Source organism: Engystomops pustulosus, chromosome 1 (assembly GCF_040894005.1).
Source record: "Engystomops pustulosus chromosome 1, aEngPut4.maternal, whole genome shotgun sequence".
In the NCBI taxonomy this organism is placed as follows: domain Eukaryota; kingdom Metazoa; phylum Chordata; class Amphibia; order Anura; family Leptodactylidae; genus Engystomops; species Engystomops pustulosus.
Genome location: NC_092411.1, coordinates 98741503 through 98885681, shown reverse-complemented (window position 1 = coordinate 98885681; position 144179 = coordinate 98741503). Strand labels below are relative to the sequence as shown.

The 144179-nt window shown below is 41.9% G+C and overlaps 4 protein-coding genes and 1 long non-coding RNA gene across 8 annotated transcripts; 3 read left to right on the top strand and 2 right to left on the bottom strand.

Annotated features, from left to right (window-relative positions):
• Positions 1-1458: 1458 nt before the first annotated feature.
• On the top strand, positions 1459-31754 carry LOC140128211 (ubiquitin carboxyl-terminal hydrolase CYLD-like). 2 transcript variants are annotated; one of them, XM_072149748.1, is made up of 15 exons: positions 1459-1595; positions 3328-3820; positions 6762-7050; positions 9818-9886; positions 10889-11157; positions 12938-13106; positions 13197-13338; positions 14181-14303; positions 18208-18299; positions 19332-19395; positions 20485-20617; positions 25909-26017; positions 30435-30553; positions 30639-30846; positions 31388-31754. In XM_072149748.1, exons 2-15 carry the CDS (start codon positions 3371-3373, stop codon positions 31570-31572), a joined length of 2421 nt encoding a protein of 806 aa, XP_072005849.1. In that variant the 5' UTR covers positions 1459-1595; positions 3328-3370; the 3' UTR covers positions 31573-31754. The 2 variants fall into 2 exon arrangements, 1 of the variants encoding a protein (XP_072005849.1); XR_011855127.1 differs by lacking the exon at positions 31388-31754 and having other exon boundaries at positions 25909-26072; positions 30639-30775.
• A 3940-nt stretch (positions 31755-35694) lies between these two features.
• On the top strand, positions 35695-45303 carry LOC140128205 (protein KHNYN-like). The gene is made up of 7 exons (XM_072149735.1): positions 35695-36526; positions 37447-39005; positions 41235-41365; positions 42835-42931; positions 43953-44060; positions 44528-44635; positions 44712-45303. Exons 1-7 carry the CDS (start codon positions 36284-36286, stop codon positions 44995-44997), a joined length of 2532 nt encoding a protein of 843 aa, XP_072005836.1. The 5' UTR covers positions 35695-36283; the 3' UTR covers positions 44998-45303.
• A 10285-nt stretch (positions 45304-55588) lies between these two features.
• On the bottom strand, positions 55589-64574 carry SDR39U1 (short chain dehydrogenase/reductase family 39U member 1). Of its 2 annotated transcripts, none has more exons than XM_072149705.1 (6): positions 64358-64574; positions 60768-60874; positions 59316-59398; positions 56861-56982; positions 56618-56773; positions 55589-56121 (listed from the first exon to the last, which is right to left on the bottom strand). In XM_072149705.1, the coding sequence occupies exons 1-6, from the start codon at positions 64392-64394 to the stop codon at positions 55703-55705; spliced, it is 924 nt and encodes a 307-aa protein (XP_072005806.1). In that variant the 5' UTR covers positions 64395-64574; the 3' UTR covers positions 55589-55702. The 2 variants fall into 2 exon arrangements, with proteins under 2 accessions (XP_072005806.1, XP_072005815.1); XM_072149714.1 differs by having other exon boundaries at positions 64413-64574.
• Positions 64575-84386: 19812 nt separating this feature from the next.
• On the bottom strand, positions 84387-106095 carry LOC140128201 (uncharacterized). The gene is made up of 3 exons (XR_011855124.1): positions 105958-106095; positions 101092-101202; positions 84387-84523 (listed from the first exon to the last, which is right to left on the bottom strand). It is a non-coding gene; the product is annotated as an uncharacterized lncRNA (long non-coding RNA).
• PNP (purine nucleoside phosphorylase) lies at positions 100494-142651 on the top strand. Of its 2 annotated transcripts, none has more exons than XM_072149691.1 (6): positions 100494-100652; positions 134212-134381; positions 134481-134584; positions 134808-134983; positions 138994-139184; positions 141466-142651. In XM_072149691.1, exons 1-6 carry the CDS (start codon positions 100624-100626, stop codon positions 141681-141683), a joined length of 888 nt encoding a protein of 295 aa, XP_072005792.1. In that variant the 5' UTR covers positions 100494-100623; the 3' UTR covers positions 141684-142651. The 2 variants fall into 2 exon arrangements, with proteins under 2 accessions (XP_072005792.1, XP_072005781.1); XM_072149680.1 differs by lacking the exon at positions 100494-100652 and adding an exon at positions 123967-124122.
• The last annotated feature ends 1528 nt before the right edge of the window (positions 142652-144179 follow it).

Below are 144179 nucleotides of genomic sequence, written 5' to 3'. Positions count from 1 at the left end.
TATAGTACATATAGCAGGTATATAGACTCATTTATCTACACAGATATACTACACTGTACATGATCAATATAGTACAAATAGCAGGTATACACACTCATCTGTCCACACAGACAGATATATTGTGCAAGGCCCATAGAGTATATATAGCAGGTATATACATTCCTCAATCCACACAGACAGATATATTGTGCATGGCCCATAGAGTATATATATCAGGTATATACATTCCTCAGTCCACACAGACAGATATATTGTGCATGGCCCATAGAGAATATATATAGCAGGTATATACATTCCTCAATCCACACAGACAAATATATTGTGCATGGCCCATATAGTATATATATATCAGGTATATACATTCCTCAGTCCACACACACAGATATATTGTACATGGCCCATAGAGAATATATATAGCAGGTATATACATTCCTCAGTCCACACAGACAGATATATTGTGCATGGTCTATAGAGTATATATAGCAGGTATATACATTCCTCAATCCACACAGACAGATATATTGTGCATCGCCCATAGAGTATATATATCAGGTATATACATTCCTCAGTCCACACAGACAGATATATTGTGCATGGCCCATAGAGAATACATATAGCAAGTATATACATTCCTCAGTCCACACAGACAGATATATTGTACATGGCCCATAGAGTATATATAGCAGGTATATACATTCCTCAGTCCACACAGACAGATATATTGTGCATGACCAATAGAGTATATATAGCACATAGCAGGTATACACACTCATCTGTCCACAAAGACAGATATATTGTGCATGGTCCTATATAGCAGGTATATACATTCCTCAGTCCACACAGACAGATATATTGTGCATGGCCCATAGAGTATATATAGCAGGTATATACATTCCTCAGTCCACACAGACAGATATATTGTGCATGGTCTATAGAGTATATATAGCAGGTATATACATTCCTCAATCCACACAGACAGATATATTGTGCATGGTCTATAGAGTATATATAGCAGGTATATACATTCCTCAATCCACACAGACAGATATATTGTGCATGGTCTATAGAGTATATATAGCAGGTATATACATTCCTTAGTCCACACAGACAGATATATTGTACATGGCCCATAGAGTATATATAGCAGGTATATACATTCCTCAGTCCATGCAGATCGATATATAACACTGCACATGCTCCATATTGTACATATAGCAGGTATATTTACTAATTTTCCCACACATATATTACATTGTGCAGAGTCCGTATAGAGGGTATATATATGATATATACCAGACCACACAGTCCTTAGTACTTATTCTACTGCAGTAAAAAAAGTCCAGTCTTTTACTTCTCCTTCTATTAGTCACAAATTGGGACTTTCCCTTCCCGCCCTATCTGCTCTTTCATTGGCTCCCCGGAATTCTCCTTGTCACTGATTGGCTGTCTAAGCTGCCATTTCCTTCTTGCACACTTCCTTGTTGTAAATTCCCAATCTTGACTAAAGTTTGTGATGTGTAAGAATCTCCCTGAGTAGGGGGGCTCTGCAGATAGCACTGGATGTGAGTGCATGGCGGGGGAGACATTACATGAAGGTGAGTGCTGCTAGACTACTACTCCCAGCATGCCCTGCAGAACAGGTTGTAGGTACAGGTAGCTGAGAAGATGCTTGTGCGGCAGTCTGTATTCTGCCTAGTACAGGGTGGACAGGATGACAGGCAATGAAGTGAAGAGTAAGGACATGACGTCTCCATTACTGCTTTTACATTTCTAGCAGAATTCTGCCGACTCTCCTGAGCCTCCCCAGGGACCTCAGCATGGTGATGGCAGGGGCTGTAGTTCATCTCTGCGCACCTGTGAAGGTGGCACGTAGCATGGTGAATGGTATTATATATACCACTGATGAGGTGTTTAACTTTACACAAGTTAACATAATTTTTTTACAAAGGAAAACATTTTATATAACACTTGGACCTCCTGCATACAAATGTTGTTTCTGGTCCATGTATTTCTATGGCCTCATACACACAGCTGACTGCCTGAGCCATAAATTATAGAGCAGGTCCTAATCTTACCCATATTCTAATACCAACAAAAGTATACAGAAACCCAACTATCTATAACTAAAGATACCAAATAGTTACAATTAAAAAAGGCTTTATTGAACAATAAGCCATCAGCGGTTATAAATTTAACTTAAAAGTGCATGATACAAACGTATAGGGGCACATTTACTTACCCATCCTGTCGCGATCTCCACTGTGCGTTGTTCGACGAGGATTCGGGTCTTCCGCGATTCAAGATTGTGCGTCCAATTTCCTGCATGTGTCGCTTCTCCTACTAAGCTCCGGCGGAGTTCACCTTCTTCTTCTCAGTGCATGTGAGTGCAACACAATTTGCTTTTTAAATTCCGCGGTTTGTCCGAATGAGTCGACGTCCACGCCCCCCGATTTATGCAAGCTAGCGCCATTTTCAGGCAGGAGACACTGTTCTTTTAGCTTTCTATGCCCTTGTTTTTCCCCAAAAAGGCTCTACAATTATGCAAATGAGTCTGAGCGGCTCCAGGTTCAAGTGACAGCTATGGAGCCCAGAGAACTTCAGGGTGTGTTCACACGATGCTTTGCGTTTCGTTTTTTTTATACGTTTTTGACACATTCCAAAGGCTTCAGCCTTGATCACATGCTAAGGTTACATTGCATTACCACTGCATTTGCTAAAACGCAATGTAACCTTAGCATGTGATCAAGCCTGAAGCCTTTGAAATGGGTCAAAAACGCATTAAAAAGTGGCGCAACGTATCGTGTGAACGACCCCGCAGGCTGAGTTGCAGAGTTTTTAAGTCTTTTTTTTGTAAAAACAAGGCCTTAAAAGCTAAAAGAAGAGCAGATCCTGCCAGAGGGGGCACACATTAGCATGTCAATGTGCTTGGTTTACAGTCCTTCATCCTGGTGGTAGATGTTCTATAATTCAGACATATGAGTGAATGCATCCCAGTATACAGCAGAGGTTAAGTGACCGTGAACATACAAAGGAATACCATCCATAATATTGCAGATTGTAAACTATGGTACCATACGAGGGGTATGATACAGCGCACCACAGCACACTAATCCTGCCCTTGTTTTGCGGGCTACAGTTTGCGGCACAAGAAAATCACAGTTCATATGCAGGTAGTTTTACATAGATGCTTCCATCGGTGAGGAAATATAGCAGTGGGGTTATTGTGTGTTGTAGGCAAACCTAAATAGATGGTGAAGGGTTGTGCTATGATTTACAGAGTTCTGGCAATTATGTGCATATTCTGCTTTACTTTTTTTACTTTTCCAGGTTTCCTCCTTTCTTTGTTAATGTGTTGAGAAGCTGAAGTGAAATGTCCTCTCCAAATTTTTATATTGCTGTGAATGATTATTCGACACCATTGCAAAATCCTGGTGGCAAATGTCGAGTCGAGAGAGGGAGCCTACTAACACTGACTGCAGCCCCACCATCAAACCTCTCGAGGAAACAGGGTGCTCTGTTCCATTCATCCATTCTCTGGCTGAGAGTATATGAAACTGAGGAGGTGGTTGGTGTAGAACCAGAGTATGTAAGAGAGATTGGACCTACAGTATGGAGAATATTACTCGCTGTCACAGATACGGAAGAGCGATATGCCTTTTTCATGGACCATAAAAGACTACAGGATGTAATGAACTTGAAACTCGGGGATAATGTACGGGTCCAAGTCAAATCATCCAGTGGACGCAAAGAGAGAGGTGTGTTGTGTTACAAGGGATCCGTCAATCATGAACAAGAGGTTCTTTTTGGAGTCCAGCTCGTGGTAAGTTTAGGAGATAATAGATACAGTTGTGTTCAAAAGTTTACATAACCCTGTATAATTTTGGCTTTAAAGAGTAACTGTAGAGGTTTTTTGTTTTTCACAAATCAATAGCTCTTGGGATGTAAAACAACTTTGCCTATTATCTTCATTACCTATGTGCAGCAGTTTCCTTGCTATAGCCCTCAGATTACCTTCGTGCTGTAATGGCTGCTTCCTGTCCATGTGCTGATAAGCCCTAGAATCCGTCAGAGAATCAAACTACGGATTCATGAAAGGGGAGGAGCTGCTGCTCCCTGCTCACAGTGGAAGAGGTGATGTGTCAGTGAATGTAGCAGAGCTTTAAGTGTATGCAGATGTCTCCTGTACAGAATAGTGAGGTACAAGATCTCCCTGTGCCCTCCCTCCATCCAGATCCCAGTGATTCTACAGAAGTCTGTCTGTCTCTGCTCTTTTCGCTGCTCACTTCCTCCACCTTTTTATCGGCAGTATCAGCTCTGTCCAGATAAGCTATTAACCCTGACTGATCACACAGCACAGGCTATAGACTGCATGTAACTGGTGTACTAATGATTTCTACCAATTATTACATGTTCCCTGCTCCTCCGTGTGATGAAAGCTGCCAGGCTGTCAACATATACATTCTGTATGTGCAGTGTTCAGTGGATTTACTTGTGGGAAACTAAATAAATTTACTGCTAAGTTACTATGAGAAAGAACATAAGGCATCATGGGATCTGTGGACAAGCTAACTGGCCTCAGCCTGAGGGCATAGACTGACAGATATTAGTCTCCGCCCACTTCACCTCTAGTGAAAAAGATTTTTGTCAAACACTTTCAGAACAGAAAATGCCATAACTTTGGAAAGAAAAGGACGAGCAGCACGAAGTAGGCATTGTTCTGTTTGTTTTCAAATGGGGAATGGCCATTTATTGTCAGACTACTGTGTTTTCTCTTTTTAAATCATAATGACAAGAAAAACATCCAAATGACCCTGATTAAAAGTTCACATACCCAGTTCTTAATACTGTGTTCTGCCCCCTCTAAGGCCCGTTCACATTAGAATCGACATTCTGTTCTGCTACATATGGGGGAAATAAGGACTGCATCATGTATCAATATAATGCACGGAGTACAACCGCAGCATAATGATCAGTCCATGGCACAGCACTTGTCACTGCGGTGATCACAGACTGATCATGGAATAAAGTGAAACGGGCCTATAACATCAATGATAGCTTGAAGTCTTTTATGGTCATTGTGGATGAGGCTCTTTATTTTCTCAGATGGTAAAGCTGCCCATTCTTCTTGGCAAATGTCCTCAGGTGCCTGTAAATTCCTGGGCCGTCTTGCATGAACTGTGCACTTGAGATCTCCCTAGAGTGGCTCAATGATATTGAGGTCAAGAGACTGAGAGGGCCACTCCAGAACCTTCATTTTGTTCTGCTGTCCCTAATGACAGGTCGACTTGGCGTTGTGTTTTGGATCGTTGTCATTTTGCAAAGTCCAAGTACGTACCATGCAGTAGTGGATCATAATATAGGTGGTTTGGGCGGTAGCCTGGGGCCCAAGCCATCTAGGGGGCCTACGCATTAAGTTTTGTAATGAAAAGGACCTTTACTCATAAAATCCTTACATCTATTTGTGCTCTCAGTACACATGTACACAAGAGCCATTTGAGGCCTGAATGCAGGTAGAAGGAGGATCCCCCATTTCCCAAGAAGCTTGATTCTAGTACCATATGTAGGAAGTGAAATGTAGGGGCTATAACAGTGATGGCAAACCTTTTAGAGACCGAGTGCCCAAACTACAACAAAGACCCGCTTATTTATCACAAAGTGCCAACACAGAAATTTAATTTGTGATTTATACTCCCTGCTCTGTCACAGTTTTCATTGATACCAGCACTCTGAGGACACAAATAAAGCAGAAAATAGTCCCAGGTACAGCTGTCACTTTAAAATAGCTCTGTGCACAGCAAGTCCTGGGCTGTCTGGGACTGCAGGAAGATACCTGGAGTCATCTCTGGTGATGGCCTGAGTGCCCACAGAAAGGGCTCTGAGTGCCACCTCTGGCACCAGTGCCATAGGTTAGCCATCACTGGGCTATAATATTCATACAGCCCAGGGCCCATGGCAGTCTTAATCCACCCCTGGTACCATGCGCAGCTTCTTGGCAGATGATTGTAAATTTGCCTCCAGTATATGCTGTGAACATGCTGCATTCATCTTTGCTTCTACTTTGACCAAGTGGTGTTCCTTTCATCTTAATATAGCAGTTATGGTTGTCTGCAAAAAGTTTTATTTTGGTCTCAATACTCCAAATGACCTTGTTCCAGAAGTTTTGAGGCTTGTCTCTGTGCTGTTTGGCGTATTGTAGGCAATATACTTTGTGGTAAATGTGCAGTGATGGCTTTCTCCTGGCGACTCTACCATTCAAGGGGTTATCTGGGTGTTAAAAAATACTGAGGGCAGGGCTGGGGTGGGCTACTTAAACATAATAAACATGTACTTACCTCGTCCGGCGCTGCCGATGTCCCATGCTGCGGTCCATCCCCTCTGTGCGCCAGTTTGTATACAGGGGCGCACAGGGAGCTTCCGCTTACAACGCTGAGAGATAGGGACGGATGGGAGGAGCCGGCCACAGCACAGACCGGAAGCTCCCTGTGCGCGGCTTCCGTGCCCCTGTAAACCTTTGAGCAGAACTCTATATCACCGATTGATAAAGGAAAAAAACCTCATAATTAGCGTCAATCTGGCACTGTTGTTGTCGTGTGATAAATCTGACGTCCAGGAGCGGTCAAACACAAGGAATAGGCGCAAATCTCTCCTTTATACCTTATCTCTGTGTCGTCTCCACTCCTGGTTTTGGCTTACAATAAATGATGCAAAAAAACTATAAAATAACTGTGAACTATTTAATGTTAACAGATTTTACTTTCCAGGGGTCTGCGGTGGGAAGAGGATTTACAGATGGAACATTTGGTGGTCACAGGTTCTTTCACTGTGATGAGAATTGTGGGGTGTTTGTATCAGGAAGCCGACTGGAGAGGGATAGGCCTGAATCCTCAAGGAAACCAAGGAAAAAAGATGATAACACTCCTGCGGGACATGAAGAATCTGCGTTGAGAAGTAAAAATTCTCAGGAGCCACACACTAAACCAACTGTATTTATGCCACGGGGTTTGAGGCAAGAGAGCCCACAGAAAACTGATGAGAAAGATCAAGAAAAAGGTAAATACAGGCAGTACCCGAGTTATGTACAAGATAGGTTCTGTAGGTTTGTTCTTAACATGAATTTGTATGTAAGTCAGAACTTTATATTTTATAATTGTGAGCCCAGCCAGAATCTTTTTTGTCTCCGACAATTGGATTTTAAAAATGTTGTGTTTTCAAAAGAACCATCTTAAACAATGAAGCGTAATTGCAGACACCTTTGATAACTGTTACAGCTGATAATTGTAGCCTAAGGCTAAAGTACAGTAAATTACCAATATCCAGATGTTAGTTTGTAACTAGGGGTCGTCTGTAAGTCAGGTGTTCTTAAGTAGGGGACTGCCTGTATTGTAGTTACAGAAAACTCCATTTATACAATATACAGATCCCATGTTACAAATACCTGATGTACTAAATGATGGCTCCTCACCTAACAGGATGACTTCACTTTTGCCTAGAGAAGCTGTAGACTAAACAGGGAAAATTTACTTACCCGGTCCATTCGTGATCCAGCGGCGCGTTCTCTGCGCTGGATTCGGGTCCAGCCGGGATTCATTAAGGTAGTTCCTCAGCCGTCCACCAGGTGGCGCTGCTGCGCTGAAAAGCATCGGAACACGCTGGAGTTCACCGAGCCGGGCTGAGTGAAGGTAAGTGCAAGCTCCGCGACAGATTTTTTTTTAAAAAATGCGGCGGTTTTTCCGAATCCGTCGTGTTTTCGTTCGGCCACGCCCCCCGATTTCCGTCGCGTGCATGCCAGCGCCGATGCGCCACAATCCGATCGCGTGCGCCAAAATCCCGGAGCAATTCAGGGGAAATCGGCACAAATCGGAAATATTCGGGTAACACGTCGGGAAAACGCGAATCAGGCCCTTAGTAAATGACCCCCAATGTGTGTAACAGTACAGGATTTCCAGAAATGGCTGATAAAGCTTTGGTGGTCTCCCTCACATTTCCTTTTGTACATGGCTTGCAAAATGAGAGTCAGTATATCTTTTGCAATGTGATAATTGTCTAAGAACACTCATATAGGACTCCCTAAATATAAGGAGCCAGATAAATACATACTATTGTATGTAGTTTTGTGTATTGCAGGAGGCAGAATTGATAAAGTAATGCATGGAGCTGTGATTATTGTCTGAAAAACACAGAAGAGTCTACTACCTAAAATAAAGGTTAGGCTGCATTCACATCTGTACAGGATATACAGACGGCCCCCTACTTAACAAAACCCAACTTATAGACGACCCCTAGTTACAAAGGGACCGCTCTGCCAACTGTCACCTTTCTGGATACATGTGCATTACTTTAGTCCCCGGCAGCAATGATCAACTGTAAGGTTTCTGCCATCAAGCTTCATCAACACAAAAGTTTTAAAACCCATTTTTCAGAGAAAATGATTTAGCTGCAGTTACACTTACAAAATATTCCAACTTGCCTAGAAATTCACCTTAACCTCTTCACGTCACAGCGTTTTTCCGTAAATTTTTTTTGTCCCCCACTCTCAAAAAGTTAAAAACCGTTTTAATTTTTTTTGTGTACAGAGCTGTGTGAGGGCTTATTTTCTGTATAACAATTGCAGACATTTGGGGTCTATTTCCCGTTATGCGGTTCACTACCAGCAATAACTGTTTTTATATTTTGATAGATCGGGCATTTTGGAACGTGGCAATACCTAATGTGTTTAGGATTTTTACTTTTTATTTAGTTTTATATCAGTTCTAGGGAAAGGGGGGGTGAACTTTTTTTTTTTTACTTTCTTAATTTAATTTTTTATTTCTTTTAGGCCCTCTAAGGTACTTTAACCCTAGAAGGTCTGATCATTCCTACCATATACTGCTGGACTGCTGTATTGCAGTATATGGCGTTTTTACATAGGATTCATTACAATGAGCCACTGGCAGAAACCATACAGCCTCTGCCCTGTTGAAGACTGGAGGCTGTCATGGCAATTGATCGCCCCTTCCTATGTCTATTCCGTTTATTTGTTTTTTGAGGTTTTTTATTCTGGCTCATTAGCATCATTTTAAAAGTTGATTTTAGAAGAAGGGAGGCCATGGATAACAATGTAAGAAGATTACCACAGTCAGGTGGATCTATGAGTAAGTGTCCTGGGTTTATCATGATGGATTTTGATGGTTTCCTGTAATATTTTTATATACATTAAAGTGTGTGTGTGTCAAAAGACAGTGGGCGGTCATAGGGGAGTTAATATTATAAAAGTTCATGGAGATGTCCATGCGATCCTAATCTGTGGGGACCGTTTTTGCAGCATTAAAAAAAGTATAAAATATTAAGACCTTTATGTCAACAGGAAAAGGAATCTGGGCTTTGCAGACTTGGCATCCTATGGATCCAGAACATTTTTTTATTCGGGGTTACTTGATTCCACCTAAGCCTTGAGATGACGGATTAAAGTACCAGCAGTATAAAATCTCAATGAAGCCGTCATCTTGCAGGCGCTTACGTTAGTAAAATTCGCTGGTAATCAGAGATTTATTCTCCTGCTCTGAATTATGTGATGATTAGAGTCTTCAGCTCTAGGTCTAGATTGGAATTAGAATTGTAAAATACCTTCATTATGCACCTTTGTGTTCCCAATATTTAGAAGAGCAGATAAATAATGCTACAAAAATAGAGAAATTTATGCAAACACAGCAAGACGGAATGATTCTGCATCATCCAAAGAATAATGGTGTTCCATGTGAATACACGTGGCAGCCGAAACCTACATCTTGTATATTGCTTCCTTTGGTGCTTTTCATGGCTAATGTTTGCCCTTTTTCAGGAGAATTGCTGCATTCAGGAGAAGAGAGGATTGTGAAGCGTTGTAGTCCAGAAGAACACTCTATACAAGGTATGCAGTAACCGGATTTTGGATGTACAGTCTTGATCCCAAGTTTAAAGTACATATTCGAGCAGAAAGGCGACTTCTACAGCAACAGTATTTCCCACAATGTACTGTACTAATAAGGCAGAAAGGCCTCATGCCCACAAACATTAGCTGTTTACGGGCCATGGTCTCTTGTTGTATTTGAGGTCTGCTCACACTCTGATAACAATATATAAACACAGGCAGGAATAGAAACTGTTCTATCCTTTGGTAGTGGGCAGTTGGCTCATACACATGGGCGTGATATCTACAGCTGTGGACATGGGTTAATTGAAAGATATTGGGACGTATCTTAACCGCTGAAACAGCAGCCAGCACGTGGCCTAAAACAACGGATGTGGGCAGGAGGCCTAACATGGACAGTAGCTCAGTAATTTACAGATGACGCTGCTATTTTGCCCAGTTATAGATAACTGCAGTTATGGGTGTAAATTCCTGTAATCTGATGATTCAACAACTTCCTACACAAGTGAAAATTAAAGGATTTGCCCACTAGCACAAAAGTTCACCAGCGTAAGTACAAGGCCCTAGTAGGGCCACTAATGTTGTATGTACCCTGGTAAGCAGTCTTCAAGAGTCCTGAGCTCTGACTTGGGAATTCCTGTGATGTTCCGTGTCCTGCAGGCTTGAGGTGGGTCACGTTACTGTATGCACGCCCCACTGTGATTCTTACTTCCATGACAGTGGCTGGAAGGGTGTGCTAAGGTCATTTGCGTGCCGCTTCAACCACTGACCACTGGGAGTAGTGGTAATGGAGAGGTCGCGCATACAGTAATGAGTGCATGGCTTCCATGATCCACAGGAAGAACCGAATTCTGCTGCAGGTTACAGAAGAACTCCTGTAGGTAAGAATAAACTAGAACAATGTTGTGGTATTGCATAAACAGCAGTTCAGTTGTTTTTACATCATAAAGGTAATGGCTTATTAGTGTGTTTAATCAGACACTAAACTAAATATATTTTCAGCTGAAGGTAACCCACAACCCTTGACCAACCCGCTTGAAGGAGAAGAGGCACAAAACTTGAATGCAACTTCAGAAGATCATCCACCATCCAGCCTCTACTGTCCTCCCAGCGATGGAAGCCTTTCGAGTCTATCTGCTAAAGGCGAGCTTCTAAGTAAAGGTCTTGAGCTCAATTCCATGGTCGAAGTAAATGATCCTCCAATATATGGGGTTATCCGTTGGATTGGGCATATCCCAGAGTGTTCAGAACCTATTGCTGGACTTGAAATGGTAAAAGGTTAAATATTTTTATTCCCCAAAAAGCTGTTTTATATAGAAAAAGTAGAAATGTTATGCAATATTATTGTGGATATGTGAAAAGAGTCAATGGAAGTCAGACATTTAGTAACTGCTGAAACTTTGATATAAGCAGTGGCAAAGCGAAAGTGATCACAGAGGGGCAGACTAATACTACTTTGATTGTAACAACTTGCCATAAGCACCCAGATTTTTACGCATTTTGTATTATCTAATCATAGCTATTTACACACAGGCAGCTGGTGGCCAAACACTTGTTCAACAATTATGTGCCTGACTTCTCCATGCCCACTGAGGTTGCCTGATGTCTACATAATTTGTTCAGTCGGCTTTAATTTCGCCCAAAATATAAGGCACTAAAGTTCTAAACACTGTATGCTGACACCTTTATAGAATTATCTTCCCATTTACTAGATAGCGCTTGAATGTGCTTGTAGGCCTAGCTGAAAAAAAGTTCCAGCTTGTTAGAGTCCATATCATATGGGTTTATTCACCTATGTTATGTGTTACATAAATATGCATAGATTTCTGTCTTGGGGGATATGAGAGGACTACTAACTATTACATTCAATTAGGGTTGCACAATGCATCGAAATCTCGGTACTTGTACGATACTTTCAGAACGGTTCAATACTGTGTTTCTGTAGCTTGCACTACTGAAAGACTTCTACTTGTATCTGTCTGCATAGGATTCCCATAGAGCAGACATCAGGCAGGGAATCCTTTTGAGTGATTTGAGTGATGTGGTGAGCGGCGGAGCAGGGACTACATCATCAGGTTCATATCACCACCTGTCCATATATGGGTCTCTACATCTCCCAGGCTTCCCCAAACACAAGGCTCTAAATTATACAATTAAATCATTTTCTGCCCAGCTCGGGTTTTGGACCCACAAATTCCACACTCCACCTGACACAGAGATACAGGACAGAGCCTCTATCTACCACTAAACTATGGGCTTAGTGGTTGTCTATGGGAGGTTTAATGCACTGGTATATAGTGATGGATCTTCTCAGAGATCTCTCTTTATATCATCTCACATCTCATTATTATTACGCATTTAATACAGTTAAATTAAATGAATAAAAATGTATAAAAAAAAGGGCAACTTCAAACGGGCGTATCTGCTGCTGCGCCTTATGGTTTGCCTGTGAGTCTCAATAACGCACTCTGCAATTTTTTTCTCACTGTCTGCACATTCATGGAAAATCCGGACATGTGAACAGACTCATAGGAAACAGTGGGTCCGTTTGTCATCTGCAAAAAAAAGTGTAGCACACAGACATCAAAAGCACCCGTCTACATGAGCCCTAAATTATACTATTTAGCATACTAATTTAAATTAACATTACCAGCATAACCTTTACAACACATATACTACACTTACTGCACTAAATCTTCTCCTGGCAAATTACTAATACTGTTACTGATCACATATGTTTCAAAGGAAATGCAATCAGACTGAACCCCGACCCCAGACGTTTGCATTGCATTTCTAAACGCAATGTAAATGCCCCATGTGACCGCACCCTAAACATTCAGATAACACTTTTTTCTTTTCTTCAAAATATTGTATCTGTATCGAGTACCGCAATACTTTTCTGGATATCGTATTGATATTTAAGTTTTTAGGCTCTTTCAATGCACTCCTGGCATGTTTATAACAAACCATGAAAGGAAATTTTGCTGTGTTTTTAGAAACGTCAAAAACATCACATGGAGCTTAACCAAGTAACCATTTTTCGCCCCTCAGGAAGAGGAACGACCCTCGGCCTACACAGATGGCACATACATAGGCGTCCGCTATTTTCAGTGTGGGCCCAATAAAGCTTTGTTTGTGAAGCTCCGAAACTGTCGCCCAGACTCCCGTTTCTATTCCTTGCACGGACCAACCAATCAGATTCAAAGGTGTAACTCTATTGGTAAGGCTTCCAGGTCATTGTTCTGGGTTTTTGCTGTGTACTGCATGTATGTGATGGTGGGGGGGTTAATATTTTATTTGTATGTTTTAGCATTCCGTGAATATGCTAGCAAGTGTGTGGAAGAAAATACTCCACCAGCCACAGACCATGAAGCAGTAGAACGATTGACTGGGTGGAAAAAAGGAATACAAGGACACTGCAATTCCTGCTATCTGGATGCAACACTTTTTTGGTTAGAAATATTTTTTATATATTTCTGAGAAGTCAAAGTATGGATTTAGAGAGCTATACTGTTACTCTTTTACATTTGAGTTCATATGGCACCCTGCTGCAGGATTAAACAACCTTTTTACAGTGCTGTAGGAAAATGCTGTTATATGTAATTATTACCAAATCCCAGAGCCCTATTTAGAGTAAAATCATTTTATGTTGTAATAAAACATAGTGGCAGTGAACATAACAGCACTTTCCATATATTTAGTCCAGTGGCATAAAACTGTGAACAAAATAAACAGTAGTGCATTAGAGAAAATATCTATAATGTTTCATCCTCAGGACATTACTCTCAAGTATTCCTACTGCAGTTTCTGCCTACCACCCCTGTACTACAATAGGGTTAATTCCTGCATTCTAACCACAGAGCTGGTAGGAGAAAACAGCCAGAGATTCACAGCATTTCTACTGATATTTTGTAACTTCTAGGAGTACAATAAATACTAATCGACACCCTTTTTATTAGAAGCACGCATTTTTGCTTAAGGATTCTCCTGATGTAGCAGTGATGGAGGCAGGTTGCAAGGCATATGGGAAGGTGTAAGCTGTGAGGAGGTTTGAACCTTGGCAGCACCTGTAGTTACTGGAAGCGAGAGTGTACATTGGAGGGAGACCGAATTATGAGACCAGGACTGTAGGTAGCAATTACTCTTGCATGTACTATACAGGATTGGTGAGCACTGCTGTAGAAATACATTGTACTTCCTTGCATCTACAAACTTTGCTTTTAGAAGGATAAGATCTTAATTATAAATAGTATTATGTGTTATTATACAGTGTTATTGTTCTGCTGTGTTCCAGTATATTTGCTTGTTCTTCTGCACTGGACACCATTCTTCTGCGCCCGCCGGACAAAAATGACAACGATTCCTACACGGACACACGGGACTTGCTACGCACAGAGATAGTGAACCCTTTGCGCAAGTGAGTAGTGTTAGAAAAACTGATTATGTATATATACATATCATGAAAGGAATTGTCTATCTTTTTCTATTCTTACAGCATGAAATCACATAAAGAATAACCTTTACCTATCCATTGCTGTTCAGTTATATATTTTTTGGTATACAAGACCAACAACAGTTAAACACTGACATGTACATCAGGAAGAGTCTTATATAGCATAGCCCTCTGAAACAAGGGGATAATACCCAACCAGATTGGGTCATTTCCAGTCCAAACAATCTGTTTAATTGCCCACTGGCTCTCGTACCATCATTATGGTAGTCCGGGCCCTGCAGCAGTGACTAGATATTAAATATTCATGTGACTGATAAAGACATCCATTCATCTCAGTGGTCATGCTTGTATGTACAGCATGTGATCCCTAAGGCCAGTGTTTAGTTACAAAGGTTACAAGGATAATGATTGTGCTATAATCACCACAGGAACGGCAGTGATCTGCAGAAGCAGAGCTCTAGCTTGCAAAAAATTTAAGGGGTTAATATTAGTTATTTCTTAATGTTATACCATTTCCTGCAAATGCACATTCATGCTGCTGAAAAATCTGTATACATGTACACAAAAGATACACCCTCACAACGTACACAGACATTCTGCAAACGCATGTCTAATTTCCTTTGCACATACATACACACACTGGCTGCACACATTTCACATATAAGGACACTCTCATCAATGCACAAAGAGATGTTATGCCTGGGCCTGGATGCGGGCATAGCATACGTTTGGTTGGAGAGGCGAGCGTTCACCACTCTCCATAGCGAGGCATGCTGCTGTCTCTCTATCTACATATACAGGTTGTCCCCCATTATGGACACCCAACTTACGGAAGACCCCTAGTTACAGGTGGACCCCTCTGCCCCCTGTGACCTCTGGTGAAGATCTCTGGATACATTACTACAGTCCCAGAACTGCAATGATCAGCTGTAATGTGTCTGTAATGAAGTTTTACTAATAATCCTTGGTCCCATTACAGCAAAATATTTTGAAAATCCAATTGTCACTGGGGCAAAAGAAAAATTTGCCTGGAGCTACAATTATAAAATATACAGTTTAGACTTACATACAAATTCAACTTAAGTACAAACCCAAGGTACCTATCTTGTATGTAACCCGGGGAATAGCTGTGTTGGAATTCTTCTTAACTTCATTACAGTACACTTGCAGAAGTTGTAGCTGCTTTCCTCTAGATCACCTATATTAGAGCGGGAAATCTGAACCTTAAAAGTTCAAGCTCTATGTAAACAAACTTATGTGATAATCTGCTTATTCTTCCAAAGGAAAAGGCCCTTAATTTATCATATGCTCTATATATGATATGCTCTATTAAGTGAGTCACTTCTAGCAGGAGGAATGTAATAATCCACACAAGACTATAGCCTGGCCATGTCCACCTAAATATGAAAATGAGATTCAGAATAAAAATTTTGGTTTTGCATTGTCGCACTCCAAGAGCCATTGAGAAAAGGGGAAATAAAGCAGCACTAATAGCAAAATTGTGCAATATGTCGGGTGCAAGGCCTAGGACGCAGACAGACACAGTCCATCAAGAGAAAAAATGTAAGGCAGCACTCCATAAACTTTTATTGGTGAAATGACTAAAGCCACTTTATTACCATGTGTCCAGCAATGTTATAGATCCCTGTAACTGGATCTGTGCTTCAGCCATCAATTCATATGATGAATTCTGATGGTACTGTGTGTGTCTGTTCAGTTTATATGTGTATACATATCACAGGTAGCTGTGACCTAATGGGCTGTTCCTTTTATTACTGTTACCTGTGATCTTTATAAAAAGACAGAGGGGACCCCAGAGACAAGGTACCAGACATATTCCCTGACCATATGTGCCACTGTTAATGAATTAAAATTCAAAGTGTAAAACATTTTCTATAATATTGCAGAACTTTCAGAACCCACACACCAATTTTACACATCCTCTTGACAAAAAAAACTATGATTTGCGTTAATGAAGCTTTATTGTTAATCCTGGTTATTATGACAATCCAACATTTTTAACCCCTTAAGGACGGAGGGTTTTTCGCCTCATTTCTCGCTCTCCAACTTCAAAAATCCATAACTTTTTCATTTTTCCGTGTACAGACCTGTGTGAGGGCTTATTTTGTGCGTAACAAATTTTACTTTCCCGTAATGTTATTTATTTTAACATGCCATGTACTGCAAAGCTGAAAAAAAATTCCAAATGTGGAAAAATTGAAAAAAAACCGCACGTGCGTCACGTTCTTGTGGGCTCAGTTTTTACGACTTTCACTCTTCGCTCCAAATAACACGCCTACTTTATTCTTTGGTTCGGTGCGATCGCGGTGATACCAAATTTATACAGGTTTTATTGTGTTTTAATACATTTTCAAAAATTAAACGAATGTGTACAAAAAAGAAAAAAATTTTTTTGCCATCTTCTGACGCTAATAACTTTTTCATACTTTGGCGCACGGAGATGTGTGAGGGGTCATTTTTTGCGAAATGAGGCGACGTTTTCATTGCTACCATTTTGAGGTCTGTGCGACATTTTGATCATTTTTTATTTCATTTTTTATGTTATGTAAAAAGGTGTAAAAGTCGCATTTCGGACATTTGGGCGCCATTTCCCGCCTCGGAGGTCACCGCCGGCCGTAACCGTTTTTATATTTTGATAGATCGGGCATTTTGGGACGCGGCGATACCTAATATGTCTGTGATTTTTACTGTTTGTTATGTTTTATATCCGTTCTAGGGAAAGGGGGGTGATTTGAACTTTTAATATTTTATTAATTTTTTTTATTTTTTAAACTTTTTTTTTTCTTTTTTTTTTCACTATCTTTTAGACCATCTAGGGTACATTAACCCTAGATGGTCAGATCGCTGCTACCATATACTGCAATACTTCTGTATTGCAATATATGGCATTTTTGCAGCACATTCATTACAATGAGCCACTGGCTCATTGTAACGAATATGCAGCTGCCAGATAGCCTCGTGTCAAAAGAAGACACGAGGCTACCATGGCAACTGATCGCCGCCCCCCGATGACGTTCGGGGGCGTGGCGATCGAAAAAAAGATGGCGGCGCCCACGCGCCGCCGTCTTTTAAACGCCGCCGGCGACTTTGCCGGCGGCGTTTAGGGGGTTAATAGCCGCGATCGGTGCAAGCACCGACCGCGGTTATTAGCGGTGGGGGTTTTGTGCAAAATGCAAAAACCCCCACCTTTGTATGAAGAGGACTCAGCCCGTGAGCCCTCTTCATACATCCCTTATACCTCTGCGCCGTAGAGCTACGGCGCAGAGCGTTAAGGGGTTAAAATCCAATCGTCACATCAACAGAAAAAAAAGATACTTACTGGGGTTATTATGATAAAATATATAGTTCCACCTTACATACAAATTCAACTTAAGAACAAAACTACAGAACCTTTGTTGTATGTAACCTGGGGACTGTCTGTGTATTTAAAGTGTAAGGTAAGACGCTTGCACACAGTTAGACTAGATAGTCTTATGCTTCACAAGATTCAACATCAAGTCTGATGCTGAATGATTAATTTGTTGTAGTATAAGACTATCCAGTTGCACTTTGCTCCTCCTATTAGTTAGCCTATTTTACTGCAGAAAACTGGGACACAGTTTTTGTCTGATGGACCTTTTGGCATGAAGCCACCGCCTTTTTCTTGGGCCATGCCTCTTTTGCCATTCTAGTCGTAGAAGTGCCTGTCCAGAACCCAATGTGGTGCAGACATTTTTTTAGTGCAAATTCCGGCAGAATTCTGTTGTAAACAAATTATTCTGTATTGGTTATTGACCATATAAAAATATTTATTCCCTTCACCTATTTTTTCTCATAAGCTATAATTTACTGGTTTATGTCCTCTTAGAAATGGCTATGTATGTGCCACCAAGGTGATGGCATTGAGGAAGATTTTGGAAGCTGCAGGAAAGAGCACAGGCTTCACCAATGAGGAAAAGGGTAAGTTAAGGTCCCCTGTTTATCAGTTGACTTAAAGATGTGCTGTAAATGGCAAAGTTTACAGGTTCCATTATGTCTGAAGGCAATACAATGGTCAGATGTCTTCCTTTTGCTCTAGACTTTACACAGCATTACAGTTAATATACCTCTTGTAGGGACAGTTAAATGACATCTACCATCAGTTTGATTGATGGTAGATGTCCATCAGGACATGCACTAAACGGAACAGATTTAGTGAATAAGAATCAGCATATTTGCTGTTAAAATGACTTTTAAAAAATATGTAAAATCAGCGCTCATTAAAAATCTGGTGATGCCGAGAGGCCTGAGTCTGAGGCTTCTTGGCATCACCAGATTTTAATGTATACATGCCCCCTGCTCCTGGCCATTGACGTCAAAATCCTGGGGCATGTGCCTGAGCGCCTACAGCTCATTTACATCATTACTTCATTTAAAAAATCTTTTAGCAGCAAATATGCTGTTTCTTTATGCACTAAAAACTCTTCCGATTAGTGCACAAAGAAATGAGCATGTCCTGCTTTGCATCTACCAGCAGTCAAACTGATGTTAGATGTCCTGTAAAGCAAAGATAAAGGCCTAATGGTATTCATGGTAAGATCACTACTGTCAGAAGATCATCACTATTGTTGTATCCATATGTGATATACAGACGGTCCTCTACTTAAGAACACCCGTCTTACAGATGACCCCTAGTTACAGACGGACTCCTCTGCCTCAGGTGAAGCTCTCTGGATGCTTTACTTTAGTGCCCCAGGCTGCAATGATCAACTTTAATTTGTCTATAATGAAGTTTTATTGATAATCCTTGTCCCATTACAGCCAAAAATTTTGAAAATTCAATTGTCACTGGGACAAAAAATGTTTTTGGCTGGAGCTACAATTATTAAATATACAGTTCTGATTTATATACAAATTCAACTTAAGTACAAACCCAAGGAACTTATCTTGTACATAACCTGGGGACTGCCTGTATTATAATAAACTGATGTGACCTTTGCTCTTTCTTTTTAGATCCAGAAGAATTTCTAAATCGCTTGTTCCAAGTTCTTAGAGTAGAGCCCCTCTTTTATATTAGGTATTTATTTATTCATACTTTTTGTGCCAACTTTAGATCACATGAGGGAATAATTATAGATCTCTTTACTACAAAAAAAAAACTCAAGAACATTCTTCAAACACCTTCTAAACTTGTAGAACAAAAAGGAGTGTCTTTGGAACAAATTCAAGAACTAAAGCCAAAACCGTTTCTAATACAATAATTAGAGCATTTTTGCATTTTTCTAGTATAAACCCACGGTTTATTCTCAATATCCTAGTGATCTTTCAGCAACATTTGCTTTCTTTGTTTCCTTGCCTGTCTTCTGTTGTGGCACAATACATGCCATTCACTAATGTTACTCATGGTAGTTACTTATCGACATTTCCACGTTTCATCAGACTACAGGAGCCTAGTCCAAAATCTCTGTATGGTCCCCCTTCTTAAAGGAAATATACCATTTGGTTTCATGCATTATGAACGAAACATATCTTGAGAATGATGTTGCTACGCTGATGCAGAAACATTTCTTGTTTATTCTCTGAACTGAGTGGTTTTGCTGTAAAAAAAAAAAAAAAATTATAAAAATATGACAATGAGGCTCTGTTGCTCCTGTGGCTCTCCGCCCTCTCCTCTTACCCTAATTATGCACTGCTCCAGCTTTGTCCTGTCCAGTATAAGCCGAGAATAGGTCATCACTGTGTTGTTCCTGACAGGCATAAATAAACAGTGCACTGCACTATCCCCCAGCTGCTGTGTATGAGTCATCCAGCTCAGGTTAATTTGTCCTGTCTGGACAGTCCAGGCAGCTCCTGTGTATTTGGAAGTAATGGGTTTCTGTATGTCAGCCAGGGCACCCAGCTTTCCTAAGGTCCTGAATTTTATAATTGTTTTTTTAGCAAAACCACTCAGCTCAGGGATTAAACAAGATATGTTTCTGCATCAGTGTAGCTACAGCATTCTCAAGGTATATTTGGTCCACAATGCTTAAAAATAAATGGTAGATTTCCCTAAAAGGAAATACAAAGATAATGTTAAGAGCCCTCACATAAGATTTAAATTCTTACACCATTCTATATGTATTTGTAAAAATACAGAGTTTTTCTACATTTGTTTATGGCTTTCTAGAACACCAAAGAAGAAGCCTCAAGGCTGTATATTTTATCAAATCTTCATGGAGAAGAAGCAGTCAGTGGATGTACCTTCAGTGCAACAACTGCTGGAATGGTCCATGGTTACTGGTGATCTCAAGTTTACAGAAGTAAGATCCTACTTTTATAGTCCATGTTAAATGTAGAACAGTAAATAAAATGTTGCTCTGACTACAGGCAAATAGATAGGACCGTAGGAGTCTCTGCCGTGGCATTTTAATGTCTGCAGGGGGATTCCCTGGTTGATCGTCATTTCCCCCACCTCCGGAAGTGTTTTTGGGGGGCTCTGATTAATGCTATGGCAACCCTGGGGTCTGAGCTAAGACCCCAGTACTGTCCATAGTACATGCCTGTAAGTAAAAAGTTAAAAAAATGTTTTTTTAAATAGCAATAAACAAATAAATTAAAAGCCCCGTTATATATAACACTTACATATAAAACAAATAACAAGTGAAAATTACAACATATAAAGGTATTGCCAAATCCGTAGTGACCCGTACAATAAAACAAAATCATTATTAAACCTGCATGATGAACAGTGTAAAAAAAAAATATCAAGCTCTCAGCCAGCTATATAGACCATACATTAAGTGTTATGCCACTTGGAAATGCAAAAATTAATTTTTTTCCCCCAGATTATTTTTTCCTCCACAAACTTAGTAAAATGTAAGCAAAAATATAGAAATTTGGTATCACTATAATCAAACTGACCTGTAGAATAAATGTAACATGTTATTTAGGGTATACAGTGAACACCAAAAAAAAAAAGTTAAAAATCAATTACAGAATTCATGTTTTTATTCTACAACCCCTCTAATTAAAAAAGTAAATACATTTTCAGCAATAGGTCATAGCCTTCCCAAATCTCATCTAGCAAAATATATGGCAACATTAACTGAAAAAAATATATATTTTATAGCTCACAAAAAATGCGTTCTGTAGGGCAAAACTGGCTAATGCATGGCCTCCTTCCCTTCTTTTACTTGCTGTGCGCCCCTACTACAAGTAACGTCCACATGTGTAGTGTATCCATTCTCGGGAGAAATTACATCAATCGTTATCTCTTTATCTTTTGTGATTGTATAAATGAACGTATTTATTGACTAAATTGGACCATTCAAAATTTTACCTCCATTTTGTTTTAATTTCTATGAATATCTCAAGGGTTAACAGACTTCCTAAAAGCTGTTTTGGATAGTTTGAAGAGTGCAGATTTGAAAATGGAGTGACATAAGGGGGTTTCTAATATTATATACCGTATATTCCGGCGTATAAGGCGACCTGGTGTATAAGACGACCCCCTACTTTCCTGTTAAAAATATAGAGTTTAAGATATATTTGCCGTATAAGACTACCCCTTTTCCAACAGCCAGCTCCCCCTGTATATTGCCAGCCTGTACCCCCAGTATACAACCAGCTATTATACAGCCTGGCGGCCCCCAATTGTGCAGAATGCCGGCCCCCCAGTTTGCATCCTGCCGCCTCCCCCTCTATATAGCCAGCCTGCTTGGCACACTAATAATAAAACAGCTTCTCACCTTTCCAACGATCCACCGAAGCTCCGCTGCTACACTCCGGCCGGCGGTGACAGCTCATTGAGCGCTGGCGGCTCACAGAATATGACGTCAGCCACGTGCCGACGTCATATTCTCTGCGACGCTGGCACCCACGGAGCTGTCACCGGCGGCCGGAGCGTAGCAGCGGAGCTTCGGTGGATCGCGGAAAAGGTGAGAAGAAACATTACCGGTGTATAAGACGACCCCAGACCAGACTGAAGATTTTTCAGTCTTCAAAAGTCGTCTTATACGCCGGTATATACGGTATTTTAAAGCTCAAATCTCCTTGAAAATATGGAGAACAGATTTTTGATTTCGAAGCCGTGCGTCAAAATAAAATATCCAGAAATTTCAAAAGATATGAAAACATAAAGTAGACATATGGGAAATGTAATTTAGTAACTAATCTAGATGGTAAGACTATCTGTCTGAAACCTAGATCATTTCGATTATTTAAAAATACTCTTTTTTTTAATATAAAGAAATGAAAAACTCAGCTGAAATTTACCAATAACAAGAAGTGTAACTTGTGACAAAAATCACTTTGATAAGTTTGAGTGTTCAAAAGTTCTAATCATATAAAGCAATGCATTAGATTACAAGAAATGGGGCTGGGCCTTAAGCTTTAAACTGCTAGCATCCTACAGTGGTGTAAAGAAAAGGGGAGGGGGCGTGGCTGCATTTAGAGACTTATACACAGCGTACCTCGTGGAAATCCCACTCCACACATTGCCTGAGGAGTGGAGATATCACTAAGAAGCAGAACTGCAGGAATTCTATTTTTCCCTGCCTCCCAGATGCTCCTCTTCAGCCCCAGCATCACCTCATATGGAGGGCATCGAACCTGTGAGTCACATACGCAGCTGAGCTACCCTGACCCAAGTAAAGTGCCCAGACAGTAAAGTGGTTGCCACAGATCTGCTGCCTGCTTCTAAAGATGGAGATGGCTATGAAAAACATGCTGGGCGTTCACCGCAGAGAGACATTTCCAGAGAGACATTACAGACCTCATTAACCCCTTCCCGCCGCGGCCCTTTTTCGATTTTGCGTTTTCATTTTTCACTCCCCACATTCAAAAATCTGTAACTTTTTTATTTTTCCATGTACAGAGCTGTGTGATTACTTATTTTCTGCGTAACAAATTACACTTCAAAATGGTCATATTTAATATTCCATGCCGTGTACCGGGAGAAAAATTCCAAATGCAGTGAAATTGGTAAAAAAAATGCATTTGTGCCGTATTCTTGTGGGCTTGGATTTTACGGATTTCACTGTGCACCCCAAATGACATGTCTACTTTATTCTTTGGGTCGGTACGATTACGGGGATAACCAAATTTGTATAGGTTTTATAATGTTTTCATACATTTAAAAAAATTAAAACCTCCTGTACAAAATTTTTTGGGGGGATTTTGCCATCTTCTGACGCTAATAACTTTTTCATACTTTGGTTTACGGAGCTGTGGGTGGTGTCGTTTTTTGCGGATTTTAATGACGTTTACAATGTTATCATTTTTAGGACTGTACGACCTTTTGATCACTTTTTATAGAATTGAAATTTTTTTTTAAATGGCAAAAAAGTGTCATTTTCGACTTTGGGCGCGATTTTTTCGTTACGGGGTTAAACGCAGTGAAAAACCATTATCATATTTTGATAGATCGGGCATTTTCGGATGCAGCGATACCTAATGTGTTTATGATTTTTACTGTTTATTTATATCAATTCTAGGGAAAAGGGGGGTGATTTGAATTTTTAGTTTTTTTAATTATAATTTTTTTTTAATTTTTTAATTTTTTCTATTTTTCAGACTCCCTAGGGCAGTGATGGCTAACCTATGGCACTAGTGCCAGAGGTGGCACCCAGAGCCCTTTCTGTGGGCACTCAGGCCATCACCAGAGATGACTCCAGGTATCTTCCTGCAGTCCCAGACAGCCCAGGACTTGCTGTGCACAGAGCTATTTTAATGTATCAGCTGTATCTGGGACTATTTTATGCTTTATTGGTGTCCTCAGGTGCTGGGATCAATGAAAGCTGTGACAGAGAAGGGAGTATAAATCACAAATTAAATTTCTGTGTTGGCACTTTGCGATAAATAAGCGGGTCTTTGTTGTAGTTTGGGCACTCAGTCTCTAAAAGGTTTGCCATCACTGCCCTAGGGTACTTTAACCCTAGGGTGTCTGTAAGATCCTATCATATACTGCCATACTACAGTATGGCAGTATATGGGGATTTTACTACTCATACATTACAATGTGCTGACAGCACATTGTAATGAATGGGTTAACCCGAAGTAGCTTCGGGTCTTCGTGAGCGACGATCCACGGAAAGATGGCGGCGCCAGCGCGCTGCCGTCTTTTTGAAGCCGCTGGCACCTTTGCGGTAAAACACCCGATCGCGGGTGTTACCGGTAAGCCTTTGCTGCAATATGCAGTAAAGACTTACCGGCTATGGAGAGGGCCCGGCCCGCGAGCCCTCTCCATGTACCGGGACCCGACATGTGACGTACTATTACGTCACATGTCGGTAAGGGGTTAAGCCCATATCAACTAAGCTGCAAATACTTAGTATTTGCGCTAATTTTCTGTCTCACTTTGCACTGAAAAGAATGGCCAAACTGCTTGCACAGAATTTTATGTACCAAGAAATGATGGCGCACACTATCCGAGCATTGTAGGGTGTGCCATATTAACCCCTTCCTAAACTCACAAGAAAACAAGAAGTATGCTATAGGACCCAAAATGAAACAAATTTTATTGATACTATAATACACCACGACACAAAAAGACAATAAAAACATTTAAAAAGTGTGAACAACACACAAAACCAATCCAGCAGGGAGACCTAGCATATGATAGTTCTGGTCATCCCTACAAGCCTCCAGCTCCCCCTACTGGAATAACACTCCCCTAGCTGCACAAGATGGAAAAATTATATAAATGATAAAATACTGAAAGGTTATACCAATGAATGAAATCAAAGCATTGAATCCCAGAAGGGGACCCCCATGAAGATTTGCAATTGTATGAACAACAACCATACCACAGAAATGTCCCAGCTTCCCCTCACCTCTCCTTTGCGTGCACCCTGGTTGTTGTAGGTAGATACCCTCATTCATTTTTCATATAGTCTTTCATTGTATATTTTTTTGCAGACATTTCTGTGGTATGGTATATTTTTTTTTTTAACTTTGTTTTATTTGTATTTTTACAATTTTTCAGACTCCTTAGAGTACTTAACCCTAGGTTGTCTGATCGATCCATACTACAGTATGGCAGTATATGGGGATTTTCCTCCTCATTCATTACAATGTGCTGATCGCACATTATAATGAAGGGGTTAAAACAAGACAGCCTCCGGTCTTCAGAAGACCCGAGGCTGTTATGGCGACCAATCGCCGCTCACCGATGACATCATGGGGAGTGCCGATCCTCCCCAAGACGGCGATCCTCCCATACGCCGCCAATTTTTTGATCACACCAATCGCGGGTGTTACCGGTAAGCTTTTCAAAGACTTACCGGCTATGGAGAGGGCTCAGCTCATGCACCCTCACGCAGTGCACATAGTGCAATTTTGTCCCGCATTTATCAAAAGTAGTACAATGCAATTTTTTTTTTGGATTTGTTATCACATTTTATCTCTCATAGTTGAGGTCTACGTATGATGTCAATTATAGGCCTCACATCTTTTTAAGTGAGAGAACTTGCACAATTGGCGGCTGGCTAAATACTTTTTCCCGCACTGTATGTCCTTCAGGGTGTTCTACTTGTTTACTGGTCCTTTTTAATGTTGTCATTCAATCTGCCATGTGCTGTAAGACTAATATAAGATTTCCATGTATTTTCAGGTCCCCTCTTGCCTTATTATTCAAATGCCAAGGAATGGAAAAAACTTCAAAATGTTTAACACCATTATTCCAAGCCAAGAGCTGGATATAACCGATCTTCTAGAGGACAGTGAGTCATCAGTAGTATCAGGCGGGAGAAGTGAGGCAGTATCATGTGACTATAGGTGACAGCATTCAGCACATGACATAATACACACATAACCTGTTAGGAGCAGACTCATGTTTTTATGGCAGCAAGGTATTAGTTACTCATTAAATCTATTGGCTTATATTTGGACTTCACCAGTAAGATCTTGCAGAAGTGTTTTTCTTGTTGAACACATTTTTAATTGCAACAAATTTAAGAAAAGAATGCAATAATATACAGAGATCTACAAAATATTTACCAGAAGAGAATAGAAAATATTTATTCTCTTGAATCTCTTTAATGTAGGTGTATCACAAAACAATCCAAGAAGTAGGAAGCAGGTTATTATAAAGCTTTATCATTTATTTTTCCTACGCTATAGAAACTGTTGTTTGATGTTGTTCACCTGAGGTTAGTTACCTTAGTTGAGGACATTCTCAGGACCAGATGTAAGGCTACATTCACACGATGGCACACGTCAGGCACACGGGAGAGGAGGAGAGGGTCAGCGCTGCTTACCCCCTCACATGTCCTATTTTTTCCCCCGATTATGGAAGGATACAGAGCACCCATTGCCAACTACGGTGGGCGTATATACTTCGGCCATATATATACATCCCCATCCAGCAGTGTGAATGTAGCCCAAGTACTATAATATGCTCTGATATGTTTAACCGTAGAAGGACTTTGTTTCTCTTTATGTGTATATCTGCACGACAATATTCAACCCCCTTGAACTTTTCTACCTTTTTCTACATTTCAGGCTTCAAACATAAAGATGTAAAATTGTCATTTTTTTTGTCGACGAATTAGAACAAATTATGAAGTGGAACGAAATTTATTGGATATTATAAACTTTTGTAAAAAATTATAAACTAATAAGTGGGGTGTGCAATATTATTCGGCCCCCTTAAGTTAATACTTTGTAGGGCCACCTTTTGCTGTGATTACAGCTGGGGGTAGTCCTTTGGGGTATCAGTTTTGCACATCGAGAGACTGAAATTCTTGCCTATTCTTCTTTAGAAAACAGCTGCAGCTCAGTGAGGTTGGATGCAGAGCGTTTGTGAACAGCAGTTTTCAGCTCTTTCCACAGATTCTCGATTGTATTCGGGTCTGGACATTGACTTGGCCATTCTAACACCTTGATACGATTATTTGTGAACCTTCCATTGTAGATTTTGCTTTATGTTTGGGATCATTGTCTTGTTGGGAGATAAATCTCTGTCCCAGTCTCCGGTCTTTTGAAGACTCCAACAGGAAGAATTCCAGAATGGTCCTGTATTTGGCTCTATACATCTTCCCATCAATTTTAACCATCTTCCCTGTCCCTGCTGAAGAAAAAAAACATTTGTGCAGTGTAAGACTCCCCCACCTAAGCTGTAGATCTCTGCCGTTCATCCAGAGGGATCATGGGCCTCTTGGCTGCATCTCTGATCAGTCTTCTCCTTGTTTGAGATGAAAGTTTAGAGGGACGCCAGGGTCTTAGTAGATTTACAGAGATCTGATACTCTTTTCATTTTAATATGATCACTTGCACAGTGCTCCTTGGGATATTTAAAGTTTGTGAAATCTATTTGTATCCAAATCAGTCTTTAAACTTCTCCACAATAGTTTTAGGGACCTGCCTGGTGTGTTCCTTGGTCTTCATGATGCAGAACCCTGAGGGTGAAGACACACATGGCGTTTTTGGGCCGTTTTTACTAAGTGCGTTTTCAGATCGTTAAAAACGCAAGCGTTTTTTAAAAACGCATGCGCTTTTTGTCCGTTTTTCCGAAATTGCGCAATGAAAAACAGACAAAAACGCATGCGTTTTTAACCCCTTAAGGACGCAGCCATTTTACAGCTTAAGGCTCAGCCCGATTTTTTTGGATTCTGACTTGCTTCGCTTTATATGGTTATAACTTTTGAACACTGTTACTTATCAAAACGATTCTGAGATTGTTTTTTCCCCACATGTTGTACTTCATTTTAGTGGTAAATGTTGGCTGATAAGTTTTGCGTTTATTTACAAAAAAAAGAAAATATGATAAATTTTTTGAAAAATTTGCCATTTTCGAAATTCTAAATCATTGCGTTTTCAGGCAGATAGATTTACCACCTAAATAAGTTGCTGAATAACATTTCCCATTTGTCTACTTTACATTTTCATAATTTCTGAAATGTCTGGATAATTTATTTTGATGTCACGCGGCTTACAAATAGAATATCGCTTTTCCGGATTTTCAGAATTGACTATTTTGGGGATAAATACAGTTTTGAATGAAATTTTACATATTTAGCATCAAACCCCCCTATATAATCTACCCATTTTCAAATCTGCACCCCTCAATCTATCAGAAACAGCTTTTACGAAGATTGTTAACCCCTTGAGATCTTCATAGTAATTGAATCAAAATGGAGGTGAAATTTAGAATGGTCATATTGTTCCCTTATACGTTCATTTAGCACTAAAATTTACACATTTCCAAAATATAAAAAGAGAAAACCCACCATACAATTTGTTCTGCAATTTCTCCTGAGTACAAAGACCCCCCACATGTGGCCGTTACTTGTTTTATGGGGGCACAGCGAGGCGCAGAAGGGAAGGAGAGCCCTGCAGCTGCCAGGATTTTAGTTTCCTCATTGGCCCCTTTTGAAGGCTATAAAATTTTCGCTTTTTCGTTATTGGGGCCATGTGACGGCATTTTTTTTGCGGGATGAGATGCTTTTTCCATTGTTACCATTTTGGGGTTGGTATCACCTATTGTTGAAAATTTAGGAACTTTTTTTGAGGGCAGGAGTAGAAAAGCATCAATTCTGTACTGGATTTTTGACTTTTTTTTTTTTGGTGTTCACCGTATAGACTAATAATCATGTTAGCTTTATTCTATGGGTTGATACGATTACGGGGATACCAGACATGAATATATTTTCTTACGTTTTACTAAATTTGTCAAACAAAACCCTAATGTGGGGAAAAATCTATAATTTTTGTATTGCCGTCTTCCAAGTGGCATAACTTTGTTACGTTTTTGGCTACGGAGCTGGTTGATGGCTTGTTTTTTGCGGGACATGTTGTACTTTGCACCAGTATCATGTCTAAGTACATATGGTTTTTTGGTCGCATTTTATAGCATTTTTTGTGGGATTGAAAAGGTAAAAATCATAATTTTTGGAGGGTTTATAACAGTTTTTTTTTACGGCGTTTATCGTGGGGGTTCAATAATGATTTACTTTTATTCTACGGGTTGTTACGGACGCGGTGATACTATATATGTGGGGTTTGTGTTATGATTTAGACTTTTTTTTTGAGTTATATGTCTCTTTATATGTTTTGGGGGTTTGGGGCATTTTTAGTGATTTATGGCTTTATTTTTTTATTGAATAACTTTTTTTTTTACTTTTTTACTTTTATACCATGGTACATGAACAAGAAATCCTCTGATTGCTTGTTCATGATAATATTCTGCAATACTCATGTATTGCAGAGTATTATCAGTGTCAGCCTATGCACTTGCATAGGCTGGCACTTTGCCAGTAAGATGACGTCACAGACGCCATCTTACTGGCAATTCTTGCTAGTAACTCTGGGGTCCAGATCGGACCCCAGAGTTACTATAGCAACGATCGGCGCCCCCCGAAAACGGTTCGGGGGGGCCGATCGTGGGGGAAAGACACCCCAGATGCTTGTTAGATGCCGCGGTCGCGCTGACCGCGGCATCTAAAGGGTTAAGCACCCGCGATCGGAGACAACTCCGATCGCGGGTGTTACACTGGGGTGCCGGCTATTAGTTACAGCCGGCACCCCGTGTTTCCCGATGCCGGTTCGGCTCTGATCCAGAGCCGAGCCGGCATAGGCGCCGTGGCGGATATATCCGCCACTGAGCGCTAAGTCACTGCGCTCCGTGGCGGATATATCCGCCGCGGAGCGTTAAGGGGTTAAAAAACGGATGCGTTTTTAACTATCTGAAAACGCACTTAGTAAAAACGGCCCAAAAACGCCATGTGTGTCTCCACCCTGAGACTATCACAGAGCAGGTATATTCATACGGAGACTTGATTACACACAGGTGGATTATATTTATCATCAGTCATTCAGGACAACATTGGATCATTCAGAGATCCTCACTGAACTTCTGGAGAGAGTTTTCTGCACTGAAAGTAAAGGGGTCGAATAATATTGCACGCCCCACTTTTCAGTTTTTTTTTTTTTTTTTATAAAAGTTAATATATTCAATAAATTTTGTTCCACTTCACAATTATGTCCCACTTGTTGATTCTTCACCAAAACATTACATTTTTATATCTTAGTGTGAAGCCTGAAATGTGGCAAAGGGTAGAATAGGGGATGGAATACTATAGCAAGGCACTGTACGCATATTCTAACATCGGGTCTCTCTTTCTTCTCTCTTCTTTGCAGCCCCACGACAGTGCTCAATCTGCCAGTCTCTAGCAGTAGTGGAATGTCTTGAGTGCTACGAGGATCTGGGGATCACACCAGGACACATAAAACAGTATTGTGCCACATGCAACAAGCAGGTACTAGCCTCCTGTATGATAAAATAGACTAAAATAGTAATTTTGAGGCCCTTTTACTTACTTTTTACCTTTTACTTATGGACAGGTTCACCTTCACAGGCAAAGATGTGGCCACCAACCAAGAGATCTGAATATGCCTGAGAATGTTAATGGCCAAGCTGTACTGCAAAGGCAGAATTTACAGCTCTATGCTGTTTTATGCATAGAAACAAGTCATTATGTGGCTTTCATTAGAATGAACACTCACGGCCGTCCACTCTGGGCCTTCTTTGATAGCATGGCTGATCGGGAAGGTAAGTACCTGCTTTGTGATGTAACCCAGGTGTATACCTTTGTTTCATTTCAAAGGAAATCTAGCATTAAATTCAACCGGGGAAAGTTAATCTTGATCCTGGCATTGTAACCAAGGTAATATTTGTTATCCACGGCCTCCTTCCTTCTAGAATCATCTTTTTAAAATTATGCAAAAATTTTATTTAAAATTAAATTTAAAATTATGCCTTTTACACTGTCTCACCACTCCCTGCTTCCTCTGCACCCCCCCCCCTCCTTCTGGCTGCTATAATTTTCCACAGTGGGAGGGGGAAAGGCTCCTGCACACCACAACCTGTGAAGCTACAGTACAAAGGGGTTCTGGTTACACCCCACAGAGCCCTTCTGGCTTATTAGCATAATTTCAAAAGTTGATTTTAGAAGGAGGGAGGCCATGGATAACAAATATAAGAAGATTACCACAGTCACAGCGCCTGAATTTATGAGTAAGTGTCCCTGGTTTTTCATGCTTCATTTTGATGGTCGATTTCCCTTTTAAGTATTTTTTTTTTTTTATTTCAGGAGGCCAGAATGGGTTCAACATTCCTCGTGTCACACCTTGTCCAGAAGTGACGGAATACTTGGAAATGACAGCCATGGAACTACAGCAAGAAGACCAAAAGAGTATACCTACATATGCCCGCCGGCTACTTTGTGATGCTTATATGTGTATGTATTATAGCCCTGACCTTGCGCTGTACAAATAAGAGAATCATTTTATTGACTACAGCACAGACCATAAGGAAATATACGCTTTTAACGAGAAGACTGCAATAACTTTGGGCTGGCTCCAAGATTTTACATGTTATTTGATTGTGTTACTGAATTATATGAAAGAATGTTTTATTTTTTGTATTAGATTTATTGAATATTTCCATTTATTTCAAATCCAAATAAAAAGACACACTTTGTGGCAAGGTGCACAGACCTGTAACATGGTATCCAGGAAACGACCATCAGAGCTTAATCATGAGACCATGCGAGGAGCGAAACGCGTTGGTCGTTTCCGGGATACCATGTTACAGGTCTGTGCACCTTGCCACAAAATATGTCTTTTTATTTGGATTTGAAATAAATGGAAAGTTTACAATCCCCTGAAGCGCCGGTGTCCATTTTTCTGGATCCTGTTTGTGCTTGAAGTCCATGGAGCTGCTATAACCTGTACGCCGTGGGTGAATTGGCTAGAAGGTGAGCTGACTTTATTCTGGGACTTTATGTATGTATATAGATGAATTGAATACATTATTTCCATAAAAAATATATTTTTTAAGTTTAAAATGTAGTAGCCTAATCATTTCCCTTTCTTCAGGAGTGGTTTAGTGATTTTGTACTTTTACTATAGAAATTCACTCTTCATGTAGAGATTTCCTGTTGAGTTTGTGATCCATTGTGTATGTACAGCAGCCAATCAAAGAAAGCAGAACAGAATCCATCTGAAGCAGCTAGGCTAGACAGTACTGCTATCAAAAGGTTCTGCTGGCTGATGCATCTGGTGTACTTTAACCCTGTCTACTTGGCATCTTATACTGGTTGGCTTAGTGTAGGCCAGAAAATTGTGCGACAATTCTGACTCATTTGCACAATTTTCCCATGAAGTCACACCGTATTCCTCGGGCTATACCAGTACTAGTTGTAAAAGTGTCTAAAAACGGTCTTTAACCTTGTTTTTTAATGTGGCACAATGCATCAAAGATGATTTTAGACAGAATTCTTGTAAATCGGCCCCACGATCTAAACTGTTATCTCTGCAGTGCACTACAGCACAGCCCCTTCCCCTGCTGTAGTCTGCTTTTGTTTGCATACTACAACAGTTACTCAGCTGTGCTGCGTTTGGTGAAGAGATCTCTACATCCCAGTGGACTTTATTCTTGGAATATAAAATAATTTTTCACAGTTCTGCTGTTAATGACAAAAGACACACTGGTATAGGTATACAGCTGATATCTACCACTGAATCTGGCTCCGTATGGTCACACTTGTTGACAGATTCCCTTTAATAATGCCTATTCTGGCTTGGTTGAAGTCTAAGATTAAGGAATACAGCATCTTAATTCTTATGCCTACTTGTGCACCATTTAATGTCATCTCTTCTTCATCTTTATCAGCACACTGTAAAGCACACCCAATTCTGCATGTCTGAGCTGGACTTGTATACCTGTGCCGGGGACATTAAGCAATACTGTTCCACCCCCCAAGAATAATGGGGCACATTTACTAACAGTACAATTTTACTAACAGTACGATTTTTGCCGCACATTCTTCATGAATCTGGTGCTCCCTGCACTGCCCTGACAGAGTGCACCACTTTTTTTTTTTTTTTGGTGCACCTTTAACCCCTTACCGACATGTGACATAGCTCTCTCGACATGTGGCCGAGCTCTCTCCATAGCCTGTAAGTCTTAGCTGCATATTGCAGCAAAGGCTTACTGGTAACACCCGCGACCGGTGCCGGCACGGATCGCGGATGTTTTCCTGCTGATCGCCGTCGGCAAAGCTGCTGGCGGCTTCAAAAAGATGGCGGCAAATGGAAGGAAGGAGGCTATTAATAAATATAAGAAGGTTACCACAGTCACAATGTTCCTGGTTTATTTTTCTGGGATGGTTGGAAGCTATGATGGTGACCTGGAGCTGCTGCTTCACATTCTAAAGGCAGGCTTTGTTCACTGACAATCTGTGAGTGACACAAAACATGCTGAGAGTTGTTTAACACAATATAAGGTTAGTAAGTGACTACACAACTGATCAGACAAAGGCAGAAAGGGCATCTAGTAACCCACAGGTGATACGTTGTCTCCCTCATATGCAGAATTTTAATGGCGACTTCTTCCGGCTATAACTTATTCACCATTCGGATGTCTTCCTTTAAGGACACATTGGGACGATGTGATGCTAAAGGTACTACAGTCACAACAGTACAATTTCCCCTGCATAACAACTATTTTCTACACTATGCTCTTTGCATACATATCAAATGTACCCCTCATGCAACTTAGCTTTGTTCCACATAGACACACGTATACATTTTATCCTGTGAATAAATATATTATACAATCCACCTTTCACTATAATATATAAACCCCCTCCTCTTATACAGTGCACCCATCACTATAGTGTATTATAAATCAAGTCTTGTCTTCAATATTCAGTCCCTTTCCCTTTCATGTATCTGGTATATACAAGGGGGGAGGGGCATTTATCATGGCTTCTTTGACAGTTTCTGGTGTACAAGCCCTGAAGTAATCTTAATTCCTAGTGAACTGCATGGAATAGAAATTATTTTCCACGCCAAGTGGGTGTATAGGGCCATGATGGGTGACGCAGCCGGCAAATTCAGAGCTGAAGGTAAGTCTATGCCTGGCAGGGCCCTGAGGTTACGCAGATTACATCAGGAGGAGGAAGAGCATGAAGTGAAAACAGAACAGTTAACCCCTTGACGATCTGTACGGCACAGAGGTGCGGGGGGTGTATGCTGAGCCCTCTCCATAGACAGGTGGGGTTTGTTGCATATTGCAGCAAACCCCCACTGCTAATAACCGCGGTCGGTGCTTGCACCAATCGCAGCCATTAACTCCATGGATGCTGCTGACAGCAGTTAAAAGAAGGGATTCGGCCGTCGTTGGGGGCGGCGATCGGTTGTCATGACAGGCTCAGGTCTTCATCAGACCAGAGGCTGTCTGGTTTCTGCAATTTCATTACAATGAGCCAGTGGCTCATTGTAATGTATGCTGTGCAGAAATGCCATATACTGCAATACAGAAGTATTGCAGTATATGGTGGAACGATCGGACAAGTTAGGGTTAATGTATTCTAGAGGGTCTAAAAAAATAGATTTTCAACTTTTTATTTTTTTTTTAACTAAAAGTTCAAATCACCCCCCTTTCCCTAGAACTGATATAAAAGTAATAAACAGTAAAAGTCAGACACAATAGGTATCACCGCGTCTCAAAATGCCTGATCAAAATCTAAAACAGATTATTGCCGACGTTGAACCACATAACGGAAAATAGCGTCTTTTGCAACATTTTACATCACATTAAAAAATGGGGAAAAAAGTAACCAAAATGTTGTACAGACCTCAAAATGGTAACAGTGAAAACGTCGGCTCATTTTGCAAATAATTACATTTTACACAGCTCCGTACACTGTACGAAAAAGTTATTAGCGCCAGAAGATGGCGAGAAATCTGTTATCTTTTTCATACACAATCGTTTAATTTTTGAAAATGTGTTAAAACACAATAAAACCTGTATAAATTTGGCATCACCGTTATTATCCCGAAACAATGAATAAAGCTGAGGTGTTATTTGGAGCGCAGAGTGAAAGTTATAAAAACTGAGCACACAAGAACGTGACTCAAAGTGATTTTTTTTTTTTTTCCCAATTTTTCACATTTAGAATTTTATTCCAGCTTCCCAGTACACGGCATGGAATAATAAATAATGCGACCGAGAAATAAAATTTGTTACACACAAAATAAGCCCTCACACAGCTCCGTACACAGAAAAATGAAAAAGTTATGGATTTTTGAAGTTGGACAGCAAGAAATGAGTGAAAAAAGCCTGTGTCTTTAAGGGGTTAAAGAACTGAACATACATTATAGTTATTTACATAAGTGCTGGACTCCAGTCTGACACTGGGCTGAGGTCAGGAAAGAACAATGGTTTAGCTCATTTGTTACTACATTCATGTCTCAACAAAGCCCGTGGTTAGTTCCCTAAAGCTGCCAGCAGAGGGAGCTCCTGGACAAGTTGCTGTTTTGCTTTTCGTTCCCTTTGTGGTAGTGCCTTTGGTCTCTACAAACATGGCTCCCATCGTGCAGACATGTACAACAAGCCTGAGCTCTTGTGACTAAACACAGAAACCGCATTCTATTTACTCCTCCCCCGTATGAGCTAAAAGTGGAATTCCCCAGTCTGACAAATATAGGAACTTCCCATCAGTCATCGTGATGAGAGGCGGAGATTCGCTAAGGAAGTTTTTAAAGAGCAAGGCACATCTATGGTAATGGTAGGGAGAGAGGTCAGGAGAGCTGTGCCTAATGCTGGGTAGGGTCAGGGTCACCACAGGTTAATGTTATATGGAAACAATAGGGGGATACAGTATATACATAGCAACAGGTATAGACCAGATGGGCGGAGCTACAGGGAGGGAGGGGGAAGGACGATACTGAATGAGGAAGGAGATGCAAGAGCAAAACATTGAAGAGCAAAAAATAGAATCTACAATTCAAATATAGTTCCTGCAGGAAGCACCGAATGTGTAATGTACCTGCTGCAGATAGGGCAATTCCTAGGGACAGTCACAGGGTCAGAGCGCGAGGTCTGTGACCACACTGAGAAGCAAGATCTAGAAAAAGGAGGGTGCCACTTACCCAGGGCAATCCCTTTATTATAGCAAGCCTAAGCTGGGCTACCTAAAATGCTGATGGATTTTGGGGACTATGAGGCAGCACAAGACAGCGACAGCATGGATGAGTTTGCCGTGCCTCGGGGATCGGAAAAAGAACTTCGAGATCAACATACACACGTTGAGAGAATATTTGGAGTCACAATGAATATTTTGGGAGTTCTCACTGAAGATCAGTTATCCCTGCAAACCCCTGGACAGCAACAGATGTGGATTCAGCTTCAAGGTGACAAAAGCAACATTGTAAAGGCCAAGGTAAGACGTAATGGGATTATTCTAGATCGGTTTTATGAGGAAGTTTAAAAATCTAAAAAAAAAAAAGTGTCTCAGCCTTCTGACTTACAATAAGGGTCTGTATTCTTCTGCCTGGGGGATTGTCTTATGGACAGGAGAAATAAAGATGGAAGCAGTTCTTCCCGGCAAATCTGCCAGAGACATCCAAAAGAGGTTTTTATCATTTTTATAACTGGAGTACAAGGTGTGATAAATGTGTTACACTACACCTTCCTTCTCTCCAAAGTCTCCAGACTAGTAGTATCCAGAGCTTGCACAGTGGGGGAGAATTATCCATCTACTTGCTCTAGAATTCTGTTGTCACTCTCAGCAAAATGCTAAAATGTCTAGCACCATATTTATCAAGGCTTTTAGACTATTCTACACTTTTCTGACTAGTATGACATAGGGGCGTGGCCTCACCGCAAAAAATCTGTATGCCAAAATATAACCATGACCAGGTGCCATAGACCTCTATCAGAGCCTTGATCTGCCTTCAGGATAGGAGCACGTCATTGATGCACTCGGCTATCACTTATTGCTTCTAGATTTTATTTCCTTAGGCAGTTTCAAGAGGATAGGGTTGCCTTAATCTAGGATCAACAGGGTCCGAGTGTTCGAACCCTTACTGATTCGGATTCTCCCATTTCTATCACACGAGAGCTAGGGCGAAACAGAACATGTTTCATGGACCAGGGACTGTTTGCACAAATCTGATTCATTGAAGTAAATCAGTGAAGAAAACGTTCTACACACTGGCAGATTCTTGGCCATGTTCAGATTAATAAACTCTTACAGGTTTGATGGGTGTTTCACAGGAATTTGTGATTAGAATTATTTTTTTTATATATCAATGACACATGTGTTTATCAGAAAACTTAAAAATGTTTGTCTCCCTTTAGGATTATATCAAAGGAATATGCACCCCAGAGTTAATTGAAGACTTCAGCTATCCACGAGAGATGTACTGTATTTTTGTAGGGGCACATGGTCTATTTCTTGACTGCTTAATCCGAGCCACTTCAGCATGTGTGAAACCACAAACTCCTGGTCGTATCAGAATCTCTGGTTTAGTAGAAGAAGTAGTAATGGCCCAGAGTCGGATTTATACTTTTTTAGATGAAAGTGTATCAAAAGCAGATGACCAGGAAGCTTCCATCAAAAGGAATTTCAAGGAGTTGGTGGAGAATTATACTGACCAACATTCCCTGGATCTTCTAATTCTTCCAACTTCCATAAAGGAACAGTTACTATTCCTAGTAGAAGAGGACAAAGCCCTCATGGTGAAACGACCAGTAACCCATGACAGGGTCCCTATACAACCGTCAGACACCTTAATAACCAAACAGCCTTTTCTTACTGCACCTGTTGATTTACAAAATCCAATATCTAAGAAGAATACAACATCTCAGCCAATGAATAGGTCTAAACCAAAGTCCGCAAAAAGAGTTTTGTGCCAAAGGGCTTCTGAACCACGTGAGCTTATTACTGATAGTGGATGGGAAAACAGCAGGAAGTCAGTGCAAATACCTAACACAATAGCAACGGCAGAAGAAAATAAGCATTATGCATGTAGTCAACTCGAGGAGAAGCCTTCAGTCAGTAAAACAGTGGAACCATTAGATGAGGAGGAGGATGATGAGTTCAAGCAAATATCTGGCTTGCTTGATACCATAATGGGAAGGGATGAGAGAGAACCTGGCTCCCATGCACAATTCTCCTTGGGAACTCAAAAAGAGTTTAACATGCTTTTAGACTTTTTCAAGACAATGGGTTATCAGGAATCTGTTGTTCTTAAAGTACTGCACGAGAATGGCATTCAGGAACCATCGGAGATACTTGACAAAGTCAACATGGAGCAATCCAGCCATGAACAATTGAGTCATAAGGACAGGCCTTCAGTGTTAAAAGGAAAAGCACATACACTTTCCAGCAGTGACGAGGATGATTACATGCTAGAAGTGATGAAGTCGGCTGCCAAGAATTGTGGCTATTCCCCCAGTGAAATTGTAGACATAGGGGATGGTTCTGTGACAGGACTTCTAAGGAAACTGAATGAAAAAAACAATTCTGGGGACTTTCTTGCTTCTCCAGCTCTAGAAAAAGGACAACAACAACAACAGGACTTGCGGCTTAAGCAGAATTCTACCGCTCAGTCCCATCCTGAGCTAAACATGGCAGACCCAAGGGCAGTGCACATAAATGCTGTAAAACCCAAAACACTGAACACCAACTTCCCAGAGGAAGATATTTTTAATGGTGGCGCCCAACAAGAGCCGGTGATGGTTATGGAAGAAATGATAAGGAGGGACCATAAAGGAGCACATAATGTCCCTGTTGTCACAGGAGCACAGAGATTCAATGAAGCAATGCAGACGCCTTTCAAGCTAAATTTGAGAAATGAAAAAGGAAATGACCAACTGAGGCATATTATTATAGATGGCAGCAATGTGGCCATGATGTAAGTAACTCTGTGCTGAGTTCATGATGCTTATTGTTGATTTGTTCATTCTCTCCTTTAGGTGCCCATATTTACTCATACTAATTTTATAGGTTAATCTAACTCCTGTAATAAACAGCAGACAATGCTGGGTATAGACCACATACCTTTGTGTGTGGTAAGTATCAGCAGGACTGTGAAAAGTTACTTTTTAATCCAGATTTGTGGCTCTTCCAAGTGCTTTTTTTGGGTTTTTCAGCCTGAAGAGCTTTCTGCTTCTTGCAAAAAACTGTTCCACACCCCCACACTTCTACTCTGAGTTACTACTGTAAGAATCCAACCAAATTCATGCTGCAGCGTCTACTCTGAGCAGGACGGGGCTGTGGAGCAGCACAAAGCAAAAAAATCTACAGGTTTTCCTGAGTCGTAGAGCTGAATTGTAACCTTACTTTTCACATTCACCACTAACAACATACACAAAGGTTTGGTGATGCAGCTCTCTAGAGCCGCTCACTAAGGCTACATTCACGTATGCTCACCTGGCTGTAGCTGGACGAGCATACGGCGGCGCCCTGTAGAACAGGAGGGGTCAGCGATGCTCACCCCTCCCCTCTCTATAGGAAATATGGGACGTATATCCAGCCGCAAATATGTCCCCCTGACGGTTGCTCGAATTTGGCCTTACACTGTATGCAGATTTCTATGGTTTAAACTCATGTTTCTAGGATATAAAATTGTTATATGCACAAAGACAACTAGCTAAAATGTACAACAGCATTCCATATGTTCTAAACCATTGTCAGCCGTGTCATCACTTCTGACAGTCAGTACAGTGGACGTAATCTGGAATAAATTCAGATGGACCCAATTCTAAATCATTGGGGTCTATGTGGTCCTAGTGTCAACCTCTAATTTCCTCTAGTAATTCTGTATATGGTGGCATTTTCTGTCCAATACAATATTGTGGTGACATTTCTATAAAACGGTTCAGCATACAGGCATAATAGTGTCATACCACGTCACTGTTAGACCAGTCTACGACACAATTCTTATATAGAAGCTACACTGAAATCATAAAAGCAGACAATGTGAAATTTCCAGTCACATGAGTATCTGTCTATGGCTGCAGAGGCTTGAGGAACCTATTTAGTGCTGTGGTCTTCTCAGTATGGAATCACGTGTTACCGTTTAGAGTTAGCTTGGATTTCCCCTAAGTCTTAGTTGTAACAATTGTCTTATACTACCGATAACAATGGAAATCCTTAAAGTAAGTGATTATTGGGTAAAATTCAACAATAAAGGTCCTTTGTCCAAAATTGTGTGTTGTTAGGGTTCACAATAAGTGACTGGTCCAGTTGCTTTTACTATTTATGGAGGGTCACAAGGGAAAATATTATAACATGTGCAGAGAATAGTCAGAGCACCAGTGATTTTTGCTTCTGTGCCTTGTTCCTCTCACTTTCTTGCATTCGCTTTGAAATGTGAACCTGATACTTTCCATGACTCATTTAGCAACATCTTTGTGTTAGTTTTTCATACATATTGAATAAAGGTAAATGTTTTTTTCTGCCTCCATAAAGTGATACTAGACACGTCCAAAAGACTTTCTCACAAATACTGTACAGGGTTATTTTGGACTTTAAGATCCATGACGTAGCCTTAGGGTAGGTCATTCATGTCATTAGTCTTTACCCATATGCATGGTACTGCAGCTTCATCGTGGTCAAGAGACCGCTTCAACCATATACAGTATGATGTTTTGGCTGCTAAACAACAAAGAGGCTAATTCAGTCGTCAGATCATTGCCGCACTTTCCATATGCTGATAGTGGGGGTGCCCCACTGTGGAAAAGTCCTATAAAACCCATTGAAGGGGTAGGTGATGAGTCATAATGAAGTAGTGACTACATGGTTATGTAAGAGATCTGCATGTGCTTAAATAAGGAAGGCAGTAATAAATAAATCCAAGAAGAAAAAGTCACAGTTTTGTCAACATAAAGAGCCCCCAACTGCAGCAATATATAAGGTCATGATGCAGGTTCCAAATACAAACCCAGCCCCTCCTCTTATTAATCTTATCCTTTTTACTAGTCATCTGCTTATTATTATTGCTGCTTTTTATAGTTTCACATTCATTTCTCAGCGAACAGATTCACTGTGGCCCGATACTGCTTGGAACACTCCATTACTCACAGTGCAACATTTGGCAGGATTGTAATTTACCTTCCGTTGTTCCTCTTTTTCCCTGTAGACATGGACTCCACCGTTTTTTCTCCTGTCGCGGTATTGCACTTGCTGTACAGTACTTCTGGGACAGAGGTCATCGCAATATTACTGCTTTCGTACCCCAGTGGAGGATAAAGAAGGATAGCAACACTAAAGGTTAGCCTCAAAAGGGTCCTTCTCATTTCACAGATCAAGTCTTGTTCACTTTGATGTAAAATATCAACATCATAACTTACCCTGGCAATAAGACAACGTCTAGGCACCAGACTACAAAGATTCTCATGTAGTGAACCCAATGTTGTCACATTGTCTCATAGGGGAAGTATCATCTATGATTTTGTAGCCATTCTGAGTATTTTGTCTCAGTGAATAGATGCGTTTGGGTGGATATTCCAGAAATTGTTTTATTTTGTTATTTCTCATAGCACTATATGCACATATCTTTATATATCATAGGTCTATAATAGATGTTATCTTACACTAGAATGGGCAGATCCCGGTTATTGTGCAGCTATTATACTAACTCCTGGACATACCCTCACAATCTACTGCTTATATTTAGGCTTAGACACACAAATAATGGCCTTGAAGTGCTGCAAACTGTAGCGGCTATATCAGCAGTGGAGCCACAAGACCTTGACACTTGAGAATCTGACGGTCTCTCTCATTCAGTGACAGCTTTTTTGCCTTTTTTTAGTGGATGCTTGTTTTAATTTCAAGTACAAGCATTCTCCTCTGTAGCGTGTAATCTCCATCTCATGTAAGGAAAAGTTATACAATTTTCCAATATATTTTCTCAGGGTTTTCTAGAGCTCTGCTTGCTGTCCATCTATTGAAAGCTTCTATGTTTACTTCCAGGGGATAGAAATCTGTCCCTGGTCATGTGATGTTACACAGCTGCATGAGCCGATATTATCCCAGAGTAATCAGAACTGTGTGATAATAATGTCTCAGGCACTTGTGTGACCATGGACAGATTTCAATCTACTGGAAGTAAACAGAAGCTTTCTATGGAATGACAGCTAGCAGAGATATAGAAACCCATGAGGAATTGATATACAAAGTATATTGGAAAATTGCATAACTTTTTCTTACATAAGCCAATCAATTATTTGCTGAAAGTGGACAACCCCTTTAATATTTGCTCTACTATAGACCTTTTGAAAGCTGGACTTACATGGGATCTTACAGCCTTGGGGTGACACTACATCAGCCCTTACTGCTAGCTGCCCTCTGACACTGCTAAGCAACAAATTATGATCAATATACTCTCTAAACTTACCCAGTATCCTATATCACATTGCACAGCATGGCAGCAAGTAATATAGATATAGTAAAACCCTGCGGTAATGTCTAAGTCATCGTGCCACTAAAGCAAAGTTAATTGTAAACCATGGCAACACCAAAGAGTTTGGTTTAAGTTTTGCAGTGAAACCATATGAGGTTGAGTACCAATTTTTGGTAGAGGGTGGTAAACCAATCATCAACACTCATATCACCAATTGATAACCACAGACTTACAATATGATGGTGCTAGTCCCATAGTAATGATCATGAATGAAGCTCCCTCCACCATAAAGAACATGTGAACATTATGACAACAGACTTCTTATGTCACCTTATAGAGCAGCACTTTTTAACCGAGCTGAAAGATCTTGGGCTTCTCTCCTGCACCCCATCAAGAACTGTGGAGGGCAAAAGAATTACATCTTATGATGACAGGTAAGGCTGAATGTTGCATCCTGATGCACTTCTGAGCAGTGTAGTCAGCAAAGGCTCAGTAGCAATTGATTTAAAAAACTTCAATTGTGTGATTCAATTTTCCTGTTATTCTAGTGGAGAACAATTATATTTACCATTGCATTAAATTTTAATGGAAGCTTATTTAAAAGAAAATGTAGCCTTTTTAAAGGGATGGCCAGGGATAATAATTTAAGGTGCATCAGCATATATGATCTGTGGAGGGTTGGCTGACTCTGTTCTCTTTAAAGGGGTGTTCCCACTTCGGAAAATTAATGTTATTGTTTGTATGATTAAAAATAATACAGTGAAGCTTTCTATAGAAGGACAGCAAGCAGAGATCTGGAAAACATGAGGAATTGATACAGAAAGTATATTGGAAATGTATATAACTTTTCATTATTCAAACAATATCAATTACTTGCTGAAATAGGAATACCCCTTTAAGTCCCCATACACATGACTGCATTGGGGTCACACAAATTGAGGCCAGATCACAGCCTACATAGGAGTTCTGTTACATCCGGTCATGGTGCAGCACACACGGTGTCTCTCCGCACCATTAGCGGGTGTAATAGAACTCTATGGAGGCTGAGATATGGCCACTTGGTTTCCTATGGAAAGGGGAGGGGTGAGGAGCGCACCTGTTGTGTACATAGAGCCTTAATGATGGGCAGCGTGCCAACCCCCCATTGCCCAGATATTCTTAATGGCCATAGAGTTGCTTAAATCATATGTGGTCTCCTATGGAAACAATTCTGACAAAATATCTTTCAATGATCATGGAGGGTACCTGATTGTTTATAACATAGTGTGTAGAATATGAAATTTATTTTGTCATGGTCCAAATACTTTAGTGAAGCGACATGGCAGTGAATGAACACTATATAAGATATTCAATTATATTCTTTTATGGAAACTTTACATTATGTATATAATAGAGCTTGAACTGGTGATCGTTGGTGTGTATTAAACTAATGCACTGATTTTCCATCCAACACAGGTTTATGCTACAGCTGGCAGAGAAGACGGATGGTGTAATCGTCACCAATGATAATCTACGGGACATTTTTGCAGAATCTCATGCTTGGCAGAATATCATAAAAGACAGGTATTAAAAAAAAACACAACTAAAAGGTATTCTCAGCTGGGACACCTAAAATAGGCATAAGGGGATATTTATCAGGGCCTCTGTGCTACGTCAGTAATAATTGGTAAATAATCGTGGGGGGGTCACAGCAGGCGGGGAGTGGGCCAGAGCATGACGTTACTGTCCCCCTGCACACGCTGCAGTTAGCGAATTTTCACATGTGAAAAGTCGCCGGCTGCGTTTATTTCTACGCCAGGCCTTGACTGGACCCCTGCTAAGCTCTGTGCAGTACCCCCCCCCCCCCCCCCCAATACATCAAGAGGCTGAAGCTAGGCACGAGCGCCAGCATATGATACATTACCCCCATAATGTGCATATGACTCAATGCATAATGTGCATATGACTTTAAAAATGTTGCTTTTTAAAAGTTATTGTATTATTATGTCACTCTTATTCTTTTCTCATTTCTCTATTTTGGGAATATTTAGATTACTGCAGTTCACCTTTGTTGGAAACATCTTTATGGTTCCAGATGACCCTCTTGGAAGACATGGGCCACCTCTCAACAAGTTCCTTACAAAGAACTCATTACCGAAGTAGGTCCTTATCTCTGATACACTACTACATTTATCAAAACAGGCTGTTTTTACTTACAATTTTTTATTACCATAGGGCCAAATCTAAAGGACATTCCTTTGCTGGGCGAAGGACTACCCACCCTCCACCAAAACCAACTTTTCAAACAGAGGTCCTTAACCTCCGGGACAGAAAACCCATGGGATATAAGGAGAGAGAAGACACGGTTGTTCGTTCTCCCACAGATACGGAGAAGCTCAAATGTGACCTTTTATCTATATTTCCTTTACAGTATCATAAAGTGGATTTTATACTCCAAAGGGAGCCATGCCTAACAGATCTCAACAAACTCTCAGAACTCATCATAAATCTAAAGTTTTGAACAACATGCAAAAGACATTTAATGAAAACTTACTTGACACTGATGACCTACATGTTCAGTTCATCGAACTTACTTTCTAAAAACAATATCTGAGACCATGATTGATATAAAATGTACACAGGATTTTTCCAAAGTCTTACAAATTCAGGAATGCATAACAAAGATACAGTGGACATGAGGCTGCTGATGTTCCTTTTTTTATCTATGTGTGAAATAATAGAAAAATGTACAGTTCATATCTCCCTCCATAGTGATTTGAAATTCTGATTTAGATTTATACATCTGAATAAAAGATATATTTTTAAATTGTGTTGCCATACTGTACCTGAAACGGGTTCAGGGTCTCATTTAAAGGTTTTCCACTTGTACAACCAGAAATCCTTCCCTTCTGTCCCCTAGACTAGTACAACATGCTGAATCTCTGCCCTGCAAGCCAATAGGTCAATGACAAATACATAAATACCATATAAAGTCCCCACATTTTTGGGTACTTCCGCAAGAGCAGATATAAGAAAAACATGTATCCAAGACCAGCTATTTGTTCACTGTGCCTGTGATACCAGAAGGGAATGGGGATCCCAGCTCCCTGTGTAATATGTGTCTTGTGCAATGGGCCTTGTGCATTTTCATACAGATTTTCTCCGCCAAAGTCATTTGGTATTTTAAGATCAGTAGTTAACGGAATCCGGATGTAATCCACAATAGAAATCCGAAGCGGTACCATTTTATGTAGGTTTCATTCTTGTTTTGATTTACAAATACTAATGAAAAATACTTACCTTATGTCTTGTCATTTGCACATGGCAGTATTTGGTATGTTCAAAGAGGGGCATTTGAATTGTGTTTTTATACACAGTGTAAACACCCGGTAATGCAGTTTGGCTCAATTGCATATGTGTCTTCCTTTGAAATGCATGCAACTGGTAACAAGCACCTGGTGTTTTGCATGTAAACAATGGAAATGCATATGCGATTAGGCAAAGTCCTGCCCCTGGGCGTTTGCATTGTATTCTAAACGCGATGTAAACACCCCATGTGACAGCATCCTCAGAATTTTTCTGCATGATTTTGCAAAGGGATTTAAAGCTCTGATTGATTTCAATTAGAGTTCTGTACAGTTTTTGTCTGAAGACTGATCATTTTAGGGAGTTTGAAGACCCCTTTTCAAATTAGATGCATCCCATCCACATGCTACATAAAAAAAAACCTGAAGCTCAAAATAGTTTGTGACATGACACTTTTTGCTACAAATTCAGGCAGAAGCTTTCAACCTTTACTATGCCAGTGCTTTGCAATGTCCACAAAGTTCTCCAGCCGAAATGCATGTGACCTTGGGAGAACAAGGCAAGAAACAAGCAAAAACCTGAACTGAATCTCCAAAAGTTAGGAGGGGAAGTATAAAAGATTTAAAGTCACCTGCTGGAACTTTCTTTTAACCCTTTTACGACCCACAACGTTATAGCACGTCACGGGTCAGCCGCAGGTGAACGGAGAGGGCTCATGGGCAGAGCCCTCTCCATAGCCGGTAAGTCTTTTCTGCATATCGCAGCAACACCCGCACATTTCCTGCCGGCGGCTTCAAAAAGGTGCATAGGCGCCGCCATCTTGGCGAGGATCGTCGCTCACCATGACGTCATCGAGGAGGTCGGCAATCTGTCACTATGACAGCCTCGGGTCTTCCGAAGACCCAAGGCTGTCTCGTTTTATCCCTTTCATTACAATGTGCTATCAGCGCATTGTAATGAATGAGGAGGAAAATCCTCATATACTGCCATACAATAGTATGGCAGTATATGGTAGGAACAATTGGACAACCTAGGGTTAAAGTACCCTAGGGAGTATGAAAAATAGTAAAAGTAAAAATGTAAATTTAAAAAAAAAAAAAAAAAACTAAAAATTAAAATCACCCCCCCTTTCCCTAGAACTGATATATATATAAAAATAAATAGTGAAAATCATTAACACATTAGGAATCGCCACATCCGAAAATGCTCGATCAAAATATAATAATGTTTTTTCACTGCATATAACCCTGTAACGGAAAATAGCGCCCATATTTTCCCATATTACGGCGCTGAGGCCCATATGTTCCTATGGAGAGGGGCGGGGGTGAGCAGAACCCCCTCCTCCTCTCCCCGCGCTGCCGGGTGCCCGCCGTGCTACGGTACGGCGGACAACGGCAGTGTGAGTAGCCTAATAGCGTAATCAGATGAAATATTTGGAGAAAGGGTCCTGCTCGCCAGAGCTTCTAGTCTACGAGGATGGAGGTTTGACACAGTCATTCTTTAAAGGGATAAAATAATGAAATAAATAGATAAATAAATAATGCTGAATGAACCAGACACCGGCAGCTATCGATATGCACTGAAACCAGGGTGCATCAGTCTGTAGAGAAAGCAGATGAGAATTGGAGAAAAGAAAGTAAAAGTTAAATGTAAGTGAAAGTGATAGACCTGCCTGAAAGGGTGGTTTTTAAAGGCACGTTTGAAAGTTTGGTATTTAGGTATTAGCCTGATAGGATGAGGTAGTTCATTCCAGAGAAATGCAGCTTATACAAAGGTCTTACCAATCTAAAGTAGGGGTAAAGGTCCAACAGGTAAATTATGTGATACACAGAAAAGTTCCATCAAACTTGGCTCAGCCCCACTGCACACCCCTCTAAATGTTCTTCTCCAAGCTCACGTTCATAATGCGTGTGGACTGGATTGAAGTAGGGAAAAACCGGGTAAAATCCTTTTACAATACATAGGAAAGCTTCATCAGCCTGATGTCCAGAGAGATGAGGAGGTCCCCAGAGATGAGGAGGGACATGAAGGAATGCTTTGTAGCAACAGTGTGGTAACAGGAGTGACAGCTCAAAGGAGACCCCTAGTAATGATAGGAATGATCGTAAACTGATAGAACCTGATACAGAAGGTTTATGGGACTTACCTTGCCTGGGATAAGATGATGGGGCTTGACGTACAGAATGAGGCGATAGCAGTGTCACGTCAGGATTAAAGTTTTATTTGTCTATGTTTGATTTTATTATAAAGTTTTCTCCCTATCATACCCTTTGTGACTGCATAGCAAGATAAAGCAGGGACACTCATAGATCCGAGCACTGGAACTGCGGTAATCTTCTTAAATTATGCTAATGAACCAGGTGTTTGTTAAGGAGAATGAACAGAATGAAGGAGGCATAATGCAGATGCTGTTTGTCTTGTCATAATCTCTTACCAAGTGCCACCAAGGAAATGAACAAGTTATGCTGGATCTGTGAAGTCAAGGTAATAGGGTGCTGTGCTGTGCCTTGTGTGTTTTGCAGGCATGGTCTGGAGTTGGGGGAAGACTTATCACTTAGAAGACAAACAGGCTCAGGTTTATACCAACACACTGCTCGCTCAAAAGAAACAAAGCTGGCCGAGGGCAGTGTGAAACCTTCCTGCTCTTCCTTCTAACCCAAGGAAGATCAGGTCAATACATACATTTATACGGTACATGGAGTGAAAACTGTCCCAAAGATCTCCTCCTCATCCAAAACAGATATTTGTGAGGCATTTATAACATAGGTGATAAGAATTGGAGTAGCAAGTTCCTGTCACTGAGATTATCCCAGGAATGTGGGTCCTGAATCTCTCTATATAAATTATATCTCTTCACAGGTTTGTATAGTAAATCCCCAAGGCTCCACACCCTTGAACCGTCACTATGTGCTTCCTTTTTCTTTAATCTCCAAACCAGATCAGCTCCACCTCAACAATCTGCTCTGCAGGAGACAATGGGGCAGATTTATCAAGCAGTCTGAAAGTCAGAATATTTCCAGTTGCCCATGGCAACCAATCACAGCTCAGCTTTCATTTCACCAGTGCTCATGAATATTTTAAAGGGGAGCTGTGATTGGTTGCCTTGGGCAATTGGAAATATTCTGACTTTCAGACTGCTTGATAAATCTGCCCCAATGAATCACATAGTGTAGTCTGATTAGAAAAACTGCTTATTTATTCATTTTATTTACAAAATTCTCCAACTCAGGGTCACAGGCATAACTACAGCTGTAGTGGGTGATACAAAAGCCCGTGGCACACAGCTGAATCATAATGTACGATTGCCATCCTCCCAGGCCTGGCTGTGGCACCGAACCAATCCCCAGAAACATACCTCCCCGGAGGAGAGGAGGCCAGACCATGCATAATCTCTTCGGGCTGGTGGGCCGATGCGACACTTGTGCTGTCAACCCACCCTCCAACAGCCCTCTGCAAAGAGGAAGCAGATTCATTTCTCCCTGGGCCAAATCCGTCCCCGGTGCTTACAAGTCCTGCCTTGTAGGTGTCTGCCCACCCCTTGGGTACATGAATGATTTGACATTGCGGGTGGAGCCTAGAGGAGCAGCCATTTTGAAGAGGAGAGATGGAGAAGACACAATCTCCACTTCTACAGGTAAGTTTATACCCTATAGATAGCAAGCATTCTGCTGGGACATGTTATTAGTGAGGAGATGCCGCTGCTGGGATATGTTATTAGTGAAGGGAGGCCGCTGCTGGGACATGTTATGAGTGAGGAGAAACCGCTGCTGGCCATTTTATTAGTGATGGAGGCCGCTGCTGGGACATGTTATTAGGTGAAGGGACGCCGCTGCTGGGAAATGTTACTAGTGAAGGGAGGCCGCTGCTGGACATTATTAGTGTATATGTATATATGACGCCTTTTCTTTATGTTTTTCAGATCTGTGCATGCCAATTCATACTTTTCCTGTTTCAGTGGACTACATCAATGACCTGGAGAGTTTTTATTTTAATAAAATATATTTACTTAAAAAAATGGACAGAGGATAGGAGGAGGTGCTCTGGGAGGTCCAAACAAAAGTTCTTAGCTCATTCTTAGCTATGCCACTGTACCATGCATAAGTAAAATGACCTTAAGAACCAGGGGTAGATCATACATATATACATATACACTCTTTTTATTTGTATCACCATTTCTTAAAGCTGTAGAGCTCTCAAAACTGAAACCCTCTAAGATTATATTTATACCGCATTCTTTTTTTTATACGCTCTGCTAATTCATGTCTGCAAAGCCCTCCGCGAATACATAGACATATATTGGCAAATGGAGCCACTGTCCAATCACTGGCTGCTGCAGATTTTCACTCCTCCCACTTTTTTGGAAGAGGGAAGGAGCAGGAAAATGTATGCCACTGTAAGTGTATACAGTGGATATGCCTTTGCCCACCATTTTAAATATGCAGTATTAAAAGAAATCTACCATATTTACCGATGGTAGACTACTAGTACTCTTCCATCTTGTCGGTGGATCTGTTAATATTATAATAATATAATATAATATTATATACTCTGAATTTGATAAAGCTTTTTAAAAATATGCAAACGAGCCTAGAGGGGGGTCTTCAGAGCCCCTCCACATTCTGACGCATTTTGATATATTCACTCCTCCATCCTCGGCTGCCCACCTCATCCTGCCCCTATTCCAGAGAAGCAGTGACTTCACCCGCACATGCAGAGTAGTATCTTCTTTGTACAAACGGCTGTGCAAAGAGACTACTGCACATTCGTTCAAATGATTATATTTAACATTTTTTTTATCAAATTCAGGCCATTCCAGAATGCGAGATAAGCAGATCCAGATGAAAAACACACCGGTGATGGTAGATTTTCTTTAAACTGGTGCTAGCAAACAAGCAACTTGTAATTGAGCATCTGTAAAGTTGTCCCAGGATTAAAAGTTTTAACTTAGGGTGAAGGTCAAACTTGTGCACTGCCAATTTTATCATCCTTTAAAACAGGTGCACGTTCAGTCTAAACCAATTATTTAGGAATGAGGCCTTGTATATGTGTGCTAGGAGACAACTTTGTGAAGAATAACCCTTCCAGTGAAAAAATATTTTTGGGTAATGTGTACCTCTTGTTTCTGGGAAGCTGTGACCCGATTTTCACGAATAAACTAAATGACAGGTTCCCATAGCACTAAACTAACTTTTGCCCACACAGTTTGCTAAAAATGGGAATGTCCCATTTCCCTGTAGGGACCAGAAGAGAAAGGGGTTAAAAGCCCCTCCCAACAGCGACTATCAAATAACCACTACTGAAGGACTTTCCAAGCTTCTTTAAAAGGGCATCTACCAGCAGGATCAAGGGTTATATGCAAATGAGCCTGAAGGGCTACAGGCTCTGTAGGTGTTAAAGGAGCCTAGAGCCCCTCATTTGCATACAGTCTTTCATCCATGTGGTAAATTTTTCTTTAAGTAACTTTTACATACAAGGAGAAAAAAAACTTAAATAACTTTAACAATACTAAAAAAAAAAAAAAAAAAGGTAGGAATAATTATAGGCAGTTATGAAGGACTTACCGGCAAGTTTTAATTCCTGGTTACCATGGCGTCCCACCTGAAGAAATTCCAAATCATCTCCTTAGGCAATTGCTGCGACCTGTAAGACTTTTAGTAAGAACTTAATCTACCAAAAAGCTCATCAAGTATGGACAATTACTTACTCAATATTTAGTGCATCTCTGACCACTTTCAGAGTGCGTTCAGTTTTTCATTTATTGATGGCATAAGCAGATATGGATCAAAATGGGTGAGCACATATCACCGAGTACTTCACTACAGGTCTGCACAATAAAACACTGAACGTGTGAACATACCCCAAGGAGGTGATCTAACCAATCTGAGGAAAAGTATTTAAGTATTTATTATCAGTCTACCTTTGAACCTGGTTACAAAATTCTAGGTTTTTTTTTTTTAAAAATACAAGAGCCGAACCCTGCCCTGATTACGGGCTCTGGCCCATGTTTGAGCATAGAAATATAAAACAAGGACTTTCCCTCTGCGGGCCAAACAGCTGTGCCAAAACTATAGTAACAATTACAGAAAACGCTGCTGTTTGCCCACTGTATTGTGTGCAGCCCATGGAATGGTTTCCTTATCTAACCAGAGGTCTCAGGTCCTACAGAAAAGGTAATTTTTTTCTTCCCTTATGATCTTAGATGGCCAATCTTTACAAGCGTATTTTTTTAAAATCAGAAACATGCAAATTGGGACTGCAGATATTACATCTGCTGAATCTGCTCTTTTCTTTTTCTCTACTAGTCTCCTGAAGAACATTATAGGGGAGTAGCACTCGAAGCCCTCTTTTTGGGCACCCAAGCCATCAACATAGCACTCGACATAGAACTCAAAGAATCATCCTGCAGTCCCAGGAGACTCAAGAAATGATGCTCTCAGTACTATTTTAAAGCACACATTTCTTCCTGTACAGGGGGACGATAGCCAGATCCTACAACATTAGTCAAAATTTGCCCTTTTTCTTTCAACTGTTTTGTGGTCCTCAAGAGGCCAATATGATTGAAAGTTGTGGTAGAACAGGTAGCAATAAATAACTACTTAAATTGCCGTGCTGGCACATTGCAATAAATGGGTTTTGGTTGTAGTTTGGGCACCCGGTTTCTAAATGGTTCACCATCACTGTTATAGGGAGTACCTTTTTTGAAATTTTTTTTAAAAGTGCCCAAATCAATTAAAGTAGCTGAACCATTTTAGATAATCTGGCACCTGTACACTATTCCTAGACAGCAGGATGCCCTGGCTATATAAAAAAACACAGATCCACCATCATAACTTGGGCCCTCACAGATAGTGGGACAGAGCACATCCAGGTCCATCTGTAGTTCACACACATAGACCACACACAGGTTCCAGCAAGGGAATGAGACAAGAGACCTCAGCTCAAGATGGATATACTCACTTTTTAAACTTACCGCCCAGCAAGACCTTTAGTCTTCCAGACAGTCTCCTTCTCTCAGCATGCCCCACTTCCGGTCCATGTGTTCCTTTAAAGGTAACCTGTCACCAGGGACCTCATTTTCACTAAAGACAAATTGTAAAAGCCCATGACACCTGCAGTGCAAAAATGCCTCTGCCTTTTCAACGTATTTGCATTACAATATAATTGTGTGTTATAACTTACTCTTGCATCCTGAGAAAATCCTGGGGTAGTCACAGGGGTTGGGCTTTGGTTTGGATGCATTTCAACATGTGACTTGTCTGAGCTGCAGGCTGCCTCCATCTTTGTGCTCTTATGCAGCTTGTGCCTCCCCCACTGATGTCATCTCACCAGGCTGTGACCTCTGAAAAGGAGCTGGAGCTATACAGAAGCACAAAGGTGGGGGCCAAGCTCTGAGGAGTGAGTAACACAGACAAGGCACATGTTGTTTTTTTGACAAAGTGCAGCCCCTGTGACTACCACAGGATTTTGTCAGGGTGCAAGAGTAAGTTATAACACACAATTATATTGTAATGCAAATGCTTAGAAAAGGCAGAAAAAAAATATTTGCACTGCAGGTGTAATAAGATTCTTTAACTTGTCTTTAGTGAAAATTAGGTCCCTTGTGACAGGTTCCCTTTAACATCACATCCGGCGCTGGCATAATTTCTCTCAGTTCTTGTCTGCTGGCTTCTCTCTCGTTCCCGCCTCTCTGCCACAGTGCAGAGCAGAGGATGTCTTATCCAAAAGGGAGGGGGATGAGGGATATGCCTGCAGAATAGACCTTAGAGACACATTGCATCGCATGATCAACACACTCTTGGGACTGGAATCACAAGAAATTTAGCATGAAATTCAGGGTTTGGGGATTTATGAGGAGATTCCAGAAGGTGATGATACAACTGCCTAAAAATACTGGGACCGGCAAATGTAGCATAGATTGTTGTTCCTGTAAGTAGAGTCACAAGAAATTCTTGATGGAATTCAGAGTTTGTCTGGTTATGCTGAGGTTTGTGATGTAATGACTACAGTATATTAATAAATGTGGATTTTATAAATTCCTGTACATCGAAAAATAAGGCATCCCCTTAAAACAAGACCTGGGCAATTCTTTAGTAGCAAAATTTAATATAGGACACTGTCTTTTTCGGGGAAACAGGGTAGTACAGCAGTGGTGAGGAAAGGGATAAACTGATAATGAATGCATAAATGCCACAGTGAAAGAAGCCCAGCTTTCCTTTATCCTCTCCCAATGCAAGGATTGCACAGGATAGACTCCATACACTTGAACAGAATCCAGCAGCAGCTTTTACTTTACTCATTTAAATGCCATTAGGAAAAAAACCCCTTAGTTATAGCAGGTATTGATGTATGCAATAAAAAGACAAAACTTCTTTAATGCCACCCTTTTCCTGTTATGACAACAAGAATGGCATCCTATGATAGGATTGATACAAATCCAAAGTATACAGAGCTTAAAGGGGTTTTCCCATGAACATACGTTAGGCCCTATCCTCTGGATAGGTCATAACTTGCTGATCGGTGGGGGTTTCAGTGATGAGACCCCCACAGATCACAAAAACGAGGGGTCCCACACACCCGTCGGACCCCTTGTTGCTCCATCAGAGAAGTGGAGCAGACGGCCGTGCATGACCGTTCTGCTCCATTAATCCTTATGGAGCTGAAAGAGATCTGTGAGCGCGGCGTTTGGCAATTTCCAACAGCTCCATGTACACTCACCAGCCACTTTATTAGGTACACCTGTCCAACTGCTCGTTAACACTTAATTTCTAATCAGCCAATCACATGGCGGCAACTCAGTGCATTTAGGCATGTAGACATGGTCAAGACAATCTCCTGCAGTTCAAACCGAGCATCAGTATGGGGAAGAAAGGTGATTTGAGTGCCTTTGAACGTGGCATGGTTGTTGGTGCCAGAAGGGCTGGTCTGAGTATTTCAGAAACTGCTGATCTACTGGGATTTTCACACACAACCATCTCTAGGGTTTACAGAGAATGGTCCGAAAAAGAAAAAACATCCAGTGAGCGGCAGTTCTGTGGGCGGAAATGCCTTGTTGATGCCAGAAGTCAGAGGAGAATGGGCAGACTGGTTTGAGCTGATAGAAAGGCAACAGTGACTCAAATCGCCACCCGCTACAACCAAGGTAGGCAGAAGAGCATCTCTGAACGCACAGTACGTCAAACTTTGAGGCAGATGGGCTACAGCAGCAGAAGACCACACCGAATGCCACTCCTTTCAGCTACGAACCGGAAACTGAGGCTACAATTTGCACAAGCTCGTCGAAATTGGACAGTAGAAGATTGGAAAAACGTTGCCTGGTCTGATGAGTCTCGATTTCTGCTGCGACATTTGGATGGTAGGGTCAGAATTTGGCGTCAACAACATGAAAGCATGGATCCATCCTGCCTTGTATCAACGGTTCAGGCTGCTGGTGTCATGGTGTGGGGAATAGATTAAAGATTAAAAAGGTACACCACAGAAAGAGGCCGAGTTTTTAGTGATGTCAGATGCTTCAATAGGTGCAGGCCATTTTCCCGTGATACCTTTGAAGCTTTTGTAGGACAGGGTTGCCACTGCGCTTCACTGTGGTATTTACAATTTCTGGGATAGTATTTTTTTTTTACAGCTGGTACCATAGTGTAGCCTCTTGAAGTTAAACAATATTACATTGCAGCCCTAGTGCTTCAGCTGTAGGATTAGTAGATTTTTGTCTTGTGTGTACATTTTGTCATAGTGAGGCCCCAGGTGTTATATTGAACCTCAATTATCATCACTTCCTCTGGCACTAGACACGACCTGTACAGCAACTATAGCTGCAGAACAAAACACTTTAATAAACTGTATAGTAAATGCAATAGAGACTTGTTAAATATGTAGAGCAAGGTAAAATAACAGCTTAAGGTGTACACTTTATTGATTGATTTTTAACGCAAAAGTTGATTAAGGGCCGAGTCTAGGTTTGGATATAGAAAGGAGAATCCACTTTGCAGAGTCCGTTGTGGGATTACTCGCTGACCCTCAAGCAGCATTGGTGCTCTATCACTCCCAAACAGCATTTGGACAGCAAAGGCTGGAGTGAATAGTAAGGCTGGGCGTCCCATTGCCTTGCTTAAGGCACCTGTGAAGGATGCATTGGTATCTGTAACTGCAGAGGGCGATACTGCATTCAGGATACCGCTAACTTTTCCTTCCTGCTCAATGGTGTGACATAAAAGTCTGCATAGGTCTTCTATGTGAATCCAAGGAAATGGCTGCTTCCCAGAACCAAGTACACCACCAAGACAGAACCAGAAAGGCCATAGCATTGTCGGAAGAGCACCACCATTTCGACCCAATACAACACCTAGTAGACAGGGGAAAGAGTGAATCATGTTAAGAACCATTTCACAGGCAGTACGCAAAACATATCCAGCACCCAAACTACTGAGGCTACAAGATACTCTGTATGGTTTCATTAAAAAAAGTACAGACATTCATTCAGAGAGATTAATCATATGCCGGTGCTCCTGCAGTGATAGCGACCACACCCACTTTGTTGCGCCAGATACATCAAGAGGCTTAGGTTCGACCTGCCATAGTTTTGCATAAAAAACAACAAACAAAAGTTTGTTAATTTTTTGAAAGATCGCAGGCACGGGCAGGAACGCCCTGTGTCTTCCCTCTCCACCAGCCAGCGTGCCCCTCTAGGCCCCCTATACACGCACATGGCATGAGGTGGTGTATTCGCCATTTTAATCACACATTTAATGCGCAAGAATTTGTAATTATTTCACTGCTTCTATGCCATAGAAGCAGTGATAAATCTCCCCCATAATATTTGTCTTACATAATGGACCTACCTGTTCGTACTTTTACCAGTCGAGTTGCAGTCTTTCCCTTAGTATCAGGCAGCTCCGCTGCACTTTCCCAGTCTCTCACAAGGCGGGACAAAAAATCTGAATTACCACCAAGGCTGTCTTCAGTATATTGCTGGGTCTGACTGGGTGGATAATATCCTTAGGAGGGGCAAATGGGATAAATAGGAAGTAAGTGTGATAGGTTTCTGCAGAGAATGTTTATTGTGTTACCTTATCACAGCTCACCTACTCCGGTTACTACAACCCAAGTATGTGGGGGGCTTGAAGAGTGCCTTATAGCTTGGGTAATAGTGCGTGTAGTTTCAATCCTGCTTGCAGTAACCTCCTGCTTGAATTGCTCAGTCCATCTAGGATAAAATACAAATATGTCCCATTAGACAACCAATGTCTGCAATAATCTCTATTCTTTATCCAAATGTTACCTTTACTTTTCCTAGTGTCCTTTAAGGGACACTAGTTGACGCCTATTCTCATCTTCCATATTTTCACAGTTCGCTGGCACTTTCATATCCATATTTATTTAAAATCAGAGCTTAGAGGGAACCCCCCAGAGGGGTATTTTTCACTGGTGACAGGTTTCCATAGACCAGTGATGGTGAACCTTTTAGAGACAGAGTGCCCAAACTACAACCGAAATCCACTTATTTACCGTGAAGTGCCAACATGAAATTTATACAGTAACTTATTGCTACTTGTTCTTTCATATCTTTCAATTGTATCGGCCCCCTGAGGCCACAAGTTCAAAGAAGGAAATCTGAAAGAAATTCAGATTATCATTGTAGCTTCTCTCCAGGGTGTCTCTGTAAAGGAAGAATGGTCGGGTCCAGCATGATGACCTCCAAAGATAATGCAGTTCTGTAAAAACCCTTCTCACTTTTCCCACAGTTCCAAACAGCCAACGAAGTGTCGAATAGCACTGGGAGCAGCATCTCTTAATTTGCCTTGGACTGCAGGATTCAATGTTTGGTGAACTCTGTCCTGAGGTGATGGCCTGAGTGCCCATAGAAAGGGCTCTGAGTGCCATAGGTTCGCCACCACTGCCATAGAGACTATACTGTAGATCGCAACAATGTTTTTATGAAATGTGTGGCTTACTTTGTTAGCGAAATATGGATTATCCAAATTTACCTGGCTCCCTGCCACCATCTGCAGTGAAGTCCTAGGGGCTGAGCATTCAAATTCTAGTGTCTTGTTTGCATAATAGATGGACTCGGCGCCCCACTCTACATGATGCAATCAAACCCCCTCCCACATCCTCCCCGTCCTGACCCACCCACTAATAATGTTGGCTCACCGCACAAGAAAACTTTGTGCTTGGGCAGTGAGCTTTGTATTGCCGATATGGGCAGCAAGCAGCGGCGCAATGCACCTCACTGAGCATGCGTTGTTTTCCCTCACATGGTTAATAGACAACTATGTGCAGGAAAACGCATTGGGTGTTCAATGGATGCCAGGTCTCCTTTTATCAGCCAGTCCCCCTCTTTTGGCCTGACCAGTAAGTTCGTTAAGACATTTAAGATCTATATAACTTTTTCTTGGTAATAACTTTAATACATTTTTATAATAAATAACTCTATAACCATTTTTGGTATATTTTTTGGTATAGTCTTGTAAAAAGGACTGTAATCTTTTGAGTGACCCGTGAGATAAAATTGTTCTAAAAATATTTTGGATGATATTAGCGAAAAGGTTAATTTTACCCAGGGCAGCATACTGAGTGAACCCGCCCTGGTCACTAAAGAGAGTACCTTTTCATTGTCTTTATAGATGTTCACTGATGCCTCTATCCATGGGATTAGAGCCATCATTTAAAAAAAAAAACAAAAAAAAAAAAAACCTTTATTGATGTCTTCTGTTCTAGTCATGGAAATGGAGAGCTACAGTATACAGTCATCTTTAAAAAGTTTGAATGTTCTCTCAGTGTTTGTGTTGGTTTCTTCCTGGTCCTCCAGTTTCCTCCCACACTCCAAAACATACTGGTAGGTTGATTAGATTGTGACTGATGACTGATCTGGCAAGCTCTGTGTAGTGCGGCGTAATCTGTGTGTGCTATATAAATAAATGAATTATTATTATTAAGCTAACCCTTTTCACTGCCGCTGACACTGCTGACCCAGCCCCCCTCATTGACTAGCGAGGAGGAAAGTTGATTTCTTTTCACACAGCCAGCTCCCTCTCTATACCCACCTTCCTGAAGGAGTGGTTAATGATACAAGCAGAGCCTTTTAGCTCACCTCCCCCTCATCACACCCTCAGGAATTTCTTCAGCCTGGTTAGCAGTGTCAGAGTCCGAAAGAGTATACAGATTGTACAGTGCAGCTCCCCGCCTCCATATTGAGGACATAAATTAAAGTCTTATTATGGTTTGTGGGGGAATTCCTTGGTGACAGGTTCTCTTTAACATGGTAATGCCCCTTATAAAAATAAACAATATAGCGTCTCACTCAGATAGTACCACCGTAGCAACAGCTGCAGATTGAAAATGGGGGCAAAATCCTTAAAATAAATAATTTGGCAAGATAATCACCGTATTTAAATTTTTTTATAAAAATCTGATATAAACACAACAAATAAAAGCACAATACAGCGCATAACAGCACATATACCCATTCACCATATTTACATCTAGTATCAGAATGGAATTAATAAACGATAACAATATTTCACTGTTATGTCTCACCTTTTCAGGGGGTTCAATACATTTTCACCAGCTAGGTTTACAACTGCATCACAAATGGGCAAACCATTTTTGGAAACATCTGCCTATGAGACCAAAACAATAAGAAATTACTTCCACCATATCATGCCATTAAGCATGATCAGGACTGAGCACCTCTGGATTTAATTTACTTCTATTCACAGAGAGCAAGCAAAGATATGGAAACTAGGGAGGTATTAAAAATAATGTGATTCACCCTTTTAGCAATTTTTGAAATGAATCAGATACATCTTACTGCTCACATCTTACATTTACAGATTTCCAATGAACTGAAAAGGATTTTCCCATCTTCACTATTTATGTCATAGAGAGAGGATACATGTGGGTCCACCCTCTAAGACCTGAGCCTTTCTTCGGAATGGAGGTCCACCGATTCCCTTTCCACAGCCAGGCTAAAAGTAGTCTATGGGAGCGCTGAAAGAATAGTCTTGTCTTCTCCTTGCTTTGATAGAGTAGAATCGATGCAAATGATGAGCATTCCGTCTCTTTTCAGTTAGCTCCATCATTTGGCTCAGCTCACTAAGAAGAGCCAGTTATCTACTGGACTGCTCCCTATTTACTTTATTATTGAGAATCTCAATACAAACAGTAAACGCCAGTTAAAGAAAAGAAGCATGCATTCCCCTTGCAGGTGCAAGGGTAACCATATATGGCCGTGATCCTGGTGGCTAAACTGCAACCCAAAACCACTTATTTATTGCAAAGTGCCAAAACAGCAATTCTAACAGTAACTTATTACAATCTTCTTAGGGTCCTGAGGAAGCCAATATTACTGAGAGCAAGAGCTCCAATGATAATCTGACCCTGTCCACATGTTCTCTATCTTCCTGTAGTCCCAGGTGAAGCAGGAATCTTCACTTTGAAATAACGCTGAGCATGGCATGTCCTGGGCTACCAGGAATTCTAGGAGGGTCTCTTAAGGCCTGTCTCATGAGCGCTGTTCTAGCCTGAATGCCCACTGAGAGGACTCCGAGTGCCACAAGTACCCCCCCCCCCCACCCTGATATAGGGGATCGAGGATAATTGAGTCATCCTCCATCCACCTAAGAGCCGGCTCAATTGTGAAAGACATCACTATAGGCACACTCCATTCTGCCAGGCTGCGGGAGGGAGGTCAGCAGAGGTACATAGGTAGGTAGAATGTGCATCTATCCTCTATTTTTGGTGTATATGTCATAAATAGTCCATTTGGTAAAATACCTTTGATCATCTGTATGATCAACTACACATAGCGCAGAAGTAGAAGCAGACAACAATGTCCACTGCGGCGGTTTCAGGGTACTGTAAGCTTTGAAGTGAATGGGAGCGGACTCTGCACTGCCGATATGGCCAAGACCACTTTAATCCCCAAATTGTTAGTGCGTAAACAAATTATAAACTAACAAGAGTAAATATGTTGGTCCTTTTCCTTACCCAAGTGATTTTCTGTTGTCCTGGTTGGCGGGAAATTATAGTGACCTGATGACCTCTATTTTTCAGTAACTGTGACAATGACTGGCCAATAAATCCACTGCCTCCTCCTAGAAGTACAATAAACATTTTCACTAGTGTATCACAGTATGAGGTACAAATAGCAGCACACCATATTCAGCTAGCAGATATGGGAGAGCCTCCAGGAGTACAGTTCACCAGCACCAAATACACACCTGAGTGAAGTTGGCCCCCCCACCTTGTTCAAATCAAACAAAATTGGTGTCAAACGTTTGTGCTACGTTTGTGCTGGTTTGTGCTGCAGAAATTTTCGTTTGTGCCACTATCGTTTTTAAGATTTTAATGAAAGTTTCCAGAGGTCAGAGGTCAACCAGCCCCCCCACGTTGCCCAAATCAAACAAAACTGGGACCGAACAATTCTGCTACCTTTGTGCTGGTTTGTGCTGCTCAAATTTTTGTTTGTGCTGCTTTTGTTTTGAATATATGAACAAATTAACCGAATCAAACAAAACTGGTGTCAAACGTTAGTGCTACGTTTGTGCAGCAAAAATTTTCATTTGTGCCGCTATCATTTTTAATATATTCATACTTTTTTGCAGAGGTCATCAGAGTTCATTTCTTCCAAAGTACAATGTGTTTGCTAGCTCCCCCTGGTGATCAAACCAGGGAAGTGTCACTAGGTTTGTTTTTTACCAGTTCATCCTAAACACCTGAACATACCTTAAAAATTATAGCAGCACAAACAAAAATTTTTGCTGCACAAACCAGCACAAACGTAGCACTAACGTTTGACACCAGTTTTGTTTGATTCGGTTAATGTGGGGGGGCTGCTTGAACTTTTGAACTTTCATTTTTTGTTCATATATTCAAAACAAAAGCAGCACAAACAAAAATTTGCACAGCACAAACCAGCACAAACGTAGCAGAATTGTTCGGCACCAGTTTTGTTTGATTTGGGCAATGTGGGGGGGCTGGTTGACCTCTGATGACCTCTGGAAACTTTCATTAAAATCTCGAAAACGATAGCGGCACAAACAAAAATTTCTGCTGCACAAACCAGCACAAACGTAGCACAAACGTTTGACACCAATTTTGTTTGATTTGAACAAGGTGGGGGGGCCAACTTTACTCAGGTCAAATACACTGGTAAAATACATAAATTGTTATATATACACACAGGTAGTCCCCTATTTAAAGGGGTTTTTCCCACAAAGCATAGTTAGGCCCTATCCACAAATTAGGGGCTAACGTGCCGAGACTCCTACAGATCCGACCGATCCCTCGCCTCTCCATTAGATTAATGGAGCAGATGGCTGCGCATGACCATTCTGCTCCATTAATCTCTATGGAGCTTGTTAATCCTGATTCTTATGACAATCCAACATTTTTAAAAATTCCAATTGTCACAGAGACTAAAAAAAAATTTGGCTGGGATTACAATTATAAAATATAAATATCCGACTTACATACAAAAATTCAACTTAAGAACAAACCTACAGAATCTGCCTGTAATCCTATAGGTACGAAGAACTGCAAAAAAATGATGCACAATAAAAGTTATACTTTTTGTTTTTATATATCCTGTACTTTCTTGCAGCTTTCTGATTTTCAATAGGAATCTCCATGTTGTTTGAATTGTCACCTGACAGCAAGCAGAGATCTAAGGAAAGTTATATAATCTTAGTTTTGCACTTGAATGCCATCTTTTGTTAAAGAGGTTTTCCCTTTAAACCATTTTTAACTCTCAGGGTGCTATCACACAGTGCATTCTTGTACAGTTTATAAACGGACTGAAAACGCATGCATTTTTTATGTTTAACATGTGTTTGGCTGGTTTCAATCTTTTTATCTACATTTCTAGAAGTGTAGGCAGCTGTGAAACAGATTAAAACCAGCCAAGTAAATAATAAACATACAAAAATGCATAAATTTTCAGTCCATTTAAGCCCGGGTACAGGCCGGGTCCCGGTACATGGAAAAGGCTTACCGGTAAAAACCGCGATCGGTGCTAGTGATTCGTCCCCTCGACAGCCTTGAATCTTCAGAAGACCAGAGGCTGTCTCGTTTTAACCCATTCATTACAATGTGCTAATTGCACATTGTAATGAATGAGGAGGAAAATCCCCATATTGTAGTATGGCAGTATATGATAGGATCGACCTAATGTTAAATTACCCTAGGGAGTCTGAAAAATTGTAAAAATAAAAAAAAAAGTTTAAAAAAAAAATTATTAAAAAATCCTAAAAATTCAAATCACCTCCCTTTCCCTAGAATTGATAAAAATATTAATAAACAGTAAAAATCATAAATACATTAGGTTTCCCCGTGTCCGAAAATGCCCATTTAAAATATAATAATGGTTTTTCACTGCGTTTAACCCGAAAATAGCGCCCAAAGTCAAAAATTGCACTTTTTTGGCATTTTGAAAAATATTTTAAAAAAAAGATAAACCATCAAACGGTTGTACAGTCATTAAAATGATAGCAATGAAAACGCCATCAAAAGTCGCAAAAAAATTACACCACCCACAGCTCCGTACACCAAAGTATGAAAAAGTTATTGGCGCCAGAAGATGGCAAAATCTAAAAAAATATATTTTTGTACACAAGGTTTTAAATTTTGTAAATGTATGAAAACATTATAAACGCTTATACAAATTTGTTTTTCCCATAATCGTACTGACCCAAAGAATGAAGTAGACATGTCATTTGGGGTGCACAGTGAAAGCTGTTAAATCCAAGCCCACAAGAAACTGTCGCTTCCCAGTACACGGCATGGAATATTAAATACCGTCAGTATGCAGTGCAATTTGTTACGCAGAAATAAGCTGTCCCAGAGCTCTTTATGTGGAAAAATCCACATGTATGCAAGCAAACAATCTTTTTATAAATTTATACTTTTCTTCCTGCTGTAGGTGAATATAAAAACTCTTTGCAGATGTTGACCCTGGGACATGAACCCAGGTCCCTAGCGCTGCAAGGCTGTAACGTTAACCACTAAGCAGGATGTTGCGGAAGAAAAAAAAAAAAAAAATCAACAACTTCTACGCCGCAATACAATCGTGTGCACAGAAAGGATCGTTTTGGTGCATATTAGCTCAGTTCATGTGTAGGATGTGCCAGATTTACGAAGACCGCGCTCTAGTCTTGATGAATCTGCCACGCTCTGTACAATAGGGAGGCAGACTGCACATATAGCAACTGCTATATACATTGACTCCGTATTCTGGCTGTGAAAAGGTTAAACCCTATTTAGACTTCCCTATGGATGACCTAAAGCTTCATGCAGAGAAGTATAACGTTTCATGGCGTCCGTGTACTGCCACTGAGCCTATTGCCCTTGGAAACACTTCAATGCACAAAAAGCCTCATATAATATATATATATATATAATATATATATATATATATATATATATATACACATGTTTGATGTAACTAGTAGTGCAGCACAGGTGCAGCCTGACCAATGAGTATACAATCATTAGACTGAGGTAATCCCTAAACTCGTGTCACTGGAGGACCTGATTACATATTGATAAAGTTATACAATCCATACTAACTCAATACTAACGTCCGTCATGAGTAAAGCCCGTGTCAGAATAGTACATTACATCCCCTCATCTCACCGATGAGAACCCTCATGGCTGCAGCCAGTTACAGAGCTGTGTCCCGGCTGAACAGGAGAGCTGCTCACTAACATAGACCATAGCGTCTACTCTGACTCTTATCACAAGAGCCGCTAAGAAAACCAATGCCTCTGTCCCCTCCTCCACAGAGTAGAAGAATGCCTTATACTCTATATTTTGTGGGCATTGATGTACTCAACAAAATGGCCGCTGCAGAGATAGACCGGGGACACATTTTTCCAAATCTTTGTAATTGCTCTCTCCCTCTATAGAGAGTGACTCTGTTTCATAATAACCAACCATAGAGGTAGATAACACAAGGAGAAAGAGCGTCTACAGGTAGTTGTGTAATCCTGGTTGCGCCCTCTAGTGCTCACTTGATGATGGATGGTTTGGCTTTAGGCTTTAGTGCAGGGTTAGGACTGTATGATCTTACTGTTGCTCTTGCACGCCACCTTCTGTTTACTTAGTGGTAAAACATTATCAGTATTGCATTGTTTTAACCCCCTGTATTTTGGAAGTGGTAAATACAAGTTAAAAAGAAATAATGGGGCACATTTACTAAGGGCTTTGCGCCAGTTTTCTAACAGACTTTGCACGTTCTTCTAGGTGTAAACTGCTGGCACAGGTATTAAAGAAGTGTCTACGTCACTATTATGTCGCATGCGACCCTTTTGTGGCGCAGCTGCGCTAGCCTCCGTGCGACACGAATTAGGGGGCGTTCCAGTGCTCAGTTGGACCGAGCGCCGCATTTAACATGCAAAGTCTTTTGCACGCCTTATGTTAAAGGTGAAAAAAGCAGGGAAGCGACAAATTATTTCTTAATGAATCTGGAGCACCCAGCATTATACACGGGCAGAGCACTTTTAGTGCAGTTTCCCACATTCTTAGTAAATGTGCCCCAATCTTTCTGTCTATTTAGCCCTTCTTTTATTTATTTTTTTTTACCTGCAGGACACTGGGACTTTTTCTTGTGCTACCAGATGCAACTTTTTTTTTTTCATTTATCCATGGAAAAGCTGGTTGGAGCTTGTTTTTTTAAGAATATGTTTGTGGTTAAATGGTACAGTTTGGGTTAAATAATCTGGTGAGTAACTTTTATTGACCCTTTCTGCCTGAGGGCGCGTTTTGACCTGCGTTTTCATTGCGTTTGAAACGCATATACAACAGCTGAGGAGAGGTGATTTGCCTAATTTCATCACTGTTAACGCATGCGTTAACAAAACGCACCGTAAACGCGATGTTAACGCATGTGTTAACAAAGCGTTAACGCATGCGTTTTGTTAACGCATGCGTTAACATTGCGTTTACACACGTAAACGGTAATGTAATTAGGCAAATTACCTCACATCAGCTGTTGTATATGCGTTCCAAACGCAATCAAAACGCAATCAAAACGCAACGTGTGAACGCGCCCTGAGGATGGAAGAATGGGATGGAACAATTCTGTATTTTCTGACTGCCTAATTAGGGTGCTCACTGCTACAATATGTAAGCTGCTGTCCAGCTGGCACTTTAAGGGGGTGTTATTAGCCAGTCCTGTGTTGCTAGCCTTCTTCTATACCCCCTCCTCCACCTAGTTCCTATCTTATTATTAGTTTGGTCGTTCCTGCTCACTTCCTCTTGGTTAGGACCCTTGGGGCAGTCTTCAGTAGAGAGTATATTGCTGTTTCCGTGACTGAGCCAGGTATGATGGACAATCCCTTATTGTGGGCGGCTTCTCAGCAGCTCTAAATCTCTGCCAGCTTCCCTTGTCCCTCCTCCCTCTTCTGCTGCATGTGTCATGGCAACCTACCCAAAAATGTGTCCCCACAATGGCAGTGTGAATGCACACTAATTGTGTCCAATCATCGCTGGGAAAACATCTTATTATATTACAGTGTACTGTGACTGTAGCTCCATGTATGGCTGTGTACTGCGGCTGTAGCTCCATGTATGGCTGTGTACTGCTCCTGTAGCTCCATGTATGGCTCTGTACTGCTCCTGTAGCTCCATGTATGGCTGTGTACTGCAGCTGTATCTCCATGTATGACTGTGTACTGCTGCTGTAGCTCCATGTTTGGCTGTGTACTGTGCCTGTAGCTCCATGTATAGCTGTGTGCTGCGGCTGTAGCTCCATGTATGGCTGTGTACTGTGGCTGTAGCTCCATGTATAGCTGTGTACTGCGGCTGTAGCTCCATGTATGGCTGTGTACTGCTCCTGTAGCTCCATGTATGGCTCTGTACTGCTCCTGTAGCTCCATGTATGGCTGTGTACTGCAGCTGTATCTCCATGTATGACTGTGTACTGCTGCTGTAGCTCCATGTTTGGCTGTGTACTGTGCCTGTAGCTCCATGTATAGCTGTGTGCTGCGGCTGTAGCTCCATGTATGGCTGTGTACTGTGGCTGTAGCTCCATGTATGGCTGTGTACTGTGGCTGTAGCTCCATGTATGGCTGTGTACTGCTGCTGTAGCTCCATGTATGGCTGTGTACTGCGGCTGTAGCTCCATGTCTGGCTGTGTACTGTGGCTGTAGTTCCATGTATGGCTGTGTACTGAGGCTGTAGCTCCATGTATGGCTGTGTAGTGCGGCTGTAGCTCCATGTGTGGCTGTGTACTGCGGCTGTAGCTCCATGTATAGCTGTGTACTGCAGCTGTAGCTCCGTGTATGGCTGTGTACGGCGGCTGTAGCTCCGTGTATGGCTGTGTACTGCGGCTGTAGCTCCATGTATGGCTGTGTACTGCGGCTGTAGCTCCATGTGTGGCTGTGTACTGCGGCTGTAGCTCCACGTATGGCTGTGTAGTGTGGCTGTGTACTGCGGCTGTAGCTCCATGTATGGCTGTGTACTGCGGCTGTAGCTCCATGTGTACTGTGGCTGTAGTTTCATGTATGGCTGTGTACTGTGACTGTAGCTCCATGTATGGCTGTGTACTGCGGCTGTAGCTCCATGAATGAATGTGTACTGTGGCTGTAGTTCCATGTATGGCTGTGTACTGCGGCTGTAGCTCCATGTATGGATGTGTACTGTGGCTGTAGTTCCATGTATGGCTGTGTACTGCAGCTGTCGCTCTTTAAGTAAAAGTTTTATTTTCCATGACGTCCCCCATGACGGCACCTGGAGGTTGCACCTTGACCTTTGGTAGGGACAGGAAGTTGCGAAGGTTATAAGGCCCCTCCTCTGCCGCTGTTCCCCAGTGTATTCCTGTCCCTACCAAGGGTCAGGGTTGCGAGACCTCGTCTCTCCCCTTGGGGGGGGATGAAATTAGAAACCCCCCAGGACCGGCCGCGAGCGGGGGCTGTACCTCCCTTCCTGGCTGGGCGTCTTGCAGGACGTGTCCTGGCTCCCCTCCTCCTGCGGCCTGGAGCTGAAGCCGAGGGGAGCATGGGTTTCCGGACCCTGGATGAGGTGCCTCCCGGCTTCCGGGCGCTACCTCCCACAGCTACTGCCTCCCGTGAACGCCGGTGCGTGCTGCGCGACGGCCGTGTATCGCCGGCCGATTAGCGCATGCGCAGTACGCCCGACTTCCGGGTTGGGTCACGTGACCGTTAAGCCATCTGATTGGCTTAGAAGGTGGCAGGAAGTTTAAAAGTGCTTCCTGCTTTGTGTCAGCCTCTATACCACCAACGAGTTCACTACTGAAGCTGTGGAAATATCCTTTACTATGGCGGACGACCTTGGTTCTTCCCCCATTGTCCCGGGTACCGTGAGTACAACCAAAAAACTTCGCTTAAAGGGGATAAAAATTTGTTGTACATTATTGTTTGGATTTTAATATAGTCTGTCTCCTTGTCCTAGGACGACTCTTCTAGACCTAAGGACAAGGAGAAGAAAGACAAAGACCCCAAAAAAGGAAAATATGTTACTAAATCAAAAAGATGTCTTTCCTGTAACATAAGATTATCAGATTTGTATCCAAAATCACTATGCTCTGAATGCCTAGCCAGGGCCTTACAACAGGAAAAGGAGTCAATGTTAAATGAGCTTAAAGCGGCCATGCGGGAGGAATTCCAATCCTCTCTTATGATGTTTACCAATTTAAACCGACCGGTACCGGGACTAGGTCCTGAGCCAAATCCCGAACCTGAACTAGACCAGGATCCGGATTTATATCAAGAGCCAGCTCCTAAAAAACTTAGATCCCTTGATACTGATTCGGACTATGATAAACACTCTGCGGCTCCTACCTATTCTTGGAAGGACTCGCTTGATGATGTCTCCTCGGTGTCCGAGGATAAAGGAACCTCAAAATACCTCTTTTCTAATGAGGAACTGGATAACCTCCTTAAAGCTGTACGCAATACGCTTAACGTGGAAGAGGTGGTAGAGCCAAAATCCATCCAAGACGAACTGTTTGGAGGGTTAAAATCCAAAAGGAAAAGGGTTTTTCCCATAAATCAGACCCTAAAAGATATTGTCCAAGAGGAATGGAAGAATCCTGAGGGGCGGGCAAACATCACTAAAGAGTTCAGGAACAGGTTACTCTTTGACCCCAAAGAGACAGAAACCTGGGACAGCCCCCCCAAGGTAGACATCCAAGTGTCTAAGGTGGTGAAAAAAACGGACCTGCCATTTGAGGACTCTTCCCAATTAAGAGACCCCATGGACAGAAAGGCTGATGCCCTACTCCGTAGAGTCTGGGAATCTTCCATGCTTGGCCTCAAGTCTAACATAGCTGCTACTTCGGTAGCGAGAACTCTGTTCTTTTGGTTAGGAGAATTGGAAGACCACCTTAAAACAGATGCGGACAGGGATCTCCTTCTACAAACGATACCGCTGCTGCGTTCAGCGACAGGGTTTCTTGCCGATGCTTCAGCAGAAAACATCAGACTGTCAGCAAAAGAAGGGGCTCTATCTAATTCAGTCCGTAGGGCTATTTGGCTTAGACAGTGGGGAGGGGATGTAAAATCCAAGACGAAGCTCTGCAACATCCCATTCACAGGAGACTTCATGTTCGGCGCTGAACTGGATACTCTTCTGGAAAAAGCCTCTGATAAAAAGAAAGGTTTTCCGGAAATTAAGAAACCCCAGAAAAACTATTCCTTTCGGAATTCCAAAGATCCTAAAGACTCCAGAGGCAGAGGAAAACAGGGCCGCTGGTCCTTCAACAAAGGTGGAAGAGGCCGAGGATATCTATTCTCCAACCTTCCACATCAATCAAAAAAACAGTGACTACCAGGTAGGGGGGCGTCTTCTTTTCTTTTTCCACAGATGGGAAACGATCACATCAAACAAGTGGATCCTGAGTATCATCAAATCAGGTTATCAGATAGAATTCAGCTCCCCTCCACAACAAAAATTTCTTGTCTCCAACCTAACATCTCGGAGAATGACAATACAGCTATGGAAGAATCTTCAAGAATTGTTAACAATGAAGGTAATTGTTACAGTTCCCAAAGAAGAAGAAAAGAAGGGCTTCTACTCCCCCTTATTTCTTGTGAAAAAGCCAAATGGGACCCTTCGACTTATTATAAACCTCAGGCGGCTAAACAAGAACATAAAATACAAATATTTCAAGATGGAATCCGTAAGGACAGCTACCCCACTAATTCCTCCAGGCGCACAAATGTGTACCATCGACCTAAAGGACGCCTACTATCATGTCCCCATACACAAAAATCATCAGAAATTCCTAAGATTCGCGGTGGAATCACCTCAAGGGAAGGTCTGCCACTTCCAATTCAGAGCCTTGCCCTTCGGAATTTCATCAGCCCCCAGGACCTTCACAAAGGTCATGGCAGAAGTGACGGCATTCTTGAGGAAAGAAGGAATCTCAATTATTCCATATCTGGACGACCTCCTCATAGTGGCAGACTCGACCCTGACTCTTCTCAATCACAGAGATCGGACAATACGAACCCTGGAAAATCTGGGCTGGATTATAAATTTCCAAAAGTCTCATCTAGACCCCCAGAGGGAGACAAGATTCTTAGGAGTAATGTTAGATTCCAGGCGCCAAACTTCTTTTCTTCCACAAGACAAGAGAGAATCCCTTACCTCCTTCGTAGACAAATTCCAGGGGAAAAAATCATGCAGCGTCCGTTCAGCCATGAGACTGCTAGGTCTCCTAACAGCTTGCATAAATTGTGTATCATGGAGCCAGTTCCATGTAAGAACATTACAGGCGTGGACATTAAAAATTTGGGACAAGAACTTGGATCATTTAGACTTCAAGAAGGTCATTCCCCTGGAAGTCAAAAATTCTCTAAACTGGTGGAAATACCAACAGCATCTAGAAAAGGGAATACCATGGAATCCGACTCCAGTCCTGATCATCCAAACAGACGCCAGTTCCTCAGGATGGGGAGCTGTTCTTCCAGACCGTTACCTTCAGGGGTCATGGTCCCCTTGGATGAGAAGACAATCCTCAAACCTAAGGGAATTATCGGCAGTATGGGAAACACTAAAGAGGCTACCCAAAACCCAGGTAAAAAATATCAGGATCCTGTCAGACAATGTGACCACAGTGGCCTATCTACGTCGTCAAGGGGGCACAAGATCCTCGGACCTGATGGAGGTCACCAAGAAGATCTTCTCCTGGGCAGAAAATCACCTAGATTCCTTAACAGCGGTGTTCCTAAAAGGGTCAGAGAATCAGTCAGCGGACTTCTTGAGCAGAGAAAAGATGGACCCACACGAATGGTCCCTGAACAGGGAAGTTTTTCTTTATCTAACCCAGAAATGGGGCTCTCCGTCAATAGATCTGTTTGCCTCAAAAAAGAATACTCAAACAGAGGTATTTTTTTCCATCTCACCCAAGGACAACCCCCTGGGACTGGATGCCCTAAGCCAATCATGGGGGTCAAATCTAGCATATGCTTTTCCTCCATTTCCCCTAATCTCCAGAACCTTACAAAAAATTCAATCGAGTCGGACGACAGTGATCCTAGTAGCACCATTCTGGCCGAAAAAACCTTAGTTCCCACTTCTCTTAAAACTAGCAATCTCAGGACCCATCTTCCTTCCCTGCAGAAGGGATCTGCTACACCAGGGCCCTCTTCTTTACCCAGACCCGAAGTTTCTGAACCTGGCGGCCTGGGTCCTGAAAGGGAATTGCTCCTAGCTAAGGGGGTTTCTCACCAGGTTATACAGACCCTAATAGCAAGCAGGAAACCAATCACCAACAAAATATACTACAAGATCTGGAAAAAGTATATATCCTGGTGTGGGGACCTTTCCCCGATTCCGGGCAAACCAGATATCATTAAAATTCTTGATTTTTTACAGGATGGTTTTTCTAAAGGGTTAAGACCTAACACCCTTAAGGTCCAAATTTCGGCCCTAAGCGCCTGTTTTGACTTCCCCTTAGCAGAGCACAAGTGGGTGAAGATGTTCATGAAAGCAGTCTTAAGACTGCGACCTACAATCCGATCAGATATACCAAAATGGAACTTATCACTAGTCCTAGACTCCCTTACGAAGCCTCCGTTCGAACCACTCTCGGAATGCAGCCTGAAAGACCTATCTCTCAAAACTTCCTTCCTTGTGGCCATAACATCCGCCAGGAGAATTGGAGAACTGCAGGCCCTATCCTCCAAAGAACCCTTCCTGATCATCTCGGAAGACAAGATAGTACTAAAATTAGATACGTCTTTCCTCCCAAAAGTAGTCTCAGACTTCCATAGAAGTCAGGAAATCGTTTTACCATCTTTCTGTAACAACCCAAAGAATGAGAAGGAAGCGCTCTGGCATACTCTGGATGTCAGAAGAGCTGTCATAATCTATCTAGACAGAACCAAATCTTTCAGAAAGTGCAAAAACCTTTTTATTCAGTTTTGGGGAAAAAATAAAGGAGAGAAATCATCAAGCTCCACCATTGCTAGGTGGATAAAACAGACCATCTCTAAATCCTACCAGCTACAAAATGTGAGTCTCTCAAAAAACATAACAGCCCACTCTACCAGAGCTATGGCTACTTCCTGGGCAGAGAAACGGGGAGCATCCATCTCCCAGATCTGCAAGGCAGCTACGTGGTCAAGTACATCGACATTCCCAAAACATTACCGCCTGGATCTACCTTCTAGCCATGACTTGAGCTTTGGACGGAAAGTTCTCCAGGCTGTGGTCCCTCCCTAGTCTATTTATCTGGTAAGTCTCCAGGTGCCGTCATGGGGGACGTCATGGAAAAAGTGAATTAGTCTCACCGGTAATTCTGTTTCCATAAGTCCACCATGACGGCTATATTTACCCTGCCCTGTATTATTAATGATGTCTGGCTAATATCTTCTAGCTCTCTACTGGAACCCCCGGTGGTTATTTGGAAGACACTGGGGAACAGCGGCAGAGGAGGGGCCTTATAACCTTCGCAACTTCCTGTCCCTACCAAAGGTCAAGGTGCAACCTCCAGGTGCCGTCATGGTGGACTTATGGAAACAGAATTACCGGTGAGACTAATTCACTTTTTCTCCGAAAATAACATACACAACACAGGAGAAATGCTGCAGCATTGTGAGTTTAGGGGTAATACCCAGTCCCTCCAGTAGCCATTATAGAGACAGGGCCTCCCCACACCCCACTATACAGACAGGGCCCCCGCACCTCACTATAGAGACAGGCCCCCCCAGCACCTCAGTTTAGTCACAGGGCCTCACCCCCCACACCAGGATAGAGACAGGGGCTCACCCCCCACCCCAGGATAGAGACAGGGGTGTCTCAAGTGTCGGCGAGGATGCGGTGACGTCTCCACCGGAGCACAGGGGCAGGCATCAGGCGCCGGGACCCCGCGACTCCGCAGGCAGCGGGATGGGGCCAAGCAGATGTCGGCACACCGCGAACAAGCAGGCAGCAAGACGCCGGGGCCGCGCAGGCAGCAGAGCGCTGGGACCCGGCAGGCATCGGAGTGCACCGGGGCCGCGCAGGTATCGGAGCCCACTTTGATAAGACTGGGGAGATTGTACGCGTGCCAGAAGAGAGGGCTCTGCGTGCCATAGGTTCGTCACCACTGCTTTAGGAAGTTTCTAGAACTTGGGATATTGTGTAATTGCAGCTGTAGCTACTGCCTGGCAAGGCAATGGGTAATCTAGATAAGTAATTATCCAATGATGTTTCTGTTACACAAGCTGGAAGGTGATTGGGGAGTATTTGAACCCTTGCTGGGTGAGAACCTTACCTCAGGGTTCAGTCAGAGTGAGAGACTCCATCTTGGAGTCAGTCTCTTACTAGAGTCTGCAGACAGAACCAGACTTCGAGGTCTGTCTGCCACTGCCATTGTCCTTTTTCCAGGAACTTCAAGTGCCTCAGGCCTACTGCCCGGCACACAGGGTAAATCCGAAGACTTAAGCCCAGAACAGCAGCTCCACCACCCAGACTCGGTTCCATCTGCACCAGCCTAGCTCTCAATGACTCTTCTAGTTTAACATATAACAAATTTTCACATGATATAGCCTTCACCATAAAGTAACAAATCAATGAGAATTTATCAAATGAAACAGATCAAAATTACGACATTTCGGTCATCCCGACCTTTGTCATGTTAGATCTGACTGTAAGGGTGATTGCAAACGCAGACCAAGCCGCACCTACCGGGGTGGGCCGCGGCCCGATTGCATCGGCGTTTCTATGGAATCGCCTACAATCGGGAACGAGCCGCCGGTGTTTCGCGGCCCTCCTCGGTGGGTACGGCTTGGTCTGCGTTTGCAAACGCACATCTGACATCACCCTTAGTTGTATGGTAGGAGGTATTAGTGAGATATAATCTTGTAAGTCACTTGGCGTTGTGGCGAAACGATGAGGAATTTTATAGGCATGAAACTGATGGTAGATGTTCTTTAACCTCTGCATTGCAATGGGATATGGATAAATCCTATGCATTAGACTGCTACTGTATTAGAGCTTATTCACAGATCAGTTTTTTCCCATTCTGGCTTTAGTGATTGTCACTGAAATCTTACTCAAACATTCTTCTCTATGTACTTTTTCACATGTCCACATTTTTCAACCAGTCCGTTGTTTATTGAAAAAAAAAATGTAGAGCCTGTCAAATAAAAGTCTATAGGTCCAGAAAAAAAAACTGATGACTGATGTTTTTTTTAACTGGGTGGGGAACCAGGTGTCATGTCTTATAACAAAATTTTAAACCATCAGGTGTGGGGTTTTTTTTAAAGAGGATAGGAAAAAAAACAAAAACAACAGAAGCATAATGAAAGTGAAAAAATGGATATGGACTAAAATTGAAAGCAAAATGGAAACAAAATGAATCCATTGTCAATGGACGCAAAGTCTTATTTTATGGGACTTTTGATGACATTTTAAATGCTACCATTTTGAGGACTTTTGACTTTTTATTGCATTTCTTATATTTTGCGAAATGGCAAAAAAGTGTCATTTTCGAATTTGTGCGCTATTTTTTGATACAGAGTTAAACGCTGTGAAAAAACATTATTATAGTTTGATGGATCAGACATTTTGGTACGCGGCGATACATAACCTGTTTATGAATTTTACTGTTTATTTATATTTATATCAGTTGTAGGGAAAGGGGGGTGATTAGAATTTTTAGGGTTTTTTTATTTACTTGAATTTTTAGAAACTTTTTTATTACTATTTTTCAGACCCCTAGGGTATTTTAACCCTAGGTTGTTTGATTGATCCTACCAGTATACTACATTATGGCAGTATATGGGGATTTTGCACCTCAACTATTACAATGTGCAAATTACACATTGTAATAGATAGCTTTGGGTCTTTGTGTGACCCAATGCTGTCATGGCAACGTATCACTGATCCCCAATGACCTCATGGGGAGCGACGATCCAAGCCAAGATGGCGGTGGCGCCCATACTCTGCCGGCTCATTAAATCATGGGTGCTAGTGACGCGTACTTGCTCCATTGTGCAGCAAACACCTGGTGGGTGGGCTCAGCCCATTAGCTTCATACTCCCCCCTCTGCTACATGACATTCAGGAATATCCAAATTTGGTAAGGGGTAAAGAATGTATGAAGATGGCTCACAAATGGATGTTAACCATTTAAATGCCAGCAGCAGATCCACACCGCCATAGTGGCATAGATAGTCACCCCCCTTTTGGATCGGTAGCAGCAATACATTAATATATGTCTTTGAAACTCCCAAGCATCTCACAGCGTCATAGTTGTAACATTTTGCTGGAGGCACACTGTTACAGACAAGGAGGAAAATCACCATATACTGCACCATATTGCAGTATATAGTATGAGTGATCAGGCTAGAGGGCTAGTGATCAAGGGAGCCTAAACACACAGAAGAAAATCTTTAAAAAATAAGTGGAAAATAAATTCATAAAAAAACTATTTAAAAAATCTCCTTTTGATCCCTATTTGCCAGGTACATGTTGGTCTTTCCTTTTCAAGGCCTTCTATGCTCCGTACAGAGGTTGCTATCCCCTATCAGGGATCAGTTTTAGCACGGGAATTGCCAGATTTGTAAGTTAATGGTGACAGAGCTCCCTAGACTCCAGTGAGACTGTATAGGATATTTTGCTAGTATTTTAAAAAATGTAAATCACTTGAGACTTCCTTATTGTAGGTTTTATTCAAGAATCCCCACATCTGCATTATATTGATGTCAAGTCAGCAGTTGTGTAAAACTGGAGAACACCGCTTTTAGCCATTAGCTTTGTAAATATTTGATGTAATAAATCTTAGTGGTATTCATAGAAGCAGGATTTCCAATTAACAGTTTCCATAATAATTCATTCTGTGATCATGTGCATAGCAGAAAAGAATGCTATAATCTTAAGAACATGTGATATAACAAATGCATGTCCAGGTCGCTGAAATGAATGAAGTCTTATGACAAAACCTGTTTGTACTTTTCACGCAGAGCTGTATCAGATTTTCATGCCATAACCAACTGCAACCATGAATGATATTTCCTTTGCAGCGGTACAGTAAGTCTGTTCAGGTTTGGTAACCTCTCAGAAATGAGGAACGATGTCTATACGTATTGGAAGTACACGTGAAGACACTTCTCGTGTTTCAGAGCAGACATTATTTGATTGTGTTGCCAATCTTGTGCGTTTAGAACTACAGTACTGTACTACAATGTGGCTCTATGCTGCATTAATACAAGGTCAAGAGTCATAACAGCATAGTGGTTAGTGATATTATTGGGGGTACTGTAGACTTAGATTCTGGTCCCAGGTGTCGGCTTACCTCATCGTCCGTTGTAGTCCAGTGGGTCTGCTACCTCTGGAGCCTGACAGTATTATTATATAGAGTGTGTATGTTGGATATACTCCCTGATGCTGAATGCCAGCATCTCGGCACTAGTGCGTCTACATCTACATGGCAGCACCTGGAGGTCAAAGGTTAAGTTCCTCCCACTCAGAATAAAAGAAAATCTACCATCAAGCATCATAAACCAGGGACACTTACTCACAGATCAAGGCACCGTGACTGTGGTAATATTCTAATTCTAGTTAACTTTAAAATTTATTCTAATGAGCCTTAATATGTCTTTTCACAGGTTGTTACAATGAGCAGAACATGTCTCACCTTGCCCTGCTCTTCCTGCTGCTGCTAGAGGTAGGAGATGGGGGGAGAGACATGTTCTGCTCATTATAACAGCCTGTGATGTTGCAGCACTGAGGGGCTCTAGAAACACCCTCCCAAGCGCCTAGGGCTTATTAGCATAAGCCTCCTTCCTTGTAAAATAAACTTTTAAAATTATGCTACTGAGCCTTAGGGTCTCTGGTGTGTGTTTCTAGAGCCCCTCAGTGCAGCACCATCACAGGCTGTTATAATGAGTAGAACATGTTTCCCCCCCTCGCTTCCTCTCTCCCATTTTTAGCAGCAGCAGGAAGTGCAGGGAAAGGTGAGACATGTACTACTCATTGAAACAGCCAGTAAAAGCCATGCTAAGGTTCATTGGCATAAATTATAAAGTATTTTTTAGAAGGAAGGAGACCATGCATAAGAAATATGCAACACCCTCGCCGATGCAAGGCGGAGGGGTGGTTGCGTATACGTCCCACAGAGTGTCACTACATCACACTACATAGTCCTTATAGGACACGGGGGAACACTGCAGTAGTAGATCCTGCCTGGCAAGGCAGGAGTTAAGTGTTTTGTCTGTTGTAATATGTGTCAGCCAATCACATGTATTGCACTCTATTCTCTGTAAGCTGAGATGTAATTGGAGGAGTAGCCACCACCTGACCAGGGGAGTTACAATACCCTGTCAGGTAACTTCCAGAAGAAGGGGAGTCTCTCCCTGGAGAGAGAAGAGACTAGTTCTAGCCAGACCTAGGAGTCTGCAGAAGCAGACTGGAGTAACCCCAGTCTAAACTCTATACAGCTAGCATACCAGACCAGAGCAGGAAGAGCCTAGCCCCTGCCTGAAGAGTGGAGCTAATAGATAAGAGTTAGTGAGGAAAGGGGTATCATCCTACCTTCAAGGGTGATACCTGAAGCACTCCAGGACAAGCTGAAGCTTCCTATTAGGACACAGCTACCTCCCAGCCTGCCCTCTGCATCCAGGCTGGCGATCTACCTCCTGTGGCTCCCTCCAACTGCATCTCAGCAATCCACTACTCTGTTAAAGGCACGTTGCTGCGGTTCCTGTCGGTTCCAATAAAGAACTGTAAGTTGTTTTTGTTCAACCTCTGTCTCCGTCTGGTCCCTGCTACTACAGCTGCCATCATCCCGGGTACCCTGTCCACCACACAGAGACTCATACTCTAGACACCAAAGGGTCGCCCCAGGGAGAATCGCTATAGCAGCCTCTCCCTCATCATTTCTTGCCAACACCACCCTGCTGGAGACCTGCCAGGCTGTAGGACAGCCCTCCGGTTCCCCATACCAAGCACCGTGACACTAGCATGCCTAGGCCGCAACCGCCAGCCACTCAGGTACTGCGGGCCCCGGCTGACTCCAGGCCCCGAGAAAAGGCTAGGCCCCGGTGGGGGATGTTGCAAGTGGCGTCACGAACCACAGGATATATACTTCTGTGCCTTATTCTGGCACTATAGACTGTACTTTATTACAAAGACTGTGCTGCCTAACCCTGCTGCCATTCGGGTTTAGGCCCCAAGTGATTGTGTGTTTCTGCATTGAACTGTATTACTGCTGCCACGTGCTGTCGAGCTCCGCTCCATTCAAGAGGTTAATCCCTGCAAAGAACTTTGTCAGCTCTGCTACATCCGGCGCTGCCGCGCCTGAAGCATTTTACCTCATGAAACTGTGGCGCAGCAAGTAATTCCAGCCCGCCAAAACCTTCACTGGCGGGAAAACCCAGAGACATCACTAAGCTCCGCCCCCTGCACATATGGCGCAAATCCTGCCTCAGCGCGCTGTGGCGCAGCGGAAAATTCAGCCCGCCGCAGCTCCTGGCGGGAAAGACTCAAGCTCCGCCCTCTGGCGCGAAACTCTCCCGCGCTGCAACGCCAGTGAGAGCCCACGAGGTACCTCAGAGTCAGCGCAGCCGCCATCCAGCATCAGAGAGGTTAATCGGCCATCTTGGATTTCTCCACGTGCTGTCTCCTGTCCTGCCGACATGCTGTACAGCCGCCGAAATGAGGAACCAAGTGTCACATGGTCTGTTCCACTGCTGTCTCCTGTACGCAGTCTCCAGTGGCGGATTCTCCACAGCGGCTGCCTCCCCCGATTCCGGACCTCCAGAGGACCACCGCGGATGTGAGTACCGTGGCCCCCAGGGCCTATATCACAGTGACTGTCACTATATCTCCCTTAGCCCCAGCTACAAAAGGGACTCTCTTAAAGGGGCCTGACCCCTTATCTAATGCTGCTGACCGTCCTGCGGAGTATCCAGGACCACCTGCTAAGAGGCTCAGGCTGTCCGGTGAGAACGCCCTGCCAGCTACAGAGGTTACCACCGCCAGCGCAACAGCGCCCCCAAGAGCTACAGGTCAGTCCAGGAACAACAATCCTTCAGCTGTCAGCAATGAAGAAGTTACAGCTCCTGCGGTCATCATCATGCGCTCCACAGCGCCCCCAGCTACAGAAGGTCAGCCAGAGAAGTGCCTGCCTCCTTCCTTTGCCGAGATGCCTGCCGCCGCAGATGACCTCCCTGCTGTTCCAGCTCCAGCTTCTGGGTGTTCCATGTCAGCAGTTCCAGTTTCTACCACCAGATGTCCTCAGGTGACAGATCTCAACACTGCTTTCTTCACCCAGGCTGATGATGTCCCTGCTGCAGTTCCTGCTCCCATGCCTGCAGCCATTGCTCTTGAGCAGCAAGATTAACCCCTGAAGGGCTGTAGCCCACTTCAGGTACTGTGAATACTGTGTATATTGTACATAGACTTATTTCTGCTATCCCAGTTGGGCTGAATACCCACCTATCCTTTAGAGCCAGAAACTTTCCTGAGACTCTCACCCTTATTTATCTCAGTCAAGAGATTTTCCACTGTCATATGCTATGATAGCACCCTTCCTCTGCCACAGCAGAGATTCCTACCAAAGGACTCTGTCCCTCTACACAAAGAGGAGACCCTTTGCTTCTTTTATTGCACTTTTCCCCACTTTGCCATTAGAGACCTTCTGTGAGACTTTTGCCAGATACTACCAGGGAAAAGTTGCTATGTCGTTGCTATTGTCTTGCACTTAATGCCTTCCTTTCAGGTACGGACATTATGCCTGCACTTTTATGCCTTTTCCTTTTCAGGTAAAGAGACATTTTATTCTGCTACCCTGAGTAGCCTACCTCTGTAACGTTTGTAATGTTCAAGATATGTACCCATTGGGCTCCTAAGCCAATGTGAGTTTACAACATGTTTGCACACTGTCAATTTATGTCAGTAGTTTGCACTAACCTTGGATAGGCTTTTCAGATTGTAGTGTGACTGTGTCGGACCGTCTCTATGTAAAACCCTGACCGCTACCTTATCCCTCAAACCGAGGTTTGCACATGGGGGTAGTACGTAAACTGCGGGTCCTTAGGGGACCGGGGGTGTTACAGGGATAGCACCTGGATGCCACTCATACAAGGGTAAGAATGTCAGTCGGCAGGTACTTTATACATTTGTATAATGTCTTTATACTTGTCTTAGTCCAACACCAACCCAGGTGCCTGTCTCCAGGACCATGGGCGGTTTGTCCCTACATCTCATGTAGTCTACACTTCCCAGAAGTGCCCTTATCTACCTCTGTGCCCCAAACCATCTGTAGTCAAGCCGAGGGCGGCTCTTTCAATTGCCCCGGGGGTATGCAACACCCTCGCCGATGCAAGGCGGAGGGGTGGTTGCGAATACGTCCCACAGAGTGTCACTACATCACACTACATAGTCCTTATAGGACACGGGGGAACACTGCAGTAGTAGATCCTGCCTGGCAAGGCAGGAGTTAAGTGTTTTGTCTGTTGTAATATGTGTCAGCCAATCACATGTATTGCACTCTATTCTCTGTAAGCTGAGATGTAATTGGAGGAGTAGCCACCACCTGACCAGGAGAGTTACAAGACCCTGTCAGGAAACTTCCAGAAGAAGGGGAGTCTCTCCCTGGAGAGAGAAGAGACTAGTTCTAGCCAGACCTAGGAGTCTGCAGAAGCAGACTGGAGTAACCCCAGTCTAAACCCCCACAGCTAGCATACCAGACCAGAGCAGGAAGAGCCTAGCCCCTGCCTGAAGAGTGGAGCTAATAGATAAGAGTTAGTGAGGAAAGGGGTATCATCCTACCTTCAAGGGTGATACCTGAAGCACTCCAGGACAAGCTGAAGCTTCCTATTAGGACACAGCTACCTCCCAGCCTGCCCTCTGCATCCAGGCTGGCGATCTACCTCCTGTGGCTCCCTCCAACTGCATCTCAGCAATCCACTACTCTGTTAAAGGCACGTTGCTGCGGTTCCTGTCGGTTCCAATAAAGAACTGTAAGTTGTTTTTGTTCAACCTCTGTCTCCGTCTGGTCCCTGCTACTACAGCTGCCATCATCCCGGGTACCCTGTCCACCACACAGAGACTCATACTCTAGACACCAAAGGGTCGCCCCAGGGAGAATCGCTATAGCAGCCTCTCCCTCATCATTTCTTGCCAACACCACCCTGCTGGAGACCTGCCAGGCTGTAGGACAGCCCTCCGGTTCCCCATACCAAGCACCGTGACACTAGCGTGCCTAGGCCGCAACCGCCAGCCACTCAGGTACTGCGGGCCCCGGCTGACTCCAGGCCCCGAGAAAAGGCTAGGCCCCGGTGGGGGATGTTGCAAATATAAGAAGAGTACCCCAGTCACGGAGCTTGGATCTACGAGTAAGACTATGTTCACACAGCCATATGAGGGACGTACATACACCGTATATACACATTAATATATACGTGCTGCACCGTACCACTCCGTACCCAGGAGAAAGATTGGACATGTTCTATCCCTCCCTGTAATACGGCGCCGTATTGAGCAGCATGCTACTGTACGGCGGGCACAATGTCGTGTGAATGTAGTTTCAGTGTCCCTGTTGATGGTAGATTTCCTTTAAAGGAAACCTACCACTTTGAAATGGGCATTATGACCCACACTAACCTGCACATAAGGCGAGATAAGGTGCTGCAGGCACATATTTTCGTTAATCAAATAACGAAATGCATGGATTATAACACTAGATTGTGTACTTTGCTAATAACCCACTCGGCACTTGACTCTACGTCATAGCGCTTTGGCATTAGCAATCTAGGGGAGGCAATCTAGGGGACCCTCCCTTGTTCGCTCCTGAGAGCCAGTGAGTCTCAAGATAGCACGCGCAGCCGCCAATGCGTTTCGTTATTTGATTAGCAAAAATATGTACCTGCACCACCTCATCTCGCCTTATGTCCAGGTTAGTGTGGGTCATAATGCCCATTTCAAAGTGGTAGGTTTCCTTTAAGGACTTAGGCCGGTTCCACACTTGCGAGTGTGATGCGATGAACTCGCATCACACTCGTAACGCTTGCTGCCGGGATCGCACGGCCCGAACGCTGCACACCAGGAGTGAATTCAGCATGTCAGTTCACTCCCGGTGTGCAGCGTTTGGGCTGTGCAATCCTGGCAGCATGCGTTGCGAGTGTGATGTGAGTTCATCGCATCACACTCGCAAGTGTGGAACGGGCCTTACAGGCAGTGGCATAACAAGACTCCAGTGAAAATTTAGGATTGGGGCCCAATATACCTAAATCCTAAATGCCATCCCCATTCTGCTCCTTATACTTCAGAATACACATATATATTCGACACAGACATTTACACACATACTCTATATATGCATTACTCACGTACAGTATATGTAATAACATGTATTAAAACAGAACAGCAATCTCTCATTAATTTATATGTAGCATAGCACACCCTAGTGAATAAAATGTTAAACAGTAGCATTGCCATTAAAGAATATGTAGCATAGCAACACAGCTTATTAACTGGTTCACGACCACCCGCCTTGTATTCACGGCGGCGGTCGGGTCCAGCTGCATGGAGAGGGCTCATGGGCTGAGTCCTCTCCATAGCCGGTAAGTCTTTGCTGCATATTGCACCGAGCGTGGGTGTTATCACAGCGATCGCTGCCGGCAAAGCTGCCAGCAGCCTCAAAAAGATAAAGCAGACGTGTCATTTGGGGCGCTCAGTGAAAGCCGTAATATCCAAGCCCACAAGAAAATGGGGGCAAATTCCTTTTTTTTACCATTTTCACTGCATTTGGAATTTTTTTCCCGCTTCCCAGTACAGGCGGTCCCCTACTTAAGGACACCTGACTTACAGACAACCCATAGTTACAGATGGACCCCACTGCCCACTGTGACCTCTGGTGAAGCTCTCTGGATGCTTTACTATAGTCCCAGACTGCAATGATCAGCTATAAGGTGTCTGTAATGAAGCTTTATTGATAATCGTTGGTCCAATTACAGCAAAATTTTTGAAACTCAAATTGTCACTGGGACAAAAGAAAAAAATTTGTCTAGAACTACAATTATAAAATATACAGTTTGGACTTACATACAAATTCAACTTAAGAACAAACCTCGGGACCCTATCTTGTATGTAACCCGGTGACTGTACATGGCATGGATTATTCAATACCATCACTATGAAGTGCAATTTGTTATGCAGAAAACAAGCCGTCACACAGCTCTTTAAATGTAAAAATAAAAAAGTTATAGATTTCTGAAGGTGGGGAGTGAAAAATGGAAATGAAAAAACAGGAAAGGGCCTGGTCCTTAACCGGTTAACATAGTTCAGCAGATTCCCCCATTTAATTAATACAAAGTTCAGGAGAGCCTCCTCATCTGCCCACAGTGCCACTGTATAGGACACAGGAGACACAGTGGGGCACATTTACTTACCCGTCCGGAGTTGTTCCCCGAAAGTACATTGTCTGACGATAATGCACTGTGCCGCGGTTCACTAAGAACATGCACCCGATATCCTGCATGTGTCACTTCCTCGCTCATGTCCGACGGAGTTCAACTTCTTCTTCCTGGTGCATGCTAGTGCAATGTCTTGCGACACAATTTGAATGTTAAATCCCGCGCTCAGTCCGAATCAGTCGGATCGTCCAACGGCCACATCCCCCGATTTCTGTCGCATGAAAGCCAGCGCAGCTGCCACACACTGCTAAACGCTTGTCACAGCCATGCAATCCCCGAAAATGTCGGAAAATCCGACTAAAGTGCGACCGTGGAGCCTTAGTAAATAAGCCCCAATATGTAGAGTGTGTGTGATGGCAGACCGCACAGACATGTTTCTGCCAGTGCCGAACTGGTAAACAATTGCATTTGTGTTTTAAAGACACACATAGTATTGATTACCTCTCCCTCCTCATGGACCTGCGATTTATCCCCTGGCAGATACGGTCTTCCCCCAGCTCCAGTCCTGGTCACACCCCCTGCAACCTTGATAGTTACGCCCTTTGCACAGCATTGGAGCTTGATGTTACTGGAATAAACATTGAATTTACTTGAAGCATTGGCCAATGGGTGCAGTTATTGATGTTTGCGGAATTAAGATTGGCTGAGATGTTGAAGGGTGTTTGGTTGGTTGACAACTATTCTGCTTTCTTTGAACCTTTTTAATTTGTTATTAATAGCAAAACTCTATAATATCCGGCCTAACTGTATAAAAAAGCTACTATCCATGAATATATAATAAAAGGTCATGTTTTCATTTTTGCAGAATTGCTTTTTCTTTTTCATCCTTGTGTTCTTGGCATCCATCAATGGTGTACACATAATCATCTGTAATATTCTGTATAATAAACCGAACAGGAAAACAAAAAGTTAAAACATAAACATGTTGACCTTTCACCATGTACATAGGTCACTGATGTTTTTTTTAACTTTCTTAAAGTTAATATATTATTGGAAGATTAAATTATAGTCATTTATACATTACCAGGTATATTGTGTTTTTAACCACTTTTATAACCAGAATAAATACCTATTAAGTGGAATGATAAGGAAGAAAACATTTTATTGCATTTCAAATTCGAAACTAAGATACTGATACTGAAGAAAGGCCAAGAATCTACACAAATGTTAGCACTTCTTTCATTGGTCATGTAGGAGCTGTTGCTCTACCAGACCCTCTCTTGTCCTTGTATTGTAGGCGACTTTTATGTAAATATAGTATTATTTGTACCGTAGTATCCCCTGATAATAAAGGAAAAATGTTAGTTTTATAGCACAAACTGTTTATAGTTATTTTCAATATTTTGAATTTATACCCTGTTTTGCCTGTGCATGTTATTACCTGTACTAAAGGTACATGAACGTGTGTTTTCTTAGGTCATTTATTATCAGTCTTCTAACACGTCCATGACAGCAGATTGGCCAGGCCAAAAAAAATGAGCAGGAAAAGGACCAGCGCTGAGTTTTGTCAGCTCGCACGAGGCCATGGAAGCCACAGCCTTATGCTTCAGTGCACATAAGTGAATTTGTCTGAGTGCTATCCGTTGAATGAATGGATAGAACACACACCAGAAACAACTTTCATGTGCAGGGAGCCTAAAGCACGCTCTGCATGCGTGCAAGATTTACTGGACTCAAGATGTTGGTTTGAGTTCAGTGACACTAGATTTGTTCTGGAAAATCCTGCATACTACACCTGGACCTGCACCTCAACCAATGACAAGCCCAGATGCAACAATTGTATTAGAGAACTCTAAAAGTACAATATATGAATGAAAGTATTGGGACATATCTTTTAACCATTGAATTCAGATGCTTAATTCAATTACATTGCTTCTGGTATATATCAGGAAAAAGGAACAGTATAAAAGTATTAGCTGTAGCTCCCGGCGTTGCCCAAGATAGTAAATAACTGCTCTTAGCTACAACAAAATAGAATAGGTTAATAAAAATATTTTATATGTATCCATAGACTGCTGGCAACAGACACAGCCTGAGACAATCTCTTTCAGTGACTGTCTGTTGCCGGCAGTCTCTTTCAGTGACTGTCTGTCTGTCGCCTGCAGTCTCTTTCAGTGACTGTCTGTCAGCTGATTTTCTCAGAGCTCAAGTTTCGTTTTTGCACAGCTGTTTATAAAATGACAGCTGATCTCTCATTGGTTTCCATGGGCAACTGGAACAGTTTTACCTCAGACATTTTTTGATAATCTCTCCCCCTATCTCTGTATCCCGTTTCATCTTACCTCACACATAAGTTGTCTTCTACACATTGCCTATAGTAACCAATCACAGCTCAGAGCTCATATTAATAACCTGTGGCAGAACAACAACCAATCACGGCTCAGCTTCCAACTGCCACAGTATCAGACAATGGCTTCTGTATATGGTGGGTAATAAGTGGGTTTTGGAAAGCGTGGGGCGAAATTTCGGTTCAAAACTTGGTCTAAGACGTTCCCTGAGTCACAGGCAACGACTGTCCATAATGTGGTGATTGTAAACGCGATGGTACAGATTCCTTTAGCGGACATACATACATACATACACACACATTCAGTTTTACATATTAGATCTGCACTGGCAAGAAAAAAGTAAAAACTGCTACATTTTATTTAATCCATATATGGTAAAAGAGTGACATCACTTGAATAAATGAGAAAAGAGTACCGTATGTGCTGAAAAACGTCCCCTCGGCTTATACACGAGTCACAACGAGTTAAAAAATACTTAAAAAATAATAAACTTATATACTCACCCTCCGGTGGCCCCCATCTGCAGCGCTGCTCCCCGATGTCCTCTTCTAGCTCCCCCGATGTCCTCTTCTGCAGCGCTGCTCCCCCGATGTCCTCTTCTGGCTTCTCGGCGCCTCTTCTGCCTCCTGTACATCGCACTGGGCGCCGCCATTGCTGTCTCCCGGGCGCCGCTGATGACGTCATACTAGGCGGCAACCAGCGCGATGTACAGAAGTCGGGCGCGGAGGCCAGAAGAGGACCCGTGCGGACATCGGAGGGTGAGTATATAAGTTTATTTTTTTTTTTAATGCTGGGCTGGGCTGTATACTACTGGGGGCAGGCTGGGCTGTGCTATATACAAAGGGGGGCAGGCTGGGCAGTGCTATATACTACTGGGGGCAAGCTGGGCAGTGCTGTATACTACTGGGGCAGGCTGTGCTGTATACTACTGGGGGCAGGCTGGGCAGTGCTGTATACTACTGGGGGCAAGCTGGGCTGTGCTGTATACTACTGGGAGCAAGCTGGGCTGTGCTGTATACTACTGGGGGCAAGCTGGGCTGTGCTGTATACTACTGGGGGAAAGCTGGGCTGTGCTGTATACTACTGGGGGCAAGCTGGGCAGTGCTGTATACTACTGGGGGCAAGCTGGGCAGTGCTGTATACTACTGGGGGCAAGCTGGGCAGTGCTGTATACTACTGGGGGCAAGCTGGGCTGTGCTGTATACTACTGGGAGCAAGCTGGGCTGTGCTGTATACTACAGGGGGCAAGCTGGGCAGTGCTGTATACTACTGGGGGCAGGCTGGGATGGCTGTATACTACTGGGGGGAGGCTGTATACTAAAGGGGCTGGCTGGCTATATACTGGGGGGGGGGGTCTGTGACCAATCCATTTCCCACCCTCGGCTTATACTCGAGTCAATAGGTTTTCCCAGTTTTTGGTGGTAAAATTAGGGGTCTCGGCTTATACTCGGGTCGGCTTATACTTGAGTATATACGGTATGTTGTAACGTATTTCGGACAGAACCAAATTGTAGTCCTTCGTCATACCATAACATACAGAGGTAGTGAGCACGTTTAAATGGAGAAAACGCATCGGAAACATCAATCATACAGTGGGTGTGTCAACATAGAAATCACATGATTAGACATCGTAGGTGTGTACATCCAGAAATCACATGACCAGACGTAAGGTTTATGTCAAATAACAAAGTACATGGTAAGTATGGTTATTTAATGTACAAAGGAGAAACATCAAAACTTTATGAAAGATATATAAGCAAGCCCGTGAACAGGCAAAAGCAGGACATGAATTTAAGTCCCTATCATGACATAAAGCGACATCATGGAGCGACATAGGGTAATTATAGTGTTGGTCAGTAATAATTTGCCATCTAGATCGGAGGGAACACTATGGGGCACATTTACTAAGGGTCCGCGGAGTGCATTTCCGTCAGGGTTTCCCGACTATTTCCGATTTGCGCCGCATTTAACTGGGGTTTTTGGCGCACACGATGGGATTTTGGAGCAACGGACAAGATGGTGAACTCCGGCGGACCTCAGAGGGGAAGCGACACATGCAGGATATCGGGCACATGATCTTGGTGAATCGTGCCAGACTTCACCCTCGTCACACAGTACGGATAGGGGATTGCGACAGGACCAGGTAAGTAAATGTGCCCCAATATTAGTACATAAACATTAAATCATTTCTAAAGTTCAGACCATTTGGGTGGCGTGTTTCCAATGTCATGATCCAAAAGGCTTCACACATGCAAAGTCTTTTAGTGGGGTCTCCACCGTGTTTGTTAACCCCTTCTCGACTTTCGCCTTACTAGTATGGCACAAGCCGGGTCCCGGTGCATGGATGGTAGCACCGATCACGGGTGTTTTCCCGACGATCGTGGCCGGCAATGGTGCCAGCGGCTTCAAAAAGATGGCGGTGGATCGCGGATCGCTCCCCGTGACATCACCGGGGAGCAGCGATCGGTTGCCATGGTAGCCTTGGGTCTTCCGAAGACACGAGGCTACTTCGTTTTAACTCATTCATTACAATGTGCTATCAACATCACTGTAGTATGGCAATATATGATAGGATCGATCAGACAACCAAGGTTTAAAGTACCCTAGGGAGTCTGAAAAATAGTAAAAATAAAATAAAAAAAAAAAGTAAAAAAAAAAAATTATAATAAAAAAACCTAAAAATTCAAATCACCCCCTGATTTAAATATTAATAAACAGTAAAAATCATAAACACATTAGGTATCGCGGCGTCCGAGAATGCCCAATCTATCAAAATATGATAACGGTTTCTCACTGCGTTTTACCTGGCAGCGGAAAATAGCGCCCAAAGTCGAAAATGGCACTTTTTTGCCATTTTGAAAAATATAAAAAAATTTTATAAAAGTGATCAAAAGGTCGCACAGTCCTAAAAATGATAGCAATGAAAACGCCATCAAAAGTCGCAAAAAATGACACCACCCACAGCTCCGTACACCCAAGTATGAAAAAATTAAAGTAGACATGTCATTTGTTGTGCACAGTGAAATCCGGAAAATCCAAGCCCACAAGAAAATGTCACAAATGCGTTTTTTCACCATTTCCACTGCATTTAGAATGTTTTTCCCGCTTCCGAGTATGGAATATTAAATACCATCACTTTGAAGTGCAATTTGTTACGCAAAAAATAACAAAGGAATACAGGATAGTATGTGGAGCACTTCAGTGGCATTGGATATAGTGGTCTAGGACGGGGGAACCTCCATTTCTCCCATATTAACGCATTCCATGAACAGTGTCCAATATAATGACCACACACGCAATTAAGCAAAAATAGATTTCTTTACTTCAAATATTTCAACGTGTACACTCTTAATTCAAAGTGTTAGTCTGTCCCATAGCAAAAAATACCAAAGTGAATACAATTTTCCAAGTTCAGCTTGTAACAATAGGATCCTAGGAGTCTGTTCTACGTTCTTAATAACTTATAAACCATGATTTCATCCTTCCGGATACATTCAATTATGAAGAGTTTGAACTTAGACTCACAGTTAGTTGGATCCCAGGGCAGAGACACTAACTCCTTAGACGCCGAGCAACGGTCTAGTGAGCGCCATGTTTGCTGTGATGTTTCGAGGGACACGCCCCCTTCTTCAGACATGACTCGCTCTCCACCGTTCGCGTGAGTTATAGTCACCGAAACCGGAACCTCTTAAACATACACCTTAGTATATACGAATAATTAAAAACATTACATCTGTTATATCTTATACACAGCTTGGCTAACCTTCAATATAAACTTTTTAATGATTTCTCTTATAAGAAGATATTAAAGTTACAATCTTCATTTAACCCTTTCGGGCTCTTTGTCTCCAATTTACAGATCCAATAAACCTCGCTTTGTAAAAGGCGTTTCCTTATTTGTTCTCTATCATTTCCAAATACCTCTTCTAAAACCATCCATCTCAACTCTGATACTTGATGTCTACATTCTTTAAAATGTCGCGCAACTGTAGTTTCCCCATATTTTTTATTTTCTAATGTTCCTCTAGCTGTTTCTATTTCTTGTTTACCATACATTCTGATAGCTGACCGGTGCTCATTTAGTCGAATTTTAATTTGCCTTGAAGTTTTCCCTACGTACATTTTGCCACATGGGCATTTTAATACATAGATTACATTTTTACTATTGCATGAATGCCAGCCTTTAATTTCTATGTTTGTGCCATACAAGGGATGTGATAGTTTTCCACCTTTAATGATAGTGTTGCAATTTTGGCATGACAGACATGCATGGGTTCCATTTCTGGGTTTATAAGTTATTAAGAACGTAGAACAGACTCCTAGGATCCTATTGTTACAAGCTGAACTTGGAAAATTGTATTCACTATGGTATTTTTTGCTATGGGACAGACTAACACTTTGAATTAAGAGTGTATACGTTGAAATATTTGAAGTAAAGAAATCTATTTTTGCTTGATTGCGTGTGTGGTCATTATATTGGACACTGTTCATGGATTACGCAAAAAATAAGCCATAACACAGCTCTTTATGTGGAAAAATAAAAAAGTTATAGATTTTTAAAGGTGGGGAGTGAAAAATGGAAGTGAAAAAGCTAAAAAGGGCCAGTTCGTTAAGGGGTTAAAGGGGACCTGTTCTATTGCAGTCACTACCATGAGGGGTGTGGATCCTTTATGACAATCCCGGAAATGTTTGGAAGCTGCAGAAACATTCCAAGTGTAACAATGTTATTGGGGTTGGCACCACTGAAGTGTTCTGCTATGCGAGTCTTTCGTTTTCGGGCACTGCAGCCTACATACTATAGTCTGCACCAAGTAGACCACATAGGTCACAGGCGTCATATGATGCAGAATGCCATGTTATTACCAAACATTTACAACAAAGGGGATATGGTTCTAAACTACGCCACAGAGCTTTCTTTTTTTTTTTCAAGTGATGTCACTCTTTTAACCTTATATGGATTAAGTATAATGTAGCAGTTTTTACTATTTTCTTTCCTGTGCGGATACTTTCATACTATTCCTTTTTTCTGTTATATATGCCTTGGACCCAGATCAAGCGTCTTGGATATCCAGCACGGCCCTTCTAAACCTAGGACATGCATTTCTTAGGGTGGGCACCAGCCTTTTTTTTTTTTCCTATAAACTTCTGGTATGTAATCTGCCTCTACATACATTTGTGAAAGAATGGCTTGTTCTTAAAGGGGTTTGCCCATGAAAGACAATTCTCAAATATTAATCCCCTAGTGATGTTTACACAATAAAGATAATTTTAAACCCTTACTTTACAATTTTACTCAGTTTTATTGCTCTTATCACTCCCCAGGCTGGTCAGCTGTAAAATTCCAGAGTGTGGGCGGGGACTCTCTAACCAGACACTTCATGATCCCTCTAGTTCTGTTAGCTGAATGTGGTTAAATTATCGGGGTACGGGTTAATCTACACTTTTATTTAGCTTCTGAACATTCTACTAGTATCTTGCGCATAGAGAGATGAGACAGATGAGAGATGATGAGATCCTTGAGATGAATATTACACATAACATTCTCTCCTTTGCCAACACAGTCATTACATACTGTCAGATCTGCTATATACCTCTTTTACCGCACCAGTTCATCAGAGGTGACTTCAGAAATGGAGTATAGTGTAGTGTCTACAGAATAACATTTAGAGGGTAACCAACCCCTGTTTGGCATAGACTTATGCTCAAAGAGTCATATGCCCCCATATGAGGTCTAAATCTAATCACCAGACCCCTATAATATCCTGGCTTATGAAAGATAAGACACTATGTTGCGTTGGAGTTAGCTATTCATTTATGTTAGTGCGTGATTTTTCTTTTCGACTCGTGGGCTTAAACATATCAATAGTCCAGTTTCAAGTCAATGCTATCTAAAAATTAGTAGCGGCTATCTAGAGCTCTCTAAGGACACCATTCAACACACTCTCACTGGTTTCTCTTCTGGTGCCTTAGTCATCTTAGAGCCTTACAATCAGTCAGCAGTAGACAATCACTACAACTCATTCATGCATCATTCTACATATGGAAATCTCGCAGGAACGATATACTGAGCTAATGTCTTTGGCATGAGCTACTATGCTGACTAGACCGATCAATTCACACACTACAGCTAGCTCCTATCAGTAGGATGCCAGCACTGTTATGGCCGCGCGTCCCTCGTGCACAAGCAACCTCAGAAAACATAATGCCCCCGTACCCCACTACCGAGGACCATATGCAGATTATCAATCTGTCTGCGAGAGAGCTCTCTAGGGACGAGCTAAATGTTCTAGCTAAAGGTTTATCATTTGTCCCTGTCCCCCATTGTGACATTTTCAGATGGGTTAAAGACTTGAATCTTTTCTGTCGACGCCTCAAATGGAAAAAGTTCTTCAAACTGCATGACAGAAAGAAATGTGAAGAACTAGGCCTCAAAGAAACAGACATGCCAGACTTTTACAATCTTGAGGCACTTCTAGAGGAAAGTGAGAGATCTATGGGTGAAGGACCCTTTACAGATCTGTGACCAAAATTTAAAAAGAATGCACCTCTGGTAGATAACTCAACTATAGATGTTTTCCTTAAAGTAGTAACGGATCAGTTGATATCCTTGGATCCTCATAATATTACACACTCTAATCTATCGAGAAGCGAACATAAAGCGTTGAGAGATTTGAGTTATGACTCCACAATAATTATCAAGTCCTCTGATAAAGGGGGAAATGTGGTCGTGCTGGATAGGGATAAATATGTGGAGATGTGTCTTCGTATTCTGGGAGATCACAAGTGCTATAAAAAACTATCGAAGAGCCCACTGGATGGCTTTCGTCAAGAACTATCTTTGATTCTCAATAAAGCACTTGAGAAGAAATTGATCACGAGAAACGAGTATGACTACATTCTCCCAAAAAATCCCAGCACGGCCACATTCTACTCCCTCCCCAAAATTCATAAGGGGACCTCTCCCCTAAAAGGGAGACCAATCGTCTCCGGAGTGGACAGTCTTACTCAAAACGCCAGCATCTATCTTGATACGGTGTTGCGTCCTTTTGTGTTATCACTGCCCTCATATGTCAGGGACACAATGGACGTTTTGAGAAGGATTGATGGACTGACACTCCCGGCTGGGACTCTACTGGCTAGTCTTGATGTAGAAGCCCTGTACAGCTCCATCCCACATCAAAAGGGATGTGAGGCTGTAATGGAATTCCTAAGGACAAGGGGCACACAATTTTTGGCTCACAATTCCTTTGTATTGGAATTGCTTGACTTTGTACTCCAGCGTAACTACTTCCTGTTTGATGGACACTTCTTCCTCAGGGGAGTGGCTATAGGGAGCCCATGCGCCCCCTAGTATGCCAATCTCTACCTGGGCTGGTGGGAGAGGGAGGTCGTCTTTCAGGAGGAGCTGGAACAGTGGACCTTGGCCATATTATTATGGCTGAGGTTCATTGATGACATACTCATCTTCTGGAATGGTACAAAGGAATCTTTTATGGAGTTTGTGTCTAGACTGAATGTTAATCAGCTAGGTCTCTTTTTCACATATGAAATACACCCTATGGAAATTACTTTCTTGGACATTATCATCAATTTAACATCTTCAGGTGAATTGAAGACACGGGTGTTTAGGAAGCCAACTACGACAAACAGTCTTTTACGGTGGCAGAGTTGGCACCCTGGTCCATTAAAAAGAGGAATCCCTAAGGGACAATATTTGAGGATGCGTCGGAATTGCTCCTCAATCAGCTGCAAAGGATTTACAAAGAAGATTTAGGCATAGGGGATATCCATCCCATATCCTGAAAGAGGTGCATCATTATGCACTCGCGAAACGAAGAAATGACCTCCTGAATCCCAGAGAAAGAACTGATGTGGATCAGAAGTTCCGGGTCATCGGTACATTCGGCGATAGTCATGATAAAATACGACAAATCCTCAGGGATAATTGGGGGATTCTGAAAATGGACAGGGATATTACCGAGATGATCGACAATTTTCCTTCAATCACATTTAAAAGGGGCCGCAACATTAAGGACTTAGTGGTCCACAGTCATCTTAAGCCCCTTACAGGAAGAGGGACCTGGCTCCCTGAGAAACCAAAAGGGACATTTAGATGTGGGGGCTGTAAAGCCTGTAATTACATCACCCTGGGTAAATCTTTTCGGAGTTCTAAAACAGGAAGAATTTTCTGGATGAGACAATTTGCCAACTGCAAAACATCTGGTGTCGTTTATCTTATGACCTGTGTATGTGGCATTCAGTATGTCGGATAGACTACCCACGAATTCAGAAGAAGAATAAGGGAACATATTAATGACACCAAGAACAAAGTGGACACTGCAATTTCATGACACGTATGGGAGCATCATGAGGGAGACCATAAGATGCTCCGTTTCCAAGTCATTGAAATAGTGGAACCCTCCCCAAGAAGGGTCTAGATGTCTTTTTACACCTAAATAACATTGATGGTTATGTTATAAAGAATTGTTTTCCCTAAATCCCTTCTCTTCCTTGGTTGAAGTTGATGGACAAGTGTCTTTTTTCAACCGTATAAACTATGAATAAGTTACAATTGTTGGAACAAACAAGTTTGGCCCACTGTAAATTCAATCCACTGTGAGTAGTATTACTGAAAAGTTAAAGCCACAGTAACTGTGCTATGAAGTGACATGTAAAGCGACAAATCCGGTTCCCCAAGTGCTTAAGTGCATATAGCATACAAGTCTTTATGCTTTGCTGACTCAAAACCTTTTTGGAGTTCACAAAGCCTTATTTAAGACATCAGTTTCCGGTAGTATAAACCCTGAGGGCTCTGGATGAGTGTATCCAGTGTAACAGAAGATAATCTATCTGGCAGTCTAAATCATGAGCCTGGTTGTTTGGGTTTCGGGAATGCAAGAAGAACATTACCTGTGCCAACTGTAATGTTTGGTAATGTAGGAATAAGCTGTCTGATCTCTTCCCCTTAAAACAGTTTTCGAATACCAGAATGGATTAGGGAAGGCATGGTTTTTCATCCAAAATTTGTATTTGGTCTCGCAAAGTGCTCTACTAAATAAGTGGGCAAAAATTACAACAAATTACCTACAAAATCTTATGGAAACCATGTAATATCTGTGTTGATATCATTCTCTGTCCATGTGGTGCGGCTTAATCTGCTGTCATTGACATGTTCTCCCTCTATTCGCATAATTCCTGTGCTCCTCAGTTTTGTCTGCAACTAAGAGATCTGTCCTAATTGCTGTTTGGGGCCGGGGCTCTGATATTACATATGAGTTCTACCAACCCTTGTAAGGGTGATTGCTATAGGTTTCTCAGTAAGCTCCAGACTTTTCTTGTATTTGTTTCTATTATCTTGTCCTATCTTTGTGTTTTGCACTTTGGCATGTGAAGGGAAGGTTTCCTTTTTGTCCATTACCGCTACATTTTGCAAGGCAATCAGGTAGGGACATCCGAGAAGTGGGTTTAGTATTATGGCCCACTGTCTTGCTTTATTGTGTTAGTTTGTGTGTATTACAAAACATTCTCAGAAACGTCCAAGGTCCCCAGCCACAATATTTCAGAATGATGTTAGAATGGAATGTTTAAAAAAATGTAGGGGTTTGTCTGCACAGATAGGTTACTGTTACTAGGATGTCTTTTTTTCTGCTGCATTTTTTGCAGGATACAGGGATTTTGTTATAGCTACTATGAATTTTGAATACATAATTCATACTATATGGTTAAGCATAACACATTTTAACTTTTCGCTATTTAATGAAATTGGCATATCAACAACAATTTTTCTATAAAAATATAAAATATAGGTCTGGCCAAAACCGTTTCAGAAATAATGTAGTAGTCACTAGTAACTAAAAGTATAGCCTAATTTAAATATCTGTGAAGCCAGAACACGTCAGAGGCAGTGACAAATTTACCACAAGTAGTGTTATTAAGCAAAACATTAATGTGGGCATAGCTGACCTCTGTTATTTATTTATAACCTTTTTACCTTATTCATTTAAAAATCATCTATGGGTCAAGTATTAAAGACTAAGTTGGCCACTGTTCAAATGTGTGTGACCCAGAGGGCAGGGGGGGGGGGAGTACATTTACTGCTGGTTTTAGAAACCAAAACTGTTACATTGCAGTACTTGAAGGGCAGATAAATAATTTTTAAAAATACCTGCCTCCCATCATAAAATGCATTAATGCATTTTAAAATAAGACAACACAATGGGGCACATTTACTAAGGGTCCGCAGCCGCGAATCCGTCGGGTTTTTCCCGAATATTTCCGATTTGCGCTGTATTTCATGGGATTGTGGCGCACGCAATTGATTTTTGGCGCAATCGCGCCGACTTTTGCGCGACAGAAATCGGGGGGCGTGGCCACCGGACAACCCGAAGGATTCGGAAAAACCGCAGAATTTAAAAAGCCATTTGTGTCGCAAGATTAAGCACTCACATACACCAGAAAAAAGCAGGTGAACTTCGGCAGACCTCGGCGCAGCAGCGACACCTGGTGAATATCGGCGCACGGACCTTAGTGAATCCCGGCAGAACCCGAATCAGCGTCGGAGAACCCGCCGCTGGATCGCGACTGGACCGGGTAAGTAAATGTGCCCCAATGTTACTAGACTTAAACAATGCAAGTAGAGCAGGTGAGAAAAGGTTAACACTGAGCACATGTGACAGACACGAGAGAGTCTAGAGATGCCATTCATAACGTTCTGCTACAGGCAAAATCCTCCAGTATGACTGGTTTGACAATGGGTGGGTAATGATATGGGGAGGAATTTCTTTGTAGGACATATCTTTGGGGTCAGAGGTACCTGACTGTCATTAGGTACTGGGATGAGTATGAGCCTGGGATACAATGAGCCCTGGGTTTCTTCTGATGCATGACAATGCTAAACCTTATGTGGCTGTAGTTTGTCTGCGGTTCCTGTATGATGACAGTATTGACACTATGAACTGGCCTGTCCCTACCCTACAGCTGAATCCAGCAGTGTATGATCAGCCACAAATACTTTATTTAAAAAGTCAGACAGTAAAATGAGTTCATTTATAGAAATCATAACACGTTATATACAAAAAGATTGTTGTAACAATTTTATTAACAGGGGTTAAAATAGCAGGTCCATAAAGTTCAACCCATTGCATCCTCCATATAAAGTACTGTTTTAGTACAATATATAATCAGAACCCCTTGGATTTTTGAACTTTCTCTAGTATCAGGATTCAGGGTTAGTGGACCCACTGAACCACCGCAGACAATGGCGTAAGTGCAGTCCAAGTGGCACCCGGTTTTCAACAGAGCCCGCGGCAAAGGAGACAGATAGCAGAGGATAAAAAAGAAAGAAGTTGGATTCAGCTCACCTCCCTGGAATGCAGCGTGTCTGTTATTTGTGGCGTTGATGCACGGAGAGTTTGCATGGGCAGCAAACTAAGTGGAAGACTTGTGGAACGGTAGAAGAGGAAACTCCAGCATCACAGACGGTAAGTCGATTAAAAGTCCATAGTTTCCTGACCTCATGCTGTAACAATTTTATATTCTTTTTTTCTAATAAAATGGACTTTTAATCGACTTACCGTCTGTGATGCTGGAGTTTCCTCTTCTACCGTTCCTCAGATAGCAGAGGATCTATGTCAAAGGCGGAGCAGGATGTCAGTCTGGGCTGGCAGTGGAGAAGCGTAATCAGGAACAGAACCGAGGCCACAACGGGAATTCAACAAACAATCGCAGGGCATAGAGAACAAGCTTTTTACTAAGGCATGAGGCACAAAGATCCAGTGGGGCATGTGAGAAGAGGCTGGTTATTTCTAAAAACACCAGGTGGCTAGCGACAATTAGCGGCATTCTGGCCATTTAAATCTCGCAGAGCCAGCTTGCGCGAGCACTAGAAGGTGCGCCGGACCGCAGGAGCCTCCGCTGGATCGTGGAGAGGTGAGTGAGACCTCTTGCGTAGAGGGATACACAGAGGAGCACGGATACGCCTGCCGGGTAAGTAAATGTGCCCCATTGTATAAGTGATCAAAAAATTCTGTATTTAAACTTCCTAAGGAGAAAAGATAATTAACAGAAAAAAAAAGTAATTAAAAAAAGGTTCTGAGCGTAATGTTTTTTTAACAAAAACAATGGATGCTCTCTTCTCTTTTTCCAGTTTATTACTGTAAAAAGCTGATAAAACACTGACATTTTGCAATTATCTTTTTAAAAATGATTCTTCATTTATTAAATAAAATTGCCATGCACAGAGCTCCATTCCATGTAGTGGGGTCCATTATTTTTTCTTGGACTTCCCTTGGTTAAAAAAATTGTTCATTTGAACAAACCAAAAATTCAACTTGCCCTGCAAAAACAAGGCTGCAACCATAATGGGAAAATGATGTATTATTGAGGTAGGAACATGAGAGATTGTGAGGTCTCACGACCAGGGTCCTCCTTCCACTTTTTTCCGGATCACTGTAGTTTTTGTGTTTGTATTTGTCTTAATGTAATGAGAATCCCTTATTGATTATACAACGCTATTGAATTGAAGGGGTTGTCCGAGTTCTTTAAAAAATGCTAAAAGTGGCCGGGACAGGGCTGCTTAAAAAAAATAAAGATGTACTTACCTCCCGGTGCCCTCCCGTATCCAGCGCTGCCGTCGCTCCGGTCCGGGCGCCATGTAAACAAACATGGCCGCCGGAGCAGCGCTGGACTCAGTTCCGGCCGGACCCGACAACCTTCCGGCCCCCATACACAATGCTGTGTATAGGGACGGATAGGCGTGCCCGGCCACGGCCGGCCGGAAGCTGAATCCAGAGCTGCTCCGGCGGCCATGTTTGTTTACATGGCGCCCGGACCGGAGCGACGTCAGCGCTGGATACGGGAGGGCACCGGGAGGTAAGTACAGCTTTATTTTTTTAAGCAGCCCTGTCCCGGCCACTTTTAGCGTTTTTTAAAGAACTCGGACAACCCCTTTAATGGTGCTCTGTAAATACATAATAATAAAAAGGATGAGGAGGAAGTCTGTGTTATTACATATTCAGCCTATTTGTACAAAGAGAGGTAATGTAGGATAGGAGGAATTTCACACAATGAAATGCTGGCTCAGGGCTGGGCTGGAAAGTCACAAAGCTGCTTTATACTGTGGGCTTAAATCTTGATCCATTAAACAAAGGCAATTACATATTGTCCAGCTAACATTTCTACACCCAATTTGTGAACTATTCTGCACAATTAATATGTTCAGAATAGTAAACTATTGTAATATGTGGGGGCTAGAGAAAAAATTCTAACAATGCCTAACTCAATGGAACAATTAAAGCATGTAAAGAACTGAGGCTGGAAAAGTTGTGAAATGTCCTCTTTAACATAAATTTTTATTTCATAAAGATCCGATGTGTTATTTAGTATGCCCTAAATGTTTTTGAGCAGTGTATTTCTAAAGCTAGCTATACACATAAGATAACAAGCAGGGCACCAAGTTTTAGAAGCCGTTGATTCTGGCTTAGTAGAATATTAGGGCTTATTTAAGGGTCGCGGATCACACTTTAGTTGGACTGTTCACCATTTTCGGATTTGCGTGGCTTGGACAGGTATTAAACAGGTGTCTGCGCTGGGATTGTGTCTCAAGCGATTGTTTTTTGCTGTTTTGTTCAGTACTGGTTTTCATGCGACAGAAATTGGGGGACGTGCCATCGGACAATCTGACTGATTCGGACTGAGCGCTGGATTTAACTTTCAAATTGTGTCGCAAGACAAAGCACTTACATACACCAGGAAGAAGGTGAACTCTGTCGGACCTGAGCAGGGAAGCGACACATGAAGGATATCGGGCGTACGATCTTAGTGAATCGCGGCACAGTGCACTTGGAACAGAATAAAATAAATGAATAATAAAAATGCTGCTGCTTGAACCAGTCATCAGCCACCATCTTACATAAGTCCAGAGTCAATGCTGCAGAGAAGCCTGTAGCTTGGTTTATATTTGATGTTTGCCGGATAAGAGACAGGACATAGCATGGATTACTAAAGAGAGCTGACATTTCATGCAGTTAGCAAGCGTGATAGGCTTGCCTAAGGAGATGGGTTTAAGAGCACGTTTGAAAGAGCAAGTTTAGGTTTTGGTCTAATAGTCATAGTGTTAACTGAGTTCCTCAGTAATGTACCTATAGACTTGAGTCTGTATATTCAACAACTCATCTATGAGCATAGAAGAAACATGCTAAAAAATAGTTTCTCATTTTAAAATGTAGACTAAAGAGGATTTTGGAGAATTTTTTCTACATTCGTATATTAATATAGTAAATGCTATTTCTCAGAACCTCAGTAAAGGTGGAGAAACTGAACAGGTCTGCTTCATTATATATTACATAGGATCATATTACAGTAGCAATCGTTGTACAGGATAGCCAGATTTTTACTGCAGGGATATTGTATATGCTGCTCATGCTTATAGTTACTAGGCTACATTCCAGTTGCAGAGGATGGATACTGAAACCCGTTCTGTAAAACCACACCTCCTATTCAGCCATGGCTAACACATAATACAGCATCCTCATAAGGAGAGCCTTCTCTATTGGATATTGAGGGACTCGCCTCTGCTGAAGTCATCTCTGACATCAAACAGGTAGATGCAGATACAGTGACACAGTGACAAACCCACTGCCACATCCCCAAGAAAGCGACTGTGAGAACATCATCCTTGAATTGCATTGCCATGGCTCACTGTGTAGAAGACAGCAGCAGGTAGTGTATTCATATCCAGAGAGCGGGGGGAGAGAAAGCAGCGGCTATTAACCATGTCAGTGTTCTGGCTGCATATTTTCTCATTTTACACACAGTTCACTGTACCTAGAAGATATTGCTGCATATGATGGTAGAACATCAATTTATCTTTGCAGATGATAAGTGACATTGTGCCTAATGAGCATCACAATGTGATAAGAATACAGGAAGAGGGCAATAAATACTCCTCTGTGTGGACCATAGAGAGAAGGGATTAAAACAGGATTAGAGATGTGTGAATGTTCCCACCTCCACATCTAATGTGTGTCACACTCCCCCATCCTGATGCTGACGACAGCATACTCAATTCCCTGTACTGCAGCTGTTATGTATCATTTCTTATGCATTTCTATAGGAATAGAGAATATTCATATCAAAATAACTGGCAAAGGCTACATACATATCTCCTTTGGAGGTTCCATCAAAAATTCCCACTATAGTGAGTTAGCTGTTGGTCTTCATTGGGGTCCGTCATGAATTAGATCTGTCCGCAGCATCCATTTGTTTTTCTCTGCCAATGACATAAGAGAAAACTGATTCAAATATGCTAACCTTGCCATAGTATGCGAGTATGTGTATACCTACACACCAGGGGCGTTGCTAGGGTCCTAAAAGATCCTGGGGATATGTACCACATTCTCAGTAACCTATGGCCACATGCATTTGCTCATGCCAAGACAACAATACTGATAATATAAAGCTACATAATACATAAGAGAAATCCCTACTTATCATATCCAATGACTGCAGATAACAAGTCCTCAGATTATAGTTCTCATTCCGAATCTTCTTCTTTAGTCCAAGACCACTAAGTCTTCACTCTTCCAGTCACATATTGTCCCTGTGGAGTTTAACACGCAGACATATAGGGGCACATTTACTTACCGGTCCCGTTGGCGCTGCCGATCCGGAATGTCTGACGAGGATTCGGAGCTGCTGTGATTCACTAAGATCGTGCGTCCAATTTCCTGCGTGTATCGCTTCCCCGCTGAGGTCCGCCGGAGTTCACCTTCTTCTTCCTGGTGTATGTGAGTGCTGACACAATTTGATATTTAAATTCCACGGTTTGTCCAAGTCAGTCGGTTTGTCTGACGCCCATGCCCCTGATTTGTGTCGCATGAAAGCCGGCACCGATGCACCACAATCCGATCACGTGCGTCAAAAATTCAGCGCAAAACGGAAAAATCGGGAAACCCAACGGAGATGGGTCCGACGGACCCTTAGTAAATGTGCCCCATAATGTTCTTAACTTTATCATAGTCCCTTCTAGCCTAACCGTGTCATCCTGCTGCTACCTCTAACACTGCCTCTTACCCCCCAATACTACAATTGGGCTATATAGAGAGTACTACTGTATACAGATAATAATGTTCTAAAATATATCTTTTTTTGATCCCCACATTAAAAAATACACCCACTTACAGTACACTGCCTATTGTGGCCCCAATATTATAAAATGACTCTCTTCCTCCCACATTACTCCCTTCACACAGTATATGACTCCTATACTTTACATTGTACCATTTATTATAAAGGTACTAATGCACTCTCAATATGTCAATCTCACTATATAATACCCCAGTGTTGTGACCCTTAAGCTTATTCACCCCTAATTACGGATCTCACACTTAATAATGCCACCAAAAAGTTGAAAAAGTAGCAGTGTCTATGAGAGCACCAAAAATATAAGCAGACTGCTATTATCAATACTCCCACAGACTCAAATAGAGAATGGCCTTGCATGTGTGGCAGCTCAGCATCAGACTACCGTGGGAAAGGGTCAAGAGATATGCATCCCGCGCCTTCCAAGAGTTTATGACATATCCTGTGGCAGGGGAGTTGCTAGGGAGGTAAAAGATCCAGGGCACGGGCCCCAATGCATATGTATTGCACTTTCTGTAACAACCCCTCCTGTACATAACCCCCTCACATTTGGTTGTGACATTAACAACTTTACTGAAAGTATATACTGCTACAGAAACACAGGAGAAATCCCTACTTGTTACATCCAGTGACTGCAGGTGATGTGTCCTCTATCTTCTCCATTAGGCATCACCACATCTTATGTTCTTCATTGTCCCTACATCTTGGTTCCCTGACAGTGTTTTCCTGCTGCTTCCCCGAATCCTCACAAGTTCCCGAGTAATGACCCCCACACTGCTCTGCAGTAATGTCCCCCACACAGCCCCCCAATAATGTCCCCCACATAGCCCACCAGTAATGTTCCCCACACAGCCCCCCAGTACTGTCCTCACACAGCCCCCCAGTACTGTCCTCACACAGCCCCCAGTAATGTCCCCAACACATCTCCCCATGAATGTCCCCCACACAGCCTCCCAGTAACGTCCCCCACACAGCCTCCCAGTAACGTCCCCCACACATCCCCCCAGTAATGTGCCCACGCATCCCACCCAGTAATGTGCCCACACATCCCCCCCAGTAATGTGCCCAAACATCACCCCCAGTAATGTGCCCACACAGCCCCCCCAGTAATGTGCCCACACATCCCCCCCAGTAATGTGCCCAAACATCACCCCCAGTAATGTGCCCACACAGCCCCCCCCCCCCAGTAATGTGCCCATACCTCCCCCCCAGTAATGTTCCCATACATCCCCCTAGTAATCTCCCCCACATATCCCCCCGGTAATGTCCCCCCACACATCCCCCAGTAATGTCTCCCACACAGCCCCGCAGTAATACCCCCATACAGCCCCCCAGTAATATCCCCCACACAGCCCCCCAAGTAATGTCCTCCACAAAGCCCCCCAGTAATACCCCACACACAGCACCCCAGTAATATCCCCCACACAGCCCCCCAAGTAATGTCCCCCACATAGCCCCCCAAGTAATACCCCCCACACAGCCCCCCAGTAATATCCCCCACACAGCCCCACAGTAATATCCCCCACACAGTCCCCCAAGTAATGTCCTCCACACAGCCCCCCAGTAATACCCCCCACACAGCCCCCCAGTAATATCCCCCACACAGCCCCCCAAGTAATATCCCCCACACAGCCCCCCAAGTAATGTCCCCCACACATCTCCCACAGTAATGTGCCCACACAGCCCCCAATAATGTCCCTCACAAAGTCCTCCAGTAATGTTCTCCCCCTTCCCTTAGCTCCTATCATGTTTGACACGTGACATCATAACAGGTTCTGCAGCCTCCGGGTAGTAATATACTCTCGAGGCAACAGGACTTGCAGGGAAAGCCGCACCTAGCGCACACTTTCTCATTACAATCTGTGTCCCCAGGACAGTGGGGATGAATGTGGGGGTGAATGCCCGGGCAGCGGGACAAATGGACAATTTGGAAATATACTGAGCTTTAGCCCCAGGCTACAATGGTCAACATTAGGTCTATCTCACACTGGCATTGTTTTGCACATATGTGTTTCACGGATTTTTACGGATGCCTTACTGAGCCACTGTTTCAATGGATGTTTTCACAATTCAGCTGTTTTCCACTGACTCGTTGTCCGTGAAAATGTATTTCTAAACCTACGGAAGGCAATAGAGGTTTATGGGTGATGACATATTAATTTTTTTGCTAATGAGGCTGGGCCAGCAGGTGTTTTTTTTTTCTAACCAATGTTAAACCCTTCAGTTTTTTTGCGTATGTGAAGAAAAGCGTAACAGTCACAGAGACAAAAACTGATCCATTTTCAATCAACACATCAATGTAAAACTGCCCTAAAAGTAATGAATGATGGCCAAATTATTGTGTATCTAGCTCACGGACTTCCTGTATGATATGAAAAAATTTAAGCTAATACCCATGCTCACACCTCCTGACCCTTTTCCATACCACCTGCTCACACTTCCGGTCCCCTGCGCATACATTCGACCCCTGTTAACACCTCCTGTCCGCCGCATATGCTTCTTGCTCACACCTCCTGATCGCTGCACATACCTCTTGCTCACACCTCACATACAACCTGACCCTTGCTCTCGCCTCCTGACCCCTGCACATAAATGGTGACTTCTGCTTTCTCCTCCTGACATCTGCTCTCATCTTGGCATCACCAGACCCCTGGTCACAGCTCCTGACTAGAGATGAGCGAGTATACTCGTCCGAGCTTGATGCTCATTCAAGTATTAGCATACTCGAAACGGCTTGTTGCCGAAAAGACAGTGAAGAACAGTGAAGAATACAATTAAAACAGTAAACAAAGTGAACACAGGATCATTTAAGTGAAGAACACAGTGAAGAACACATTGCAGATGTTCCGAACATCTGCTCACTTAGCCGAAGACACGTGTGCCGAACGGTGTTTTTCACAATAGTATGTGAAAAACAATATGTGTGAAGAACACATTGCAGATGTATGGAAATATATGCAATGTGTTTTTCACACATATTGGGGCAGATTTACTTACCTGGTCCATTCGCGATCCAGCGGCGCGTTCTCTGCGCTGGATTCGGGTCCGGCCGGGATTTATTAAGGCAGTTCCTCTGACGTCCACCAGGTGGTGCTGCTGCGCTGAAGTTCCCTGCAACTCACTGGAATACACCGAGCCGGGCTGAGTAAAGGTAAGTGCAAGCTCCGCGACACATTTTTTGTTTTAAATGCGGCGGTTTTTCTGAATCCGTCGGGTTTTCGTTCGGCCACGCCTCCCGATTTCTGTCGTGTGCATGCCAGAGCCGATGCGCCACAATCCAATCCCGGGGCAATTCAGGGGAAATCGGCGCAAATCGGAAATATTCGGGTAACACGCCAGGAAAAAGTGAATCGGGTCCTTAGTAAATGACCCCCATTGTTCTTCATATAGTATTGTGAAGAACATCATTTTGCATGCGTGTCTTCGGCTAAGTTAGCAGATGTACGGAAACATCTGCAATGTGTTTTCCCCTGAATTGCTCTGGGATTTTGGCGCACGCGATCGGATTGTGGTGCATCGGCGCTGGCATGCACGCAACGGAAATCGGGGGGCGTGGCCGAACGAAAACCCGACAGATTCGGAAAAAACGCCGCATTTAAAACAAAAAATGTGTCGCGGAGCTTGCACTTACCTTCACTCAGCCCGGCTCGGTGTATTCCAGTGCGTTCCGGGGAACTTCAGCGAAGCAGCGCCACCTGGTGGACGTCGGAGGAACTGCCTTAATAAATCCTGGCCGGACCCGAATCCAGCGCAGAGAACGCGCCGCTGGATCGCGAATGGACCGAGTAAGTAAATCTGCCCCATTATCTCTGCACACACAGTCTGACTGCACATTATTCCTGCTCACACCTACTGACACCACCTGACCCGTGTTCGGTTTCACCTGGCCAGGTCTCACTCATTCGCAGGCTTTGTCCTATTCCCTTCTTAGCTCTGCCCTTTACTTCAGATTTGGACATCTGCTTCCTTGGCTCTCCAGGGCTGTAGTTCCACTTGTAAGCTGGCCATGCTCACCCAGACTCTGATGGGTGGGCATAGCTAGATGAACTCTCTCCTCACCACCGACCACAGCAGCTGCACTACTGTACCTGCAGTTTCGCAGTACAATCCTGCCTGTGAGGTAGGAAGTGGAGAGCTCACAGCCTCGTAGTGGGCTTGTAGTGGTGCACTGTAGTATAATTCTCTACAGCACTCAACTCTGTCTGCATACACAGACAGAGTTGATATTAGGGAATCCCGCCCAAGGACATTCAGCGCCCAGACAAAAAGATCCGGGCCCCTGCTATACACAATAGTGTACATAAGCACAGTAGGGGGAGATTTATCAAAAGGGTCTGAGAGTGAACTGTTCTAGTCGCTCATGGCAACCAATCAGGGCCCAGCTTTCACTCTTCCACAACAGTTTATGAAATCAAAGTTGAGCTCTGATTGGTCAGCAACTAGCATCAGTTTTACTCTAAGGTAGTTTTGATAAATTCCGCCCATGTGGACTCTTCCCTTATCTGTTTATAATTCTTTCTTCTGGTGTGCTGTGGATTTTATTCTCCTATTGCTTTCCATGCAATTCATTTTTCAAAAGTGAAAGAGGCTCATGTGGTCACCAGTGGGGTATGAAACAGTAGATCGCCTGTAAAGACTCGCCCTCTTTAATGTTGCCAAGTAACTTTGAATGGATGCCATGTAACACTGTACTTCCATAGCAGCTGTAGAGGAGGTGATTATCTCTAGATTCCATCAGCTTTTTTTTGGGAAGTCACATGCGCATATTTGTTGAAGACATATCTGAAAAGTTCTCTTCCACTGTATCTGAAAAGTACTTGCAGAAAGACATATATTTCTAAAAACAAATCGGACAACCCTTTTACTATTACATATATGTTACAGAGTACATCGTGATTTAAAGGGGTTGTCTGAGAATAGGTTACGATAGTGACCTCCTTGGTTCCTCCCGGTGTCCTGTGCTGTGGTCTCTCCATGTCGTGACCCCTGTTTGTTTACAGGGCATGGAAGCTCCGCACTCGCAGTATCCTGCCGACAGGGCACGCTCACTCGGCACCTTTCCCAGCGCTGTATCAGGTGCTGGGACATAGTGATGGGTGGGCGTGCCTGACCGGCCAGAAGCTGCAAGAGTGGAGCTTCCATGTCCACCTACTGTAGCCAATATGGCAACAGTAGGACACAGACTGTCAAAGTCCTATGAAATGTAAACAACCATCTTAAGTATAAATAATCAAGTGCTTTGTTCACTAAAATAATTGCCCATGTTGTAGAATGCCCAATGCTGTTAGGCTGCAGAGTACAGGTGATTGAGACACCCCATTTTAAAAAAGTAGTGCATCTTATGGAAACTATGGGTGGTAGAAGAGTGATCCCTGCTCACAGGGACTCACAGGTAAGACACTCTGTAGGAAAGCAGAGTTTTCTACCTCCTCTTGTGCCTCACATGTCCCTCTGCTGCTGCTCTGGTAATTGGAGAATGTGTTGCCACAGCACATGACCAACACTGACTGAAAAGTTATGTACGTCTGTATAGACAGCCGGAAGCAAAACTGCTTCCACGTGGGCGAGTCCCTGCTTAGGCTGAGGTGAGAGGTGGTACCAATAGTCTACATCAAGAAAAGTCTGAACATGTCTAAGGGGTATTCTAATGAAGTGTGCAATATAAAAAGGAAAAAGCCACAGCATCCAATATGATGTCAAGCATGTTTGACAAAGATTCATGGCGAATCGAAACTTTGCAGTTTTCATGCTTGTGTGAATAAATGTTTATCACCTTTTTCATCATATTGGATGCTGTGGCCTTCTCCTTTCTATATTGGACTTTGTATCCAACTCACCAGATCATGTACCAATGTACATCTGGCTTCAAAGTTGAAGAAAATGGTTAGATAGACTTGGCAAATCAGGACTAATAGAATGTATGTACTTTTGAAGGACACTGTAAAATAATGGTTCAGGGGTATTTATAGCTGAAATTCTGCTTGTTCTTTCTGGCAGACTCCGTTCCTTACAATAAAGTGTTGCATGGTCACCATGAAATGCTGCATTTTGTTTTCCAGTTTGTACCATACAAGCACTGCTTCTAGCCTTCTGCCATGAATAAGACTGCGGTTTCTCTTGAAATGTGTAGGTGATATGATGTTATCTGTACCCTGTACCTGTGTTGGTTACGTTTTATGTAACAATTGGAATTTCTCACATAGTCTGAAGACAACATTTTTTAAATAAGTAGAATATTTTGGTGCTGGATTAATCTGATATTTTGCTACATTGCCTCTTGCTTCACAGTACTCTGTTCACTCTGTAGGGAAATTAGGGAGGAACAAATTACTACTGTACAGGGGAGCTTAATGCTTAATATGGGTGTCAGAAAATTCTTAAACCTGTCACCACAGGTTTAGCTAAGAAAAGGTTTAGCTAAAAAAAGGGTGTTTTCCTCACATCCCCATAAAATCAACTTTGTTCTCTTGCCTGGCTTACAGCTGCGAGTCTGAAGGGGCATGGCTTCCTTGTCTGACTCCAACATCTCCTCCCCATGCCTCTTCTCCACTTCTGGTCATGTGACCAGGATGATGTCATCTACAGTCCTTTACCCCAAACATTTGCAAAATGTATCCCATGTATCTATCTGATCACATAAAAATTACATCATGCCTCCGTTGACTCCTAGTTCTAATAATGTTGTGATTTCATGTGATCTGATACATGAAACATGCGGTAGATTTTGCAATTGTTAGGCGGTAAAAGACCTTAAATGACATCACTCTAGTCACATGACAAGGCACTGTGTAAAACATTTGACACAGTATTCCCTACAGAGCTGTGTATGTCTGTAGGTGAATATTGGCAGACAGTTTGAAGTACTGGTAGCTGTGAGACCTGTCAATCAGGACTGGGGAAGCAGGGCAGTGTAGTATTATCATTCAACTGACCTCAGGTGTGTTGCAAATAAGTTTACAGACTGATTTTTCAACATTGCATCCCATTTAGGGATACGGGCAGTGCTTTTTTTTATCATAGTTTTTTATGAAACATTTATTTTAGGAGGGTTAATTTGAATGGCAGGTTCCCTTTAACAAATCTTCCCCACTGACATGGAAGGCAGTGTGTAAGACTATAAATTACTCAAGAGTTTTCCGGATGCTATGCACAGATTAATGCTTAGAAGATTAAGTACTTGGGCTGCGTTCTGACGCAATGCTTGAATTGTGTCTTGAAACACAATGGGTTAGAGTTACTAGGTCTATGTGTCACATCTATAGCTGTGTTCTGTAAGTAGCAACACATGTTTTGCTGGTTAAGGAAAAACATGTCACTAGCTCCCAAACGCAAGCTTTTAGGTCTAATCTTCTCCATGTTGGACTTGAATTGATTTAATTCAAACCCAGTCAGGGCAGATACATCAAGAGGCAGAGACCTCCTAATGCAACCGCTAGGCAGGTGCGGCGCCAGACGCAAGACTACAACCAGCTCTGGTAGGAGTAGTTTTGCATAAAAGCCTTCAAACATTTAGTGGTGAATTTTCGCAGGCTTTAGCGAGTGCCAGAAGCACTGATTAATCTCCCCATATGTGTGAATGCAGCCTGACTTGAGCACATATTAATGCTCATCAGGAAAATTGGTATGAGCTGTTGAGAACAGTTTGATGATGACTGTACTACTGCTGATATGGCTGTATTACATCGCTTCATCAGCATCAAATATTCAGAGGATCACAAACTAGGGATGTCCCTTCAACCAAATCCATATCTACATGCGGGCAGAAGTGAGCTTTACTTCTGCTTATGTGTATTGACTCCAGGGGTGAAGACTACTTCCATTGGTTGGGGACTTGAGTGACCAATATCAACTCGGAAAACCCCTGTATGGTTTAGAATAAATAATTTAGTCATTTTCTCCAGGTGATTTTCTCATATTAGGTATTTTCATTAGGTTCTCCTCCCTCTCCAGTTTAACACTGCCGGCAGCTATTTTCCATTATACTCTGTGGGAGTTAGCAACGTGTCTGACTCATCAGGTTAGAACACAAATGGTTGGGTCATTTCTATAGATGATGTAAGACTGCTGTGATGTTGCACTTCCTGTCATTTACAGTTAAAAAGCCATTATTCTTGGATTTGAGTTAGGATATTTACTACATATCCTGTTATGAACATGATGGTAACTTTATGCAAGAATACTGATAATTTGTGAGACCTAATGCATATTTCCTCATTTCATGGTGTTATATAGACTGAGAATTGCATTGGATGGATTACAAAACCTGGAGGTTGCATCAGCTTTAACATATGGGAATATATAATTTCCCTTGCTGTGTGCTCATCAGGTTTCAATATTCATTCAACACTCTACTGCTTGATTTGGAATACAGGATTCCTGGCAGTATCCATTTTCATAGACACTTTTTAAAGTCATAGTGACCTTCAGATGTCTTGATATTTGGTCTCTCTAGTTTGATGAATGTGAGAAACAATAGGGATTTGGATGTTTCAGCAGGAATAGATGTTTTGACTGTACTATATTTTTTATTTATTATTTAGACGGCTTTGGCAAAACTTTAGCAATATTATGTACTCCAAGCGTTGGAGTTTCCTAAGAATGCACCCATTATGAAATTCTTCTTAGTTGGGTGCATTTCCCTCTAGCTTCAATTTCCAAAAGATGAGCCATTTAACCTGAAATTATAATTCTAGAAGTAGAATTATTCAGACTTGTGCATAGATTATTTTACTGGATGGATGTTAGTAGTAACTTTACAGTGAGTCATGGACTGTTAATCTACGGCATTTAAAATTTGTAATATTTACACTTGACTACGATGAAATGATGAGACACTGTTCTAAGTTTCCCTGCATTAGTCAATTATTGGAATGAGACAATTCACCTAGCGTGATCACACTTGTCCTCCGTTTTTCACATCTCCTGTCTGTCCCTTCGAAACCCAAACGCACTTTTCAGTGTGCCATGTGAATAGCGCTTCACAGCATCTTTAATGGTAGCTAGGGCACCAAACTAGGTGTTTTTTTTTCCAGAGCACCCGTAGATATACCTGTAGTTTGGTAGTTTTTCTGTGTGCCGACCGTGTGACTTGTCCATGTAGTTTGGTGCGCATTATCTAATGTGTGCCGGCTGTGTGATTTGACCGTGTAATTGGTTGCACACTAATTTTTTTATGTGTGTCGGCTAGGTGGTTCATCCGTGTAGTTGGTACACATTATCTAATTTTTCTGGTGTACGTTACCCAATTTTTCTGTTGCACATTGGAGCACATTTACTTACCCGGCCGCTGGAGTTCACCGAAAGTGCATTGTCCGACTCCAATGCATTCCGTGATTCACTAAGATTATGCCCCCGATATCCTGCATGTGTCGCTTCCCCGCTCAGGTCTGACAGAGTTTACTTTCTTGTTTGTGGTGCATGTAAGTGCTTGGGCTTGCGACACAATTTGAAAGTTAAGATTTTCCGCATGGCGATGAGCAGGATGGGCCATCCATCCATAAGTTTTTGCATTACACCGACAACACACAGTGCTCAACCAGATATGACCCCAGTTGCGATTGTTTGTTTAAGGTCAGGCCCATATCAGACCATTTTAGTGCCAAGTTTGCCTAGGCATATACCTCTGCAAAACATGTGACCATAGACGAGTCCCTGGTACATTTTAAAAGGAGACTTCAATTCCTCCAGTACGTGCCCAATAAGAGGTCAAGGTATGGTGTGAAGATATATAAGCTGTGCGAAAGAATATCAGGGTAAACCTACAAGTTCAGGGTATATGAAGGGAAGGACTCCACTACAGTGCCCGCAGAATGCCCCCCCCCCCTCCTGGATTACTGCAAAGATAGTGTGGGATTTGGTGCACCCACCGCTGGACCAGGGCTACCGCCTCTACCATGCACATCATGCAGATAGCACTGTATAATTCTTACGTGATATATCGATGTGCAGGCCAGAGGGGAACTTTCCTGGAATTTCAAGAGGTGGTTATTAAGAATTTTCTGTTTGGAGACCAGGAAGGGGGAGCGCCAGCACTTCTGGAAGCGAGGCCACAACATGTATTGTACCAGGGCAGCACTTTCCAGAAGAAGTTCCCCAAACTGCCAAGAAGGGAAGGACACAAAAATAGGTGCAGGGTGTGTTCCAAAAAAGACATTCGGAAGGACGCCATTTACCATTGTGAAACATGCCCAGAAAAACCAGTACTATATATGAAAGATTGCTTCTGTATGTATCACACACCCCAGGATCTTTGGATGTAGTTTTTACCCTGATTTACTATACACAGCTTATACATCATGCTGTTTGCGGCACTTTCCCTTCTAAGCCCTGCCATGTGCCCAGCCTGTAGATTATTGCCCTGTATGGGTTACTGCCGAACCCAGGAGAAACCGCATCATGATTTTTGGGGTGTTTGTCTCCCTTGGATATTTTTTACTATGCAGTATCCATTATGTATTTTATTTGGGGTCCACCTGTGGGGTTCAAATCCTAACTATACCCCTGGATTAAATCATGGAGGGGAGTATTTTCCAAAATAGGATCACTTCTTAGGGGTTTCTACTGTACTGGTCCTTTTTGGCATCTACAAATGCTTCATGATGCCAAAAAGAAAAAAAAAATATGTAAAATGTCTGTGCTCCAAATGGCAGTCATTCCACTTTGAGCCCTGCCGTGTCTCCATCCTGCAGATTATTGCCACATATAGGATATTGCCTGGAATAAGCCACAGAAAGATTTTGGGACTGTTTGTTGGGCTGATTTCATTTATCACTTCAATGGCACATTTGAGAAAACAATGCGATTTTAACTCTGCACCATTCGCTTTGTATTACATTTGAGCCAGCATTTTAGGGGTTAAAATGCTCATACAACCCTAGATACATTCTTTGAGGGGTGAAAACTGAGCTCCAAAACCTAAATTTCGCCCCTTTCTTACTGACAAATATTTCTTGAAAGGCAATTACTGTAACGATTCATTTAAAGATGTTCTTAAAACAAATAATGTATGATAATTAGTGTATACAAAAAAATGACGCCAATAAAACAAGTTAACATTAACTTAGTTTTGCAGATATAGCAACTGCGACAAGTAGAAACTAGTTTTGGCTTAGAAACATGCTTGCCCAGTATTATCAGTAATTGTAAAGAAAGCACAGAAGCCATTAAGTATTTTTAAGTATTTTTGAGCTTCTTGTTTTCATCATGATTCAATATTCTGTGCAATGTACTGGGAAGATGAAACATTATAAATGCTGTGGAAATGACAAAATGGGCAATTATGCCATTTTCAGGCTTTATTTCTATGGCTTTCATAGTGCAGTCAAAATGATATACCCCCTGTATCCTTTTTTTTATGGACCAAAATAAATCATGGTGTGTTAAGGCATTAACAGTAAACCTATGACAGGGGATGGATTTTGCTGCAAAAAAATAATAAAAAACAATTAGGACACAGCTTTAATTTGTCAAGAGAACTACAAGAAAATGAAAGCTACGATGTGAGTGGCTGCAATACTGGTTGTTAATGATTTTAGGATACAAAGTTTAGGCTTGCTTTCCTGCTGTTTTAGATGCTTTGTTTGTGTTGTCTGTAAAATGATGGAGACAGTGATGGGAACCTACTACCAGGGGTGGATTAAGACTGCTATGGTCCATGGGCTGTATGAATACTGTATTATAGCCCTTACAATTTACTTCCTATATATGGTACTAGAATCAAGCTCCTTGGGAAATGGAGGATCCTCCTTCTGCCTGCTTTAAGATCTCAAACGGCTCTTGAATACCGTACAAGTGTATTGAGAGAACAGACAGATGTATGAGGATTTAAAGGGTGAAGGTCAAAGGGTGAAGGTGAATAACATTTGGTGGTTTGTGTGGCCATGGGCCCCTCCAGGGGTATTCAAATGTATCTTGTGGTAAGTTCCCTGCCTGCCCCAGAACTGTTCTGAAATAATGCAGTACCTCAGGTTTACGTACTGGTGCTTCATTAGATCATGTGCAGGGAACAGGATTCAAGTTGCTGTATTAAGGAGATACACCAACCTCAGTCTTCACAGGCTCAGAGATGAACCTACACCACACAGAGATGCACATACACCGTATAGAAATGCACATGCGCTGTATAGAAATTCACATGTGCTGTTCAGAGATGTTCTGTACATGCTGTGTACAGAGTTGCACATACACCGTACATAGATACATATACACTGTACAGAGATGCATATGCGGCATACAGAGATTCCCATACACTGTACAGAGATGCAGATACATTGTACAGAGGTCCACATGCAGTGTACAGAGTTGCAAATACACTGTACAGAGATACACATTCAGTGTACAGTGATTCGCATGCGCTGCTGTGAAATGTACATGCAGTCTACAAAGTTGCACATACACCATACAGAGGTGCACATACACTGTATAGAGATGCCCATACACCACACAGAAATGCATATGCGCTGCACAGAGATGCACATACACTGTACAGAGATGCACATATAACGTATACAAATGCACTTGTGCTGTACAGAGATGTACTCTACATGCAGTGTACTGAGTTGCACATACGCCATACAGAGATGTATATACACTGTACAGAGATGCACATGTGGCGTACAGAGATTCCCATACACTGTATAGAGATGCATATACACTCTACAAATTTGCACATACACCGTATAGAGATGCAAATGCAGTGTACATAGAATCACATGTACTTGCACAGAAATGTACTTGCAGTTTACAGAGTTGCAACTACACGGTAGAGAGATGCATATAGACTAGTAATAATAATTCCTTTATTTATATAGCACACACAGATTGTGCAGCGATACACACAGAGCTTGTCAAATCAATCCCTGTCCCCAATGGGGCTCACAATCTAATCAACCTATCCAATCCAATCAGTATGTTTTGGAGTGTGGGAGGAAACCGGAGGATCCGGAGGAAACCCACACAAACACGGAGAGAACATACAAACTCTTTGCAGATGTTGACCTTGGTGGGCTTGTACTCAGGAACCCAGTGCTGCTGTACAGAGATGCACAAGCATTATACAGGGATGCCCAAACATCATGCAGAGATGCCCATACACCGTACAGAAATGCAATTGTGCCGTTTGGGAGACTGAGACCAGGCATTGTGTGTGAGGGGTCTAGTTCTCCTTAGTACAGCAGCTTTAATACAACCCCTGGTTCTATGATCAAATGACACACAGGCAGAAAGGGTGGGACCACGTGACCCACAGAGGGTTTGTCCTTACAGATGAGTATCCTGGTCATGTCCTGGGAACATCATTAGTTATCTATAAGATAGAAAGCTAACTACAACGTAATAATACTGTGAATACACTGCTAAGTTTTCAATTTCTATAAACTAGTACAATGTATATTGTCTTCTGTATACTGAATAAAATCTAAAAAATCTAGCACACTGAATTTTGTACACAGATATACAGAATATCTATGAAGATGGTGGGAATGCATTCACTCTTGTATCCACAAACATGAATTAATTCAGTACTTAAGTTTATTGTGGTAACTGGTCAGGCATAAATAATTTATAAAAAATACATAGTGTAACTGCATCTATTTGCTGTTCTTTTCCCAGGGAACACTGCCGGTATTGTCTGATCCTTCAGATTTGTGATTGGCTCTCTCAAGTGGGTGTGTGGAAAATGCTCCATTATGATTGGTGCTAAGATTTCCTCCCTCTCACAGCCCCAAACACTGAAATTCTCACATTCTGAGTTAAGAGCTGGGTGTGTGCAGAGAAGGCGACTGTCACCGTCTATTGCACTCTCTTGGCCTTGAACTTTGCTTCTGGTGTTTTTCCCTGAGCTCAAATGACCATGATTGAATGAAAACAAAAAATAGTACAAAAGTAGTGAAAGTTCATAGACTAAATAACAGGGTAAAAAACAATACTGCGATAATTACGGCAGATGACAGGGAGGACAGAAATATGCATTATGGATTGCAAGAGAACAGAAATAAGGTTGGGCTCACAAATTTCAGTTGAAATGTAGAACAAGACAGTTTATAAGTAAAAGTAAGGAACACATGTACAAGGAGTGCACAAGCGTGGCTACTGCTGCTATTACTTCTATGGGAGTCCAGTACAGCGCTTTTTCATCCCCATAACATAAAAGAAGTTGTAGCATGCATGCAAACTACCACTCCATTTACACAGGGAGCAGGGAACATATGCCCTATTAAGCGACGGACACCCTTCTTTTAGCTTAAAATTGTTTCACAATCACTTACATCCACATAAATCCCCTTTTATCTTATATTCCCCCCCCCCAATCTAATACTCCCCATACCTGGGAGAGAGAAGAGTCACAAACATCAGACATGAGTCAGAAAGCTAATTTGCATATCAGAAAAACATCTGTTTAAGCTACAGTGCCTCACTGGCAACTAATTTTAGAGATATTGGGAGGACTTGTAACCCTTTATCAGCAGGCATTGCTAGTCAGGGTGTTCAATATCTGGTGACAGGTCCTCTTTAGGGATTCCCAGTCTCATGATCACTGGGTGAACCTCCAGCTGATCAAAAGCATTCCAAAATTATTTTAAGGCTGCATTTACACACTATTAAAAGGCAGTGGGAAGGAGTTTCCCCCGTTTGTTTATGCGTTGACACTGAAACACTTGCAATTGGGAACAAGGACGACGTGAGTTGCATGTAAACAAGGCAAAATATACATTTACTAAGGTCCTTGTGCCAGTTTTCTGTTGGACTTTGCAGGGAGAGCCATTCATGAAGAATGTGTGCCTCAATTCATGAAACTGGCGTCCAATGCTCACTACATAGGCAAATTGCACATAGTGCACTTTTTTTTAGTAAATAGTGCTCTTTCCCAATTGCAAGCCTTTCAGTGTAAACACATATGTGATCTGGAGAAACTCCTTCTCGCTGCACCTGAATCTCATTTAGAAATTCTATTGCAGCCTGTAAATTCAGCCTCAGTCTATTACATATAGTATTAGTGTTCATTATATTTATGTTTATAATATACAGGCGGTCCCCTACTTAAGAACACTCGACTTACATACGACCCCTAGTTACAAACGGACCTCTGGATATTGGTAATTTATTGTACTATAGTCCTAGGCTACAATAATCAGCTGTAACAGTTATCACAGGTGTCTGTAATGAAGCTTTAGTGTTAATATTGATTCTTATGACAACCCAACATTTTTAAAATCCAATTGTCACAGAGACCAAAAAAGTTCTGGCTGGGATTACAATGATAAAATATACAGTTCCGACTTACATACAAATTCAACTTAAGAACAACCCTACAGACCCTATCTTGTATGTAACCCGGGGACTGCCTGTATACACTATCTGTAGCTCCCGGCATTGCCCAAGATAGTAAATAACTGCTCAAAGCTATAACAAAATAAGATGGGTTAACAAAAGTTATTTCATATGTATCTATCTCTCCCTCTCACTGTCTTTCTTTCTGACAGTCTCTGTGTCTCTCGGTCTCTGATTGACTGTCTCTATGATCGTTTCTATATCTGAGTGTCTATGTCTCTGTTAGTGACCATTTTTGTCTTTCTCTTTTGACTGTCATCTCTGACTGTCTCTGTCTCTGAGTGTCTCTTACTCTGTCTGTCTCTCTGACGGTCTTTGACCATTTCTGTCTCTGAGTGTCTCTGTATGTGTGTGTCTGACTTTCTCTGTCTCTGATTGTTTGTGACTGTTTCTGTCTTTGACTGTCTCTGTCTCTGACTGCCTGTCTTTCTCTGTCAGTATTTGTCTCTGACTGTCTTTGTCTGTCTCTGGCTATCTTTATCTTTGTCTGTCTCTGACAGTTTGACGGTTTTCTCTGACTTTCTCTGTCCACGACTGTCTGTCTCTAAGTAACCATTCAAAGCTCAGAGCTCATATTAATGACCTATGGCAAAATAGCAACCAATCCTGGTTTAGCCTCTAACTGCCATAGCAGCAGTATCAGACAATGACTCCTATATATATGGTTAATAAGCATATTTTGGAGAGCATGTGGTGAAAATTTTGGTTCAAAACTAGAGAGCGGCTGTGAAAAATTTGGTGATTGTAAACGCGACGGTGCAGATTCCTTTAGCGGGGACACAAACACACATACACTCACTCAGCTTTATATAACATATACTGTAACTTAAATGGGCAGGACATAATATAGCAAAAGGCTACACATTTCTCCCTGACTCTCCTACCCCCTGATCCCACTACTATGGTGTCTTGGTGAGTGCCATAAAAAATGTAAAATATCTCATAAGTAGCATTTTTCAATTTTCTTTAGTGTCAGAATTCTGGTATGCTTACTTTAATGCCAGAGGGCCCTCTTTCCCCCATACCCTCACAAAGTAAACCAACGGCTCTCCCTGTAATTTACTGAGCAGAAGAGCTGTCAATCTGATGTGAAAATGAAGCTTAAGTCATAACATTTTTACCCACTTGGTCACATTCCACTGTTTTCATTTCTGGTCAGTCTTGATTCCTGGTCCATCTCAACATACATGAAATGACTACTAACAAATAGTTGTCATGTTGCAAAAGCTTAAAACTAGACCAGCTTTTTTTCATATGGGTCATACGGGTCTCCAGTAAAATATCAGGAACAAAAATTTTACAGTGCCTATCACCAGAAAGGTCATTTTCAGTTGGTGACAGGTTCCAATAGCCTATACTACGGTGATTTTAAAAGTGCCTTTGTCCGCTCCCTGCGTGTGGTGAGTCCCGTGGGTGATCAGCTGCAGCCTCTGTGTGCCTGTGGCAGTCTGCACTCACCCAGATCTCTCCCAACTTCCTGTCAAGTTCATTGAACAGGCAGGGGAGGGTGGTGGATGGTGTGGTGTATACAAAGAATGCATAAGGAGACTGAGACACAGGCACACAAAGCCTGCTACAGCTAACACCCTCCGACATCCCCACCTCCTGGAACTGACCCCACGCTGCTGGCAAGGAGAAAGATAATGTGAAATACAGTTTTATAAAGTACTGAAATAATTAAGACTGCAGAAAAAGACTTTTTTTAAATAGTATAGCATAGGCTATTGGAACCTTTTACCAACTAAAAATGATATAACAGGTTCGCTTTAAAAACCTAGGTTTCCCTAGGTTTATTGTTATACACTCTATACTGGGATTCCTACAGATTGGGGAAAAACAGAGTTCCTTCAAAAATTTCTTTTAAGAGTATATATCATAGGATACATTGTGTGACAACAGTGTTTAGTAATTACAAATTAAAACATACAGGAGAAAGGTTGTTTTTCCAAGTTGAATAAGATTGCTTAATTGTTAAAGATAACAATATGTACTATGAACATTATCCATGAACTCCAAGTGTAGCCTTCACATTTGTGTTTATTTTGTTTGTAACTGGAACAAAGTAACATGTTAAAGCAATTGTATCTTAAATCAAGTTTTTATAAAAAGTACATAATAAATGCATAGTGTAAAGATAAAATTAATTTTTTGAGTCTTGTTCCGGTTACCCCACAATTCAACAATTTGCCTGTTAGGATGCAGTCACACAATAGCACTTTGATTCCTTTTAGAAACGCACCGGGGCATGCCAAGGCCGATCGCATTTCTATGGAAACACATGTGATTGATAACCAGCACCCGGTGTCTTGTATTGTCTAAAAGCAAGATACAGGCGGTCCCCTACTTAAGAACACACGACTTACATACGACCCCTAGTTACAAACGGACCTCTGGATATTGGTAATTTATTGTACTTTTGTCCTAGGCTACAATAAACAACTATAACAGTTATCAAATGTGTTTCTAATGAAGCTTTAGTGTTAATATTGATTCTTATGACAACCCAACATTTTTAAAATCCAATTGTCACAGAGACCAAAAAAGTTCTGGCTGGGATTACAATGATAAAATATACAGTTCATACAAATTCAACTTAAGAATAAACCTACAACAAACCTACAGACCCTATCTTGTATGTAACCCAGGGACTGCCTGTACAGGTTTCTGGTTACCAATCTCATGTGTTTCCATAGAAACGCATACGAAATCGGCTGTGGCACGCCCCCATGCGCTTTGATTCCATTTCTAAACAGAGTTAAAGCGCTATCGTGTGACAGCACTCTGATGTTTGCTCTCTGAGGAGTAATGGACACATCAGTTTTAAACGCCAGTCTTAAAATTCCCCCAGTGGCGCTTTGGCACCCATATCTCCTAAGTGTGATGTCACACATGGCGTTTTGAACCCGTTTTTTGGTCCATTTTTAAGCAGTCCGTTAAAAAACAAATGCGTTAAAAAAGGCATACTTTTTTGAAAAACGCATCAGTTTTTGACAGGTTTTACCAATTATCTTAATTAAAACTGGTCAAAAACCCGTTTTTGATCCATTTTTAAGCAGTCCGTTTTTACAGCTGCTTACACTTACAACAATGAAGAATAAAGCTTTCGAAGCAGCCAAATGAATAGTAACATTTGAAAACCTATGCAATCTGATGCAATAATAACTTCACATGTGAACGTATCCTTTGGAAACTTCACATTAACAAGCTTTTACTGCACAGCTAAATTGATTGTGGATCGAGGAAGATACTGATGGGCTCACCAATCTCTCAGCTAAAAACTATGTAAAATGTCTACATGCATACACTTGGCTATGTTCCTGGCTGCAAGCAAGAGGCCATTGGCCTTTTGTTGTGGCTTGTAAGACATCAGTGGGAGAGCACCACTCACCCTCATTGTCCATTGAAAATTACTAAGCGCTCAGCACCTTCTCAGAGCGTTGTGCATGCACTACACCGTGAACCTGTGAATGAGTATAGAAATCAGTGTGGTTGATCTTTCACCACGTTGTCTGGTTTCATTTACTACTGTTGAGACTTGGTTAAATAGGCCTCATCTGAGACAAATAAGGCTCAACTAAGACAAAATAAAACCCCAGTGTGTTGCGTGACTAACTCACGGTACACATTTATGGTCATGTGTATGAGATTTTTCTAGAAAGTTGCAGTAGTTATTAACCAACATGTCTAGTGAATTGAATATGGCAACTGAATAAATAGTTCATTGGACAAATCACCACAGCCTCACCCATTTATGACCTTCATTTGAAGCTAAAGTAAAATTTGAAAAGACGAAGGAAAAAACAATGGAGAGAAAAGTCAAAATAATTTTAAAAGGTGTCAATGTGCTGTAAAAAGCAGTAATAAAATAGTAAACGATAGCTAGCCCTTCCAAAGTTCTAGGCTGCTCCTTTTCTTGTGTCAGAGGAGATGTCCCTGTCAGGTGACCACTGTAGACAATTACAGGCAATGACAGCAGTGACAACTCCACAACCTGCCTGTCGCTGCCACGGAAGACATGACTATAAATCCACAATTACTACGTGGGCTTCCTAGCATAGTGGACCAAATAAAACAAATAGGATAATCTCTCACTTGCTCTCCTAGCAGATGTCATCAAGATGTACTCTATATTTTGGACTAATGTAGAAACCAGTCAGGTGCCAACCACCTGAACACAACTTAGCCTGCCAGACACCCCCTGTGGATACCCATTAGTACAATTTGGGGGCTAGGAATACCACAGTCATTTCAGTATTAGCTGTATTTTCAGCTGTTTCTTTGAGTATCTGTGTAAACTACGAAGTTATCATTACAGGTTATTGCAGCATTGTGTCACCATGTTCTGGAGAGCGTCCAACTGGGTAACTAAGGCTGGCACGTCACCCCAGTGAGTCATTTCAGTATTGGACGCACAGCTCAAATGAAGATGTACTGTGGCGGAAGCATTATTTATAGCAGATATTGCTCTGTACAAGAGCAGATGTTTCTAAAGATATTCATTAGGCAGAATTACATGTACATCTAAAGCATATATTCTAACCTATCTCAAGTAGTACAACAGTAGTAACACATTTTTACAGCATTTTTTTTCCAAGTAATGTTTATATATATATGCTCCAATTTGACTTGAACAAAACCTTATTTTAATGGTGTCGGTACAAATAGAGAAACATGGTCACAATAGTTATATTGTGGATGCCACTATGAAATGATGTAGTTGTCTTCTACAAGACTTAAAGTGAACCTGTCATCAGGCAGGTCATTTTTACCTAGCATTTTTCAATAATGCCTGTCAGCAATATGAATTGAGTGCATTTTAATCTATTATTTTACATTATGTTGCTCCTTGCCAGCAGCGTGAGCTAAGTCCCCTGAGAGGGGGGAGTCAACCTGTGCCTTTTGAACTAATAAAATAGTTGCTATTCCTGCCAAGGAATTATGAGTACTTCAAGAAAACTGGCATACAAGCCTTGATAAAACTCTAAAAGATACAATTATAGCCTATAGGAAGCCAATACCACTGCATGGCATCTATCCCCAGAGGTGTTCCCCCACTGATATAACTATTTATATATAAACAGTTATGTCACTAGGGAGACACCCTGCACATCACATACAGTGAGATAAGTTCTATACTTAAAATGCAGGAAGAAACCGTGATGTGAATAAAGCCTTGTGCGTCACTGTATTTGTCTAAATGTTCAGAGATTGTCAGACGGTCTAGTATAACTTTGCACCTCCTATTAGTTGGCCTAGTTTACGCTAGAAAGCTGTGCAAGAATTCTGCCGCTCTTCTATGAAGTAATGGCCCTTTTGTCATACTAGTTGTAAAACTGTCTAAAAACCAGTCTCAAACCTTTGATAAATATGTGGAAAATAAGACAGAATACTTGGGGAGATTTATTACATTACGATGAAATCCCTGCCCCTAAGTTGCCGCCAGATACATCAAGAGGCCTATGCCACCTGTTGTATCTGGCGGGGCAGCCGTGCAGCTTATATTTCTGTGCCTGGTCCTACTTGTGAAAGCTTAGCAGCTGCAGAGTGCGCAGGCAGAGTGCAGAATCAACCTCTTGGTGTGGAGCAAGTGTTAAGGGTAATCGTTAGCAATTGCGATTATTTCAGGGCTTCTGGCATAGAATCCATTATAAATGTCCCCCACTGATGGGGAAATTGGTGTAATAATAATTATTATTTTTTTTATAGATTACGTAGCGCTGCACAGAACTTGCCAAATCAGTCCCTTTCCTCATGGGGGCTCATAATCTAATCAACCTACCAGTATGTTTTGGAGTGTGGGAGGAAAGTGGAATAAACGTACGCAAATATGGAGAGAACATACAAACTTTGCAGATGTTGACCCTGGGACTGGAAATCAGGTCTCCAGCGCTCCAAGGCTGTAATGCTAACCACTAAGCCACTGTGCTGCCCATAAACATTTCTACATGACAATAACATGTGTTTTATAATACACATGTCATTTTATCGAAAAGAATGACAATGGATTCAGTGCTTCTGCAGTGGTCACTTCAAACAGAAATGAGGACAGAGTATTTTGCCTTACTGGAAACTTCTTTGGAGATTTAGTCATAGATTTCAACAAAAATTATGTACAAAATGTTAGAAATCCTGACAGAAGTGCGATAGATGCCATTATAGGCAGTGGGATCATATTGTGTTTAGCCCTTGAAATACTATTCGGGATGTGACCTGGTGTAATGTGGGGGTCATGTTGTAGTATGAGACTCACATCACATGTCAGACCACATGAAACAAATGAGTGCACTAGTGGGGCTACCCCATGCTAGAACTCTCCCTCCTGCTATAGTGTCACATGACGGGAACCAGGGTGCCGTGTCCGCTAGCACGATCCCCGCTACATCCGGCGCCGGTGACGCACGTGGCTCGGAATGTACAATGTGTCATTCACAAAACAAGCTCGTCCTATCAGGTGACGTTGAAAACCCCATCCTTTAGGGGGAGCGTCATGGGCATGTTCCTGATGACCAATAGGAATCGTGTGTATGCGCGTCTGTGAAGTAAGGGGCGGGGCTAGGGCGGGTAGAAGAGTATAGTTGTAGGCTGTCAGAGGCGCACATTTATAGGGAACAGCATCTGTACTCCACATAGAACCCGCCGCGCTGTATCATCGCATCATGTCTCCCCCGGCCGCTGAAACACTGAAGCAGGAGATCAGAAGGAAGGAGGAGACGCGTACAGGGTAAGTCCTGCTGACAGTTTCCATGCTGCTGACAGCTTGGCTCACCATAGCAGCAGTACTAGCGGCTGCTGTAGAGCAAGCACAGTAAGGGGCACAACACTAGTCAGGGCAGTGAGAAGGAGCAATTGATGGGTGAAATACAGCATCAGCACAGGACATGGAGCTTGTCAGGACACTGAGAGAAGCAAGTCCTGAGGTAAGTACTGCTTTTCGAGAATACCAGCTAGGCTTCCCAATCTCCTGGACTTCTCTAGGAGGATTCACATGGGGGCTGCTGACTGGAGCTGCCCTCACCTGATCCCTACACAGGACCAGTTGCGAATGTCAGCAAAGAATCTGAACCAATGAGGAAGCAGCTCAGTAGTACATCCATGAGGGTGCACAAGTGGCGTTTGTGATGTATCATGAAACGCATCCGTTTTACATGTTGCCATGCGTTTGGCTGTTTTTTCTTCATTGTTGGAAGTGTAAGCAGCTGTGTTCACATTTCACAGCTGCTTACACCTTCAGCAATGAAGAAAAACTCTTTCATACCAGCCAAACGCATGCTAACATGTAAAACGTACACATTTCTGCAGTGCATTTAAAAACACATGGCAAACGCCACTTGTGACTTAACCTTGAACACTATGGATGCTTCTAGTGAGAGGCTATAGGGCAGTGGTGGCGAACCTATGGCACGGGTGCCAGAGGTTGCACTCAGAGCCCTCTCTATGGGCACCCGTGACATCACCCCACCGCAGACTCCGCCAGATAGGACTCAGTCCCAGGCAGCCCAGGACCCTAGAAGGAAGCTACAATGATAATCCAAACTTCTTCTCCTTCTTTCTACTGTATTGGTGTCCTCAGGTGCCTATACAATTTAAACGTGACAGAGCAGGTAGTAATAAGTTACTGTTTATATTGTCGCATCGGCACTTTGCGAAAAATATGACTAAAGTTTTACGGGCCCCAAACATTACTAGAAAGGCCCCTCCTGGGACATAATACTGTATTGTGTCTAGGCTGTATTCTAGATCTGTATGTATAGATCTTAGATATCTTGTAACATCCTTATCTAAGAAGAAAAACATTAGTACAAGAAGAAACCAAACCCCATTTATTTTGGTGTTGATAGTGCTGTAAGGGGTATAGACTCCAGTTCCTATCACTACTAGTGGTGATACATAGTCCCCTGCGTAGGTGTCTAAATGCATGAATTTCATCTCAAGCAAGTCCATCACTTGGCGCATGTTCCCACATACCCACAGGCAGTTTGCTATATTATGAAATAGGGTGTATGGCTTTTGGACCATAAAGATTTTGGGGGTGTGGTGGATTGTGGGATGTGCTACATGTCCATCATTTTGTGTGTATCACTTTACTTATCAGTAGTTCCTTATTAACCTGTTTAGTTAGTTTTCAGCATCTGGCACTATATTGCCACATTTGAGCAATTATTATTATTATTATAGATGGGGCTGTAATTATAACATGCACAGTTGCGCCCTCTCTGTAATTATATTATAGAACAGGAAACCAGTTCCCCACCAGCTTATTACACGTGTCTGGTGTGTGATGTGTCACACTGTGGTCAGCAGCTTGCAGGGGTTGTAGATGTGTCTGTGCTATTGTATAGTTGTTCTATCCCTCTATTTATCCTTGGCCAAGACAGCCTGACTTATTGTCCCCCCACCCCATCACCTGGAACACATTATCCACCCCTGCCCCGTAGCTATGCTATGTGCCACATCACATGGTATCACCGGCTGGGTGGTAAAAGTTGCATCTTCATCAGAGGACATTCTATTTTTCCATATAATGGAAGATTTCATATTTGTGAAGATTATAAAATAAAATCAAAGCAATGAGTGACGGATCTATAGAACTTTTATCACTCCAAATAATAGTGTATAATAATATATTTTGGCTAACATTGTCTTCCCTCAAGGCCCTTCTACATACTACTTTCTTAAATGATGCATATGAGAAGCAATATTTCATTCTGCAGAGCTAAATTGGGCAGATCTGTCTTACAATTTGCTTTGTAAATGTGTATGTTTTTTGTTCCAGGATGTGGCAGTACTATGTCAGAGCTCTAGTTCTGAAATAAGTGTGCATTTTTTTTTTTTTTTTTATAAAAGAACATTTTGTCTATGTTTTTGTTCCCTACGGCTCCTTATCTACAGCTAAGTTGTCATAACATGATCTATCTTCCGGTAATATGTCACTTGCACAGGGCTATATTTGGCGGTTTCAGTTATTAATGACTCATTTCTTCTTCATACCAATGTCATATGATGTACTTTTTATTATACTAGTATAAATTCTGAATTGAGTCATAAGGAACAAACTGATAACTGAAAAGTATCAGTTGTCATCATCCCTTATTATTCATGATGCAAATAAAACTTTTTGGTCGGAATCTAGAACTACCCAAACATGTGCAATGTGCTCTATGAGGGGGATTTATTATAATTGAACCATTCTATATTTTTCAGTGGGATATAAGTTTGTGGCGCTAGGGATTAATGGATTGGCACAGGGACTGAAAGGTTTAGAACTTCCTAGACCAGCTTTTAGCAGAGCTTCTTTTGCGCCACAAAAAGCACCAAAAACATGTCGGAAAAAAATAAAAGTGGCAGAAAATTGATGGATTCACAAATGGTGCCAACATTTTGCCCCCAAACATGGAACAAGTAGAGTGTTTGGGAAAACAACAATATTATGGTGCTAACACTTCATATATTCAGGTATATGTGCCCCCCCCCCAAGTGTTTTGCTATCTATTTAATGCTACAGTTACCTTAACACAAATGTTCTTTTTTTTTTGCGCTTTAAATTTTTTTTTTTTTTTTGCGAAAATTAATTTATACAGCCTTTTACTGTGGTTTCCATAACACTGTATGTGAGTCGACTGCCCGATTCGCAAAACTCAGTGCAGGTCCTATTGCCAGTCGTGATCAGATAGTCTTTATTACAGTCCATGGCATGTAAGATAAACACGCTGATGACAAACGGGCTGGGAACAACGCCTCAACTACACAATCTAAGAGTTTTTTTTTACTCCCCTGTGAAAAGGATCCATTCCTATTTTTGGTTTGCAAAATCTCTCCTGGATGTCCCATTTACATGATATCCACTTTGGACAACGCTCAAGACTTGTGTGGATGTCCAAAATGATAGATACCAATGGATACCTTTTAACTTTCATTTAATAGATTCTGCAATAAAAGCCCAATGGACCCCATTATATTCAGTGGGCTCTGTTGTAGACTATTTCTGTTTTTTTTTTTTTTGTTTGTTTTGCATCTTAAGAGCTATATATTTGATGCCAGGATGAGATTTTCTCCTGTCTGTAATATCATAAAACATATTCCCAAAGTGTTTTATAATATTTATTGATATTAATAGTTTTAATTAATAATACCTTCCTCTATGATGTTGAACCATAATACCTTCCTCTATATTCTTACAGCATACTGGACAAACAATAACTGGGTTAATAGAGTGTTAATAGAGTTTACAAGCTTCCCTGAAGGATTGTTTGAACTAGACAAACCTCTTGGACTTGTTGGGACCTTAGAAACAATAGACAAATAGAAACCAGACTAGAAAGAATGCCTCCTTTCTGAGCGTCAGCTGTTAGGTGGGGCAGGTTATACACCGACACCAGATATTTTGCACCATGTGACATGTATCTGACTGCTGCTACATAAAACAGCTTGTATATTGTCCTGAATGAGAGGTGGTATTACCAGACCAATTTTATTCCCCAGAATTGCATCTGTTTGTGATTCAAACCATGGAATCTTTATAGAGCAATAACATTTGCTTATCTGTACTAGACAGGCTTTTATGTTATCGTTTTCTCTTAAACAATTGTGTTTATTGCACAATGGCTGCTGTATACATTTATGTAGTTTACATAGGAATATGTTTCATTAGAATAAAATAAGAGGTTTTACATTTAATAAGCTTTTCTACTACTAAAAAAAACATCATAAACCCCATGTTTGTCATACTTGCTGGTATAACTCATGTGCCGCTACGCCACTTCGTCACTGTAGATAAATAAAGATGATGGGACACAAAAGCACCAAAAAAAAAACAAAAAAAAAAAACAAGTAAAATTCTTGCTGCCTCAAGCCACATTAGCCATTAGACTTTACACAATGATTGACATCCCCTTTTTTTTCCAGCGCTCCGGTTTAGCGCTGTGCTTCCCATCACAGCTGGTCTTTGTAGTGTATACATAGATGGAGTAGGGACATCACAACCACAGCACATTCTACAAGTTTGAACAGTTGCCTGCTATGGTCGTGACGTGACGTCTGCTCCTCTGTGTACATATAGAGACTGGGACAGATAGGGGGCACAGTATAACAAAGAACTTCTTTGTTGTTTTAACAGCCCCCCCATGCACTCTTAAAGCCCAGACAACCCCTTTAAGCAACGTCCATATATCTGGCAATGGTTTGTTATTAGAACAACCTTTGTATATAATCCACCATGGAAGTACACAGGGCTGATTTGCTGTAATAGTTAAAGAACAGTTATTTTGCACAATTTAGTTTGAGGCAGTAGAATTGGTAATTTTATGACTTGGCTCGCTGTGCTGCAGTCGGAGTTATTTTTTCATTTCCTCTGTTCGTCACCAGGAAGTTTTTGTCTGTTTAACTGCTGGATTTTTCCATGACGGTGTTATTATAATTCTCAAGCAGAACATAAAATCCTGTGTGACGTAGTCCTAGATAGATGGTAATCTGTAGTCACTAGGTAGTTACCTTGTGACACGGTTTCTCAATTGTGTACTCATAAAGTACATTTTCTTATGGGTCAGCTCCCGCTTTATCAAGGGCATAGTGAAACTGTCCTGAAAGTTACTTTACCCTAGCCCTACCTACTGATCTATGTTCAGCTTTGTGCCCATCCCCTCTTTCCTTGGAGCGTCCATTAATTGGTTAAAATAAAAGAACATAAAAAATTCCTTCACCAATATGGTTGTCATTATATTATCCAAAACATCAAAGCTATGGTATCATGAAGCTGAAGGATGTGTTTTATTGTTGTGTAATTGGTTATCTCAGAAATTCACATAATAATTATTAATCTATTAGGTCCTTTCTGAACTGAAACATTGCAACATGAAATAAAGATTTATCATTTTTGACATTTGACTGGACCTGTAGGACTGGCCCAAAGTAATCTGTTGGGGTTTGTACTCTTCCTCTCTATGCCGTGTCTCCATATTACTACTCAGACTTTCCCTTTTATCATAATTGTATTTATTTATATTGTATATTCCCTCTAGACTTGCAGACTAGTCTGGATTTATGGGGTTTCAGGAGGACATAGGTTGAACAGTTGTTTTCTCAAATACTCTGCAGTATTAACTTCCATTCTTGGAATAACTGAGTTTCCCTCAGTGGGATAATGTAGTAATCCCTGTATTCTAGTGAAACCATGCATTATAATCATCGGCCAGTCTGTCATGTGCCTCCTGGATTTCTAAAGGAGGTAATGAATCAGAATGCTGATATAAAACAGGGTTGTAACTAAGAGCAGGGGTGTACCAAGCCTGTCTGCTGCCTGAGGCGAGCTATAGAGAGACGCCCCCCCCCCGCCCATATATGTAATATATCAGGGAGTGTCAGGACCAGATCCATCATTGGTTTGATGTGAAAATAAAGCAATGCAAAATGCATACAGTGTACCACCATGTAGTATAAAATGCATACAGCGTACCGCCATTTACTCTAAAATGCATACAGCATGCCACGTAGTATAAAATGCATACAGCATATCACAATATAGTATAAAATACATACAGCATATCACCGTGTAGTATAAAATGCATATAGCATATCGCCATGTAGTATAAAATGCATATATTATACCGCCATGTAGTATAAAATGCATACAGCGTAACGCCATGTAGTATAAAATGCATTGAGAGTACCCTCATGTAGTATAAAATGCATACAGTGTACAACCATGTAGTATAAAATGCATACAGCATATCGCCATGTAGAATAAAATGCATATATTATACCGCCATGTAGTATAAAATTCATACAGCGTAACGCCATGTAGTATAAAATGCATTGAGAGTACCCTCATGTAGTATAAAATGCATACAGTGTACAACCATGTAGTATAAAATGCATACAGCATATCGCCATGTAGAATAAAATGCATACAGTGTGCCACCATGTAGTATAAAATGCATACAGCATATCGCCATGTAGAATAAAATGCATACAGCATATCGCCATGTAGAATAAAATGCATACAGTGTGCCACCATGTAGTATAAAATGCATACAGTGTGCCGCCATGTAATATACAATACATACAGCATATCGGAATGTAGTATAAAATACATACAGCATGCTGCCATGTAGTATAAAATGCATACAGTGTACCATCCATATACACATACACACATCACATCCATATACACATACACACATCACATCCATATACACATACACACATCACATCCATATACACATACACACATCCATATACACATACACACATCACATCCATATACACATACACACATCACATCCATATACACATACACACATCACATCCATATACACATACACACATCACATCCATATACACATACACACATCACATCCATATACACACACACACATCACATCACATCCATATACACACACACACTCACATCACATCCATATACACATACACACATCACATCCATATACACACACACACATCACATCCATATACACACACACACATCACATCCATATACACACACACACATCACATCCATATACACACACACACATCACATCCATATACACACACACACATCACATCCATATACACACACACACATCACATCCATATACACACACACACATCACATCCATATACACACACACACATCACATCCATATACACACACACACATCACATCCATATACACACACACACATCACATCCATATACACACACACACATCACATCCATATACACACACACACATCACATCCATATACACACACACACATCACATCCATATACACACACACACATCACATCCATATACACACACACACATCACATCCATATACACACACACACATCACATCCATATACACATACACACATCACATCCATATACACATACACACATCACATCCATATACACATACACACATCACATCCATATACACATACACACATCACATCCATATACACATACACACATCACATCCATATACACATACACACATCACATCCATATACACATACACACATCACATCCATATACACATACACACATCACATCCATATACACATACACACATCACATCCATATACACATACACACATCACATCCATATACACATACACACATCACATCCATATACACAAACACACATCACATCCATATACACATACACACATCACATCCATATACACAAACACACATCACATCCATATACACAAACACATACATATACAGATAAACTTACTATCTTTTCTTTTAGGAAGCTTCCGCCTTGTTCTGCACTTGGGGTGGGCACCTGGAGCGAAGGGGGGGGGGAGCGGAGAGGGAGCGGGGGAGAGCGGGGGGGGGGAGGGGAATTGGAGTTGGAGAGGAGAGCGGAGAGGGAGCGGGGGAGAGCGGAGAGGGAGCGGGGGAGAGCGGAGAGGGAGCGGGGGAGAGCGGAGAGGGAGCGGAGAGGGAGCGGGGGAGAGCGGAGAGGGAGCGGGGGAGAGCGGAGAGGGAGCGGGGGGGGGGGCGACAGAGGGATCGGAGAGGGAGTCGAGCGGAGAGGAGAGGGAGCGGACAGGGCGCAGAGTGGAAAGGAGATGGAGCAAAGCGGAGAGGGAGCCGAGCGCAGAGGGAGCCGAGCGGAGAGGGAGCCGAGCGGAGAGGGAGCCGAGCTGAGAGGGAGCCGAGCTGAGAGGGAGCCGAGCTGAGAGGGAGCCGAGCTGAGAGGGAGCCGAGCTGAGAGGGAGCCGAGCTGAGAGGGAGCCGAGCTGAGAGGGAGCCGAGCTGAGAGGGAGCCGAGCTGAGAGGAAGCCGAGGGGGTATGCCCGGAGCGGACAGGTGGCGCTGCACTTTTGACAGGGGGATGTGTGCGGCGGGAAAGAGAATGCGCCACCCGGCATGGAGGGAGGTCTGTCAGCCTGGGCAGCGGCATAGGCATCAGCATGGCGGGCAGACGGAAGCACAAGCGAGCGGGCGGGCACACAACGCCGCTCCCTTGTCCAGCAGGTGGCGCGCCGCCTGAGGCGAGAGTCTCAACTCGCCTCATGGCAGGTGCGCCCCTGACTAAGAGGCAGGGCTCCGTAGCAGACATCTGTATATTCACACATGTGAGTTAAAATCACACACCATATATATACATACATTACAGTACCATATACACCCATGCATCATACAAACATCACATATGCATACACATGTAGATCATATACACATCACATATACAGCTGCAATGCCATATATAGCATATATAGACCTACTGCATATACACACTCAATAACTCTACGGGCCCCATTGTAGCTGCTACCCCTGTAGTTATGCAACTTGATAGAAAAATATCTGTTCAGTCACATACTGACCCGATTTATATCTTTGGTTTGGTAAATAAATTTGGGGAGATTTATCATGGGGTAGGATGTCATTATAATTTTTTAGAATGACTTATGAGCTCTTTAAATGTCTATTGCTCATCTGATATATAAATGAGCCTTAAACCGCTTGATAACAGTGGTACATGAGGTGTTGATGCATGCATGGATAAGGGACTTTTTTGTAAAAGTCACACATTTGGCGCAAATGAAGAAATGCAATAATTGTGATACATTCCTCCCATTCAGTCCACTTATGTATACAAACGAATAGAAAACTGGTTTTCATTAACATGAAGTGTGTTGATGGATAAATCCTTGCGTAAATTGTTTTCACTCACCATAGTTGTATTTGGCCATTATTATGAGTTTTTAGTCACTTTCTACATGAACAGTCCTGCAGAAAGGCACTGCACTTCATACATCTGTGCCATATGACAGGTGAACAAAGGCCATTACCTGGGCAATAAGGGCTGTAGATGATATACATGGAGAAAATAATTTTTCACATGGTTCCAAATCGGTAATCATAATCCTGGAAGTATTCTTGTCTTAATGTTGTCCATACCTATTGTAATGCAAAGGAATGTAATTTCTGTTAGTTATATGCCTACAGGGTTTTTACAACCTTTTCTATATATGCTACTTAATTACATTCTTTATATACTGATCTGGTTGTAACATGTTGGACTTTGCCTGGGTTTCTATAACTTTGTTATGCTCATTACATACATATTTTTAAGACCAACATGTTGTATGTATTATTGTCAAAGTCTGTTTTATTCTGTCATTGAAGAAGATCTTTCTAGTAAGCCTACATTAAAGGGAACCTATTAAAAGGTTTTTTCCCACTAAACCACTAGCGCCCTCAGAAAGACAATGAAATGTATTTTGTAGAAATCCCTATTTTATGTGAAATCTCACCTGTTTACCTCTAAAAATATTTCCCCCCAACATCAAACATTATCACTCTTCTCCTCTCATTTTCGCATGAGAGGAGTCAAGTTTAGTGGTTGCAGTGTCACCTCAGAAGCCTCTATTTTCTGTTCTATAATATCTAGAAACATTGGCCCTGGGCCGGTGTATAATAGCGGCCACGCCCTCCCTTAATGTTCTGGCAGTAGCTGCGGGCAGTGAGCAACATGGCGTGGCGGTGGTATATTCCCGTAACTGGCATAGAAGCAGTGATAAATCTCCCCCTTGGTTTATATGGGATTTTATCTCTTCTTTCAGATGACATCAGACTTAAGGTTCTTATGCATTCAAATATTTTTTTCATCAGTTTTGGGCTGATAAATACTGATGTACTGAAATACTGATAAATAGGCACTAGTCGGTTTGTTAAATTGCCTACTAAATTACTACAGGAGTAAGGAATTACAACAACTCTATTTTAGAGGATCATACTTCTATATTTTAAGAATAATAAACTGGATTGGTAAACCCTTCTATTTACAATATATATTTTTTGTATTTTCAGGTACACCTATGAAGAATACAAGCAAACTGCCGACTGGCTTTTGTCCAAGACTGAACATCGCCCAGCAGTGGCTATTGTATGCGGCTCTGGACTTGGAGCTTTGGGTGAACTCTTAAAAGATCAGATGGCCTTCAACTACAGTGACATTCCAAACTTCCCACACAGCACAGGTACAGATAATGGTATTTATGTTGTTGGCATTGAATATTCATGAGTTGTATATAAAAGGATGGCTGTATTAAATTATTGAATCCTTCTGAATTTTGCAGTTCCTGGACATGCTGGTCGTCTTATATTTGGAAACCTGAATGGGAAACCATGTGTGTGCATGCAAGGACGTTTTCATTCCTACGAGGGTTACCCACTATGGAAGGTGAGAATAGCATAATGATAGCACAAAATAACTAAGAAGACGCTAATGAGGAAAAAATTTCTCGACTATATTATATTTTCTAATATTGCCATAGTTCAAAGCTGGCTAAATGCCGGATAAACTGTAGTTTGAGCTGTCCACTATTGTAAAATGGCTATAGTATGTGGTTCCCAAAATCATGAATATTCTAATAGTTTGTTTCTATTCATTCTACGTTTACCAGGTCACATTTCCTATCCGTGTTTTCCGCCTGATTGGGGTTGAAACACTAATCGTCACCAACGCTGCAGGAGGACTGAACCAAGATTATAAAGTTGGGGACATCATGGTTATTATGGATCACATAAATATGCCAGGATTTGCAGGACAGAATCCACTCATTGGTCCTAATGAGGAAAGGTGAGGTTTCAAATAACCTGATGATGTTGTGTCCACATGAGACAACCCATTTAGTGAATGTAGAAGAGTTTTGGCAAGAGAGGACAGGGGGAGAGAGCGCTAATAGTGTTACACCTTACTTAGAAGGATGATAGTGAGGGTGAAAGAGTTGTGCTCACCGTACAGGGTTGTGCTTGGATAGGCACAACGCTATGGGAAGTTGGAAATTCAGATGGCGAAAAATCTGGTGCTGCCTCCTGGTTGTGGATCTCCTCTGTGGTATGGCCGTATCACTCGGGAGTTTTGTGGATAGTAGGAACAGGTGGTGGTTTAAACCAGATGGCGCACTCAGAGTGTATTATAACAATTTGGTTTATTTGATTTCTTAAAACACAACGCGTTTCGGGGTTAGAGTACCCCTTTTTCAAGTGTACAAAGACTGTAGAAAGATAGGTAGTGGAAAGTAGGAGCGGGAAAAAAATATAATAAAATAGAAGGTATATACATTTTCATTGGTTGATAAAAATAGTAAGGTGAAATCGATACACTGAAATCAATTGTGAAATCAATTCAATCAATTGTGAAATCAATACACTGATATGGTTCAAAATATAAAATTAATACAGAGTTGGTACACTGATGTGATTCATAATCAATACAGAATAAGTACTATGATGCAATTCATGAAATATCTTAATAAAAAAAAAAAAAAAAAATTTTTATAAAAAATTTTAATAAAAAGGTACTCTAAAACATATGTATATGGAAACAAAGGAAAATAAAAGCGATTTTTAGGTACATGATAAGTGGAATAGTAGCAAATCGTAGTATGAATAGTGGTAGTAGTAAGTTGGATAGTAGTTGTCTAGTAGTAGTATAGTGGTATAAAGTAGTATGGTATTTCCCATATGTGACCACAATGGGAGAAGTGATTGTATTATCGAATGTTAGGGTTATAACTTGGTAAATAAATAAATAATATAAAGATAATATAAATTAATTAGCCTATATAGAGGTGAACAAAAGAGTTTTTGGCTGCTAAGTAGAGGGGGTCCATATTTGCTTACCCGTGCTGTAGGTATTTGCGGTGACGTCCACAGCAATGAAAGACATTGCATAGTGTGGAGGTATTTGTAGGCTAGCAGCGGGGAGAGGCTCGCGCCTTCAATTCCTTGGCGCATGCGCAATAGGGTGAAACTCCGAAAAAATGTCCGCCGCGTCGGGTGCGACACAAACTTGCAGGGCATTGCGCAAGTCCCGGTCGGGATGGAAAATGATCGTACCGGACGGTATAGTATTGTGAGAAAAGGAGCTGATTGATGGGCTGAGTCGGGCTACGAGTATATGGAGGACAGAGGGAAGTATTGTCCCGCTGTGGGGAAACTATAAGATGTTGGTTATGTATAGGTTAATAACGAGGTGGTGAGTATATGGTGATGTTCGGGCTAAAGAACTTGGACCTATATAGGTGAAGGCTGTACGATAAAGGAGGGTGAATGGGGAATATCGATCAACCATAAGAAAAAGAGGGTGAATGGAGAATGTCAATCAACCATAAGCAAGGGTATTATATGGATGCATAGGGATTATGTAGAGTGAATGATCCATGAGGGGTGGAGATGATGTAAATGCATCGGTGGTCAGTTGAAGCATAAGAGGTGGGGGTTTTTATTAGAAGTTGGTACTCTCTAGGGCTTCGTTGAGTCCGTTAGGAACTAGACAATTGAGCTTGTAGATCCAATACATCTCTCTCTGACAAAGTTTGGTGTATCTGTTGCTCCCAGGGGGAACTTGTTCTATGGGGGTGACCGTAAAGGAGGAAAACTCATCTTGGTGGTACATATGCCCATGTCGGGAAACGCTATGCTTGAGGAACCCATTCGTGACATTACTCCGATGTTTGTTAATCCTCGTGTTCAGTTGTTGAATAGTGCGTCCAATGTATTGGAGGCCGCACGAACATTCCAACAAATAGATTACGAAGGAAGAAGTACAATTCAGGAATGATTTGATCTTAAATGTTTCTTCTGTGGTATTGCTTTTGAATTCTTTCATTCTATGATTTATGTTTGAACAGCATTTGCAATTGGGTTGACCACACCTGTAACTACCAGTGGTCTTCGGTAGTCGTTGATTGATAGTTGAACTCTTGATGGTTCGAAGTTTGCTTGGAGCAAGTAAATTTTTTAGGGTCTGCGATCTTCTGTAGGTTATACTGGGTCTGGAAGGTAGTTGAGGTTTTAAATAGGGGTCATCTAGTAAGATCGACCAATGTTTTTCAAAAATCTTTCTTAAGTGAAAGTGGTTGTTGTTGTAGGTAGTAATAAAATTTAGTCTGCGGTTTTTGTTTTGTGTTTGTCCGGGGGCCTGCTTGGCTTTAGGGGCAAGGCAATCTTTTTGAGATAATTGTTCGGCCCGTTCAAAGGCAGATTTAACAAGCTTTTTGGGAAATTTTTTGTCTATAAACCTATTGTAGAGTAATCTGCTCTGTGTTTGAAAGCTACTGGTTTCGGAGCAGTTTTTCCTTATACGTCTAAATTGACTAAAAGGAATATTCTTTTTCCATTTGTGGTGGTGAGAACTGTTATAATGCAGGAAACTATTGCTGTCGACTTTCTTAAAGAAAGTCTCCGTAATTATTTTGTCATCTTTTGCTTGCAGGTGTAGATCAAGAAATTCCACTTCTGTTTTTGACACAGATTGGGTGAAGGACAGGCCCCAATTATTACAATTGATGGTGGTTACGAAGGACTGGATCTCCTCTTCGGTTCCCTTCCAAATTACAAGGAGGTCATCTATATATCTCCGATAGTACACAATATTGTCGGACCATTTAGGGTTGTTTTCTATGAATTCAGATTCAAATTCCCCCATGTACAAGTTTGCAAAGCTGGGGGCGAATCTTGTGCCCATCGCTGTACCTCTGGTCTGCCTAAAAATTTTATTTTGAAAACTGAAAACGTTGTGTGTAAGGATGAAGCGGATTGCTTCCAGGATGAAGGTTCTTTGTTTTCTAGGCATGGTGCCATTTTTTTCGAGATGTTGATTGATTCTGAAGAGACCCTCTTGATGGGGAATATTTGAATAGAGCGATGATACATCCAGGGTGACCCACCAATAGGAGGGTTCCCAGATGATATTTTGGAGGCTAACCAGAACGCTGGTGGAGTCGCGTAGATAGGAGGGTAAATCTTGGACATAATGTTGGAGGAGCACATCTATATAGTGGGACAGGTTGCAGGTGAGTGAGGAAATGCCAGAAATGATTGGTCGTCCCGGTGGGTTTTGTTGGTTTTTGTGAATTTTGGGTAAATGATAAAAGATGGGGGTGGATGGCGAGTCGATCCAGATGTAATCTTTCTCTGATTTCGTGATGGTATTGTTTGACAGGGCTTCATTCAAAAGTAGTTTTAATTCCTGTGCATGAGAATAGGTAGGGTCCTCATGTATGACTTCATAGTAGTTCCATATACATATGTTTTAGAGTACCTTTTTATTAAAATTTTTTATAAAAATTTTTTTTTTTTTTATTAAGATATTTCATGAATTGCATCATAGTACTTATTCTGTATTGATTATGAATCACATCAGTGTACCAACTCTGTATTAATTTTATATTTTGAACCATATCAGTGTATTGATTTCACAATTGATTGAATTGATTTCACAATTGATTTCAGTGTATCGATTTCACCTTACTATTTTTATCAACCAATGAAAATGTATATACCTTCTATTTTATTATATTTTTTTCCCGCTCCTACTTTCCACTACCTATCTTTCTACAGTCTTTGTACACTTGAAAAAGGGGTACTCTAACCCCGAAACGCGTTGTGTTTTAAGAAATCAAATAAACCAAATTGTTATAATACACTCTGAGTGCGCCATCTGGTTTAAACCACCACCTGTTCCTACTATTTAGTGAATGTAGGCACAGCTTTAAAAACCCTAAGTACCCTAGCAGTGTGCCAGGAGAAGTTGTCTTTGCCCTTGTCTTGCAGCATCCATAACCAATGTTCCCTTTTTAACAGGTTTGGTCCTAGGTTTCCTCCCATGTCTGATGCGTATGACAAGGACCTGAGGAAACTGGCTTTGGCTATTGGACAAGAGCTGGGATTCTCTGAGAAGATAAGGGAAGGAGTGTACTGTAGCCTTGGGGGACCCAATTTTGAGACCATTGCTGAATGTAGATTCCTCAGTAGCCTTGGAACTGATGCTGTTGGTATGTAAGAAATAGATTTTATGGATATCTGAGTTTTAATTCATCTTAAAAAAAAAATCTACCATCAAAATCAATCATGATAAACCAGGGACACTCATAGACCAGACACTGTGACTGTGGTAATCTTCTTCTTATATCTGTTATTCATTGCCTCCTTCCTTCTAAAATCAACTTAAAAATACCAGAACCCTTCCTTTCTGTAGTTTCATAGGCTGTTACACTGCTTACTGTAATCTCACTGCAGAAGAAGATATTTCAGCACACAGTGGGAGAGGGAAGTGCTCCTGCACAGTTTAACTGCCTGTGAATCTGCAGCACAAAAGGTTTTCTCATAACGCCCTTCGGACTCATTATCATAGTTTTAAATGTTTGTTTTAGAAGGCAGGAGGCCGTGCATAACTATTACAAGAAGATTATCAGTGTAATCTGGATCTATGAGGAAGTGTCCCAGGTTTATTATGCTTTATTTTGATGGTAGATTTCCTTTTAATTATTTTGCATGTTGTATGTCAAACCTTGTGTGTTTTTAGACTTTTTTTTTTTATGGTGGATAAGGCAGGCTAATGCATTTTACAGATTTGTGCAGATCAGTCAGAGTGTGTCAAATAATCAATGTGGGTTAAAGACAATAACAGAGTTTGTTATATTTTCAATGCGCCCAAAGTACCCTGTAAGTTGGCCATTTTTTTACCATTATGTAAATTGTGAATTCATTATAATTTATGGAGCACCTTTATTCCATGGTGCTGTACATTCAATAATGGGTTCACAAACATATTAAGAGTAGAACAAGACACAAAAATTACAGTGAGGAGCAAGTGGAGAGACTACCCTTCCCGTGATGGCTCACACATGGTAGATGGAGACACAAGGTAAAGGAGCTGTGCAGTTATTGCATGTTGCATATTACTATACAAATAAAATTTTAAAAAAGCTTACAGTTTATGAGGATGAGGGGGTGACACAAGAGGTATAAGAGCTTATGTAATGGTCCAGACATTTTTCATAAGGGAACAGAATAAAGTGTTTTAATAAATAAAAATGCTGCAGTTTGAACCAGTCATCAGCCGCCATCTTATATACAGAGTCCAAGGTCAGTGGGACTACAGGGAAGCCTGTTATCTGGTGTTTGCTGGATAACAGCCTTTTTTTCAAACTTTGGAGATTATAATTAAGCTAGACATTAATCTAACATCACTGGCAGATGGAAGAGCACGGGTTGGGTAATGGACTGAGATAAAAGAGGGGAGCTAAAGCAATGCAGTATTATGCAGAGCTTTGTGCATGAGGGTGATTATTTTAAACTGTATACAGAAGGAGACTGGCAACCAGTGTAGTGACTGGATAAAACCTTTCCACCTTTTAAAAAAAAAGACCTTTTTCTTTGTGGCACAAGGTTTCCATTTATCCATATGCATTATGAACATCATTTGGGAAATAACTTCAGACATACTATAAACATTTGGGGATAACAATTACCTCATGATGCAGATAAACCATTTTAATTAGCTGTTTACTTAAAGCTTGGAAGTGGTTGTAAGTGTTTGCCAGTAGTAGTTTGTAACACTTCCTTCCTAGTAATCCTTATACACCTTTGTGGCTTTCTAAGTAAGGCACACATATACCCTCATGAAATTGCATGTGCTCATCATCTAAATGCACATTTGATAGGTGTGAGTCCTCTAGTGCAGTGATGGCAAACCTTTTAGACGCGGAGTGCCCAAACTACAACCAAAACCCACATATTTTTCGCAAAGTGCCGATTCGACAATTTAAGCAGTAACCCATTACTCCCTGCCACATGTTTAAATTGTCGACACCAATACAGTAGAAATAAGGAGAAGAAGTTTGGAGTATCATGGTAGCTTCCTTCTAGGGTTCTGGGGTGCTTTGGACTGCAGGAGGCCTCGAGTCCTGTCTGGCAAACTCTGCGCTGGGGTGATGGCGCAGGTGCCCATAGAGAGGGCTCTGAGTGCCACCTCTGACATCCATGCCATAGGTTCGCCACCACTGCTCTAGTGTCTTTTAGTTTTTTTTTTTTTTTTTTTGGAAATGATTTGCAGTTTTGTTCAATATGGGATCTGTTATTTGAGCATAAATTATGTGAAAATCGGCATTTAAAGCAATTTTATTAGCACACAGAGAAATAAAATTAATTATTGAGCACTGTATTAGACATGCAAAGCTAAACTTATACTGATATGGTTACATTTGCTTTATGTTTATAATGCTACGTTTGCTTTTCTAATTTTATTTGACCTATTGTTTCTTACTTTTCCAGGAATGAGTACTGTACCTGAAGTCATTGTGGCCAGACATTGTGGTCTAAGGGTTTTAGGCATGTCTCTTATTACAAACAAAGCAGTGATGGACTACAACAGTGAAGCCACTGCAAACCACGAAGAAGTACTACAAGCCGGAAAGGACAGCGCCAAATACTTAGAAAAGCTGGTGACTCTTCTGATTCAGCGCATTGAGCTGAACAACAATGTCTTCTAGAAGAGGACACTGCTCTATCATGGCTCTTGTATTTAGAATTGTTGGCTATTTGCTTGTCTGTTATGGTAGTTTTTCTGACCATAGGGACCCATCAGCACAGTTCTCTGCGTATTTCTGTAGCTACCTGCTGTGTAGAAGACCAGACTACATTCCGTAGCTATAGTGATTTATATTACTTTGATATGACAACTTGCTCTGCTTATCATCAGATTACTGTAACACAGATATCTGAGATTAGGCCTCTTTTATTGTAGATATCTGTATTTATAAGAGAATTTGTTTTATGACTTGGTATGAGTTTACCTCTTACTGTACCTTTTATGAGAATGATTGTTACACTAAAATTAACAACCTGGTGATCTCTCTACATTATCTTTATCAATGCTATTTATATTTATTATTTTGAATTATTTTGGTATGTTACATTTTTACAGCCCTTTATAAATTATGAGCATCTGCAACGGTTGAGTTATGAAGACTTGAATGCATAAGATAAAACTGTAAAGCCAGTGTAATACGTTTTACTGCTTGTAAGCATATAGGGCTGCAGCAAACTTGGTACTGTATGTTTGTTTTTCTAATATTAAATGTACTGTATTCTTTCATGTGTGGGAGCCTGAATCCAGGATCAAATATTCAGACAATACTGAAAATAAAATATTCATCTCTCTATAACGCAATGATCTTATATAAACAAGAAATAAATGAAGTCTTAAATCACAACAGAAATGTTTGTTGTGCACACAAATTCTAATTTTTGGTGCAGTTATTGCTGCGGTTTTCCTTTATTTAAGACCAGGAGCATTCTAGAAGAATATAAAATAGAACATTGAGAAGTAAAGATATTTCAACCCCTAGTCTATACTAGACAATGATTCTTGACATTCCTTCTGCATCTGATGCTTATACCTCTGTCCTTTGTATATAACATTGTAGAAAGCTGAAATAAAATAAAGTTTATGAACCCAGATGATATATTTGTATTCTTTAAACAAGTTTGGTATTAAAGAAAAGCATGACAACCCCCATTCAGAGTAATGGCTTTGATGCCATGGTAAAAATTAATTGGTATCCAAGACACACTGGGGCACATTTATTAAGGGTCACGCTGTACATGTTCTTAATGGCTAAAAAGGCTTGCACAGGTATTGTGTGTGCACTGGGATTGTGGAGCACACAACCCTTTTGTGGCGCAGCTGCATTGGCTTCCATCCGACACAAATTAGGGTGCGTGGACTGAGCGCCGTATTTAATTTTGAAATTGTGTCGCACGCCCCATGTTAAAGATGCGCCACAAAAAAAGATGGTGAACTCTGTCGGACCTGAGCAGGGAAGCGACACATTCATGATTTATGGCACACAATCTTAGTGAATCGCTGCACGCAGCATTCTAGACAGACAATGCACTTTCAGTGAACTTGAGCGGCAACGTAAGTAAATGTTCCTCACTGTGGCAGGCAAAATTGCCCAAAATACTTGAGAAGGCCTATGAATGGAAACTATTCAAATGGAGCGAGGCCCACAAATAATATGTATACTTATCACATTTACGCCCACTTACTTTTTTAGGCTACATTCACGCAGCTGATGTATATATGCTATATATACGCCACCCCCCCCCCCCCATAGATGGTAATGGGTGCACGGCCCTGTATGGGAGCAATGCGGCACCGTACTGCGTCTCACACGGCCCTGTATGGGAGCAATGCGGCACCGTACCGCTCCGTACCCGGGAGAAAGATAGGACATGTAATTAGAGACAGTGCGCCATACATCGCTATGGAGAGGGGCGGGGATGAGCCGCCCCTTCTCTCCCGGGCATCGACGCGTGTGCACCGTGCTATAGTACAGCGGCACATTGTCGTGTGGATGTAGCCTTAGTCAAATGAACTAAGGTGAAGTGTCATGTTCCTCCTGGTTTGACTGATTCCCTGAGTTCAGATCAGGGCTGCAATGGGGATGAGGGGGGGGGGGGCACTACTTGACCTGGGCCCCGAAAGTCCCAGTCCCAGACCCAGTCTCCCTCAATTGTACCAATTTTTAGTGGAGCACGGAAGCTTTCGGCTCGTGGCCTGTGTGATGCAGTAGATGCATTGCAGATGCCACAGCTCCAGAGGGAAGAAGGCACCAAGAGGAGCAAGGTATGCATTTTTTGTTTTTCCTTAAACTATGGTGGCACTGTGACTATTTGGGAGGGTTGTTTATAAACAAGGGGCGTACTGTGACTTGGCTACAGAATGTCTGTCGGGGGGGGGGGGGGCTCTGTGACTTTATTAGCTGTGTGTACAGTGTTACTATATTGTCTACTTGTTGGGGCCCTTGAGACTACATTGGCTCAAAGTGTGCCTGCAGTAGCCCCTTCACAAGAGAAAACAGCACAGCAAATAGGAGATGCTGCAGAATTGTCAGCTCATGGGCAATACCAGCTTTTCCTGTAAATCTGGTGACTAAAAATTAGATATTTGATCAAATGATTCTCTTTCATTTGCTTCTTCT

Coding starts and splice junctions, on each gene's coding strand:
- SDR39U1 (XM_072149705.1), bottom strand. CDS start 64,394: ATGTACTATTCTGACACGGGCTTTACTCATGACGGAC. Junction 59,399..60,767: donor GACAACAGAAAATCACTTGG/GTAAGGAAAAGG, acceptor TTGGTCTCATAG/GCAGATGTTTCCAAAAATGG. Junction 56,774..56,860: donor GGTTGTAGTAACCGGAGTAG/GTGAGCTGTGAT, acceptor GCCCCTCCTAAG/GATATTATCCACCCAGTCAG.
- LOC140128205 (XM_072149735.1), top strand. CDS start 36,284: ATGCTGATGGATTTTGGGGACTATGAGGCAGCACAAGACAGCGACAGC. Junction 36,527..37,446: donor GCAACATTGTAAAGGCCAAG/GTAAGACGTAAT, acceptor GTCTCCCTTTAG/GATTATATCAAAGGAATATG. Junction 42,932..43,952: donor ATTACATCTTATGATGACAG/GTAAGGCTGAAT, acceptor CATCCAACACAG/GTTTATGCTACAGCTGGCAG.
- LOC140128211 (XM_072149748.1), top strand. CDS start 3,371: ATGTCCTCTCCAAATTTTTATATTGCTGTGAATGATTATTCGACACCA. Junction 9,887..10,888: donor AGAAGAACACTCTATACAAG/GTATGCAGTAAC, acceptor ATATATTTTCAG/CTGAAGGTAACCCACAACCC. Junction 26,018..30,434: donor AACCGATCTTCTAGAGGACA/GTGAGTCATCAG, acceptor TCTTCTTTGCAG/CCCCACGACAGTGCTCAATC.
- PNP (XM_072149680.1), top strand. CDS start 124,058: ATGTCTCCCCCGGCCGCTGAAACACTGAAGCAGGAGATCAGAAGGAAG. Junction 134,382..134,480: donor AAACTTCCCACACAGCACAG/GTACAGATAATG, acceptor TGAATTTTGCAG/TTCCTGGACATGCTGGTCGT. Junction 134,984..138,993: donor ATTGGTCCTAATGAGGAAAG/GTGAGGTTTCAA, acceptor CCTTTTTAACAG/GTTTGGTCCTAGGTTTCCTC.